Source organism: Vicia villosa, linkage group LG1 (assembly GCF_029867415.1).
Source record: "Vicia villosa cultivar HV-30 ecotype Madison, WI linkage group LG1, Vvil1.0, whole genome shotgun sequence".
NCBI lineage: Eukaryota > Viridiplantae > Streptophyta > Magnoliopsida > Fabales > Fabaceae > Vicia > Vicia villosa.
Genome location: NC_081180.1, coordinates 100,633,879 through 100,778,057, shown reverse-complemented (window position 1 = coordinate 100,778,057; position 144,179 = coordinate 100,633,879). Strand labels below are relative to the sequence as shown.

At 33.0% G+C, this 144,179-nt stretch overlaps 8 protein-coding genes, 2 long non-coding RNA genes and 1 pseudogene across 17 annotated transcripts; 6 read left to right on the top strand and 5 right to left on the bottom strand.

Annotated features, from left to right (window-relative positions):
- Window positions 1–27,973: 27,973 nt before the first annotated feature.
- On the bottom strand, window positions 27,974–29,822 carry LOC131613506 (LOB domain-containing protein 1-like). Its single transcript, XM_058885172.1, has 2 exons — window positions 29,387–29,822; window positions 27,974–28,461 (listed from the first exon to the last, which is right to left on the bottom strand). Exons 1-2 carry the CDS (start codon window positions 29,723–29,725, stop codon window positions 28,111–28,113), a joined length of 690 nt encoding a protein of 229 aa, XP_058741155.1. The 5' UTR covers window positions 29,726–29,822; the 3' UTR covers window positions 27,974–28,110.
- A 51,550-nt stretch (window positions 29,823–81,372) lies between these two features.
- Window positions 81,373–81,741, top strand: LOC131650230 (uncharacterized). Its single transcript, XM_058919951.1, has one exon. It carries the CDS (start codon window positions 81,373–81,375, stop codon window positions 81,739–81,741), a length of 369 nt encoding a protein of 122 aa, XP_058775934.1.
- A 3,488-nt stretch (window positions 81,742–85,229) lies between these two features.
- Window positions 85,230–90,394, bottom strand: LOC131643712 (pentatricopeptide repeat-containing protein At2g16880). Of its 3 annotated transcripts, none has more exons than XM_058914011.1 (4): window positions 87,896–90,394; window positions 86,494–86,740; window positions 86,259–86,398; window positions 85,230–85,641 (listed from the first exon to the last, which is right to left on the bottom strand). In XM_058914011.1, exon 1 carries the CDS (start codon window positions 90,205–90,207, stop codon window positions 87,919–87,921), a length of 2,289 nt encoding a protein of 762 aa, XP_058769994.1. In that variant the 5' UTR covers window positions 90,208–90,394; the 3' UTR covers window positions 85,230–85,641; window positions 86,259–86,398; window positions 86,494–86,740; window positions 87,896–87,918. The 3 variants fall into 3 exon arrangements, with proteins under 3 accessions (XP_058769994.1, XP_058769993.1, XP_058769995.1); XM_058914010.1 differs by having other exon boundaries at window positions 86,494–86,821; window positions 87,896–90,391; XM_058914012.1 differs by having other exon boundaries at window positions 85,230–85,573; window positions 86,494–86,821; window positions 87,896–90,391.
- A 2,862-nt stretch (window positions 90,395–93,256) lies between these two features.
- On the top strand, window positions 93,257–94,774 carry LOC131643710 (uncharacterized). The gene is made up of 3 exons (XM_058914008.1): window positions 93,257–93,474; window positions 94,104–94,446; window positions 94,594–94,774. The coding sequence occupies exons 1-3, from the start codon at window positions 93,326–93,328 to the stop codon at window positions 94,657–94,659; spliced, it is 558 nt and encodes a 185-aa protein (XP_058769991.1). The 5' UTR covers window positions 93,257–93,325; the 3' UTR covers window positions 94,660–94,774.
- Window positions 94,775–95,131: 357 nt separating this feature from the next.
- On the bottom strand, window positions 95,132–99,084 carry LOC131643709 (protein GET4). The gene is made up of 11 exons (XM_058914007.1): window positions 98,927–99,084; window positions 98,704–98,783; window positions 97,646–97,724; window positions 97,311–97,392; window positions 96,938–97,088; window positions 96,723–96,813; window positions 96,505–96,588; window positions 96,285–96,331; window positions 95,946–96,159; window positions 95,721–95,798; window positions 95,132–95,624 (listed from the first exon to the last, which is right to left on the bottom strand). The coding sequence occupies exons 1-11, from the start codon at window positions 98,972–98,974 to the stop codon at window positions 95,607–95,609; spliced, it is 972 nt and encodes a 323-aa protein (XP_058769990.1). The 5' UTR covers window positions 98,975–99,084; the 3' UTR covers window positions 95,132–95,606.
- A 50-nt stretch (window positions 99,085–99,134) lies between these two features.
- Window positions 99,135–100,307, top strand: LOC131643711 (glutamyl-tRNA(Gln) amidotransferase subunit C, chloroplastic/mitochondrial). Its single transcript, XM_058914009.1, has 5 exons — window positions 99,135–99,350; window positions 99,427–99,467; window positions 99,717–99,772; window positions 99,857–99,905; window positions 99,989–100,307. Exons 1-5 carry the CDS (start codon window positions 99,168–99,170, stop codon window positions 100,062–100,064), a joined length of 405 nt encoding a protein of 134 aa, XP_058769992.1. The 5' UTR covers window positions 99,135–99,167; the 3' UTR covers window positions 100,065–100,307.
- Window positions 100,308–100,549: 242 nt separating this feature from the next.
- LOC131650227 (protein REVEILLE 1-like) lies at window positions 100,550–101,219 on the bottom strand (annotated as a pseudogene).
- Window positions 101,220–103,442: 2,223 nt separating this feature from the next.
- LOC131643708 (uncharacterized) lies at window positions 103,443–107,906 on the bottom strand. 3 transcript variants are annotated; one of them, XM_058914006.1, is made up of 6 exons: window positions 107,225–107,906; window positions 107,004–107,075; window positions 106,731–106,906; window positions 105,619–105,758; window positions 105,268–105,472; window positions 103,707–105,167 (listed from the first exon to the last, which is right to left on the bottom strand). In XM_058914006.1, the coding sequence occupies exons 3-6, from the start codon at window positions 106,874–106,876 to the stop codon at window positions 105,110–105,112; spliced, it is 549 nt and encodes a 182-aa protein (XP_058769989.1). In that variant the 5' UTR covers window positions 106,877–106,906; window positions 107,004–107,075; window positions 107,225–107,906; the 3' UTR covers window positions 103,707–105,109. The 3 variants fall into 3 exon arrangements, 1 of the variants encoding a protein (XP_058769989.1); XR_009296271.1 differs by adding an exon at window positions 103,443–103,693 and having other exon boundaries at window positions 105,078–105,167; window positions 105,268–106,910; window positions 107,225–107,896; XR_009296270.1 differs by adding an exon at window positions 103,443–103,693 and having other exon boundaries at window positions 105,078–105,167; window positions 105,268–106,906; window positions 107,225–107,895.
- A 2,754-nt stretch (window positions 107,907–110,660) lies between these two features.
- Window positions 110,661–115,243, top strand: LOC131643707 (uncharacterized). Of its 4 annotated transcripts, none has more exons than XR_009296268.1 (10): window positions 110,661–111,164; window positions 111,372–111,486; window positions 111,705–111,835; window positions 111,914–112,006; window positions 112,123–112,342; window positions 112,518–112,610; window positions 112,686–112,811; window positions 112,903–113,825; window positions 113,920–114,044; window positions 114,115–115,243. It is a non-coding gene; the product is annotated as an uncharacterized LOC131643707 (long non-coding RNA). The 4 variants fall into 4 exon arrangements; XR_009296269.1 differs by having other exon boundaries at window positions 113,920–114,159; window positions 114,253–115,243; XR_009296267.1 differs by having other exon boundaries at window positions 111,932–112,006; window positions 113,920–115,243.
- A 13,047-nt stretch (window positions 115,244–128,290) lies between these two features.
- On the top strand, window positions 128,291–128,881 carry LOC131613496 (uncharacterized). Its single transcript, XR_009287610.1, has 3 exons — window positions 128,291–128,354; window positions 128,430–128,659; window positions 128,765–128,881. It is a non-coding gene; the product is annotated as an uncharacterized LOC131613496 (long non-coding RNA).
- Window positions 128,882–134,361: 5,480 nt separating this feature from the next.
- LOC131650224 (secreted RxLR effector protein 161-like) lies at window positions 134,362–134,967 on the top strand. Its single transcript, XM_058919942.1, has one exon. The coding sequence runs from the start codon at window positions 134,362–134,364 to the stop codon at window positions 134,965–134,967; it is 606 nt and encodes a 201-aa protein (XP_058775925.1).
- Window positions 134,968–144,179: the final 9,212 nt, after the last annotated feature.

The following is a 144,179-nucleotide window of genomic DNA, read 5'->3' as shown; positions in this document are numbered from 1 at the left end:
CCTAAGAAGTCTCTGACTCAAGAATTTAAGTATGAAATTAATAGTAGTTCTGATCCAGCTTCAACAAACATTTATGAGAAATTCCTGATCAGAAGATATCTTGAAGAAGATCTCGTGACAACGATATAGTATTTTATGTATATTCAACATAAGGTATTGTTGTCAATATCTTTACTCTCATGTATCTTCAACTACTCTGCGTTGCAAACACCACTCTTCTCCTCTTAATGTCTTTATGCTAGTTGTGGAATTAACTTCACTCTACTTTGTTCTAGCTAAAGTTTGTCAACGACTATTTCTGGTGTTTGAAGATTCAATATTTCCCTCTCTAATGGATATATTTCCTAGTATCTATTTATAGAGAAAATGAAAGATTGAATACATAGAAAACTGGGGAATACACATAAAATTAAACATTCAACTAGAAGTATGAAAAGAATGTAGGAGGAAAAGAGATTAAAGTGAGATATATTCATATATGAGTAAAAGACTCAAAAGAGAGAAAATGTGAATATGATCAAGAGATCAATAGAATAGTAAGGACCAATAATGAAGATCATTTTTGCAAGAAGAAGAATGAAAATTTCATTCTTATACACTTAGGAGCAGTCATTATCATATTATGATCAAAGTGTAAAGCTTTGTGTGCCTTTTTAACTAAGATGCACTCATATAAACACAAAGGTTAATACTGTTAGTTACCAATTTGTGTAAATATCTTAGGTAATTTTTGGTAACTCTCAAGTCTTTTTGTGGTTAATAGTAGTATTTTATTGTCATTTGGTATATATTTATTCTTATATTTATATTATTGTTGAATAGTTCTTATCTTTGCAATCTATGTTGGATTTTGTAGTTTTTATAGATAATTGGAAGCTTGGACCTTGGAAAAAGCACTTTGAAGATGTTCCAAGACCAAAGCCAAGGATTGCTGAAAAGAGGTAGCGCGCTAAGCGAGGTTGAGCCCGCTAAGCGCGCTTTTGAAGAAAAGAAGGAAGTTCTGGCAGAGAGTTCCGCGCTAAGCGAGGTCTGGAGCCCGCTTAGCGCGGTTGGGCGGTTTAAGCAATTATTGATAGCGCGCTTAGCGGGCTGCACCGCGCTAAGCGCGGTCTGCGAAACTTTGTTTATTTGTTTATGGGCCAGATCACTTTTGAAGGTATGTAGAGATATTTTAGAGAGAAACAAGAGCATAATACACTGTAGCAAATATAGAGTTGAAGATTGGAAGCCTTGATCGTCGATTAATCGCCTTTGATGCTTGTTGATCTTCATCCTTTCCTTCTTGTGCAAGCTACCATTCTCATGGATAGCTAAATCCCTTTTGTATCAAGATAAGATGTAATCTTCCTAGCCTTTTGTATGTTTTTCTTGTGAATATATGTGTATGAACAAGTGATGATCAATATAGATGGTTTAGTTTGTTTATTAAAGCTTTTTCTTTGGTATAAATGTTTGAGACATCAATGTTTGTATCTAGACCTAACTCATCATCTTTCAAACTATAAGTTGCAGACATGGATTTAGAGTTTGATGTTTACTAAGTATCGGTTCTTAAAACGTTATTTGTATTGTTTAAACGGTGGAGAAATCGTCAGTTAAACAATACGGTAAATCTAGCTATATCGTTGCGGACACGGACGATATAGGTGTCGATACGTAATTATATTGATCGTTAGCAAGTTCATAAGCATCTATTTATAAGGAAGCATACAAATTTAGGTCGATGAAATCGAATCTTGATACATTTTCTTTAACTTAGAACTTTCATTAATTTACTCTTTGCTACTAAAAGAATTGAATGATCTTTTGCAAACCTAAAACTAAAGTAACATTAACTCAAGACAAAATAGGCTATAGAACGGCGGTGATATCGCAATAATCCCTGTGGATACGATATAAACAAAAAGTACACCACAATACTCTTTCAACAAAATGGCGCCGTTGCCGGGGATTGTTGTTTAGATATTGCAAGCATTGCAATAGTTTGTTTTGTATTGAGTCTTATAATTAATATCTTGTTTCTAAATTTATTTTCCTTGTGTTTGTTAATTTGCTTGGTTAGTTTTTCAGATTACAGTTTATGCGAGGACGTGTACCTGCAGATCAACTCCTTTTTGATCCTGAGATTGAGAGGACTGCTCGTAGAGAGAATAGCAAAACTCGTAGGAGGAGACAACTAGCTAGGGAAAGAAGACAACAACAAGAGGCATCTTCTTCTTCAACTCCGGTTGAAAACTTAGTTGAGGGAGAAATGGCAGGAGAGATTCCTAATGTTCCAGCTCGAGGGCCTTGTGTTAATAGCCCTCGACTCAATGCACAATTTGCTCGTGATCAAGCCAATGGAAGAAACTCCGAGATGAAAACGGGGTTACTTCAATTACTTTATCAGAATCCTTTCACAGGGGCAGATCACGAGGATCCATTTACTCATCTAACAAAGTTCTACGAGATCTCCGGAACAATTGGTGCTCCGGAAGACCAAGAAGAACAGGTGTTCAGGAGACTTTTTCCTCATTCCTTAATTGGAAAAGCTAAGGAATGGTACCTTGATCAACCAAATAATGTCATGACAAATTGGAACGAGTTAGAAGAGAAGTTCTTGGATCGGTTCTTTCCTCACAATAGGTTCATGGAAGCGAAAACTTCTATTGCGGTGTTCTCTCAAGGTTCGAATGAATCTCTCAATGAAGCATGGGAGAGGTTCAAGTCCATGGTTAGAAAATGCAAAGGTCATGGGTTTGATGAATTGTCTCAAATCCATATCTTTAGGAATGGACTCCAACCTCAACCAAAAACTCTTTTAGATGCTACCGCGGGTGGTTCGTTGATGTCAAAAACAGCTGCTGAAGCAATTGCTATCATTGATAGGATAGCTTTGAATGATCATCAAGGGCAACACAACCGTAGTGCATCGCAAAGAAAACCGGGAGTTCTTGAATTGAATACTAGTGATGCAATACTTGCTCAAAACAAGTTATTGACACAACAAGTAGAATTGCTCACTCAACAAATGTCAAAACTCCCTCAACAAATCAAAGAGATAAATGGGAGCCCTTCTAAAAATCAACATGTGATGTGTTGTGAATTGTGTAGGGGTGACCATCAAACAGGTTTTTGTCCTCCACCGGGTGAAGAGGTGAATTATGTGTCTAATCCTAATCAAGGATATGGTGGAAGACAACAACAACAACCTTACAACAATAACCAAGGTTACCAACAAAGAGGTAATCAAGGTTATCAACAAGGATGGAGGCCGGAAGCGGGCCCATCGAATCGTCAAAATCCTTATCAAGGCGGTTACAATCAACAACCTCAACAAACAAAGCTGTCAATCGAGGACACTCTTAGCCAATTCATGCAATTGCAAATTGCAAGCCAAAAGAGTACGGATGCCGCAATAAAGAACCTTGAAACTCAAGTCGGGCAATTGTCAAAGCAACTTGCCGATCAAAACAAAGGTCCTTTTCCGGCTACTACACAAGAAAATCCTCGTGAGCATTGTAAGTCAATTCTAACTCGTAGCGGTAGAAATATTGATATGGGTGTAGGAGAAATAGTTGAGAGTGAAAAAGATAGGGTGATTGAAGTAGAAAAAAATGTTGAGGGTGATTTAGTTGAAAATGAGAAAGAGAAAGAATTAGTGGAAAAAGAAACTCTTGAGAAAGTTGTAGAAAAAGAGAGAAAAAAATTGAGTGTGAGTGAAAAGGGAAAGAAGAAGGTGGATGATCCTATACAAGTAAAGAAATTACCTTACCCTCCCGGTCCGTCAAAGAAAGAAGATGCAAAGCACTATGCTCGGTTCTTGGATATTTTTAGCAAGTTGCAAATTAATGTTCCTTTTTCCGAAGCATTAGAGCAAATGCCGATGTATGCAAAATTCATCAAAGACATCATCACTAAGAAGAGAAGATTCTTGGATCCGGAGGTAGTAACGGTGAGCTCTTGTTGTAATGCGTTAGTTCAACGCACTACTCCGATAAAATCGAATGATCCTGGGCGGGTAACCTTACCGGTGTCTATTGGAAATGTTCACATAGGCAAAGGTTTGGTAGATACCGGTTCTAGCATTAATTTGATCCCATTGTCTATGGTGAGAAGATTAGGAATCAACGATTTGAAGCCGACAAGAATGACGTTATCATTAGCGGATAAATCCACAGCCCATCCTCATGGAGTTGCGGAAGACTTGCTTGTCAAGGTTGACAAATTTTGGTATCCTGTTGATTTTATTGTCATAGACATGGAAGAAGATCCTGAGATTCCATTGATCTTAGGAAGGCCTTTTATGAAGACGGCCCGAATGATGATAGATATTGATGATGGCTTAATGAAATTAAGGTACCAAGATGAAGAATTATGTCTTGATCTCTTTGAAGCCATCAAGCATCCTAATGATGAGGATGATTGTTTTAGAATCGATGCTACCGAAAGGGCTATTATGAAAGTGGAGAATCAAATGCACTTGTCAAATCCTCTTGAGAAGACTTTAATGGAAGCTCTTGAAGTTCTCACCAAAGATCAAGAGAAGGAAATTGAAGATTGCTTGAGAAATTTAGAGGCTTGTGAGGAGATGAATCCATTTGAAACTCAAATTGAAGAGTTGAAGGATGAACCTAAAGTTGAAGAGCAAAAGGTGGAGTTGAATGTGTTACCGTCTCACTTGAAATACGTGTTTCTCGGTGACAATTTTACTAAGCCGGTTATCATTAATAGTGGTTTGTCTAACAAGGAAGAGCATCGATTGAAGGAAGTGTTGACAAAGAATCAAGAAGCAATAGGATGGGTTTTATCCGACTTGAAGGGTATTAGTCCGGCCTATTGTATGCATAAGATTATGTTAGAAGATGATTTTCGGCCCGTGGCACAACCTCAAAGGCGATTGAATCCAACCATGAAAGAAGTTGTTAGAAAAGAGGTTGTGAAGTTATTAGAGGCGGGTATGATTTATCCCATCTCCGATAGCGAATGGGTGAGCCCGGTGCATGTGGTTCCTAAGAAGGGTGGATTGACAGTTGTGAGAAATGAGAAGAACGAGTTGATTCCTTCGAGAGCGGTGACCGGGTGGCGTATGTGTATTGATTATAGGAGGTTGAACCAAGCAACAAGAAAAGATCACTTTCCATTACCTTTTATGGATCAAATGTTAGAGAGGTTAGCCGGAAGAAATTTCTATTGTTTCTTGGATGGTTATTCGGGATACAATCAAATATCAGTGAATCCGGCGGACCACGAGAAAACTGCTTTTACATGTCCTTTTGGCGTTTTTGCATACCGAAGAATGCCATTTGGACTATGTAATGCTCCTGCAACATTTCAAAGGTGCATGCAAGCTATCTTCTCAGATTTGATCGAAAAAAGCATTGAGGTGTTCATGGATGATTTTTCTGTGTACGGGTCATCATTTGACTTGTGCTTGAAGAACCTTGATGTGGTGATGGAGAGATGCATTGAAACAAATTTGGTTATCAACTGGGAGAAATGCACTTTCATGGTGACGAATGGGATTGTTCTTGGCCACAAGGTTTCTTCAAAGGGGCTTGAGGTCGATCCGGCAAAAATTGAAGTTATTGAAAAGCTTCCCCCTCCGGTGAATGTGAAAGGCATAAGGAGCTTCTTGGGACATGCTGGGTTCTATAGAAGATTCATCAAGGATTTTTCCAAGGTTGCAAAGCCTTTGAGTAATTTGCTCAACAAAGGTATGGAATTTAATTTTGATGAATCATGTCTAAAAGCTTTCCTAGAACTTAAAGCAAATTTGACCACCACACTCATAATTGTCGCTCCTAATTGGTCGCTTGAGTTTGAACTCATGTGCGATGCGAGTGACTATGCGGTTGGTGCGGTCTTAGGCCAAAGGAAGAACAAACAATTCCATGCTATACATTATGCGAGCAAAGTTTTAAATGAGGCACAGGTTAACTATGCCACTACCGAAAAAGAATTGCTCGCAATTGTATTTGCATTGGAAAAGTTTCGCTCTTACCTCATTGGTTCTAAAGTGGTGTGTTATACTGATCATGCCGCAATCAAATATCTTCTCACCAAGCCTGATTCAAAACAGAGGCTTATTCGGTGGATTCTTTTGCTTCAAGAATTTGATCTTGAAGTGAAAGATAAGAAAGGTACAGAAAATTTGATTGCGGATCATTTGTCTCGGTTAGTGAATACCGAGGTGACAAACAATGAAAAAGAAGTGAGGGAAGAATTCCCCGATGAAAAACTGTACATGGTACAAGAAGTTAGACCCTGGTTCGCAGATATGGCTAATCATAAAGCATCTGGCTGGATACCGGAGGATCTAACTTGGAATCAAAGAAAAAAGTTTTTAAACGATGCTAATTTTTATGTTTGGGATGATCCTCACTTGTTTAAGTTGAGTAGTGACAATCTTTTGAGAAGATGTGTCGCGGATGAGGAGACAAAAAGCATTTTGTGGCATTGCCACAATTCGCCTTATGGTGGTCATTTTAATGGTTTGCGTACGACCACAAAAGTCCTTCAATCGGGATTTTGGTGGCCTACCTTGTTCAAAGATGCTTACCACCATGTTGCCTCATGCGACAGTTGTCAAAGAACTGGTGGAATAGGGAAAAGAGAGGAAATGCCCCTCCAAAGTATTGTAGAAGTTGAGGTATTCAATTGTTGGGGCATTGATTTTGTTGGACCATTCCCTTCCTCAATGTCAAATGAATACATCTTGGTAGCTGTGGATTATGTGTCTAAATGGGTGGAAGCGATTGCTTCACCCAAAGCGGATGGTAAAACTGTGGTTAAATTTCTGAAGAAAAATATATTTTCGCGGTTTGGCTCGCCAAGAGTATTAATTAGTGATGGTGGATCTCATTTTTGTAATGCCCCGCTTGAGAAAGTGCTGGAGCAATATGGAGTAAAGCACAAGGTGGCTACTCCATATCATCCACAAACTAATGGGCAAGTTGAGAGGACCAATAGAGAAATTAAGAGAATTCTTGAGAAAACTGTGTCTAGCTCTAGGAAGGATTGGTCAATGAAGCTTGATGAAACCTTGTGGGCATATCAGACCGCTTTCAAAGCACCGATCGGTCTGACACCATTCCAAATGGTGTATGGTAAAAGTTGTCACCTTCCCGTAGAACTAGAGCATAAGGCATATTGGGCCTTGAAGCTTTTGAATTTTGACCACAAGTTGTGTGGAGAGAGAAGAACAATCCAACTAAATGAGTTGGAAGAGATGAGATTGCATGCCTATAAGTCTAATTCAATTTACAAGGAAAAGACCAAATTCTATCATGATAGTAAGATTCGAATTAAGGACTTTAAGGTAGGGCAATTAGTTTTACTCTTCAATTCCCGGTTAAGACTTTTTCCGGGAAAGTTGAAGTCTAAATGGTCCGGACCGTTTTTGGTCAAAGAGGTTAGAAGCCATGGGGCTATTGTGATAGAGGACCAAAAATCTAAGCAAGAATGGGTAGTTAATGGTCAGAGGTTGAAGGTTTATCGAGGAAGCGATTTTAATCGTGAAACTTGTGTTTTATCGTTTGGTGATCCTTGATTGCCTTTGACCGTCGAGCTGACCGACGTTAAACAAAGCGCTAATTGGGAGGCACCCCAATTTGTATATATTCAGCTTGTTTTATGTGTTTTTTACCGTTTATGTTTTGTGCGTTCTGGTCGAGCCAAAATCAGTCTACCGGTAAAGTTGCATTTGCTGGTAGAAGAAAATTTTTTTCTGTGTTCTGTCACAGGCGCTAAGCGCGCTCCTAGCCCGCTTAGCGCGCTTTGAAAATTTTTGACCCCTTAGTTCCAGTGGATTGCGCGCTTAGCGCGCCTCAGAGCCCGCTTAGCGCGGGTCAGTTTTAAAAAAAAAAGATAAATATAATAATTTTTCGTGGGCCTCTTTTGTGTTAGACCCGGCCCAGAACGAGAGTGAGGAGATTTAGTTAGGGTTAGGAGTGCCTTTGCCTCATTTTTGACCACTTTCTTCTCAAATCATTCTCCTCTTTTCCTTTGCTTGTTGTTTGCTATTGTTTTTGGTTTCAATCAAGGTTATCTCCTTAAATTTCTCAAGGTAAGCATCTTCTTCTCCATTTTGACTTTAGCTTCCTATTGTATAGTTTTTAATTTTTTGATTTTAGAAAGATTTGATGTGGTTAGGGTTGTTGTTTTGAAAACTTAGTGATTTAATCTGGTTTCCAGTGCTTTGTGCTTGTTTAGAATTGAATTTGGGTGCTGGAAATGTGTGGAAACAACCCTGGTTCACAGGGGATTTTATTTTATTTTTTTTTCTGCAAATCGCAGAGCCCGCTTAGCGCGGTAGGCGCGCTTAGCGCGGTCTGGGGATTTCAGAAAAATCCCCTCTTCTCCCTGTTTTTGTTTGATGCAGGGGGAGTGATCTTTTGCTTTAATTCTTGCTGTGGCTGTTTAATTTTTATGTATTGTGTTAACATGTTGGTTTTGTGGTGCCGTGTTCCTAATTATTTCAGATGGGACCGAAATTCCTGGGCTCTAAGAAAAGAAAGACCGGAACCGAAGGTGGCAGTTCTTCTCAAGCACCTAGGGCTATTCCGTTTAATCAAAACCGTTTTAAGAGTCATGTCCAGGAGGCGAGGTACAAGAAGTTAGAGGTTAGGACATGGTGGCCAGAGCGAATTGTGAGGATCAATCCTGAGGGAACCTATGGGTGGTGTCATCGCACCATTGAGGAGTATGGTTGGCTTAGACTTTGTGAGCCTGCACCTAAGTTTCATTTGGAGATTGTAAGAGAGTTCTATGCTAATGCCGTTCCAAATGAAGAATTTCCGGTTGAAGGTGTTCCCTTTGAGTTCAAAACTTGGGTGCGTGGTAAGGAAATTGATTTTTCTCGTCAGGCTATCCGTGAGTTTCTTGGAACTCAATTACCTTTTGAGGATGGTGAGCTGTGTGGGTATCATGTGCAATTAGCAAGGGGTAATTTCGATTGGGAGCATCTGAGGGAGGTCTTGTGTTCGGTTGGGCAGTCTTATGATCTTAATCCTTCACAACAGCCCCAAAAATTCTCTAGGAAGTCGTTGTCTACTAATGCTCAGATTCTCATGTCTGTGGTCCTTCATAATTTGAGGCCTAGGAGTCACACTTCTTCTTTACCTGCTGAGTCTGCTGCTTTGGTTGCTCGTATGATTGAGCATGAGCCGATTGATATTACTCGCATTATTGCGAATGAGCTGAAGAGGGTTGCTTTGAGTGGAACTCGCCATGGTGATCGTGCTCCCTGCAAGTTGATATTCCCGGGTTTGATCATGAATCTGTGCAGGAAAGCGAGAGTGCAGATTCCTTCTGAGGGGCTTATGTCCATTGACACTTTTATTGATGATACTTTTATTGAGCGTTATTGTTTATCCAGGTTAACTGCTGTTCCTGTTGCTGCTGCTCGCCCTGCTCGCCGCCATAGTGATCCTGATAGAGAGGAGAACTTGGCATTTCATATGGCACATCAGAGAGCATTCATGTTTATGCATGACGCTATGTCTCAGCTGAGGTTGCAGATGATGGAGCCCCATGTGGCTCATCCGTGGAGTTCTCGCCAAGATTTGGTGGATTATGCTAATTGGCCTGAGGTCAGTCCATTTCCTGAGGAGGAGGGAGATGGTGGCGAGAATGAGAATGTGGAAGATGATGAGGATGAGTAGTTCTTTTTAGTTGATACTTAGTATGTTTAGTTAGTATGTTTAGTGCTAGTTTTTTTTTATTTTTGACTTAAGCTTTGTAGTTTTTTGTTCCGTCCTTTTATAGGATGAGGTATTTTGAACCTTAGGCATTGCTATGCCTTTTTGGATATTTTGACACCTGTTGGTGTTTGTTTTTAATTTATTAAGTTTTTAGTTTAATTGCTTTTATTTCTATATACATATGCAATTGTGTTTTTAAATTTTTGTTGTTGTTCTTGTGAAAGTGCTTCCTTTGATGAAGCAAGCTTTTACAACCAATTGGGGCGGTGATGATATAGTGTGAAATTAGTACGTGCAAGGTACATTTCTACCGTTCCTTTAATATACCATGAATGAGATGCTTGTAATTGTACAAATGAGATGTCATATTTTCTTTAACAAATATAGTTCAATAATGAATCATTTTAGTTCTAAAACTAGTGTGAGGAGCCTTTCCATTGTACATATATATATTATTTTGTGGTTACCAACAATGTGCGTTTAACTCGTGTTTATTATGTTTAATCTTGCGTTTTTTATTTTAATTGTGTAAAGCATGAAAGTGATCAAAGCATTTTGTTTCGCATTACGAGTATAACTTCTCTTCCAAATATAACCTACCCGGTGAGTGTGTGAGTATTTGCTAACCACTTTGAGCCATTTTGCCAAGATTCAATCGGTATCATGTCATGCCTTATAATTGCCGATTTTTGATTTGAACCTTGATGACTTTCTTTGAACCTTGAAAAGTACCATGAAATGTGGTTAGGATTGATTCCTTTTCGCCTTAGAATAGGGAGCATTCGTGATTATGTGGTGGTAATATTCAAGTTGGGGAGAATAAAATTTTGATCTTGGTTGTATTGGTGTGTAGAAGAAAATAAATAATTGCTCAAGAGAGAAAAAGAAAAAAAAAAGAAAATGAATGAAAAGAAAAAGAAAAAGGAAAAGAGAAGAGCTTTGTATATAGCTAGTTCCTTTAAAATAAAAAGATGAACTCTTGAGCAATAAAATTGTGTGATCGATTGATAAGGATGTGTGGATATAATCATGATTTGAATGCTCTCTTAGGAATTGACCCCTTTTGTTTCAATGGCCTTGAGAAATGACACTTCCTTGTTAACCAACCCAAGTTTCAACCCTTAAGTCTTTGTGATTCTTGCTTTTACGCTTTTTATATAAATGTTGTGTAGATGATTGCATAATTAATTCTGGATGTTGGCGACATTGTTGTGTGAGTGTTAGGTCCTCAATTTTGTCTCTTACTAGAGAAGTGTGTAGGTTGTGATTCAATTTTGAACTTGTTTTGTTTTAGGAGCTGTTTACATCAATTGTGTATTTAGTATTAGTATCTCAAGCATGGTATTATTTGAGCAAGGGTGAGATGTTGCTTGTGTGCTTATGGAATTTGAACCACCCATTTGTTCTTGTCTTAGCTTGTGCTCTCTTGGTTTTGCTTGTTGATTGTTTTTGTGTTTGTTTTCGTTTGAGGACAAACAAAGGTTTAGTTGGGGAGAGTTGTTAGTTACCAATTTGTGTAAATATCTTAGGTAATTTTTGGTAACTCTCAAGTCTTTTTGTGGTTAATAGTAGTATTTTATTGTCATTTGGTATATATTTATTCTTATATTTATATTATTGTTGAATAGTTCTTATCTTTGCAATCTATGTTGGATTTTGTAGTTTTTATAGATAATTGGAAGCTTGGACCTTGGAAAAAGCACTTTGAAGATGTTCCAAGACCAAAGCCAAGGATTGCTGAAAAGAGGTAGCGCGCTAAGCGAGGTTGAGCCCGCTAAGCGCGCTTTTGAAGAAAAGAAGGAAGTTCTGGCAGAGAGTTCCGCGCTAAGCGAGGTCTGGAGCCCGCTTAGCGCGGTTGGGCGGTTTAAGCAATTATTGATAGCGCGCTTAGCGGGCTGCACCGCGCTAAGCGCGGTCTGCGAAACTTTGTTTATTTGTTTATGGGCCAGATCACTTTTGAAGGTATGTAGAGATATTTTAGAGAGAAACAAGAGCATAATACACTGTAGCAAATATAGAGTTGAAGATTGGAAGCCTTGATCGTCGATTAATCGCCTTTGATGCTTGTTGATCTTCATCCTTTCCTTCTTGTGCAAGCTACCATTCTCATGGATAGCTAAATCCCTTTTGTATCAAGATAAGATGTAATCTTCCTAGCCTTTTGTATGTTTTTCTTGTGAATATATGTGTATGAACAAGTGATGATCAATATAGATGGTTTAGTTTGTTTATTAAAGCTTTTTCTTTGGTATAAATGTTTGAGACATCAATGTTTGTATCTAGACCTAACTCATCATCTTTCAAACTATAAGTTGCAGACATGGATTTAGAGTTTGATGTTTACTAAGTATCGGTTCTTAAAACGTTATTTGTATTGTTTAAACGGTGGAGAAATCGTCAGTTAAACAATACGGTAAATCTAGCTATATCGTTGCGGACACGGACGATATAGGTGTCGATACGTAATTATATTGATCGTTAGCAAGTTCATAAGCATCTATTTATAAGGAAGCATACAAATTTAGGTCGATGAAATCGAATCTTGATACATTTTCTTTAACTTAGAACTTTCATTAATTTACTCTTTGCTACTAAAAGAATTGAATGATCTTTTGCAAACCTAAAACTAAAGTAACATTAACTCAAGACAAAATAGGCTATAGAACGGCGGTGATATCGCAATAATCCCTGTGGATACGATATAAACGAAAAGTACACCACAATACTCTTTCAACAAATACCAGATTCTATTGTTAAAAATCTGAATTCTATTGCATGTGTGCTTGAGCAAGGAAGTCTTGAGCTAGGTTGCTTCAGCAAGGAAGTCCTGAACTGGAGTGTTTAGGCAATGAAGTGTCGATCTAGGTTGCTTTAGAGGGAAGTCTCTCTCAGGATTGATTGATCAAGGAAGTCTCTTGCTTGTGGGCTTGAGCAAAAGTCTCTTTCTAGTTTGATTAAGAAAATTGTAATCAGGTTCTGATTATAGTGAAAAGCTCTTGTGAGACCCGGGGAATGAACTAATCTCTGTTGGAGGGGAACCATGATAATTGTGTGTGCTTTTATTTATTGATTCTGCATTTAATCTTTTCGCTACTACTTACTCTTGGTCAGAATCTGAACTTGGTCAGATTTAGAAGCTGTTGTTCTTAGAAGTAAAAGTTTACCAGATACACAATTCAAATCCCCTTTCTTGTGTATTTTTCTCACCTTTAATTGGTATAAAAGCATGGTCTATGCTCAGAGCTCAGTATGTGATGTGTTACTTAACAGTGAAACAGAAAAAGACCTAGTGAAAAAAACTTGTCTACTAAGTGTTGTGGTATTTCTTATAGTACTTGTACTAATGATCAACATTATATTTATCATGTATATAGTTCTTCTTCATAGAAAAACTATTTAGCAAGATTTTCAGCCTTCAATGAAAATTCCTTTAATGGTCAAAGAATGAAATCTACAGAAGTTGAAAAAAAATGATTTGACGAAAGTCATGCTAATGTTGTGCTGAGTGTATCAACAGAAGCATATGGCTTTGAAGGAGCATGTGGATAATCTACAAGGGAAATTCATCCAAGTCTCATTGGGTAGTGTTAGGAAGAGGCATTGAACAACATGGGCTTTTTGTTCCTATAAGACTAAGTGTACTAAGCTACTAATAATAAGTTTATTTTCTTGGATAGAGTGTCCTCCAAATGTAAGCGTGGTTTAACCTAACACTTTTACCAATATTTGGTGTTATTTATTGCTTTACATTGACTATGCATTGTTATACATCTGTGAGTTAAACCTAGTTTAACATTTTGGACCAATTATTTCAACATCGTGTTCGACATTTGTCCCTTCAATAATCACGAGAAAAGGGATAAATTTGAGAAGGAACCAAATAAAAGCTTGTTGAAGCGGTAAAGCAGCAAGCAAAATATTGGAAGTATTCCGAGATTTATCGTGCCCACAGAGAATGGTCTGGTTAGAATGCCATTCAATAGTTTCTTTGATTGCTTTTAGTCACCCTTTTTCCTTATCCTTAGTTTCTCACACAAAGCTCTTCAATCCTTTTGAATCTTTCTCCCATGCATGATTTGTTTGTCAACAACCACAACTCAATATAATTCATTCTTTAAGACTCTGGACTCTCTTTCTGTCCGGAGGGAATCATTGTTTCTCAATCAATCATGCCTTAACTAGTTCTAATGTTTTCGAGCTTGGGTTTGAATGGATTGAAAGTAAAAACGGAAAATCAAACATATGAACAGAAAAAAATATATTCTTTGGATAGAAATAGCTTATTAGGCATGCAAATATACTCACTCGTTTCAAACTTAAACCTATCGATTAGTTGCACTTAACCTATAATACTCGTCATTACCATCACATATCTCTCACATGAGTGTTCATCTCTGAAGCACCAACGAGATAAACCACAACCAAGGTTATCTCTAACGTAAAGGAACAAGAACATCCGTATTCTCGCGTCGGCGATCTCTCGCGCGCAACTCAAACACGAAAGCATTAAGCTTCGACACACAAGTGATTGTCAGCTCTAAATCCATCTTCAGAGTTTAGAAACTAACCAAAATATATCCCTAACCAGAATTCATGAAGTATATCTCTATAGCAACACAAATCCAAACATTAATGCAAAAAGACCAGGAAAGATAAAAATAACGATTTGTAAAGCATATTTTATACAACGCCATGAACAATAAATATACATAATATTCGAGTAAATATACATACAAAACCTAACTATAAGAGAATACACTAAGGATAAGAGAAATGAACCAAAAATCTCTCGGTTTGTCAGCTCCGATCAACGATCAATGCACCTCCAATCATCCAAATGCAAGCTCCATAGTTATTTTCCAACCTAATCTAACCTAAGAATGGAGTTGATGGAGTTTGGGTCAAAAATTCCATAAAAACCATTACCCTAGAAATGTCTCAAATGAGAAATATAAACACAAACTTTTCGCAGGCTGGCTAAGCGAGCTGAGCTGGCTCAACCAGCTTAGAAAATAATTTTTCCTTTATTTTGGAAACTCCAAGCGCGCTACACTCTGGCTTAGCGAGCTTCTGCATAATTTCCATTTTATTGCTCCAAAACTGTGTAATCGATGCCGTTCCTTCGACACTTTATTACCCGAGGCTCCGATATACATCAATACATATAAAACGAATGAAAAATGGTCAAACGGTAAATAAAACGAATCAAAACACAAGTATACGGATATTTGCACAAAATTTAGGATTTTAATATAAAAACGGAAATAATATAATCGATAAGTGCCACAAATATATATTTAAAATAACGATATTTTGACACTTTTCAAACACTCCCCAACTTGAAACGTTGTTTGTCCTCAAACAATGTCAAACAACTCAAAGAATTAAAAGCAACAAACCAAAGAATCGTGAATCAACACGTTTCAAAAACAAAAAACAAATGTATGGCTCAACACAAAAACGTATAAACAAAGTAAATACTTACCACTATCCTACAATGACAACATGTAAACGAAACTAGTCCTAAGTACAAAAATCATACGAAACATTCTAGAACAATACAAGCTCAATCATGAATCACGCCTAGTAAAAATTCATCGAGGGATGAAAAACACACAAAAGTAAGGAACTTCAACACTCATCCAACAATCTTGAAAATAAAGACTAAATTATGCATTCATCCAAAAAGTCATATTAAAAATACAAAATCAAGAATCACAAGGACTTGTTAAAGTTGTAGTGTGGTTTGGTTAACACAACATTATTCCATACTCTTTTTCTTTTTCTTTTTCAAAACTTTTTCAATTTTTTTCTTTCTTTTTCACATTTTTTTCTATTCTTTTCAACCTCATAGCAACAACCAGATAAGTAGAAAATATTTCTCTCCCCAACTTGAATTCAACCAACATCAAAGTGTGAATACTCCCTACTTTCTAAGGCAAGGTAAAAATTCAGACCAAAAATCATGGTTTGAGGATTCAAGAAAACAAAGGAATCAACATCCATACAAAAATAAGTGAACTAAATGCAAGCATAGAAGTTCAAGAATAACATGGATGTTGACAAAAAGCTCAAAGGGGTGAACAAATAGATCACACACTCACAAGGTGAATTGACTATTTGGCTCTGGTAGTTATGCTCAAAATGAAACAAATGCCTTGATCTATTTCATGCTTTCATAAAATAAACATAAACAAAATATTAAGCATAATAAAATAAATTTAAAACAAAGATTGTGGCCTCCAGCATATATGAACAATGGAAAACTTCTGCTCATTTGGGGTTGGAACTAAAGTGATTCAACTCATGAACAAGTATCACAAAGAATGAATGGTATGGTAATTACACAAATGAAAAGTTTCCTAAAAATGTTATGTTATAGAAAACGATAAATGAGTACCTTGAATGATACAACTTTAAAAACAATATAATTACCATACATCCGCGAGTTGATACACTCAATCTTGGAAATCAACTAAAAAATCTTCAAATTAACGAGCAAATTTGAGTCCAAACAACCGACAAAAGAATTAGCAAAATAAATATTATTATATACTACTAAATAGCCTTGGTGAACTTGGGAAAAAAGAGGGTCAAGTGAATACACTGGCACAGAGCAAAGAAGGTGAGTTTATCTGTGCTTGCAAGGTGCTTGTTTTACGTTGTTAGCTCGACGCCTTTATTGTTTTATCGTGCTTGAAAAGTAGCTTCCTCTCGTCATGCCATGGTAATGTCTTACCGCGCAAACCTAAAGAAAGTGTCCTAACCAAAACACTCAACAAACGTTATGGGTACAAATGTATACAACAATTACATGAAAATAAAAAACTAAAATATACAATTATGTACACAAACAAACACATATGCACAAGTATGGAAAACATACAACTATTATCATACAAAAAGGAAAAATTAGTGAATGTAAAATACACATGTTGAGAAGTGAAGATTTCAAATAAAGAACTAGTCCAATTTCAAATTGTTTGCCAACATTCACCAATAATGTATACTTATATGTAACATATACAAGTAAACATGTACAAATGAAAATATACAAGTGAATATATACAACATATACGATATATATACAAAGCTCAAAACTACGGGAACTATTGTGATGCAATCCTAAACAAAACCATTCCCCGACAACAGCGCCATTTTGTTGAAGCGGTAAAGAAGCAAGCAAAAGATTGGAAGTATTACGGGATTTATCGTATCCACAGAGAATGGTCAGGTTAGAATGTCATTCAACGGTTTCTATGTTTTCGAGCTTGGGTTTGAATGGATTGAAAGTAAAAATGGAAAATCAAATATATGAACAGAAAATAAATACATTCTTCGGATAGAATGTATATTTTGGCACTTATTAAAGCTCACAAAAAATTATTCCTCAAATCATGTTAAAGGTAGATGGACTTTATATCCTTAATCAAAGCATCACACACCGAAAAACTACAACTAGGATAACAACCACACATAGGGTCCTCTAGAGTAGGTATACTAATGACCCAATTAGTAGGACCTTCTAAATATGGATATGGATTGAAATAATGAGGATTGAAGAAGCCAAGAGATCCACTCGACGATCGAGGCTTAGGAACCCGAGAAGAAAACAAAGGGCCTGATATTCAAAATTTGCATAGAGGCACCAAATACAACTTTCCCATGTTGTAATCATCACACATTGATTTTGAAGAAAAACATAAAATGCACCCCAACTTAGAATTCACAGCTCCATGGCTACTACCTGCATTTGTGCATTGGAGAATTTTTAGAGTCAAGAGAAAAATGACAAGGAAATATCACTGTAGAAGTCAAGGAAATAAGGGACATATGTCCATATATCCTCAAAAGAAGACAATGTAATTCCAATAGAAAATTTTCACGAAGAAGGTCGCACTAACAAGACACTTTAACTATTCAACCATTCATTGAACAAGGACAAGGAAATAAAAGACACACTCATACTTGGAGAATTATTCACACAAAGAAGGAAATGATTCACAACTATTTATAATCCTAGGACAACCCCCACTCAAAGAGTATAGAACAAACGACAACTCGACTTCATGAACCCTAAATTAAGGGGATGTTGTTTCGGTCTAGGCCAAGACCATGTCTACTTCCATCATTTTTCAATGTTTGTTAGAAAACTTAGAAAAGAGGTTTCCGGTCTATCTAATGGATCCTATTGGATATCTTGAAAGATCTATAATGACTCTAAGGGGTCAAAAATCAATGGAACAATCTTGCCCGAATGTGTTACAAGGCCAAAACTAATTAAGGTTCATAGGGTCATCAGAATATACAATCATGCCCTATGACATCATCCCACTAACTTCAAAATGTTGACATCAATCATCTATAGCAGTTATCCACAAAGAAGGTTATAGTACCACAAAACTTTAAGATGGTCATGTCATAGAAGGACACTTTATCAAAATTGTCATAACACAGAGGAGCGTTAAAACGTACTTTTAGGGTTGATTTGACACATGTCCTCTCAGATAGTTATAACAAACATAGATATCTAAAATCTCTAGAATCCCTTTATAAAAGGGAGGTTGTATATTATTCTCATACAAACATTATTCTAACTTTAAAACCTAACATTTATGGGTGTCAATAACTTAAACGACAAAGTATTTGCAGATACCACCATCATTTTCATCATTCTCTGACCAAAGTTGAAACCCTCATCAGAGTTCATCCAAAGTGAACCACATACATCTAATCTCGAATCACATACAATATGTTTATCTTTATGTCATTTGGTTGCATTTTATAGACTATTTCGATACCTAAAATTATCTATTTTTTAAAATAAATTTAATTAAAAATCACATTTTACTAATTAAAATATTATGAATAATTAAATTTTAATAGGACTTAATTTTTTTTGTTTGGAAAAAAGAGTGCCTAAGCTCAAAAAAGAAAAACGCTAAACATGAATCCAACGAGGAACAACAATGCCTATCCTATCATCTTCCAACAGACGAGCAACAAAACTGAGCTCAACCGTATAATCAACAAAACTGCAAGATACAATACATCCTTCATTAGCCAAGGCATCTGCGCACTTGTTTGCTTCCCGATAAGAGTGACTAACTTGAACATCCTCATGAAGATCAATCAATCGGCGAAAATAGGACTTAAATTTGATAGTTAGATTGAAAACATATTTAATGTCAAAATATTTAAACAATTTAAATTATATATTTAAGTTATCAAATAAATATTTTTAGACATACTATATTTGAGCGGCAATGTACCAAAGTAACATATATTGTGGTCCTGTGTTGAAACTAGAGGTTAAGCGTTTGAACTTAATTGTGGACATGCAACCATTTTAAAATTTTTTTAGAAAGAAGTTTAGCATAAATTATGCTCTTTTCCAACTCGAGAGATTAATATCATCATTTATATTTAGAGATATTTAAATTTGAAAAATAAATAATGTAAAAAAGTAATGTACAAAATAGAAAGGGATTACCTCCATTATTGTAATGTATAGTTGAAGAAGATAAGCTTCAATAACAATGTAAAAGAGAACTTTTGGGTTCTTTTTTTAAAGGGGGTGGGGGGTCCATAATAGGGCATGTATAAGATAGTACTAGATTGCATGAGCATGAATGACACAATAGTCAAAGGGGTCTTTCCACAAAGGAAAGGCTCGTATTAATGGAACTCAAACATAATGATCCAATACAATCTGGTCCATGAGCTTTGGTTTATCTCACATATCTCAAAAATAATTATAGTAAATAAACTTAGTAAAAGAAAAATAAAAGACAAAAGAGCATAGCAAAATGGTATATTATTGCAGCTAGCAAAAAGCAAAATTTGTAGTTTTGTGATGTTATTAGATGGTAATGAAGAAACTTTATTTTGTCAACAAAAATGAAGCAACTTTCACATTCTCCACGGTTTGACAAGAAAGCCTTAAAAAAGAAAAATAAAGTAGAGAAAAAAAAACAAGGTGGTCCCAAACTGTAAAAGACCTGTTTCAAGACTATGCTGAGGCTCAGACTAGGGTGAGAGGCCTGTTTAGGTCTCTCACCGTGAGAGACTTCATTTTTTTTTTTTTTTTTTTAAATCATTATATTGCCATTAGATTATATTTGATTGTATGATAATATGGTGTACCCAATACACACAATAATACTCCATAATATTGATGCATGTGTTATTTGCTATTTCCAATGTCTGACTCAAACAGTAAAAGTACAAAATTCTGCAACAAATAATTATAGCATCAATTAATGGCTGAAGAAATAAAAAAAAAATGAAAAAATGGACGTTGGAGCAAATTGATTCTTAGTACATTATTTCAACATATATGGATACCATATATGGATACCAAAGAAAAATATATATTTTTTCACATGTATTCCTCATTAACATATATAAAACGTTACTAAATTAAAATTAATTAAAGAAAAATTATATAATTAAAATTAAAATTAATATTGTTTTTTATTTAAAATTTTGATGTTTTTTTAAATTTTAAAAAATAAATAAAGTTTAAATAAATAAATCTAACGTTAAATTTATTTTGTAAAATTTAAAATTTGATTTTTTTTAAAAATAAATTTTGTTTAAGTTATAAAATCTCACGTTAACTTAAATTTGTTTTTTTTTTAATTTAAAAAATAAATTATGTATAAATTTTAAAATTTCACTTTAATTTAAATTTTAACTTTTTTTAATTAAAAAAATTATTTTGACGTTTAAATAAATTATTTTAACCTATAATAATAAACTATAATAATAATAATAATAATAATAATAATAACAACAACACATATTTATAATAACCATAATAATAATAATAATATTAAAATAATAACCAAAATAATAATAATTGCAACCAAAATAATAATAATAGTAATAATAATAATAATAACCATATTACAGATGAACTAATGATGTCCGACTATGTGTGAACCATGTCAGGGAGTCAACTGATGATGGTCAATTATGCCTGAACCATGTTACAGATGGACTGATGATGTCCGACTATGTCTGAACCATGTCAGGGAGTAAACTGATGATGGTCAACTATGCTTGAACCAAGTTACAGATGAACTAATGATGTCCGACTATGCTTGAACCATGTTAGGGAGTCAACAAATGATGGTCAACTATGGGTGAACCATGTTACATATGAACTGATGATGTTCGACTATGTGGGAACCATGTCAAAGAGTCAACTAATGATGGTCAACAATGCCTGAACCATGTTACAGATGAACTAATGATGTCTGACTATGCCTGAACCATGTCAAATAGTCAACTGATGATGGTCAACTATGGGTGAACCATGTTACAGATGAACTGATGATGTCCGACTATGTTGGAACCATGTGAGGGAGTCAACTAATGATGGTCAACTATGTTTGAACCATGTTACATATGAACTGATGATGTCCGACTATGTGTGAACTATGTCAGGGAGTCAACTAATGATGGTCAACTATGTGTGAACCATGTTACAGATGAACTGATGATATATGACTATGTGTGAACCATGTCAGAGAGTCAATAGATAATGGTCAACTATGTGTGTACCATGTTACAGATGAACTGACGATGTCCAACTATGTGTGAACCATGTCAGGGAGTCAATTGATAATGTCGACTATGTGTGTACCATGTTATAGATGAACTGATGATGTCCGATTATGTGTGAACCATGTTAGGGAGTCAACTGATGATGGTCAAATATGTGTGAAGCGTGTTACATATGAACTGATGATGGTCAATAATTTGTTAACCAAGTCAGAGAGTCAACTGATGACATCCGACTATGTGTTAACATGTGAGGGAGTCAACTGATGACGTCAGACTATGTGTTAACCATGTCAGAGAGTCAACTGATGATGGTCAACTATGTGTTAACCATGTTAGGGAATCAACTGATGATGGTAAACTATGTGTGAAGCGTGTTACAAATGAAGTGATGACGGTAAACGATGTGTGAAGCATGCTAGGGATTCAATTGATGATGGTCAAATATGTGTTACTCATGTCACGGATTCAACTGATGATGGTCAACTATGTGTTACTCATGTCAGGGATTCAACTGATGATGGTATATTATGTGTTAACCATGTCAGAGATTCAAATGAAGATGGTAAACTATGTGTTAACCATGTTAGGGATTCAACTGATGATGGTAAACTATGTGTTAACCATGTCAGGGATTCAGCTGATGATGGTAAACTTTGTGTTAACCATGTCAGGGATTCAACTGATGATGGTAAGCTATGTGTTAACCATGTCAGGGATTCAACTGATGATGGTTAAATATGTGTGAAGTGTGTTACATATAAACCGATGATGGTCAACTAATTGTTAACCATGTCAGGGAGTCAACTAATGACGTTCGACTATGTGTTAACCATTTCAGGGAGTCAACTGATGATGTCCGACTATGTGTTAACCATGTCAGGGAGTCAACTAATGATGGTCAACTATGTGTTAACAATGTCAGGGAGTTAACTGATGATGGTAAACTATGTGTGAAGCGTGTTTCAAATGAACTGATGACGGTAAACTATGTGTTAACCATGTCAGGGATTAAATTGATGATGGTCAAATATGTGTGAAGCGTGTTACAAATGAACTGATGATGGTCAATTATGTGTTAATCATGTTAGGGAGTCAACTAATGATTGTAAATTATGTGTTAACCATGTCAGGGATTCAACTGATGATGGTAAACTATGTGTGAACCATGTCAAGGATTCAACTGACGATGGTAAACTATGTGTGAACCATGTCAGGGATTCAACTGATGATGTCGAACTATGTGTGAACCATGTCTGGGATTCAACTGATGATGTCGAACTATATGTGAAACATGTCAGGGATTCAACTGATGATGTCGAACTATGTGTGAAACATGCCAGGGATTCAACGGATGATGGTAAACTGTGTGTGAAACATGTCAGGGATTCAAATGATGATGTCGAACTATGTGTGAACCATGTCAGGGATTCAACTGACGATGGTAAACTATGTGTGAACCATGTCAAGGATTCAACTGACGATGGTAAACTATGTGTGAACCATGTCAGGGATTCAACTGATGATGTCAACCTATGTGTGAACCATGTCAAGGATTCAACTGACGATGGTAAACTATGTGTGTACCATGTCAGGGATTCAACTGATGATGTCGAACTATGTGTGAACCATGTCAGGGATTCAACTGACGATGGTAAACTATGTGTGAAACATGTCAGGGATTCAACTGATGATGTCAACCTATGTGTGAACCATGTCAGGGATTCAACTGACGATGGTAAACTATGTGTGAACCATGTCAGGGATTCAACTGATGATGTCGAACTATGTGTGAACCATGTCAGGGATTCAACTGATGATGGTAATCTATGTGTGAACCATGTCAGGGATTCAACTGATGATGTCGAACTATGTGTGAACCATGTCAGGGATTCAACTAATAATGTCGAACTATGTGTGAATCATGTCAGGGATTCAACTGACGATGGTAAACTATGTGTGAACCATGTCAAGGATTCAACTGACGATGGTAAATTATGTGTGAACCATGTCAGGGATTCAACTGATGATGTCGAACTATGTGTGAACCATGTCAGGGATTCAACTGATGATGTCGAACTATATGTGAAACATGTCTGGGATTCAACTGATGATGTCCAACTATGTGTCTACCATGTCAGGGATTCAACTGATGATGGTAAACCATGTGTCAACCATGTCAGGGATTCAACTGATGATGGTAAACCATGTGTGAACCATGTCAGGGATTCAACTGATGATGTCCAACTATGTGTCTACCATGTCAGGGATTCAACTGATGATGGTAAACTATGTGTGAACCATGTCAAGGATTCAACTGACGATGGTAAACTATGTGTGAACCATGTCAGGGATTCAACTGATGATGTCGAACTATGTGTCTACCATGTCAGGGATTCAACTGATGATGTCGAACTATGTGTGAACCATGTCAGCCATCTTTTGCCACGGCCCGTGTGCATGCACACTGGTGCCCGTGTGAACCTTCTATTTGGCTCTTTCAGCTTCTTCTTTTCGCCTCGGAGTGTCCTAAGTTCCTATCTCATTCCTGGGTCAACCTGGCTAACAACAAACTAACAACCAACGCATAAAATGGCACTTTTATAAAACTTAAAACACACTAGCATGCAAAACTCAAACAACCGACAAATTAAGAAACTTATAATAAAACCTATAACAATGCCACTTAGTATTACCAAGATTATGACTTTTGGTCGGAAAAAGGTGCGGAAACTTACTAGAAATGGTGACCGATCACCAACTATGTGTCTACCATGTCAGGGATTCAACTCATGATGTCGAACTATGTGTCAACCATGTCAGGGATTCAACTGATGATGCCCAACTATGTGTCTACCATGTCAGGAATTCAACTGATGATGTCGAACTATGTTTCAACCATGTCAGAGATTCAACCGATGATGTCCAACTATGTGTCTACCATGTCAGGGATTCAACCGATGATGTCCAACTATGTGTGAACCATGTCAGGGATTCAATTGATGATGTCCAACTTTGTGGGAACCATGTCAGGGATTCAACTGATGATATCGAACTATGTGTGAACCTTGTCAGGGATTCAACTGATGATGGTCAACTATGTGTTAACCTAGGGATTCAACTGATGATGGTAAACTATGTGTTAACCATGCCAGGGATTCAACTGATGATGGTAAACTATGTGTGAACCATGTCAGGGATTCAACTGGTGATGGTCAACTATGTATGAAGCATGTTACAGATGAACTGAAGATGGTAAACTATGTGTGAACCATGTCAGAGAGTCAACTGATGATGGTCAACTATGTGTGAACCATGTCAGAGATTCAACTGATGATGGCAAATATGTATGAAGCATGTTACAGATGAACTGATGATGTTCGACTACGTGTTAACCATGTCAGAGAGTCAACTGATGATGGTCAACTATGTGTGAAGCATGTTACAGATGAACTGATGATGGTAAACTATGAGTAAAATTTGATCATTTTTCGTGTATGTATATATATATATATATATATATATAGAGAGAGAGAGAGAGAGAGAGAGAGAGAGAGAGAGAGAGAGAGAGAAAGAGAAAGAAAGACAGAGAGAGGAGGGTTATATTTACTCCAAGAGTAAGTGTTCAACACTTATTCCAAATCATAACCATTGATTATAATCCAACGGCTTTAATTAAAGTTTTATATAGAAAAATATTTCTAAAATTAATTAGATTAAATGATCAATTAAAAAAGTTAGATTAATGAAAATCAATGGTTAAGATTTGTAGTAAGTGTTCAACACTTACTCTTGGAGTAAAGATATCCCTCCTCGTATATATATATATATATATATATATATATATATATATATATATATATATATATATATATATATATATATATATATATATATATATATATATATATATTTCAATTACTAACTTTAATGATTGATTTTTAATACATATTTATTCTAACCATTTAATTTATTATTATCATTTATCTTAATTAAAAACCAATATTATTTATCATTATTCTAACCATTTTTATATTATATATATATATATATATATATATATATATATATATATATATATATATATATATATATATATATATATATATATATATATATATATATATATTTCAATTACTAACTTTAATGATTGATTTTTAATACATATTTATTCTAACCATTTAATTTATTATTATCATTTATCTTAATTAAAAACCAATATTATTTATCATTATTCTAACCATTTTTATATTATATTATTATTTATATATATATATATATATATATATATATATATATATATATATATATATATGTATGTATATATATATATATATATATATATATATATATATATATATATATATATATATATATATATATATATATATATATATATATAACATATGAAAATGAAAATATATTTTGTATACATTTATTAATAAATTTTGAAAAAATTAAAATTTTAGAAATTATTTTCCTTTCCCTCTTATATGATGAAGGTTTCCCACACTTATTTTCCACTCCCTCTCATTTTTTGAAACTTTCCCTCCTTTATTTTCAGCTTAAACCAATTTTTTTTTAAATTATATAAAAAAAGATAATTTCAGAATATTCTGTACCACTAACATTCACTTTCTCTCTAATTTGATATTTTCACATTCTCTCTTCTATATGGTAATAAAATATTATTATACAATTTATTTGATGTCATAGATATTTCTTTTTATCTTTTATTTATATTTACTTTTATATATTTTTTTATATATTTATTCTGTTGTCATTATTATTATTATTAATATTATTATTATTATATTACCATTATTTCATATATCACTTAAACTGATTCCACTACTAAATAGGAAGTTTCTTTATTTCTCTCTCTACAACGCTTAAATCCATCTTCCCCAAACACTCACCCTAGCCGCCCCTTCCATTTTTTTGGCCATGATTTAGTTTTTTATGGTCACACCATCACCACTAATCTCTTCCTCTCAACATACATAGTTTTTCTACGGATTAAATTTGCGCCAGACATTCATGGGTGAAAGCTCCACTTTGAATTTGTGATCTTAATGATTGAAGTTTCATCTGGATCTTCACAATTTCAACATTGTTACCGGCGCCGGAAATAAACTTCTGTTGATTTTCTTCTTCTCTTCACAGACGAGTAGTCAATTCTTTTTTTCTTTTGTTCAGTTCATAATTCCATTTGAAAAAAAAAACCCTTTTTTACCCTAATTTCTTTTAGATCTGAAGTTTGCTAATATTTTTTATAACTATTGATGTTTTGATCTGGTAAAATTTTCTTACTTTCTCGGCATGGTTAAGGTTTTGTTGTAAATTTATAATATTTTAATTCTATTAATTTGTATTAACATTTATCTATATTGCAGAGAAATTTCTTTTTAAAGTGTTAGCTATGTGTTTGTCTGTTATATTGAGAATGTTGGGAATCATATCAAGATCAACTGGAGGAGTGCATCTTTTTGATGGAATTGAAGAATAGAAGAATTAGTATCAACACATTTTTGTTTAGATGGTCATTATAATATGCAACTCATTGAAATTAATTTTATTTTTTTTATGACAAGTTTGTAATTTGTAAGAATCATCCTTCATTCTTGAATGTGAATTTATATTTTAACAAATGTACAAGTTCTTTGATATGGAATACTTAATATGAACAAAACCTTTATATATTTTATTGGGTTCTGTTATCTTTTAATTAATATTACAAAATATTGAATATGTAGTATTTATTAAAAAATATTTATTATATTTAAAATATTTTGATTGGCTAGTAATGAATATTTATTGAGATGATATAAAGATTCAATAATATAATAAATAAATAAATAAATCTTTTGTAAGACAATTTTAAATTGAATTATTGAATATTCATTGCTTTTTAGACTATTTCAAATGGCGTAATTAAAGCAATTAAGTAAATAAATAGTACTTATTATTTATAAATTAGTTCATAGTTATCACATAAGTATTTTAAAATATATTATAAAAAAATTAATATTAAAAATAGTTATACTTATTTTGATTAAGTAACAATTTAAATTTTAATATTAAAAAAAACATTGTATTAAAAACTATCTTAATTAATTTTTATTTAATATTTTCTTTTAATATTTTTATTAATGTTTAAAATTTAATTAGATAAAAACTGTTCTTTTAATTTACTGTTACAATTAGTAAGTACTTGCAGCATTGGAATCTTCAATGTGATAATTAATATGTAATATTGGGTGTATTTTAGTGTGTGGTTGATATCTATGATGATAATTATAGACTTGATATTCAATGGCTGAGATTGATTTGAAAAAAAAAAAAAAATGGTCTCTCACGGTGAGAGACCTATGGACATTGCCCACCTTAGACGGCGCCCTATGCTGACTCAAACCGAAAAACAGCTATCTCTTGTACTAATTTTCTTCTTCTATATAACCTTTTTTTCTCTCTATAATAATCATTACTTTAAAGAAAAAAACCACTATCATTAATTTTTTTCCATTGTCAAAAGGTTTGGCTCAAATGCCAAGTGAAGTACTCCCCTCGTTATTATTATAAGCAAATATTTTCTTTTTAAGTTTATTGAATAATAAATGTATCTGATAGATCAGATACATTTATTATTCAATGAATCTAAAAAAGAAAATATTTGTTTATAATTCTGGTCGGAGGGATAACTATCAAAACAAACCATATAGCTAGTAAATAATTAATATAACTTTATTCAAATATTCTCTCAATAAGATTTTCATTAGCTCTAGTCTTCTCCCCCACTTTGGAGTTGGAAATTAAGTTTTACATTTTACTATGGAAAGAAAGACTAATAAATAATTCATGTCCAAAGAGGCTCCCAAGCAGACCCAAAATTGTTGTCTTCTAAGAAGCAACTCATGTCGACATGCGGCTGAGGTTGATTGATTATCATGTTATGGTCTTGTGATGATGATGATGGTGATGACTGAGTACTCATTTCCATGCAAATTAGTGCTACTAGATTTGCTTGTTGGCAATGCATGTTGACTAGCTCAGCTTGTGCTTTGGCTAGCTGTGTTTGTAGCTCACTAACTTGCTTTTGAAGTTGACATATTGCACCTGCACAACCATACACTGGGTCCCTTATTCTAGCATTTGCTTCATATACCATGCTGCTCACTGCATCTGCTCTTTGAGGTTCAGGTAGTTCCTGAAAAATAATACAATTTTATTATTATCGGCTCTCGGCGAAAGTGTTAAGTCGGTGGTAAAATTAGATATTTAAAGTTTAAAATATAAAATTGAATATGTGACACGGACAAACACATACGTTAGATACAACCCTGAGACACTGACTTGTTGTTGACATAGTTAATAATTTTTAAAAAATAATAAATTAAATGTAACGAAAACAAACACATTTTTGTTCAGAAATTTAAAAGAAGAACATAATTAATAATTTTAAAAAAATGAATAAATTAAATATAACGAAAATCAGACACATTTTTATTAGGAAATATTAGAGAATAACCGTTGTTAAAAAAAACTAGAAACTAAAACTCTTGATTACTATTGGAGTGATGATTTGGAAAATTAGTACTTGATGTCCCATTGACCATGATTGTTAGACATAATGGAAAGATTCTAAAATGTGGGCACCTAATTAATTTTGACTTGTGATAAGGTATAGTGGTTAGACTATGGCCAAGGGGACTAAAGAAGAAAGAAATTATGAGAAACAAGTAATATGAAAATTAATGTTTATTTGACTTGTTCATTGTTTTCTTTCTTTTTCCATGAAAAAGATAAAAAAGCTAGTAGTTGGTTGTTGCTATAAAATGTAAAGAGAAAATTTTGCTTAGCTTTGATGTGTTAGGAAGTTAGAAAACAACACATCATGCATGCCTATCAATTAGGTATACCCCTTTTGTTAGCTTTTCACTTTTTGACCAAAACCCATTATGTTGTTTCTCTAAAAATATTTTGAGAAAATTCTACTAATTTATTTTGTGTTTTTCAAAAAATTACATTATTAGACCGTGTGAAAGAGTGAGTCATAATAATAGTCGATTTTGTAAGAATGAGTTAAAGTTGTAATAAAAATATTTTTTTGTTGAATTGTGAATGTATGTTACCTGCAAGAACTTAATGATGTTGCTAGCTCCAAAGACTCTATGAGCAATAGTGAACTTGAGTGGATCGGTTGGGGGAAAATAAGGAGCCAACACACACTTTTCGACACACCTACGACGAAGGATCTTGCAAGCAGCACAAGGGCTAACAACAATTGGTGGGGGAGGAGAAGGAGGTTGAGGAGGAGCGGCAGCCGTGGCCGTAGCGGAAGGAGGAGAATATTGAGAGAGCAATGAAGGAAAAGGTTTGGGAGATTGTAAAGGGGGTGAAGAAGAAGAAGATGGAGGTGAGTTTGATAGAATGGTGTGAATGGGAAGGTGGGTTTTGATATTGTGTTCCATAGTGATGTGGAAGAGGCAGAGGAAAACAGAGAGAGAGAGGGGTTAAGTTGATATTATGAATTGAATAATGTAAGATGCTTTTTGAGATGGTTTGGTTTGTAACATGGTATGGAAACTAAAGGGTGTGTTTGTGTATATATATAGACCAAATGGGGAAGCATGTTGGGTCAGAGTTGGTGACTTCATCTCAACGTATTATAGAAGCAATCATCACTATATGTATTTAAAAAAAAAATTGTATACAATATTGTACTTAGATATTAAAAATTAAATGTTACTATCTATTAAAAATGTTACTATTTAGTTAGAAATTTTATTACTTGTTGGTGAGTATTTTGTTTGGTTCTTTTCACCCGGTTTCTAGGAAATTGATGCTGTTAATTTCAAATTCAAACAAAAATTAAATAAAAAAAATATATTTTTTCTTTTGGATTGCGACGATTTTTTAATATTTTATCTTCATTTATTCTTTTTACATTGTGGTTCTAAACCCTGTTTTTTTATGGTGGAACTTAAAGATGCAATATTAAAAACTTATTAAAACATATCAACTAACACTATACAACTAAAGTAGAGCATCATTTAATAATGATTTAGTTGGTATAAAACTTGGGTTGTAATAGACACAAACCAATTTTATATAGAAAATATTAGAAAACTTTGTGCACCTTAAAAAGGTATAAATGACCTAAAAAAAGGTTAAATATTCACATTGTTAAAGTGTGGTAACAAGTCTTGGTACAAGTATTTAGGTATCTAAATAACACGAGTGTGTATATGATTCTACAATCAAGAAAATTAATTTTGATTGAATTAATTCTATAAAATTGATTTTGATTAAAAAATAAATTGAAGTTAAAATAATTTATATTTGAATAAATTTTTGTAAAAGTGAACTGAATATTAAATTTTAGAGTAAAAATCATAGAAACTCAACTATGAATTTTATTTCAAGTACAATCAATTTAAAAAATATAAATTCTATTTAAGAACAAATAAACATGCCAAACTCAATTATACACATTCAAATTTTTAAATTTCACATTTAAATTTAACATTTAAATTTTCTCTCACACTTATATTTTCTCATAAATTTTCAATTTCTCTCTTGCAACTCTATTACTTTACTCTTAATTATTAAATTTTCCTCTCACAATTTCATCTAATTAACCTTCATTTGACAATATATTTTATCTAAATTTTCACATTTTATTTCAAAATTATATTGTTTAGAAAGATTCAATAGGAAAATAATACAAATGGGAGTCAAGAAGAAAGAAAGAAAATAAACTAAATGCCAAAACATATTTAATGAGTACAGATTGAACACCCTTGAACAAGTTTTTGCTTTTCCACCTCAATAACTTATTTTTAGTTCTCTCTAGCAAAAAGTTATAGAATTAATGGACATCATCGTCGAAAATTACCTCTAACTGGGAAAATAAAAAAGTCTTTATAATTATTGTTTTTTATAAAAAAACTCATAAAACGGGATAAAAGAAGTTAACAAAGTTGTATATATTTAAATAATAAAATACTGTAGTAAAAACTTAATTAATTACAATACAGTCAAATAGTGTTTCTGTTTTGGTCTTGGGAGTGATAACGGGGAATATTTTTCTTACGATATTTTTGTTTTATAAGGAAGATATGAAATAAGACTTGGATACAAATAAATACCCGTTGTTTTATTTTGACGCGAATATGTTAGCATTATTTTGTTTTGGATCTTGATATTATGTTTTTCACGGTGTTTTAATTTCTATGAATGAACAATAAAAACGTACCCGGATCCATAATGGCGATTCTTGAAAGCAATTGTTCTCTCCTCTCTTCCTTCTTCCTTATGTGTATCCTTGATGATGAAGATACTTTTGTATATTTGTAAGAAGTGAGAAGGAATGAGAAAAGTTGGTATTTCTTGCATAAGGGTGTCCTTTTATAGACACTTTATTCCAACAATCACATCCTATCCAATAGTTACGTCCCAACAGTCATGAAGAGAGAGAAGAGGGATTTGTATTTTGAATTTCAAAATAAAACCCCTTGGCTTAATTACCAATTAAACCCAAACAATCATCACATTTAGGTATCTTTATTTAAAGCCAATATTTATTTACATGAGTCAGACCTAATTAATTAATAAATTAATATTAATCCAATAATCTCCCACTTGACTCATGTGACAACTTGATGTTTCAATCTTATATCATAATTGTGCACCATTCATTTAAAGCACCAAGTCATTTTCTTTAATGAATTGAAATAATCGGATCATGGCGGTCACAAATTATTCATCAACTTGATTCCTTCCATGTATCACAAACCAATTCAATTCAAATAACTTTAGGGGATACAATAATGTGTCTTTCATGTCTTTTCAAAGACACCATAGTCATCACATATTAATAATAGCATTTATAACATAATATGGATAACAAACTCAGCAGAAACATAACTTTAATTGAATTCACAAGTGTCATACAATACGAACATTAAACTATACATGTATATATACCAATTATATAATGTTAACAAGGACTTTTACATAATGCCCATCCTTTCTATATGGCCAACAAATGTCTTGGGCGGTAAACCTTTAGTTAACGGATCCGCTATCATTAAATCTGTACCAATATGTTCAAATGACACCGTTTGTTTCTGCACTTCTTCTTTCACTGATAAGTACTTCAGTTCCATGTGTTTAGCACCTTTGGAATATTTATCATTCTTAGAGAAGAAGACAGCTGCAGAATTATCACAATAAATCCTTAGCGGCCTAGCTATACTGTCGACAATACGAAGCCCTAAGGTGAAGTTCCGCAACCACAATGATTGAATTGTGGCCTCAAAGCATGCCACAAATTCTGCCTCCATAGTAGAAGTAGCAATGATGGACTGCTTTCCACTCTTCCAAGATATTGCTCCTCCAGCCAAAAGAAAAACATATCCAAATGTGGATTTTCTTGAGTCCACGCATCCTGCAAAGTCTGAATCTGAGTAGCCAATCACTTCAAGGTGATCTGATCTTCTATATGTGAGCATGTAATCTTTGGTTCCTTGTAAGTACCTAAGAACTTTCTTTGCAGCTTTCCAGTGATCCATTCCAGGATTACTTTGGTATCGACCTAACATACCAACAGCAAAACTAATATCCGGTCGGGTACATGTTTGGGCATACATCAAGCTCCCAACCACTGATGCATAGGGAATATATTCCATTTCCTTTCGTTCTAATTCATTTTTGGGACATTGCATTTGACTAAATTTATCCCCTTTCTGAATAGGAACTATACTTGCGGAGCATTTATCCATTCTGAATCTCTCTAATATTTTATTTATATAGCCTTTCTGAGACAATCCCAACAATCCTTGTGATCTATCACGAAATATTTCTATTCCTATCACATATGATGCCTCACCCATATCCTTCATTTCAAATTTATTGGAGAGAAACTTCTTTACATCATGTAATAAAGCAAAATCATTGGCAGCAAGTAAGATATCATCAACATATAAAACTAAAATTATGAATTTGCTCCCACTAACCTTCATATAGATACACCGATCTACGGTGTTCTCTACAAAACCATATGACAAAATAGTATTGTTGAATTTAAGATACCATTGTCTGGAAGCTTGCTTTAGTCCATATATTGACTTCTTTAATTTACACACTAAATTTTCTTTTCCTGTAGTAACAAAACCTTCGGGTTGAGCCATATATACTTCTTCCTCTAGGTCACCATTTAGAAAGGCGGTCTTCACATCCATTTGGTGAAGCTCTAAGTCATAATGAGCCACCAAAGCCAAAACAATTCTCAAAGAGTCCTTTTTTGAAACAGGAGAAAAGGTTTCTTTATAATCAACACCATCCTTTTGAGTGAAACCTTTGGCGACAAGTCTAGCTTTATATCTATCAATATTGCCTTTCGAGTCCCGTTTGGTCTTAAAGACCCATTTACAACCAACTCGTTTTGAACCTTTAGGCAACTCAACTAGATCCCATACATTATTGTCACGCATTGACTTTAACTCTTCTTTCATAGCATTGAGCCAATTTTCAGAATTGTCACTTTCCATGGCTTGTTTAAATGAGACTGGATCCTCACCAATGCTCAAGTCACATTCATGTTCAAGTGAATAAATAACATAATCATTTGAAATAGCTGGTCTTCTTTGCCTTTCAGACCTTCTTACCGCTATTTCTTGTGTTTCTTCGATAACTTGTTCTTGCTCATTACTGACTTGTACATTGTCAACCGGTTCATCAACTATATGTTCATTTTGTGGGTTTTGAATATTAATTTGTTGTCTATGTGTGTTGTACGACGGTACTACAACAACAGGGAGAACAACCTGAGAAGATTCTTTAGGTGAAGAGGGTTCTCCACGAGTCTCCATAATATCTACTTTACGTGATTTCTCACTCCCACTGAACTGGCCATTTTCAATAAACCGAGCATTACCAGACTCAATTATTCTCGTACTATGATCAGGACAATAAAATCTATACCCTTTTGATTTTTCAGGATACCCAATGAAAAAACCACTAATGGTTCTTGCATCAAGCTTCTTTTCATGTGGATTATACACCCTTACTTCAGCTTGACATCCCCAAATATGAAGATGTCTTAAACTAGGTTTCCTTCCTGTCCATAGTTCATAAGGAGTCTTAGGAACTGCCTTGCTAGGAATCCTATTAATCAAATACGCAGCGGTCCTTAATGCGTAGGTCCACAATGATAATGGTACATTACTATAATTTAACATTGACCTAACCATATTCATGAGAGTACGATTCCGCCTCTCAGCCACACCATTTTGTTGTGGTGTGCCAGGCATAGTATATTGTGCACATATGCCCCGACTTTCGAGGAACTTTGCAAATGGGCCTGGACATTGTCCTTTCTCATTATATTTTCCATAATACTCACCACCTCTATCAGACCTCACTATCTTTACTTTTCTATCTAATTGCCTTTCCACCTCATCAATGAATACTTTTAGCACGTCCACTGATTGAGATTTTTCATGCAATAAATACAAGTAACAATAACGTGAGAAGTCATCAATAAAAGTGATAAAATACTTTTCGCCTCCCCAAGAAGGGACATCGAAGGGACCACAAATATCAGTGTGTATCAATTCAAGGAGTTCACTGCTTCTTGTAGACGAATTCTTAGATATTTGTTTGGAATGTTTTCCTTTAATGCAATCCAAACATATATTCCAGTCACCAAAATCTAAAAGAGGTAATACTTCATCTTTCATTAACCTCGTTACTCTTTCTTTAGATATGTGACCTAATCTTTGATGCCACAAATAAGCAGAACTCTCATTATTTTTACTTCGCTTACTACCAACAACATGTTCAATATTAAACAGAGATTCTTTAAAATTATCATCAAGATTAAAACGATATAAACCATCAATTAAAATACCAGAACCATAATTGTATGAATCTTTAAATAAAGTAAATACACCGTTTCCAATCTTAAAATTAAAATTCAATCCATCTAACTTTGCAACAGAAACTAAATTCCTAGCACATCCAGGTACATAAAGACAACTTTTCAGATCTATATGATATCCAGTATCCAAGACCAATCTATACGTCCCTATTCCTTCTATTCGTGCCTTCATTCTGTTTCCCATATAAAGAAAATTTTCACTTCCTTTTATGGTTTGGATCGAAAGGAATCCCTGCATAATATGTGACACATGAGTAGTCGCACCCGAATCAAGCCACCAAGTATTATTTGGTACTTCAATAAGATTTGATTCGAAATTTATGGAAACATAAAACATACCTTTCTTTTCGAACCACATCTTTCTCTTAGGACAATCCTTCTTGAAGTGTCCGTTCTCCTTACAGAAATAGCACTTCTTTTCCTTTTGGACTCCACCATCATTAACCTTTAAAGGAGATTTTCCCTTTTTCTTGTCCTTCTTGCCGGGCTTAACCTTACTGCAACTGGCTCCATCGTGAGTCGTGAGATGAACAGAATGATCCTTCATCTTCTTTAGCCTCCCTTCTTCTTGAACCAACATAGCTTTAATTTCTTGAAAGTTCCATTTTTCTTTGATGGTGTTGTAGTTCACCTGGAACTGTCCAAACTCAAGAGGAAGCGAGTTAATGATAAACTGTACAAGAAAAGATTCATTCACGTCCATACCTAAGGACTTCAATTTTGCCGCCAAATTTCCCATTTGTGTCACATGATCATGAATGGGTTGAGACCATTCAAACTTTTTAGTCGTCAACTCACTCATCAAATTCCCCACAACAGATTTGTCAGTAATTTCAGAATTTGAATACTCTTTCACATTTTTCATAAATTCCCTTGCATTTTCAGTGTTGGGTATAGATGGCTTAACATTGTCTGCCATCGTCATTCTCATCAAGTTCAAAGACAACCTGTTGGACCTTTCCCAAGCCTCAAAAAGAGACCTTTCATCTTCGGTACTATCCTCTGTAATGGCCGCGGGCTTTTCATTCATTATCAATGCCATATCCAAGTCCATAACACCCAGTTGAAACTGAATCTTTTCAGACCAATCAGCATAGTTCAGCCCATTGAACTTTGTCATTGCATTGCCCAGAGCAAACATATTAGTAGCAACTGCAAACATTTAAAACGCGCTCATACGTTAGTGCTTTGAATAAACTTCAAGGATTCAAACCAATTACCTTTAAACATGTATCTAAATTCACCTTTGGGTGATTCATAAACACATTTTAATAAAATAAACCGATGCAAAATGAAGAATTAGTCATACTCAAAATAACATGCATGTCTATCTTTGGATATACAAGCAACGAGTAAATAAATACTTTAATTTCATTAATTATAAGTCATGATCCATCTTTGGATGATCTATATATGTCTTATAATAATTATAATTTAACATGAATATGTTATTCATATCAAATCAAAATTCATTTTCATAATTTAGAATCGTAAACTTTAACGAATTCGATCACTTTGGTGATTAACAAATTCTCAATATAATAATTCTAAAGTAATTAGTTATATATAATATATAAAAATTATTGTAATTTATGCACAGGAAGCAACTATACTAAAACGTTAATATTCGCCCTGGTTAATATAAAAGTTCATTACTATCCTGCACTGTTACTATGTAATAGTTACTATATCATCATGTTACTGTTAATGCAATTCCAATATGTCATATTAGAATTGTAGAATGATATATATCACATTTTTGGAACAGTGCGTTTGCATACTAACACAGTATGAGAATTGTCTTTACCTGTAATCAACATTATTGGTACTACGCTAACGTATATATAAGCAGTAGGGTAATACGAAAACTATCACAACTAATTTTATTTTCTATTAACGTTGCAATTTGAAATTTTCAACATATATATTAATAAACTTTCATAATTTAATATAACTTTCATACAAGTTAATAATTACCGGAAAATCATAATATCGGTAACCTTGCTCTGATACCAACTGTTAGCATTATTTTGTTTTGGATCTTGATATTATGTTTTTCACGGTGTTTTAATTTCTATGAATGAACAATAAAAACGTACCCGGATCCATAATGGCGATTCTTGAAAGCAATTGTTCTCTCCTCTCTTCCTTCTTCCTTATGTGTATCCTTGATGATGAAGATACTTTTGTATATTTGTAAGAAGTGAGAAGGAATGAGAAAAGTTGGTATTTCTTGCATAAGGGTGTCCTTTTATAGACACTTTATTCCAACAATCACATCCTATCCCAATAGTTACGTCCCAACAGTCATGAAGAGAGAGAAGAGGGATTTGTATTTTGAATTTCAAAATAAAACCCCTTGGCTTAATTACCAATTAAACCCAAACAATCATCACATTTAGGTATCTTTATTTAAAGCCAATATTTATTTACATGAGTCAGACCTAATTAATTAATAAATTAATATTAATCCAATAGAATATTACATGTACTAATAGTTAATAATAGAAAAATAAAAAGTTATGAATTTTTTCAAAAATAAAATAAAGATTAGTGGTTAAATAGAGTTTTGACAATTTTTTTTACTTGAATATTTACATTTCTTACGTGATTTTTATATATGAAGAAGAAGAAACATGTTTAAGTAATGATTTATAGTTGGATGTTATGATTATGTTTAGTTAAACAATAATCACAGTACAGGTGTAAAAGAATGACGGTAATAATTAAAATATGGTAAAGAATAAACTTATAGTGACACCTGAACTAACAATTAAGGTAATTAAACATTCTAATTTTCTCATTATCATTACGATGAGATTTCTTGCAAAGGACTACTTCTACTAATTTGATACTCCCTCCGTCTCATAATAAGTGTCTCATTTGCACTTTTTTCATGTCTCAAAATAAATGTCCCTTTAGAAAACCAATGCAACATTTATTATTTTTTTCCACTACTATACCCCTATTTATTAACTTTCACGTTTTTCAACTACTCTACTACCTATAAGAAATAAGGGTAATTTAGTAAATGATATTAACTTTATCATCAAAACCAACACATCCAATCATTTTCTTAAGAACCGCGCAAAACTCAAATTGGACACTTATTATGAGACGGAGGGAGTAATAAATACACATTTAATTAAAATTTAACCAAGGTATACTAGTGTCCTATATTCAATAATAGAAACACAGTCAACAAAATTCTCTATTTAGAATTAAATTGATTTTGTTCAAACTGCTTTTCATGTTCTATCATATTCGCACATGTTTGTGTGTATAATTTGAGTTAGTGCAATTCAACATGGGCAATAATAGGAAATTTGGATACGAATTATTCAATTCAAACAATATTTTAAAATAGGATACTACGGATACATAAAATTAGAACGCTGATAAAAATTGAAAATGTATGTAGAATGTAGTACATACTTTTTGAAGGCATGGTATTATTGTATTCCTCTTTTAATTGTTTTAATTAATTAATATTGAAATTGGATTTGGATATAAGATCTTATTTCTGTGTCTTCAGTTAGATAGAAGTTAAGTTTACTTTATCATCTAATTTAGACGAGACGATCATCTTGGCCTGTGAACTTTTTTCTGGTCGATCCAAAGAAGAGGAGAGGGGTACCTGCAATACACTCTGATGCCAAAGTAAGGTTCTGAGTGAAAGCAAGTCCAAAAAGGTGAGAATGAATGAATTATCTGACCCTCTTGTGAGAGAGAGTATTTATAGCCCCCAGCGCTGGGCCAAGATCTGCTGTTTTGGGCTGGATTATTGGAGGCCCAAAATAGGAGACTGCTAGGATCCTACGTGGTAGGGCAGCGTCAGCGCGTCACTCTCATCCTGGGTGGACTGCTCGTAGGGTTCAAAGGAGGAAGACTGATTCTTCCGATAAGCAGTTGACCATGTGCTCTAGGTGGGACACATGGGCAGTTGATCATGTACTGTGCGTGGGGCACGTGGGTTGAAGCTCCAACAGTCCTAAGCGTGGTTGTTTTACTGGGCCTTCATGCTGGATTGGGCTCTAGACGATGTTGGGCCTGCTCGCAGCCCAAACCATAACACTTTATATAAAATATTTCAAAACAGATTTATTTGAAGAATAAATTCGAGTATCATCTCATGTTTCATAAAGAATTTTTTGATTTATGATAAAAAAGATAATTAAAGGCAACATGCTTGCATCACTTGGAATTTCTAAAAGTACTCATAGAGGGTCAGGAGGTCCCGAGATGAAGAGCATTGAAGAATTTAATCTTACTTTGTTGTATAAGTGGGGATGGAGGATTCTTGTTGAGAAAGATTCTTTGTGGCTGGAAATTTTGCAGGCTCGGTACGGTAACATTAAGCATCATATTTTGATAGGAGAAAGTAGAAGACCCAAGATTTCTGAATCCTCTTGGTGGAAGGATCTAATCAACCTTGAGAAAAGAGAGCCCTTTATTGGTCTTATTTCTGTTTGTGTTTTGGGAGATGACAGCTAAATACCTTTTTGGTCGGCAACCTAGATCGGAGAAGAAAGTTTGAAAGCTTCATTTCCTGTCATTTACCATAAGAGCAGGAAGAAGGAAGGGATGGTGTCACATATGGGAAGCTAGAACTATTTTGTGTGGCTTTGGGGTGACTTCGACATACTGTTGGGTTTGGATAATAGTCAGCATGGCAGTTTGTTGGAGATGTTGGCTCGACTGAGTTTTGTTGGTTCTACTTTGGAAGTAAACGATAAATTTTCATGGAGATCGGACCCTTTGGGAGGATATACAGTCAAGACGGGTTATGATTTTTTAAAGGGTGGAACTATTCAGGATCTTGAAGTTGTCGAACAGAATGAATCCTTTACGAGTTTATGGAATTTTTGTATACCGTACAAAGTGAAAGCGTTTTGTTGGAGAACTTTCCTGAACCGGATCCCAACTAAGGATTAATTGAAAAGGAGAGGAGTGTTATTTTCTCCTCATGATCTTTCTTGCGTGTTATGCTTTTAGGAGGAGGAAAATTTGGAGCATTTATTTCTAAATTGTAAGGTTGGAATGGAAACTTGGAAGGAGGTGGAGAATTAGATCAAAGTTTAAATGACGACGGAAGGGAACATTAGGAGACATTTTTTAAGTTGGAGTTCTAACCCCAAGTTTAAGAAATTTTCTAAGGGGAATGAGGGAATAGTTTTGTGGGCGGTGATGTGGTGTACTTGGAAGCTTATGAATGACATATTATTTAAGGAAATGGTCAGTCTGGTTTTGATCGAGGGAGGAAGGAAGAGTCACAATAATTTTTTATCAAAGGAGGAAGAAAACAAAAATATTGAAGAGTGATAATTTTTACAAATGTGGCTAAGTTATGATGATCATTTTGAAGATGAAGTTGAACACAAAGTGAAGATATGTGAGACTTTGGATGAAGTGAGGATTTATTGGGTTAAATAGTATATTCATCCAAGTTCCACACCAGATAGTAGAAAGAAAATAGAATTCGAGTAATAATATAAATAGAGATAGTTAGTTTGATTGAGTTTTCAACACAACATCAAAATATAGTCTTTTTGGGTGTACTGGGGATTTGGACAGTTGTGTGTCTAGAGAGAGTTTTCTAATTTTCCGTTAAAAAAAGTTTGTTGAGAGGGTTTGCAATTTTTCCATTAAAAAATTGTAGTTGAGAGAGGGTTTGCAATTTTTCCGTCCAAAAATTGCACTTGAGAGAAGGTTTGCAATTTTTGTATTCAAAAGTTGCAATTGAGGTAGGGTTTGCAATTTTCTCCTTAAAAATTACAGTTTGAAGGGTTTATAATTTTCTCCTTAAAAATTGTAGTTTGGAGGGTTTGCATTTTTCTCCTTAAAAATTGCAATTAGGGTTTGTAATTTTGTTATTGTAAAATTAGAAGTTGAATTATAATCTGAGTTTTATTTTTGAATTTCCGCTTCTTTTCTTCTTTTATGGGTATGCTTCCGCATGTGTAGAATTTTTTTGTTGTTGTTATTTTCCCAACAATGGTATTAGAGCTCGGTCCTACAGTAACTTTTATGAATTTGGTAAGGATCTTTATTCTTGTCTAGTTTAAGGTTTTGTTGGTCTGGATTCTTTTATTTCTCTGGGTTTTTTCCTAGGCTCTTTTTATATTCGGGTAAGAGTACTCCTAGTACTCTTTTATTGAATTCCTTGCTTAAAAAAAAAAGAGAACAATTTTATCACTTGAAATTTTCAAAAATATTTATCCATAATTATAAATATCATTGAAAGTTGTAATAACTTGTAATGATTTTGGTGTTACCTTTCGTACACTCAATAGGACTTGACAATAAGATTTTTTGAGATTCATCAATATGATTGACCAAAGCCCTCGACTAGTCAAAGGTATGATCATTACTAACTCAACTTGCTATTAGGGATGTCAATGGGACGGGGCGGGGCGGGAGATACATTCCCATCATAATCCCCGCCTTTGAATTTATTCCCCATCCCCGCTTTGGATCCCCGTTACGAGGGAATTTTGTCCCCCATTCTCATCCCAGCGGATCCCCGCTGATCCCCAAAGTTCATAAACATGATTTATTTATTTATTATTTTAAACCAAATTAATATTAAACGCTTCAAAAACTAACCATAAAAAATTTAGAAATTATTCCTTTATGATAAATATATTGTTTTAAAAATATTTAATCTATAATATTGAGTGTCATGACCACCAAAATTTCAAACTAATAAAAATTGAAATAATCTTTTAGATCTCACTCTTTTGGCAATACATATATATTTTAAATTTGTGTATAAGATTAATTATATGAAATTATAAATAAACTTACATAATAATTTAAAATTGTATATTAATTAAGGACATTATGCTATTTTAGGCGGGGAGGGGACTCCACGGGGCGGGGATATTTACGCCACCCCCGTCCCCGAAGTGTCTTAGGGGAGACTTTTTTCCCCATCCCCTTCCTTGCGGGGGGGGGGGGGGGGGATTCCCTGTCTTTGGGGTCTCAAACGGGGAATCCCCACGGGGATCCCCGCTAACTGAGAGTTGACGTCCCTACTTGCTATTATGATTTATCCCTCGGTATTAGCCTCATTGAAAACCCCTTGAATAAGTATCATAAACATGCGGCGTTGATCCAAAATATTAAGGATATTAACCTTGAAAACACTATGAAAACCCCTTGAGTAAGTATCATAAACACGCGGTGTGATCCAAAATATTCACTAAATTAGAGAAATATCTTTTATTCTTAAGAATTGTGTAGATTGTTGCACTGTCAGCAGGGCACATATCTTCATTACAGGTGCTAGTGTCCATATTCATTCTAAAAATAATAATAATTTTTAACAATAAATTATAAGAGCACTTTAAAAACGTCATTTAAACAATAAATTATGTAAACAAACAAGTAGAAAACACACTTTATTATTATTAGAAAATAAAATTCAAAACATCCATAAAAACTTATTAATATCTAAATGAGTCAGAAATTAAAAAGGAAATTGTCAGAAATTTTATTTTTTGACACTTCCATCTCCAATTAGGTGATCAATTTTTTCATTTGGATCAGCAAAGAACTCACTAATATCTAAATGAGTAACATCCACATTACCGTAATCTGGATCATCGTCTTCATTAGCAAAGTGACTCTCAATCTTTTCCTTTTTATTTTTCAGTGATTTTTGATAAAGATCAATAAGGTATTTTGGAGTACGACAAGTGCGACTCCAATGACCTTTTTCTCCACAATGATAACAAGTTTTTTCATTGGTTTTGCTACTCTGACCCTCTTTTTCATTATCTTCGATATATTTCCACTTCTGGTGGAAATATATTCTTATAATTACCATTACGACCATGTGCGTATGCACGACCGTGACCATAGTTTTTTCATAGTGATCGTGCCTTACCACATTCACTTCTAATGTTGAACAAAAGCTGAATAAATTATACACCTAAGATGGAAGCGGAAAAATGATACATGAGAGCTTCGTGCTGATAACATACTATAAAACTATATAAAACTATATAAAGATTAAAGAAGAGAAGAGAAAAAATAATATTATATTATCTTCTTCAAAAGTACACTTTACATTACAATATATATCTTATTTATAGAAACCAATAGAGATGGAAAATCATATTAGATAAAAGAAGAAGAATAAGAATGAAACTCCGCTTTACTTTCATCTCTATTCATAACATAAAATACTATTTAAATTTAGTTACATAAGGGTAGGTAGAAAATCATGATTATTATAACGAAGTTATTATATCTACTTTATTTTCTTTGGATGAACGAAGTCCAAGTTTTGAGATTTGTTTGATAAAAATAGTGGTTGACTGATAAATTAGTTGATAATTTATAACTTATGACTGATAGCTGATAACTAATGGCTTATAGCTTATAGCGGATGATTGAGACTAATAGCTTATAAACTAATTGAAGTGTTTGGCAAAATTAGCGGTTCAATTAACTTATAAATGTAAAATGACATAAAAAATATTTAATATAATTATTTTATTTTAAGTTAAAATAAATTATAAGCGTTAAAAATAACTATTAATTAAAATAATAAGGATAAAAAAGGAAAAAATAATAAGCTATAACGCCATTTAAAACAGCGTCTGAAAAATAAGCTATAAGCTAGTAAAATAAGTTATAAGCTCGTGATAAAAAGATCGTTATCAAACGGGTCTAAATTATCATATGAGCTTATAAGACAGAAATCATAAACTATAAACTCGAAAATATGTCTTACCAAACAGCGTCTTTGACGTTTTTCTTGTATTTTAATCTTACGTTATACTTGATAAAAAAAAATGAAAGTTCAATGCATATTTAGAAGAAAAAAAAAACTGTTCTATTATTTAAAAAATTGCGTTTATTACTAGATTAAAATCAATTTGGATATTTTGCATTGAAGTAAATTAATTTAATTTAGCTTACTACTTTTGACCAAATTTTCAAAAAACAATGCCTCATTTTATTGTCATTTTGCGTTGTAGTTTCAAACGATTCATATTTGCTTAGCTAGCATGATCTGATCAATAAATTTAATACATTTTTTAAACCCCAAAAGTCTATCCATATTTATAAAACTTTATTTTGTTAAATAGCACTTTCAAAGTTGAAAATATTCTTAGATTTTAATGGGATTATATATACTTGGTTATCTCTAAAAATGTGCATATATAAATTTGGATTTTCTTTCCACCGACAAGGATAACTTGTATATGAAAAACATCATTAAATGGTTAAACTTCAAAGTCTTCACATAATCATATGGAAATATTGAAACCATGCAAAAAACTTGAACTGATCAAATACTCTTTTTCTTCTTCTTGTACATTATAAATGAATAGTAATCATTTAGAAATTACAAAAGCCAACACCAATATATTCAACCTTGTTTATTGAAGCCATATGTTTTGGTATCTTAATTCAAATGCATACCATGTGCTGTATATTGTAGACATGTATCTGTTCAAAGAATGCATGCAATGGCACGTATTGAGTTGCGTGTCATATTTATAAACATTCTAAAGTTTCAAACAGCTAGGAACACAACCATGCATACAAAAACACATTTCATAAACATGCTAAAGCTTGAAACAGCTAGAAAAAAACAATGCATATATAAAAACACATTTTTATTGAAGTTGAATTTGAGTTGTAAACTTTTTTGGGAGTTTGTTTAGAGTTTTTTGTTGTTTAAGTTTGAACTTTTAAATGTGAAAATGTGTTTGGATAACATTATCTTTTGAATTAATGAAGGATCTAGACATTATTTTTAATGTAGGTGGAAATTGATTACAAGAAAATAATTTATAATATTTAAGTTTTTACGTAATAAATAGTTTCATTGCAAACAAAAAATAAAATCTAAAACTACAGTTGCTTATGATTTCTTATATTTTAAAAATATTTTATAATTTTTTCATCTGCACTAAAAACATCTTACAATCATTTAATTTAATTTTAAGAAACACACGTAGCACTTTAATTTTGGTATGTCTCAATATCATATTAAATCATTTATATTTTTATTGAAATATAATATGATGATTTATATACACTACTAAAAAGACACATCTAACCTTGGACACGAAATACATTTAACCCCGATTAAAGAGGCAAAATAACCAAGATTGTCATGAAAAACTGTCACTTTACTCTTCGGTTAGTAAAAAATTGAGGAGTTAAGTTATCTGTACTTGGGTTTGAAATCTAGCATCTGTACTTTTATTATTTTCAAAACTAGTGCATCATACCTCTCGGTTTATCAATAAAACTAAGGAATAAAAGAAATTATTTTTTTTAAAAGCTCGTTACATTATTTACACAGAATATTAATAAATTAATTTATTTACAAACTATATTATTTACTCAGAATATTACATTATTTACGCATAATATTAAAATAAAAATTAATATGTTGGTGAAGATATATAAAATGATGGATCTTTGAATCATTGAATTTTGGAGAAGATCAAATAATAAGTGCCAGAATATTTTCAATTGCTTTTATATGCATTTGTTTCTGAAATAAAACAAAAAAATGTTAGATAAACAAATAATTTTCTACTCAAATAAATATACTAAAACATAAATTTTAAACCCAAATAACTTTTTACTTTTACAGTATATTATATAGATAGTTTCAAACGCTTCACGATACTTTACAATAAAATTCAGAATGTTCTTTTTATATTTAAAAATACTAATTTTTATTTTAAATTAATAGCGGATTGAATGTCTTTGACCATACGATTAAGTGTTCTTTGTAATTTTGTTAAAAGATTTTTTATATTAGAATCTTTAACCACCTTATTTGTCGTTAAAATAAATAACCTAACTAATCAATTCAAACTAGAAATTAACCATAAAAATCACTTACGCAATTTTGTCCATATATTTCTAGCACAATAACTTGTGCATGCAAGTTTGCTATAAGAATAGGCACACTATTCCAATAATTCAAAGTCAATTAAAAACATGCACAATCTTTTCTCTGAATATGATTTAAACGTGCATGTATGCTGGTTCATCTCCCCCAACCCATAAACCATATTCCAATATTGGTAAACCTTTAGGTAACTTTCAACATGGTTAATATTCATGGTTCAATATAATCAGTTTGGTCTTTACTTACCACAACCAACAGTAACAGTTAATTTGGTTCCCTTCATATGATGTTCAATTTCTTAACATGCAAGGAATCCGTTCCAAACTTAATTTCCATGCCTCACTATACAGTAACACCTATTATAACTAGGGACTATGTTTTAAAAATAGCCACATTTGAATTGAACCTTTCATGCATAATGTGTGTCATGTGTTGATTTATAATATATGCTTTTTAAATTTAGTTTGAAATTTGGGAAAAAAATTTGGGACGTGTAACCATGCTGTTAGTGCCATGTAAGAATCAAGCCTAATCCTTGAAAAATTGAGTCAAATGTTATCTTACCAAAAATACCTAAGCTAAGTCATGTATTCAAAGAGCTTTCTTACCTCCTTTTGGATAAGATAATTTCTTATTATTCACATTATCGCACAATAATGATCACATAGAACAGCTTTTATTTTGACTTTGTGATTTTTTTGTTAACGGATGAAACCAAAGAAATATAATACTATAAGAAAAATGATCTTTGAACACTCATACACTTCATCTATACATTGAGAGAGACATAAAAAAAGAGAATGACATGGATAATTTAATTCACTTCAATATATGATAGAACATATCAATGCCAATTTTTTTAAGGGCTTAACTCCTATAAAATGTTGAACATTATTTAATTTAATAACTTGTTATTTTTATTTTAGTTTATTTAATATATTTAATTTTTTTTAAAAAAAATATTGAGAAAAGCCTGCACATTATAAGAAAATAATATTGTTCTGGATGGGCTAAGATTCAGCCCAGTCTACTTTTTGCTCAATTGGACTTGGAGGCTCAAATCATCTCTAAGCCCATGAGGAGCAAACACGTGCTCGGCTCATCCGAAACCCAATGGCATTGGAGCACTGCAGTGCGTGCTCGGCATATGATGCTCCTCGCGAGCGTCCCATCTAACGAGGACTTCCCTCCCCGTCCAGACTCAAGCTTACCAGGCACGCTCCCCGCGAGCGTCCCTTCCACCGAGGGCTTTCTTCCTAGCGGCCTTATGCCGAGGACCCTCCTCCTCGTAGGGTTGCTTCACATCCAAACCCCCAAATAATACGGAGTCCACGTAGTCCCTGAAAGACCACGTCTCCCTTAAACTTTAGAGTGGTTGACCAGGATGGAGACCACGTACTGGTCTCCGATATTTCCGCCTGGAATCCTGGCAGTCTCCTAACTGGGCTTGGGCATCCAGTCCAGTAGCGAGATCTTGGCCCAACGCTGGGGGCTATAAATACCCTCTTTCATTAGAGGGTCAGGTATTCACTTCTTCTATCTTTTACCTTGTACTTGTGCTCTGTTACTCCTCTTCTTACTTTATAGCATCGGAGTACCTTGCAGGTACACCCCCAGTTCACAGAAGATCCAGATCCTTGCAGGCCTTGAAGATCCATCTGATCAGGTAACATCAGATATTATTCATATCAAAAATAAATAAATAAAACAAATATTTCAATATTATTACTAATTAGAAAGGGAAAATAGAATCAATCATCTGTAAAGTTATAGTATCGATCTCCTATTCCAATTTGTCTTTCTTTTTCTCCTTGCCAAAACAATAATAAGAATTAGTGTTATCTTTTATGTTGTAATATGTCTTAAAACTTAAAATAGAATAAGAAGAAGAAAAAAATATGTTTCAATATTGTTAGCTTTTAAGGAAGCGGCGTGGCGGCTGTACAGGTGCTTCGATAAAACGGCAACTCAACAGTGTGATGTTCGTGCGATGGGGGTCCAATGGGATGATGGAGGTAGACAAGCTATGGTTTGCAGGTATTAGGTCGGTTCGTTTCTCGTATCCGTTCTATGATGGTTCATGTTTTGGACCAAATTTAGATCTTTAGGGTTTAAGCAATTATAAATACGCTTCTCTCTCACTTGTTGTTAGTATGAGCTGTACAAGGTGTAAAAATCCCAGTGAAAAGCAAGAGAGAAAAACACCTAGGATTTTATTCTTAGATTTTTTAAGCCTTTATGATTATCAAAGGGGTTTGGGAAACACTTTAAACACCTTGAGTTTGTGTGATTCACAAATTGAGAGCTGGAGAGATTGAGAAACACTATGGAAGAAAATAAAAAATGTTCTTGGAAATTTTTAAGGCTATTTTCTTATAACTCATATAGTAATATCTTGTAACAATTTTGAAGTATAGTGATTTGGAGATTTGAACTCTCCCTCATAGTAGATCAATATTATCGAACAAGATATACAATTTCTTTATGTTCTCGCATTTGGTACTTTTATTGTACTATAGTTATTTGATTAGTTGTCAATGTTCTTTGTCCCACACATTAAAGGTCTTTGTGTGATTAAACCTTTCAATTTCACAACAAGTTGCACCCACCATGGGGCAAAGGGGTTACATTTACAAGTAGTGGGACATCGAGAAGTTATCCTGGGATAACTGTTGGACAAGTGACTTCAAGCACAAGTGAGGTGGAGGGTGAATTGTGGTATTTAAAATCCGTGTTTATTTTTATACTTTTCTCAATTAAGATTGTATTAGTAGTTTTTAAAGAGTGAATAGAAACGAAGCTAAAATAGTAAAAGTAAATAGCAGAAATTAAAAGGATAGGTTTGGAGAGATTGCACTAGAGATTTATATAGGTTTGGTCGAACGTTGGCCTAGTCTTTTCTATAAGAGGTCTTCTTGAGTTTTTAACTATAAACTTTGAGCTTTTGAAGATTATGCCCACGAACCTTTATACAAGTTGATAATGAGATTTTTACAAGCTTATCCCCAATAAGAGATAGCTTTTATCACAAGATAAGCTAACAAACCTTAGATATTTTTAGGTTGATCTAAATAATCAATAATAGAACTTTTTTCGGTAAAGCTCAATGAACCAAAACAGAGATTTTATGATTGGTTTATCTCAATAACCAACTCAATCTTCTCAAGAGAACTACTCTCAAGAAATAAACAAATAACACGATCACTTACAACTTCTTCCTCATAAGTAAGGTTCACTTGATAGTATTATTTTAACTTTAAGTGAAAGAAAAATGTTTCTAGAGAGAGAAGGAGAGAAAAAATAGAGATAAATTCCAAAGAAAATTTAAAACTTTAGAAAGTGGCGTGAAATGAAGTGGAGGCGAGCCTCCTTTATACAGGTGTTGGAAAAATCAGAAAAGGAAATAATTTATTGGGAGAATTGATTAGCCAGTCGATTGGAATAATACTCCAATCGATTAGATGAGTCAATTCTAATCGATTACCTTTTCCATCACGAAAATATTTGATATATAGCTGTTGTAGGGCATTAAGATATTGCCATAACAATTTGGTTAATCATTTAGGCCCTCTCCAATCGATTGGCTGGCTAAATTTTTTTTGCCAATTGATTGGCTTAAGTATCCAATTGATTGTTTAGTTCAAAAAAGCTTTGAAAAGAGATTGGACAACTTCTTAATCACTTGGATTGGCAAAATTTCAAGATAAAAACGTTAGAAAAACATATTTTAAGGCGTGTGTGTGAGTTTCCTTAGTACTTCAAAGTTACTTCCTTACTTTTACCAAACTCATGTCACTCAGACAGATAGACATACATGACGCGATGAGCTTTTACACTTTGTCTGAGGCTACAAGATTCTTTGTTAGATTGCTTATGATCATATAAGAAATTTAATCTCGAGCTCTTTTTGTTGATGAGGCATGCGATATTTATCTAGTTAGATCATCATCATCAAGGTTGAAAGCTATTGCCACCAACTTTAATCATCATTGCTGTCAGCAAAACATCATATGGATCTTCAGCAGGATTTTTCAACTTTATACCTGCAAGAACATAGATCCACAATAACGACTTTGGATTGTGGAAGGTAAAGATGCAAGCAATATTAATTAAAAAGGTATGTGAGACCGTTGAAGGGAGAGTCGTTGATTCTAGCAAGCCTAACACAAGCAAAAAAGACCGAGCTAATGGATATGGCCAAAAATGCCGTTATCGTGTACCTTAGAGATAAAGTTCTAACAAAAGTCACCAGGTAGAAGATCACAATTGTGATGTGGGTCAAACTTGAATCATTGTATATGACCAAATTCTTGGTTCACACATTGTGTTTGAAACAAAAACTTTATTATTTTTTTATGGTGACAAATAAATCTATTATGGAGCAATTGACATAATCATTGATGATTTGCAAAATATTAAGATAAAAAGTTGATGAAAACAAATCTCTAATCTTGTTAAGATCATTATCCAAATCCTTTGATCCATTTAAGGATGTCGTTCTTTATGTTAAGGAATGTATTATCACTTTAGATGAATTCTAGGAAGCCTCGTAAGATTAAAAGAGTTATCAAAGATGAAATATTTGAAGATTGGCGATAATGGTGAAGGATTACATGTATCAAGAGGAAGAAGTGAAGGTAAAAGAATATAAAAATAGAAGAGAACCAAGTCAAAGTCCAAATCTAATGGACTAATGGTAACCAGTTTAAATGTTTTACTCGTCACAAAACCGGACACTTCAAGAAGGATTGTCGTAAAAGAGGGAGCAAGGGTGATTATGTTCAAATTATGGTTGTCTGTGATGAAGATGGTTAGGAAAGTGATGGCGCACTAGTGGTAACAAGTTTGGAGACATATAATAATTTTCTTATTGACGCAAGATGCTCATATCACATGTCTATGGAAAGGTGGAGTTGTTCTTAAGCTAAGAAGGCTGAGTTGTTCAACTAAAAAATAATAAGATTTGTAATTTTCATAGTATTGGTTAAGTTATACTAAAAATGTTCGATGACTATTAGCTCCTTCTACATAATGTAAGGTATTTTCCCGAGCTTAAGAGAAAATTATTGTGCATAAGTATGTTTGATAATCATGGCTACTACACTAGAATTAAACGCGAGGTGTTAAAAATTTCACTTTGTGCAATCACAATGGTTAAGAGGTACAAATGTGTGGTTTGCATATTTTGGGTGGTTCCCTTGTTATATTTCGTATCATTACCTAGTCAAAAATTTCATGACATAACTAAGCTATAACTTTTGAGATTAGGGCATCTCATTGAAAGAACTTTAGTTGAACTTGATAAACAAGGGAGTGGGAAATTGAATTAAATGGAACTTTTGTGGTAATTGCAAACTAGGAAAACAACGAAGGATGAAGTTCAGGAGTGGGATGCATAACTCTAGTATAAATTTTGAGTATGTTCACTCTTGGGGATGGATTCTATCTCCTATACATTTTTCATGATTTCTATAAAAGAGTATAAGTCTACACTTTTAAAAGTAAAAGCGATACCTTTTAAAAATTTAATGAATAGTATATTGTTAAAGTAAGTCAATTTGAAACAAACTAAATGTATTGAGAATTTAAAAATGGTCTATAGTTTGTTTCAGATGAATTTAATGAGTTTTGCAAGAAACTAGGTATCAAAAGACAAAACTGTTGTTGGAATACCTCAACAAATGGCCTAGCAGGATGCGTGAATTTTACCATTTCGTAGAATTAATATATTTTATCCACTTCACTCTTGTCCCTCTGTATGACTTGGGGATTACCATGTTAGCCGACTTTATAATTGTCTTCTTACAAACAACTTTTAATGATTCTAAAGCGATCAACTTGTCATGCAAGTCGAAGGATGACATACATTACTTTCTCTATGAGAATCACTTATGATACTTGTATAACATACTATGTAGTATTCTCATAATGAGTCAATCAAGTTTTCATATTACTCGTAATATTTATACTCATGTGAAGACTTGTTATCTTGCATCAATGAATTATGAGATATGGTCATCACATAATCACATAATAGTCTATACACATTATTGTTGTCTCATTTGACAATAAAGATTATTTAGAGATACTTTAAGAATGTAATTGTCATATCTAATTATATATCACATTTAAGACATACTTAACGTGTCATTAAAAGATTTAACTATTATAGAGACTTTATTACTCAAACATAATAAAGAAAATTATTTATTATCAATAATTAACATGATACAAGCTATAAGTTTAAAAATAAAATTGTTGACATTTTTTACTTACACCAATAGGTCACACTGATACAAACCAAATGTAATGTTTCACGCGTAACAAAATTATCCTTTGTAGGAATTCTATCATATTAATCTCCAAATAAATAATAAATATCTTACAATGGAACTTATTCCAATTGAATTCACATAATAGAAAATGTGTTGTGAAATTGAAAAGTAACTAACCTATTATGGGGGAGAGAAGAGCTCTCCAATTCATTATACTTCCAATAATTGTTACAAGAGCTCTCCAATTCACCCAACAAGAACAAAACATATTTTCTACCCAAGTTTTTCCCAATATCTTTAACTCTATATATAAATCACATAAATCCAAGATGTTTTGTAGTGTTTCTGAATCTCTTCAGATACCTCCAAAGGTTTCCCTAAATACCAAGAGCTACATGGAGTTTTTACCTTTGACTATCTAATTTCCCCTACATGGAGTCTTTCAAATTACATTCTAAAGGTTTTAACGAAAAATTATACAATTATCCGCTTTGACTTTAAACTGACGGTGATACCAACTTACCCATAAACTACCTTATTGTTTTCTACCATGTTTAAATCACTTTTTAAAAACTATGATCAAATCTAAGCCACAGTTGAACCGTGATCTTATCACTTGCATTCAATTACTTCAAACTATGATTTTTTCTTAGGTAATATGACATGCTAACAAGAATGGTTCTACAACCATCTTTGACTCACTTTGTTTTTGAATGCCTATCTGAACGTTCCTAATTTTTTAGTTGTGTAATGCTTCAATGACATTCAAAGTATAACTACTAAGGATGATATAATTGTATCCCATAGATGTCACAATCTATGTTTTTTACCTTATCAAGACTCAAATGATAATCATAGGTCATTGTAAATGTTCCCATACTACTACTAGTGACCATAACAGCAACCTTAACCTCTAATCGAGTCTTACTAGCCATAGTTTCTAATATGTTCATTTCTAGGTCTTTATTATTTCTCCCCTTACAAGACTCATTGAAAGCAATACATTTGTGAAAGATAAATTTTTCTCTTCTAGGATCCAATTCCCACAATTCATAACCCTTCCTACCTTCTGGATAACCTATTAAGAAACACTTCCGAACTTGACCATCAAGCTAAAGCCAATACATGTGGAAGAAGAGTGAAATGAAATATGTATATGAAACTCTTTACCTCAAGTTTGTGCCTACTTTATATATATATATATATATATATATATATATATATATATATATATATAGAGAGAGAGAGAGAGAGAGAGAGAGAGAGGGAGGGAGAAAGAGAGTAAAATAAAAAACTATCTATTTGCTTGTTGTCTTTAGCGAAGAATCGTTGGTTGTATTTTACGAATGAGATCTCTTAGGATCCTAAGGATAACCGTGTTTGAAAATGAAGATTCTGGAAGAAAATGAAACCTATTTTTGGTGATTGATCGGGGTTGATGTGCTCGACCTATAAAGATCCAGGATCAATCTCGTCAGCCTAGAACAGTTGCCCCTAAGGCCACATTGATGTTTAAACTAGACGGGAGTTTGGTATTGCTACCACGGATTCCGACCACCCATTGATCATTTTAAGATAGATGAATGAGAATCATTTCAGTTCTTAAGGAACCAAAAATTTAATGCGCCATACTTCTAGCATATTTTTATAGATATCATCATTATGGTTTTTGAGAATCGAAACTATTGAATGTTGCGTGTGAATGATTAGACGTGTTTAGTGAAACCTTTTTCATTCTAGAATATATATTTCGCTTAGGAAAATAAGTGTTTTTTCCGAGTCTTTCTTCTCAATTTTGATGGTTTCCTCCTTCCTTAGCATTTTTTTCGTTTTCTTGTAACTGCAAAGCTAATGAAATATGAGTAAAAAATCATAGAAAATAGCTCATAAGTCTCAGAAGGATATTCCATCTTCTTGGATGGATCATGTATATTTCTTCACTTTTTTTGCTTCTTCTAAAACATATGGTCTTGACGATGCTTTTACAGAAGTTGGTTTGTATTTTGTTTGGGGAACATTGAGTCCTTCTGAGGGTAAAAGAATATGCGATAAATATGGTGGTTGCACTATACCTTTTTATGAATCTATTTTCTTTACCATGGGCCATTGTCTTCAATTCACTATTTTGGAGATAGAGGTTCTGAAACAATCTTCAATGGCTCCTTTGCAACTCCACCAAACATGTTGGGTGTACCTAAAATTTTACTAGCATTTGTGTGAGTACATGAATGGAAGACCTTATGTGTTTCTCTTCTTTCATCTCTTTAAACTCCTTTGTGCCGGGAAATCCCGGAATTGAGTAGAGGATTTCTCTTCCTCAAATCGACTATTCGTGGGTTTGAACATCTTCCAGAGCTCTGCCTTTTGAAGATTAGTTCTTTCTGGTAACCCTTGTTAGCTTTGAAGCTCATGTTGCAATTTGCAATGTCGATAATAAAGTGGAGGGAAAATGTGCATACTTATTCTCCAAGTATTTGACCGAGGGTTACTTTCTACTAGGGAATCACTTTTTCACATACAATGAAAAGGATCTCTCTTATGAAGCTCGATATCAAAAAGCCCGGTTGGTGAAGTTTATCAATAATCTAGGATATATATATATAAGGGGAGCTACTCCAGTGACGAGGGTTTAAATGAAATGCTTAAAGCGTCTTATTAAAGTCTGATTGTGTTAGCTGAAGATTTCGTTTTGAAGTATTTATCCTTCGAAGAGGTAGAAAATCGAAGGAAAGATGGTTACTGATGGCCATCCTTTAAAAATAAAAGAATGGCTACTGATGGCCATGCTTCGAGAGTAAAGATTTCTAAGTTCGCTATGAAGGTAATGAATACTGAAAGCTAGTGAAAAGTATGTGTCTTCGGGGACTTAGACAAATTTGTAAATATATTCAAGTATTACTACTTAGCGTGTTTTTTCGTAGTGTTTGTTTAATACACTGCCACGCGTCGAAGACGGACTCAGGCGGGAAGATTTGAAATTCGAAGACGGTTTCGTAACTGTCCAATAACAGATGGCATCGCTAGGAGTTTTTATGAGAAACGTGGCAGCAGATTAGTATAGGACCGTTAAGGTCGAAACTAGTATAAATAGGAGTCTTAATGTTAGGATTCTGTGTGTTCATTTTGTACAAATCACTCACATATTTACTCAAGTATCAAGCGTTAAGAGAAAGAGTTCGCTGAGAAAATGTACGTATGACACCACCATTTTAATACATGTGTATTATCTTTTGTTTTTTATCTTCCAGAATTACTGCATTTCGTTTACTTCTTGCCATTTACATTTCTGTATCTTTACTTTAATGTCATTTACTTTCGAATTACCTTTCATGTTATTTACTTTCAAAGTCTTTTACATTTCTGCAGTTTAAGATTCTTTACGTTTCAATTGTCCTTTTAATTTTCTATGTTATGTTACTTATCTTTTCGTTGAAGTCACATTTATATGTAACAAAGTGATTGTCAAGACTATTTGTTCTATTAATCGAACAACGCTTATTGAAGAAGACAAATAATGAATATGGTTCGAATAAACATTGATAACAATCTTCTTGACTATGTGTCCTAGGATCAATCTAGTCGATCCTGCGAGTAACCAAATCATATTTATTATAGTTTGGAAGACTAGCGGTTGTTTACCGGAAATCACCGTAAACAGATTGTTGATAAGCTTCTACTCTCGGGAAGAGAGAAAAACCATATTTTGTAAGCTTTTGGTCTTTTGAGTTTTATAGTATTTTTAACCTGCATGTACCTGATGTATACATTTTAATCATGATTATACAAAATTCATGGGTAACAAAGAGCAGTTCAAGTTTCTAAGGTAGGGAGTACGGTTGATCAAAAATGATATTGTTACGGATAACTTGTTGGCTCAATCGAATGTCCCAGGTCGACTGCTCACCCTTTACTGATGCAATTTGACATTCTATATGCCAAAGGTCGTAGACCCTTCCATTGGATGAGGAATATGCTTACTTGGCTAGCCTTTTTTTGGCCTATTTTAGAGGAAGAAATGGGTAATCTAGCAAGGTATACTCGGCATGCCTCGACTGCTCTGGTTCTTGGTGCATCCGATCATTGGGAGGATTTCTAGTTTGACTAGAACTGCATAAAAAAGCAACGGATAGAGGACATCATCCACGACCCGAAGCTTTAGCGGGATATGTACCTACATGAAGCGAAGATAACTTTTATCCCTCTTTCTGGGGTGGAGGATGTTTTTCTACCCTTCAAGCTTACTGGTTCTCTTTCCGGCCAGGTAGCTCATCTAATGAGGATCATGGTGATGAAAAATTAAACTTTGTCTACTACTCACAATAGTTTGGGGTTTTCTCACAAAGAATTAGAGTTTTTGCATTCTCAAGACGCTTTGTTAACCCAACATCAGACTGACTGCATGATTTCCACCCTTGATGTGGTTTTGTAGTCATTTGAAAATGCTTTGGACTAAATGGGACACTTTCACCACCCTTTGAAACTTTCTAGGGAGAAAATGCGGCCAGATCGAGCCGTAATAGATGGAAGATCATTTCTCTACAGAACTAGACATTTTGGGGCCCATGTCTACCTCATGTATTAAATTACTTCATGTGTTAAATTAAGTGCTCTTTTTTACCTGCTTGAGGTGTATTTGTTTGATCTTCAGTGTAGGGGTCCGAATCTTTACGAACTTATGAGGTTTTCCCTCGAAGTTAGTTGGTCATCACCGTTTTAAGGCATTCAGCATGACCCTAAATGCACACCTCTGGGTATTTCCTAACTTAAGAGGTCTTCCCTTGAATTTCATTGGACGTTATTGTTACAATGAAAATGGGAATGCAAATTTACAATTAATTAGTTTATGCACGTGAGTTATGAATGCATGGAGGAGCTTAAGCTGCAATGAGGAACAAAAATATCTCAAAATTCGTCAAACAAAAAAAAGGAGACTGAAATTGCTTAGTTGATAACATTATTAATCTACTTGTTTTTGATGTTTTGTCGTGTTACAATTTTATCACATTTCAATTCCTCTTATAAGTCTCTCACTCACTCCTAGCTTGAAAATCACTTTTTTTTTTGTTGCATAAAATGGACATTTGACTAAAGTCCACCCAGTTGGCTCGAATCAAATATTTGGTTGATTTGAATCAAGTAATGTTATTCACTATGATTAGAATCATGACTTGTTTTGGTTCGAATAATGAACTTTCATGATATTCCAAAATTAAATTCGGCAAACATAATTTGAATCATGATCCCATCTGATTTGAATCATGAGCACTTCTTTTAAAAATGAGTTTCATGCAGGAAACGTGATTCAAATCAAGGTTTGGTGTGATTTGAATCACATGACTCAAATCATGAATCGAATCACAATTCAAATATTTTTTATTTTTTGTTATTTGACTCGAATATTCTTATCTCTTGACTTGAATCATATTTTATGCATTTGTCTCAAATCAAGTAGTACTTTTTACACTATTTTTTCAATCTTATTAGATTAACTCTTCCATAGTTATTAGACAATCATCTTGTGTTGCATTCCTTAGAATTTCAATGTATATTTATCCAACTGCCTAAGTTTTAAAAATGTTTTTCAAACTTCTTCTTTCGCTCCCAACTTCGTTTTAGAAAACATTTTAAAAGAAAAATATTTATTCAACTCTTCTTCTAAATCATTCTTCATCCACATTATCAACAAAATTATCATTAACTAACACGAAAGCATTTGTCGAACTGATACATTCAATAACTCTTGTAAGTGCATTATCATTAACTAACACGAAAGCATTTGTCGAACTGATACATTCAATAACTTGTAATTGCATTATCATTAACCAACACGAAAACATTTGTCGAACTGATACATTCAATAACTCTTGTAAATGCACCATAATATTATAGTTTGTTGTTTATGTCACTCTCACAATCGTTTCTCAATAGATTTAAACTTTTCTTTTATCACAATCACTCCAACAATCAATGATATGGTTTTGCCACCACTCGTTTACAAAATCATGATAGCCTCCAAAATATTTTTCTAGTCTTTTAACATACTACATGCTCCTTAACTCAAATTAACCACATAATCACACATTATAAGACAATGATATGACACAATCCCTCTTTTATGCTCTCAATTACTTGGCTCTAATTGAATTCTTGTTGACAACTTTTTTTCGCATTATTACTTATTTTTCACATAGACCAAATGCATACAAACTAGATAAATATGGTTGATTACACAAGTACTTGCTCACATGGAATTGCAATGAAAATGATTGTGGTTCAAGGGACCAAAGACTTGAATTTTTGTGTGTATCACAAAGAAAATGAAAATATGTTCCTTAGAAAAATACGTTTGTTTCGTCTCATCAAAGTCCTAAAATCCATTACTCAAACTAAATGAAGAAATGTGACTTTTGAAAGAAAATCATACTTTTCTATGGTCTTCGCAAAGAAAACAAACAAATGTGTAACATGGGTTTGTAATGCGACTAATTGAGAATTATCAAGTATTTTTCTTTTTATTTTACTCTAATTTTTGTCTTTATTTATGATTCTTGGCAAGTCTTTGCATTACACTCCAATGCTTTTTAATTTGGTCCATCCTCAAACGTGGTTTTTACTCTCTATATCAAAACTTCAAACTCGTGTTTAACATAACATGTCAGATGTCCATTTTCTTTATTTGAGAGGTTGATGTTGATTGCTTTTCTATAAAAAAATGTGGTGATAGAGATGTTTAACTTCATTCATCGTGTAACCGGATGCTTCTAGTTAATGTGCCTCTAGAAGTAGAACTTTTTTTTTCATATACCAATCAACAATATAAAAATGAAATGTAATTCGATATTATTGTGAAATTATTTTATACTCAAGGTAAGAATTGGAACTTTGCATTGATCATAAAAAATTATGGATTAATTGAATTTAGAAGATATATATAAAGGGTTTGTTTTACCACTCCTACAATACATCTTCAAATTTAGAGATATATTAGTCTACTCAAAAGTCACAAAAAATATAGCAGGATAAGGTGCCAAAGTAGAAGGCGAGCGTTCAAAATTTTGACTCAATGTTTGTATAAATTGGCGGTCAAAATGGACATATTCAATTCGTCGTGTCACCTCTAATATTCATACTTATACACACAACTATAAAATTTTAAATTTGAATTCAGATAATAGCGTTCAACCTAACAACATCTATAATATAAAAAAATTAATGGTTGTGGAAAAATAAAAAATATTCATATTTTATTTTTTGCCACCAAATTAAAATTGTGGTTTTTGGGTCTTTGCACAATAAAGTTTTTAATTTTATTATTAAAATAATACAACTCTTATATCTTATCAAACTTATCAAATCTTTCTCTATTCTCTATTTTTTTTCTCTTTCATCACTTTCTCACTTCTTTCTTCCAAAAAAAAATCTATTATATATATATATATATATATATATATATATATATATATATATATATATATATATATATATATATATATATATATTATATACGAAAATTTAATATTGATCAAAATATTTTTGTAAATGATACATAAATAAAAATAACATTTGTACACGGAAAAAATCTATTATCTACGAAAAATGGTATTTATGACCCAAATATTTTTATTCAAAAATGATATACGGAAAAAATCTACTATTGATCTAAATATTTTTATATACGAAATTTACTATTGATTCAAATATTTTTGTAAATGATACCTAAACAAAAATGAAGTCAATATACGGGAAAAAAATCTATTATTGATCTAAATATTTTTATATACGAAAAATGTTATTTATGATTCAAATATATTTTATTCAAAAATGGAATAGGCCAAAAAATCTATTATTGATCTAAATATTTTTACATACGAAAATTTGATATTGATCCAAATATTTTTGTAAATGCACCTAAACAAAAACAATATTTGTATACAGAAAAAATATCTATTATTTACGAAAAATGGTATTTATGATCCAAATATTTTTATTCAAAAATGGTATACGGCAAAATAATCTACTACTGTTCTAAATATTTTTATATACGAAATTTACTATTGATCCAAATATTTTTGTAAATTTTACCTAAACAAAAATGAGGTCTGTATACGGGAAAAAAATCTATTGTTGATCTAAATATTTTTATATACGAGAAATGGTATTTATGATCAAATATTTTTTATCCAAAAATGGTATATAGGAAAAAGTCTATTATTGATCTAAATATATTATATACGAAAATTTAATATTGATCCAAATATTTTTGTAAATGATACCTAAATAAAAATAATATTTGTATTATTATTTACGAAAAATGTTATTTATGATCTAAATATTTTTTATTCAAAAATGGTATACGGGAAAAAAATCTACTATTGATTTAAATATTTTTATATACGAAATTTACTATTGATTCAAATATTTTTGTAAATGATACCTAAACAAAAGTCTGTATACGAGAAAAAATCTATTATTGATGTAAATATTTTTATATACGAGAAATGATATTTATGATCAAATATTTTTAATCCAAAAATGGTATATGCGAAAAAATCTATTATTGATCTAAATATTTTAATATACGAAAATTTAATATTGATCCAAATATTTTTGTAAATGATACCTAAAAAAAATAATATTTGTATACGGAAGAAATCTATTATTTAAGAAAAATGGTATTTATGACCCATATATTTTTTATTCAAAAATGGTATACGGGAAAAATTCTATTAATGATTTAAATATTTTTATATACGAAATTTACTATTGATACAAATATTTTTGTAAATGATACCTAAACAAAAATGAAGTCTATATACGAAAAAAAATCTATTATTGATCCAAATATTTTTATATTTCAAAATAATTACGATTAAATCAAAGGCTCGTTCTCGGTTCAATTAGTTAATTCGGTCAAATATTTATTATTGTGATCATTAGCCGTGTAATTTAGGGTGAGTGTCGTCTCAATTTTTTCAAAGGTTCTGTTTAGATTAGTCATAATTTAATCAGAAAAAAACAAATAAATATTTTATAAGGCCCTATTTAATCATAAATTAACTGTATAAATTTTAAAATTATATACAATAGCTCGCCTTGCACGCCATTAAAACGGTGATTTTGACTTTTCAATATTAGCATGGTTTTAAGTTGCATTGTCCAAAAGAGGGCATGGCATTATGAAGGACAAAAGGATGAAGCAATTGAGTGAATGAGGAGGGTGATCCCATCCCAATATGGACCATAAGTAACCCATTTCAAAAGTTCAAATAATTAGAAATGAAAAGTAAAAAAGTTGTATGGGACCTATTCACCAATCTAACTAACTTCATTACTATATTCATTCATTTTAATCAATTTCTAATACATGGACAAAAAAACTGTCTCCTGTTAGACAAACACTACCTAAGTTTCATTACAATATATTTTAATACAAAATAAAGCACATGAAACTATTTTAGGCATCATCATTATTTTCTTCAATAATCATCTCTACTTTATTAAATTCAAAAAATAAACATATAATAGTTAAAACAAATAATATTATAAGCTAAGATCATGTTGAGATAGAGAAAAAGTCTAAATGTAACCTTTTTTTCTTACATCAAATTTTTTAATACGTTATAGACTATTAATCTATAAGATATGGAAAATTTGTGAAATTGAAAGAATTAATATTCTTCATCTTCATAACTAGTCAAGCCTATCTAGTTAGAAAATTATTATATGCCCCAAATGTCAAATATTTCATGCTATATCTTCTAAGAACAATACCTAATTAGGAATAAGAAAATATAAAACATGATTAGAGTTCTAGAAAATGAGTACTTTAAGGGAAAAAATTGATTATAGTAAAAAATTAATTAACACTACTCAATGTAGCATTTCTACATCATGTGTATCATGCAAGAATAAGTTAATAATATATTATAATAAGTAAATTGTGATTGTTAAGTGTGGTTTAACTATTTGTGGAAGTGTGGAACCATATCTGATTTAGTCATGTTCATGAGAAATAATGTGCTATGATTCCATTTGCCTATTGAATTGAAGAAACACGTTAATTAATATTATTGCAAGAAAACTGGATTCCAATATTTGTGGTTTTGGAGAATAAAGGTCCACACGTCAGTTGCTTAGTTGGACTTATTTCTTGATTTGCTTACACAATTAATCACACTCTTCTTTTTTCATGTTTTCATAGATAGCTACACATGTTAATTAGTAACTAATGTTTATGCTTTTAAATATGAAGATTAATACAATAGTGTATACTTCTACAAATAAAAGCCAAAAATATTGTCAGTTTAATTGATAGATATGGAGAAATATCTGATTATAAAGATTTTGGTTCGAACTTACGACATATCCTTTACTCACCTCTATTGAGATAAAATTTGAAAATTTCTTTGGCCACCTCCCTATGGGGGTCACCCCCAGCGAAAATACCAAAATACCCCTGCTTCGGAAATGAACTTCCGAAGCGCTTTTTTTTTTGAAAAAATTGACTTATTTCGGAAGTTCATTTCCGAAGCAGGGGTTTCGGAAGTGAACTTCCGAAATACTGCGATTTCTGCAGATTTATCAAAACACTCCCCCTCCCCCAATCATTTACCCTAAATCAAAACAAAAAGTGGCAAAGGCGAAAATTTGTGCAAACAGAATTCCAAAGCTGCATCAAGGCTCCAATCACACTGCTAAACAACATTCAAAAGCCCTCAATCCTAACACTTTGTAAGTTTTGAAATTTTTAGATCTATTATTCAAATGCATGTTATTTAGGGTTTTAATTGCATAAATGATATATGGTTAGGTTGTTAGTAGTATTTAGGTTGTTTAGAAGCATTTTGATTTGGTTTGAAGTTTGGTTTAGGGGTCTGCCATGGAAGTTGCAGAAAAGTCCATCGCAGGGGTGTTTCGGAAGTTCATTTCCGAAAACACCTCCCTCCCAGTTTTCGGAAATGAACTTCCGAATTGTATCAGAAGTTCAAATTTTTTTGTTTTTTATTTTGTCTCGCATATTAATCGATTTCAACTGTTTACAGGAACATGTCAGGCAACCAACAAGCACGCAGGACTGCGTCTTCTAAAGAGGGCGCTAAGGGAAGAAAGGGTTCTTCAAAGAAGGAGGTGAAAGAGGTGAAGGAGGTGAAGGAGGTGAAGGTGGTGAAGGAGAAGAAGAAGCTTTTGAATGGTTCTGCTTCTCGTCCCCTGGGAGTCCATGGCTCGGACGCGCAGGCTCAGCCTTCAGGCGTGATCAACGCTGATGGTTCTGATACTGAGTGGGATGAAGATTGGTATAATTATCTTCATTCGGAGGAGTTCGCTCGTCGAGAAGAATAACATGTTTTTATTTTGTTTGATGTGTATTTTGTAACGCTCGTCGGGCAGAATAACATGTTTTTGTTTTGTTTGACGTGTTTTATTTTGTTTTGTTCGGATTTCGGATTGTATCGCACAGTGTTTTTGTATTGGATTTATCATGTTAATAAAAATACGTACTACTGTAAGTAACAAATGACGGAGGAGGTGTAACCGGGGCCGGAACATATGACGGAGGAGGTGGATGTCCGGAGGAAGAAGAACCGGAGGTACGTCCACCGCGAGACAAAGGAGCCAATCTTTGTAAGCTATAGTTTATCATTATCATCTGGGGACGTCATTTCTAAAAAATCAAGATTAAAAATAATAAGATTTTTTTCCTAATTTTTTGTAATGACGTCCCCTGATGATAATGATAAATTATAGCTTACATTGATTGGCTCCTTTGTCTCGCGGTGGACGTACCTCCGGTTCTTCTTCCTCCGGACATCCACCTCCTCCGTCATATGTTCCGGCCCCGGTTACACCTCCTCCGTCATTTGTTACTTACAGTAGTACACCTTTTGAAATTTGGAAGCCTTTTTTTCTCCCCACCACTCTCTCATCCCCACCTACCCGTGTTCAACAATATGTAACTTTAATTTTATGTATTATTATCGTTATAATCTTCACCCGATTAAATAAAGCGAATTGTTGTTGTTTTTCATTTTATTCTGTCCAGACATATTTTCGGAGGTTCATTTCCGAATTCTCCAAGGGGGGTGCGTTCGGAGATGAACTTCCGAAACACCACATTTTCTGAAAATGTAACTTTATTTCGGAGATGCATCTCCGAAACCAATTTTTTATATTAAAAAAAATACGTTTTCGGAAGTTCATTTCCGAAAACACCTTTTTTTCAAAAAAAAGTACCGTTTCAGAAATGAACTTCCGAAACAAGGGGTAATGTTGTAAATTCACCAGGGGTGGGCAAGAAGGTTAGGAGGTGGGTGAAGAAAAAACCTAAAATTTTAGCAACTAATCATTAGATAAAAACACCAAAGTCACTAAATTTTGGTTTTGCAAAAGATAAAAGTGCATGATGTTTGATATCATGAGAAGTAGATTTAAATATGCAATTTTTTATTTTATAATACTTATAATGCGTTTGAATGAGATAGTAAAAAATGTTTAATAAATTTAAAATTTTAAAATAATTTGAGTGATTTAATTGAAAAACATTATTTTTATTAAAAATTTGGTTGATTAGAACTATAAATTATTTAGTGTTAAATTTTTTGAATTATTTATATAAACTTTAGAAGTCTTGGTTTAAATCAAAATTTTGAAAATTAGGAATTAATTTGTAATTTTGAAATTTTAAAAAGATCGATTTATAAATTTTAATATTTATTAAGGACTAATTTATAATTCGTAAAATAGTTGAAGTCAATTAATTTTTAAAAATAAATAAATATGCAAACCAACTTGAAAAAATAAAAAATAAATTTTTTTGAAAATTCGATATATTTTTTATTTAAATAAAATTTTTTAACCAAACTATTTTAAAAAATTTCAAAAAATAATTTTATTGCATTCAAATACACTTTTAATGTATATGAGTTTTTAGTCATTGGAAACAAAAGAAACAAAGCTAAAGTCACTAGGGAACAAATCAAAGTTCTTTTAAAAAAATGAATAAAGCATATAAGGTTGTAAAGCTTGGAGTAATTTTGAATCAAATTAGTCTAACTACAGGGCCCAAATCAGAGGGAGATTATGATTAGAGCTCTTTATATGCCTAATCTGGAAATAATTAATAAAATTATTTTTAAATTCAATTATTTATTGATGTAGGTGACAAAATGATTCCGATCTATCGAACAGACTAATTTTATCTTATTTTTTAATTATGGAACAAAATTTTAGACTCACTAAGTCGTATCTTATACTATGATCACTTCATCTCAGCTCTTTATTTTCGGGCTTTTACATCCGCGAGCATTAATTATTTGTGATATTATTATGTGAAAAAGCTTGGAAGTATGCTGCATGAGCATTTCAGTCAGAATATAGTTGGATAGCACTTATAGTAATGTCCTGTCCCATTTCAACCGATCAACTAGCAAAGTTGTTCATATGAGGATGACATCTCATGTTGCCATTATCTCTATCTATTTTCATATTACATGTTTTTTTTCCTTCCATATATTGACATAATTCATGTTTATCCAAAAATCTAAGAACAAAATTCCACTCTTTTAAAGAAAAAGGACAAACTACAACAAGTAATTAGCACAAAACAGGACAATGCAAATTGATTGATCACATCATGGCAGCTAATTAAAATCACATTTTGTTTCTCATTATTTCTACTCACATGACTTAATCATTATCATTTTTTGTATTTTTTTTCTTCCATAATCATGTATCATGAACATGATAGTGATGTCATTTTCATCTTGTTTAAAGTAGAAAAATGATTGGCATTTTCATGTTTTCAGTACCAGGTCAAAACAATATGACATTGTACCTCAAAAATGAATATTAAAAATTTAATTTAATTTTTGAGAGAATATTATATAGTGATGATTTGCAAGCAAAGGAATTGAAATTGGATATGGGCTTTAAAAGGTAGGGCTTAATGTTAGAGTATATTGGAGACAGTGATGCAAGGTTTAAAATTATTTGCGAATCGGGTATTTCGGATATCAAATCCAGTCTATTTGGCCATTTCTAATAATTAAGAGACTCTCCCAATCGATTGTAGGCGTTATAAAGTGAAAATAATTGATTATAGCACTAGGGATAATAGATAATTCAGTTGTAAAAACGATTTCAATTGATAAGGCAGTTCCCTAAATGGTTATTTAGGCCTTAAAAATATTTTTAGGTGGTTTGAATAAATTATGAGAGGTTTCTCAAATGTGTGTGTATGTGTGTTTAATTTTGCGTTAGTATTTTCATAAATACCCTTGTGGCTTTACACGACACTGATCATTCAGATAGACACGATTAAGAGATCTTTCACACTTCCTCTCTTTCATAACTATGAAGCTTCTAGTCTTGACATCATTATCCTTGACTTTAATATCACACAACAACTTTGAATCTTCTAACTTGATGAGACTTCACATGTCTTCAATTTGATTACCATCATTAAGGAGCTTAAAGACCAAACTATCGGAGAACCATGAAGCATAACTCTTCACTAAAACATCATTGGTGACAAGTTTGAATTCAAAGAGATAGCTTAACTTTTTAGTTTAAGAATCTTCGCCCGCTTGATCTATCTTCAAGAGATAGGAACTTCACTTGATATCACTGTATACCAGGTGTTGTCATAATCAAAACCAAACAATTGATTGCAACTTTTTGTAGACAAACTTCACCACTTTGGATCACTTTGATAGTATCTACAAGTACATAGATTCATATTCTTCCCTTTTTTAAGATGACAATGTTTCTCTCAGGGGGTCGTAAAAGATAAAACAAAATAGTAAACTTTTGAGTGGTTAAACTCCCCCTCATATGAGTAGAGAGTATACTATATTCCCCTTGTGAGTATACTTCTACCTCTTTTGGCATAATAAAAAATACAGGAAAAATATGCGAGAAAAATTAATAAACAAGAAAGCACATAGTTCACATTGATAACACATGATTTACTATAAACGGGAAATACTTTAATAATTAACTAGAATTCAAAGTAAAGAAAGCAGGAAATGCATAAATTAAACACACTTAATTTCTAAAAAGTAAATACATAAGTGAGACCACTACTTAGTATCCTCATCATTATCAATGAACAACCCAAGAGGTAAATATACTATGTCTTGGGTGAAGTGATGAGACAGGACGTTGATTTTCTTATGTGTCTGCTTCTATCTTTTGATGAAATCCTTGAGTAGAGCTTTGACATAGGGTGTTTCCAGGATTTAGGCTTTTGAAATATCTCCTTATTGACAATTTTGAAGCTCATTTTCCCTAATACGGCCTATTTTATTATTGTTACATCTTGTACCTCCTTTTCTCCTTCAAGGTTGAACCCAATATGTTGCAATATTTTTTTCGTTATCAAATTACCATATGGTAGACATAAGCCTTTCTTTTTGCTCCCCAACATGTGTTAGATCACTGTGCTAGCCCAATTTGTCTCAACTTTATTAGCAAATAATCATACTGTGATAATGTTAGATCTAGTTAAGTGGCTAAATTTTCTCTTCCTCGAGAAAATAATATAGTTTGTCTGATGGTGAATGAGATGAATTTCTGAGTGCATACGGCCTACGATAAACAGATAAGAAACAAGAGAGTCCATATCTAACAAAAATGATGAAGAAACAATTTCATAATAGTAGTTGTTACCTTCCTCTAGTTCATCCAGCTTTAAGAGATGTTTGATTCACGGTAGATCCAGAATTTTAGCAAACTCTTCCAATGGTAGAGATATCTTATGCTTTCTCAATTCAGAATAAGAATCCCATCTATATAGTAGAAATTTGAGTAGAACATTTTTACCAAGGAAGGATACACCTTTATTGGAGATTTACAGATAAAAACTTCAATTTTAATTCTCCAATAGTCTTGAAGAACTCACACTCTTGAAACACACTTAGATCTAAGGAAAGAACGGACAAAAGCACTCTATTTGCAAAATCTTGGAAAAATCTTCTTTCTCGGTCTTGAGATGAAAAATCATCACAAATGTGGACAGAAGAGGAGAATCTCAATATCTTTGGGTGCTATGATGATGATTTTTGTGTACTGATGTATTACTCTCACAAGAAGAGAAAGAACGGAGAAACACGAGAAGAAGAAAAGAAGAGAGGATGCAAAAAGAAGGAAATAGGAGTACCTATTTATAGTGTTGGTTTTGATTATTTGAGCATACAAAAAATGTATATATAATCATTTATGATTAGGCACAAAAAATATTGGAAGTAAAAATTTCCATAAAAGGTGTGATAATAAATTATTTTAGGGGAACAATCGATTATTTTCTATTAATTCTGAAGATTTCGCGCATTCCCCAACAATGCTCTAATTTGATCAACTTTAAGGAGAAGATGGAATCTGATTTTGATTAAAATTTGAAACATAAACATTCTCTAATCTATTAGGATAAACAGTTATCTCCTTTGTTTTCAGCTTCCTTAGTCTTTTGGTCCTTGAGCAAAGATTTGGCTTTGGCAGGTTGCTTTTGGCATCTCTTTTTCATTCAGATTGTACCCCTTTCTCCAAAAAGTCTTAAAAACTCAACCAAGATTTAACAAAATAATTTTATTTGACTAAACAATTAATAAACCACTTATTTAGAGGGTTAATTAAATTTTTCTTATTTTTCAACCTCTAAGAAGTGTATCACCTTAAACTTCAAGTTAACTTGTGAAAACTCCCCCTTTTGAGGGGCCGACAAACCACTGTCGTAAATCCTTCTTTTCAAATGGTTTGACATGATAGAGTGTTTAAGGCACAAGACTAATAAATCCAATACATACATATCACATTATCCAGTTAATATTTTACATAAACGTCAAGATCATCACAGATGTTGAGAAATACCCTCAACAAGAACACCTTAATCACTTTTGTTGAAATACACCATCAACGGTCATACTTTGATCACAAGCATCAGGATCATCAAACTCCATCAGGTAAGATATTCTCTTGTATACTCAGGGCATACACCATGTATTGCATAACTTCATTTCATTTTCACTAAGGCTTCATTAAAGCTGCAAAGCATTTCTGCAAAACAGGCTAGTTTTTCACCTTTGATATCATCATGTTTTGGGGTCTTGGTGCATTAATATCTCTAAGAGGTAAAGAGTTATTTCCTTTATACCTTATTAGTTTATCATATCAAAACTAATCTAAGTGACCAAACTTAATACAAAGATAGTAGTTATAGATAAGATTATTCACTTTCTTCCTATTATTGAAACCTTTACTATGTGCTCTACTTGATTTAAACCCTAATTTAATTTTATTTAAGTAAGGAATTTGATTTGATAGAATAAAATTTATGTTTTCTTTCTCATTGGTAAGTTTACTTAGGGTTTCATGCAAATATTTCACTTCCTTCTTCATTGAAACACAGTTTCATAACTATTAGCTTAGTTTCTAATATTAGTGATTTCATACCTTAACGTTTCACTGTCATTATATAGAAACTTAATATAATCTTTAAGCTCAACATTTCTCTTTTCCATATTATCATCTTCCTCAATTAACTTATCATTTAATTTGAATAACTACTGGTAAGATAGAGTTGTCATCTCACAACCATCTTTGTTGGACAAATGACTTCGAGCATAAGAGGGGATGAATTGTAGTATTTAAAATTCTTCATCAATTTAAAGGTTTTATTACTTAAAAAATAGTTTGTGTTAGTATCCATAAAATTAGAGAGAAAAATAGTGGAAAGAAATAAAATAGTAAAGTAAATAACATAATATAAAGATATAAGGTTAGAGAGATGACACTGAGATTTATATAGATTCGGTTGAATGTTGGGCTAGTCCTGTATCTAAGAGATCTTATCGAGATTTCACTATAATCTTGAGCTTTTGAATGTTATTCCCATGAACCCTTGATACAAGCGACTCGAGAAATTTGAAACTAGCTTATCCCCTCCCCCAAGCCAAAAGGGAGCTTTTCCACGGGATGAACTCACGAACCAATTAGAGATTTCACAAGCTAATCTAAATAACTAAACAAAACTTTTGCAGGATGAGTTCTATAACCAAATAGAAATTTTCTTGTGGTTGATCTTAAGAACCAAACTCAATTCTTCAATAGTATCACACTCTTGAAAACAAAACAATGACACGACACTAGTACAATATTTTCCTCACAAGTAGTTTTCACTCATAAGTTTTATATAATAAGGAAAGCTATTAATTTTGGTGTGAAAGGAGGTAGGGAGAAGCCTCATTTATATAGGAAAATATTTGGATTAAAATGAAAACAATCCTTGGGCCGAATTAATGGCCTAATTGATTAGGTTATTTGATTAGGTACCTCAAATAAACGATTATTGATGCCCAAAAATGAAGGTTTTGATATAAAGTCGTTATCAATAATTAATATATTATTATAATTAATTTGTAGACTCAATTAAGGATCATCTAATCAATTGGGAAAAAAATCTAGTTGCTTAGATAGTTAGAAAAAGTCTTCTAATCAAACAGACAATCCTCTTATCAATTGGCTAGGCCTTAAAAACATTTCCTGGTGATTTTTTTTAAGTAAAGAGAGGCCTTAAAGGTATTTTTAGTGTGTATGTGTGTGAGTTGTCTTATTATTTTAGGAGTTACTCTCTACTTTCACAAAACTCTGGTCACTCAGACAAACACGACCAGACAAGTTTTCACATTTCCTCTCTTTCACAACTCTTAAGCTTTCAAGTTTCTTTTCCAAATATATCGATCATATGAGCACTTCAGTAAAACCTTAAATATTATATTCAAATTAATTTCCATCATAAAAAATTTGGAAAGATATCACCACTGACTTCAATATTCATCAACGTTGTTGTCATTTAAACATTAAAAAGGATGACAACATCATGATCACCAGCTTCGTACCTACAATCACATAGATCCACATATGATTGTCATATAAAAGGTTTGCCATCATTTGAGTGAGATCAGATCCATATAATTCTAAATAGAATATAAGATTATATATAACATATTAATAACTCACTCAAAACTCAAATGATACAATTATAGCTACACAGAATTCAACAAATAGAATATAGTCGGTTTAAATCCATACCGTGCCTCTTTTGGTGTTATATTTTTAAGCTTCTTTGTAGGGTACCTATTTAACAAATAGGAAGTTGTAGATACTACTTCTCCCTACAACTCTTTTGGCGAGTTCTTCCCCTTTAACATGTTTCTCACCATGTTAATAATTGATTGATTCTTCCTCTCGAAAATACCATTATGTTGCGGTGTATAGGGTGGTACTACCTCATGCACTATCCCCTCTTCATCACAAAATTTCTCAAAGTAATTTGAGACATATTCACCTCCACCATCCGTTTGGAGAACTTTGAGCTTGTGATCACTTTGCCGCTCAACCATGGACTTGAACTTCTTTGAACACTTCAAACACCTCATCATTTCTCTTGATTAGGTATGTCCATAGATTTCTACTATAATCGTCGATAAAAGTGACAAAATATCTATTGCCACCACACGAATCAACTTGCATCGGCCCGCACACATCAGAATACACCACCTCAAGGTGATGCTTGGTTCTACAGCCTGCATCCTTGCTAAATTTACACTTGTGTTGCTTCTCTTGCATACACTCTTCACAAATCTCAGCAAGAATGTTGATGGATGGCAAACTGGTTACCATTCAGTTCCTTTGTAATACATTGAGATCTTGAAAATTGAGATGTCCAAGACGGTAGTGTCACAACCACTCATCTCCATTTTCTGCTATAGCAAGACACATGTGCTCCACCACTTTCAACTTGATCTTGAAATTTCTATTGGCAGCCATACAAGCTTTAAGGACCAAAACCCTGTTTGCATTCATAACGCACAAAGTCTTGTCTTCCTTGGAAATCTTGTAACCCTTCTCGAGCTATATGCCAATACTTAGAAGGTTACATTTGATTTCAGGAATGTACAATACATATTTGATCAAGGAATGACCATAATCCCTTCTCACGATCAAAACATTACAGATTTCATCGGCCGCTAAAGTGGTGTCATATGTGAATTTCATTTTATTCTTCGTGGCTTGATTGATTTTAACAAACCAATCCTTCCTACCCACCATATGCGTAGAACAACCAGAATCCAAGTATCATTATTCACTGCACTGAACTCATTCTCTCACAGTTACCATAAAGTTTTCTTCCGCAAATGTTTCTACAACGTTCCTGGAACTGCCATTGCATTTGCCTTTCGTGATCATGACCAAGAGCGTATTCTCTTCATACATCTCTTGTCTACAAATCTTAGCTTCATCTCCTTGAGATTCCTTTTGTTTCACATATCTTGAGAAATGACCAAGACTTTGACAATAAAAGCATTGTACCTTATTCTTGTCAAACTTCTTGATTTCATCTCTAAAGTTTCCTTGACCACCATTTTTGTTGCAGCTGCTCTCACCCCTTTGACAAGTCAAACTCTTCAAATTTTAGGACTCTTTGTTGGCGCAACAATCGGTGGGTCAACAAGAGAACATCTTTCTTTTTAGGGACTTTTATTTAGAGCAACACACCTTTATTAGAGACACGCCATTTATTCACCTAAAACCTTAAGGTGATAGGTGAGTGGGTTCTCTCACTTATAAATGCTCAAGTCTCCATTCCTAACTAATGTGGGACTTCCCTAAACTACTCACACTTGTAATTCTTTTTCAACACTCCCTCTCAAGTGTGAGTCTATACAGAATGCTCCCCCTCAAGTGGAAGCTATTTCTTCCATATTCACTTGTACCGCCATTGATACCTTTTTATCAACGGGCCACCTCCTACCCATAAGGGAATATCGACACAAGTAAGTTAATCCCTTCACTTGAAACCAAAGGCTCGTGATACCATTTGTTGGCACGAAAATCGAGGGGGTCAACGAGGGAGCGTCTTTACTTTTTGGAGACTTTCCTTTTGAGAAACACACCTTTGTTAGAGACACACCACTTATTCACCCAAAACCTTAAGGTGATAGGTGAGTGGATTCTCCCACTTATAAATGTTCAACTCTCCACATTCCTACCCAATGTGGCACTTCCCCATACTACTCACACTTGTAATTCTTTTTTAACACTCTTTTCCATCAAAATTCAGGAAATTTCTTTTACTCTTCATGGACCATTTTCCTTTCAATTTCTTGTTCTTCTCATTGAACTGTGCTTGCAAAGAGATCTCTGCCTTTGCCTTGTCGTTACTCCTCTCATCCATCCTTTGCACATGAGCCTCAAGAGATCTTTGAAGCTCATTTTTGCTCAACTTTGGAAGATCCATCGAATCTTCAATCGCCACTAAAATGTTGTCAAATCTTACGTCAAAGAATGCAAGATCTTTGACACAACATTCTGCTCAGAAACAGTCTCTCCACAAGACTTGATTTGGTTCACCAACCGCATAATTCGCGTCATGTAATTATTGATTGTCTCCTTTATCCTCCATTTGAATCAATTCAAATTGTCGTTTGTGAGTTTGTAACCTCACCACCTTTGCCTTATCAACCCCTACATATGCATTTTCCAAGATTTCCCACGCTTCATTTGTCGACTCGCAATCACCAACTTTCTCAAAGTTGTCACCATCAACACATTGATGGATCATGAACATCGCTTTATAATCTTTCTTCTTTTCTTCCTTGAACGCAGCCTTTTGTTCATCTATTTCATCTTCGACAAAGGGGTTCACCCCATTCTTTATCACTTTAAAAACTTCTTGGTAGCCAAACAACACCTTCATTTGCTTGCACCATTTGTCGTATTTTTTCGCATCAAGGGTTGGTAGGTTTGTGGGGACTCTATCATTGGATACAGTATTCATGTTTGCACAGCAGATTATGGATCAGAACCAGTGCTCTTTATGTCAAATGTTGGAACATACAATCACATTATTGGTGAACAATGTGGATTTAGGATATGTGAAGAAGAAGATAGAGAGAGACAAGAGAGAATTAGAGAGAGAGAGAGAGAGAGAGATAGAGAATTGAGGGTGAGAAATGATTTTCTGCATTAACTTTGAGATGAGATGCCTCTAAGGCATTTATACAAAGAATAGTACAACAATTAGGACCTAAAACAAAATCTTAAAACACAAGAAAAAGCCAAAATTCGTGCATGTAACCAGTTAACACAACCTGTTAACTGGTTACCTTTGAACAACAACAAAAACTATGCAAAACAACTGTAATTGATTAATGTGTTTGCGTAACCGTTTACCACAATTTAAAACAATTTTTCAGATCTTCAGAAATACTTCCGACCAAACTGTAACTAATTACACTCTTGTAATTAACCGGTTACAACACTTGAATTACCATAATTTCATCCAACATTTTTAAAAGAAATTATTTAAAATCTTTCAATAATTTTGTATACATGTAACATACCTTAGATAATTAAATTGATCTCTTATATTTTTAATATCAAAACTAAAATTAAATAATATTGTTTTTTAAATTAAATTTCAACAAATTCAAGAAAATAACTTGCCAACTTTTATAAAGCAAAAAGTAGGCATGAACAAACTGAGACAAACAAAGAATAAAAGAAACCTATTGTAAAAGTTGAGATGAAAAAAGAAGATAAAATTCATGTTAAATTAAGTTCCCTACAAATTTACTCAAATTTATTGAATCCATTTCAAATTATAATTTATTGAATCCATTTCAAATTATATCGAGTATACTTGGTTTAATATTAAGAGTTTACTAGAATCCAAGTTTGCAACCGAGTTAACTCAAAATTGGTGTAAACATGGAATTGCGTGATTTTACAAATTAACTCGTAAATTTAATAAGTTTAATTGTGATTTTTTTAAAACTTTAGTATACTTTAAACTTCAATAAAATTACATTGTTACCATAATTTTGTCAAATATGTTCTGATACCAAACAGAATTAAAAAAAATGGGATCAAAGTATCCATCCTTTGGTATTTTAGGAAAAAAATTTGAAAAGGAAACAAATTTAAAAGACTTAATAAAATCTAAAATTAATTTAAGAGGCCAAAAATATAGTTTAAAATATCTTTTAATACAAATATATCCTCAGATTAATAAATAAATAAAAACTTGTATTATCATTTCTTTTTCCTACTTGTATTATCATTTCTTTTTCCTTTCAATACAACATTATTGAAAAACATTGTATCGTGGTTAAAAGTTTTGAAAGAAAATTTTACTGTTTATTATAAGGGAAAATCTAACCTATGTCCCAAGGGCACAAGTTAATAAGATATTTATAAAAAAAAAGATTTTTTCTTTACCCACCTCTCTATGGGGGTTACCCCCAGCGAAAACCCCATTATACCCCGCTTCAGAAATGCATTTCCGAAATTTTTTTTTTCTAAATTTTTCCAAACTTCGGAAGTGCATTTCCGAAAAAATCCCAAAAATTGAGATTTTGACTAATTCGGAGATGCATCTCCGAAACAACAAAAACAAATCTATAAAAATCCCAAAAATTAATTTTAGGATATTAATTAATTCAATTATCATAAATTTGATATAATTTATGAGTAATGAATAATAATAATTATATATTTTGATATAATTTATAAGTTATGAATAATAATTATTATATATTTCTATTTTGATTCATATTTTAAAATTTAAAATAATTTTAATTAAAATAATTTCACTTACAAAATGAGTTATAATTTTTTATTTATATATTTATGTATTTATAATAATTATTATATATTTATATATTTACAAAAATAATTATAAAAAATGAGTGTTTTAATTTATATATTTATATATTTATATAATAATTATAATAATTATTATATATTTATAAAAATTATTATATATTTATATAATAATTATTATATATTAATTATAAATATATTTATACATTTATATAATAATTATAAAAATTAAAACAATGAGTGTTTTAATTTATAATATATATATTATATTTATATTTATATATTATATTTATTTTTAAATAATTCAAAATTTACTTATGAAATTAAGATGTTTTTGATTTATATAAGTTAGTAAAATAATTTTTAACTTTAAAATTGTTTAGGAAATTTTATACCTATTAATTGTATTGATTCACCTTGATTTTATACCTATTAATTGTATTGATTCATCTTGATTTTAATTTTTTAATAATTATTGAATTCTTTCGGAAGTGTATATCCGAAACATTCCAAGACCAATTTGGTCTTGGAATATTTCGGAAGTGTATATCCGAAGACACCCCTCTCCCAAAAAAATTCGGATGTGTATATCCGAAGACACCCTCCTCCCAAAAAAAAGGTGTTTTCGGAAATGCATTTCCGAAAACCCAAAAAAGGGGTGTTTTCGGAAATGCATTTCCGAAAACCCAAAAAGGGGTGTTTTCGGAAATGCATCTCCGAAAACACCTTTTTTTCGTATTTTCGGAAGTGCATTTCCGAAATAAGACAAATTTTGAAAAAAAAATAAGTGTTTCGGAAATACATTTCCGAAGTGAGGGTATTTTGGGTTTTTCACCAGAGGTGACCAAGAAAAGAGGGAGGTGGGTAAAGAAATTTCCAAAAAAAAATATTAGAACCTGTGCATTCAATGTATCGAAACTTTAAATATAACTTTATTGTATTTAATTATATTTAATTTTTTCTAATTATAGTATCCTTAACATGTGCCCTTAGGGCACATCTTAGCCTGACCCTTATTATAATTCTACTTATCAAGTCTTGGAGGGTATCTAAGGAGCTACCATTCAGAATATAAAATTTGTCTGAGTTAAATATTGAGTTTGAAAACTCTTAATATAAAATAATATTTTCCACCTTACAATTCTATCCGACGCTTAAATACATTCTTCACACATTTAAAAAACATTGTATTGTTAGTCATACTTTTCCCAATAGGGTAATTTCTTAAGATAAAATATAGCATGAGATTCCTAAATTATTTTGTCCTCAAACTTTAGTGTCCTTGCCGGCTGCCCTATATATGAAAAGACTCACAAAAAAAGATAGTATGGTACGTATAACCAAAGTGTCTCTCAAGGTTTATATGATCAAAAATCATACACACAAAGAGCGACAGATGTGTTATTTCAACCACAAGTTTACAAATGATTGCCGACATTTCATCCTTTTCTTGCAAAGGAAGTGAACCTAAAATCATTGAAGGTTTTTAAAAAGTGTTAAAGTTTACACAAATTTACTAGCTAGAAAGCCCAATATTCTGGGTTTCTGATTGCTTCGAGAATCAAAATGATACAAGATTTTGTGTTAGATTTCTGGGTCCAAAAAATAATTATTCCAAAGGAATCAAAAAATAGTAATTTCAGGTTCCAAAAGAAGCATCTTACATAAATATATTAACCACTTTTCTTATTAAAGTTTACAAAACATCATCAAGAATCTAACTAATTCACCTTTTCTCTGTAATAAAAATCATTATTACAAAACAATTAAAAAATAAATTGAACAAAGTTTATCTTTTGAATGCCAATGGTTCCTTTAACTTGTATCATGGAGATGCTCTTAATAAAAACTAATTTTTGTCACATCAATTAAAAAACATTTAGATATATATGTAATAAATAAGAAGAAAGGTAAGATTCTAAATGCTGGCATAAATAAGGAAAAATTTAGAATCATAAAGAATGAAAAAGCAGAAAAGGTTCTATATGTAGCATATGTGACATAACTTGGATGAGAAATCAAATCATAACCAATATGTTCTTTGAATAATATAATATTCATGATAATTATTGGTCGTTTTGTCCTTAATTATCGAAATGTGAATGTGTGTGAATCATAGATTAAATGTAAATTTTTTTGCTTAGAAATAAGGTCAACGGTTGTACATTTAAGCACTTTATATTTGATCATAAGTGTAACAACAAAACACCACATCTTAGTTACCATGTTCTCTTTGAAAATTTCATTTCACTAAAGACAAGCAACTTTTTCTGAAGAGAAAAATGATTATGTACTATTATTATTTGTTTCATAAAGCACTTGTCTGGTACGTTTTGTGTGTCATGGAATCAATTTTTAGGTACATGGAATTTATAATTTTACCAAGCCACCTAAATGTTTTGGATGAACCAAACTCAGTCCACATGTTAAATATCAACATCAAATATTAAGATTTAAAAAATAAAAATTCATGAGCCTTGGTTTCGATAAGGGACCGGCTAATTTGTATCAAAAGTCAACGGCGCTATAAGGGTGGTGAATAAAAAACGTTCCGTTGAAGAGTGTCAGTGGCGCCACAAGGGTGGTGAGTAAGAAACGTTTCGTTGAAGAGTGTCAACGATACTACAAAGGTGGTGAGTAAGAAATGTTTTGCGTGGTACAAGAGTTTGTGGAAGTAATAAGAACTTCCACTTGAGGGGGTATTGTGGCTCACATTTACCTTAAGGTTTTAGGTAGACAAGTGGTGTGTCTCCCACAAAGGTGTGTTCCTCAAAGGAAAAGTCCCACACAAAAGTAAGAATGTTCATCGCTAGACCCTTCCCCGATTGTTGCGCTAACAATAAATAGTAATATGATGTTCGTACTTTATCAAAAGAGAAGTATCGTACGGTCATCCTAGAAACCCTGTATACTCATCCTCACAAACCATCGTCTCTCGAGAACCCCATCCTACACCTATACAGATTGGGATACAATTGTTAGTGTCACGTCCTCGGATTCGTGCCATTAGAAAAAAATCACATTAATAAATTTTAAAAAAATATATATCAAACCAGAAATCTTTTATCAAAGATATATGATTGCTAAAAATTGGACCCTTCATATGACTATGTTGTAAGAGACCAGGTAGTATTTTTTACTTCGCTAGATAACTTCTTTCAGAGTTCATTGAAGCGTATTTTTAAAACACATTACCAGAGAACTTACAAGCAAGTTTTTCAACGTTAAAATATGTGTACTGGATAACTTTGATATAAGACTTTCCGTGAATTTCTGATTGGGGAACTTACTAAATGATCGGATATCTTGTTTTAAAGTGTTCCAATATGTAAAAAAAATTCAATGGCTCGAAAAACTAAAACGAGAATGAGGAAATAAGTTTTTTTAAAATAATGAATAAACTATTTATATATGAGCATTTTGGTTAAGAGTCGTATACTGTATGGATAGGGGGATAAATATTGGGATATAGGTTAAAATCTGAGAATTGTTAATCCTACATTAGTATGGAAAACACCATATGAAATTTCAAAAATACCTTTCAAAATTAATAAAAGCATTTTTCGAACGCACCCTAAAATACATTTTAAGTGAGACTCATCCTATATTTTTTCTAATATTTAATCTGAAGATACATTTTCGGATTTGATAAATATACTTCCGGAAACATGCATGTAATGCAAACCTCCTGTCACTTTATATATTAGTGTCTTGATTCTTCATTAATATTTAAAAAGTCACACATGTTCATATAATTGTTTGAGCTGACAACTTATTAGCATCTTTAGTTTGTGTATGTAATTTATATTTGGTCTTATGATAAAATAAGTTGAGTAATGTATTGTTGTATTTTACTTTTTATTTAATAGTTGTATTGGGTACCAAAGTATCTATTCTTAAATTTTAAATTTGTTAATGTTTTAATTCATCTCATCATATGTATTGGCAAATTTGACATTTTAATATACAACTTTATCAGGGCCGGCCCAACAGATCTCGAGGCCTGAGGCGAAATTTATAACAGTTTTTTTAAACAAAATATTAATATTTTAATAAAATAATATATTTTAATGAATTTTAAAAAATAATTTATTAACCACTGTAATTGAGTTTAACATTTTTCTCTTCTATTGGTAATAAAATTCATCTAAGCACTTTTCTCATCACTTTTTGAAAAAATCATAATGGAAAAAGCTTTCTTAAACTTGATTTTTTAAAATCTTAGATATCAAGAATTTGAAAGGACTTCAAAAATATAATATATACTGCAATTAAATGTTAATATTACACACATTGTAAAACTAAAAAATATTAGGTTAACAAACCAATTAGTTAAATCTGCCACAGAAAATAAAAAATAAAATTGAGGCCCTAGGCGGTAGCCTTGGTGGCCTACCCCTAGGGCCGGCCCTGAACTTTATTTGCTTAATTATTTGAAATGATACATAAATATGTAAATCTAGAGCAATGTCAGAAATAAAAAAACGGTGAAAATGGACAGATAAAGTGCCATTTCATGGTTCACATTGCTATCACATAAATAAATGTGACTTTAAATATTTAGAGAAGTACATTTTCGAATTTTTTACGGAAGTGTATTTCTGGATTTTTTTTTATAAAATGAATTTGTGACTCATTTACATATGAATTTCGTGTATTTAATATGCATCTGAAGATGTATATTCAAATTCTAGGGATATTTTTGTTTTTTCACAAATAAGTGGTAGTAATCCATATGGTACATTAAAATTTTTCTTAAAATTGTCTTATGTTTGATAGATCTGATGCTAGCCTAACTTAGCCCATTAAAATAGTATGCATAGCCCAAAGTATATGGTACTCATATCAATGAGAAGAACGACTAATATTCAACCCTCTATCATGGTATCAATAAGCTTTGGTATTGATCTCTCTCACTAAACATTAGTGTCGCCCTTCCCCCTTAACCCTAATCTTTAAATCGCCTTTCCTCCCTTTTCTCAATCGCATTGTATTCCCCTTCTTTCTCCCATGGCCGACGAAAGTAACAACACTTCTCTCACCCACTATATTAATAATAATTTTACAATTCAATCTCAGTCTCCCACTCCTCTCACACTTACTCTTATTCATCTTGCTTTAATTGTGCCTAATATCCCAAACTTCATCAAAATCACACTAAGTGTTGAAAAAAAGATAGTATAATACATAATACAAATGATTCAAAATACATGCATGTGCCTATCAAGGGCTTGATCATATAATCCCACATTCCCCCTCTATGACACTTGCGACTCCCTCACTCAAAGACATTGATCTTGAATTCAGATTTTGCCTTAATGTCGTCAGGTTAAAGTGGATATTTTGAACATGAATCTATCGTCGAACTTGCTTGGAACAGAACTTGCTTCATGTGCTCATATGGAACATTTTTCTTATGCATCCTCTTACAGTCATCATCTCAAATCCCTCTTCGACCAACTATCTAATGTCGAGGCTCCTGTCTCTAATGAACTTCTAAGTCTTCAAATCATCTCAGGCCTAACCAATGCATATACTACTGTAGGCTCACAAATTCGTCATGGTGATCCTCTTCCACCATTTTACAAAGCACGCTCCAGGATCATCTTAGAAGAAACAGCCAGTGCAGAAAAGGCAGTCAACACCACTAACAATGTTGCCTTCATTGCCTCGCACATTGATGCATCGGCTCCTACTTCTTCCAATCGCGCCATATAGAGACATGGTATTTATAACATGTATAGAACATATATAACCATTTAGCATCATAAAAACAAGAATCTATAACATTGATTTCATCACCTATTTTCAAACCCTAAGAATCAAAATTTATAAAAATTATGAATAATTTGCAATCTCATGAAATAGAAACATTATAACATACATAAAACATATAACAACAAGGATTAACACCCAAACATGCTTCAATCGCCAATCTCATGATATCTCAACCAAAACCTAACATGTTAAACTAGAATCACAAAATTCTCAATCCTAACGTGTTTCTAACCATTTCATACTATTATATTAACCCATAATCAATAAATCTCACCCTTACCTTGGTGATTTCTCCTCCTAGGTTTGCTTCCTCTCCCCGTCTCCATTTCTCTTCTCTCTTCTTTTTCTTCTTTTCTTCACTTCTCTCACTATCTTTCTATTTTCCTTATTTTGTGAAATTTTACTATCTTTCATTTTCACTAATGGGCTTAACAAATAGCACCTCCTTATTTCTCATACTAACTCAACATAGGTCCAATTAGTTATTTTCTCATTTTCACACTTTTAACCAAAAATCACATGTAACCCAAATAAATCACAAAACACAAATTTAATCAATTATCATACCACATAATAATTAATAAATCAAACATTTAATAAAATAATAAACACTAAAAACAGGATGTTACAACCAACCTCACATCTATCTCACTCCCTTTGACCAAGGTCCAGAATGGAAGCCCATGCAACAAAACCTACCTTTCAACAAGTTGGAATAAGGGCTTAATGGACATTTGTTATGGGTCATTCATGAGACTCACATGTTAAAGTCCGAAAATAAGCGCAAAGGAACCGATACGACCTCACTCAAGATCGAAACACATAATTCCAACCTCTTTCCTACTTCTCACAGTCAGATCTAAGCAGACAGTGATCCACAATAGGCGCTAGATCAAGCAGAGGTGGTTCTAACCGTCCTCTCTCCCCCCCCCCCTCTCTCTCTCTCTCTCTCTCTCTCTATATATATATATATATATATATATATATATATATATATATAAATCCTTTCACCCGTCAATACTCATAGATTTTACTCATTATCACTCTCATACAACTTCTCATTCATTGACTGATTTGAGTGTTGGAGTGTAAATCCTACATGTTCATCCCGCTCTGTCGTATTGAAAGCATGTTCACCATTAGAGTCCCACTTCACTCTGTCATCAAATATTTATAATTTCTAGAAGGAACATAATTAGATAGAACCTTTAATGTGCCAAACAATTTCGCTAAATTCTCATGACAAAAAACAAACAGGTTACAATAACATCGCTATATAAATGCTTTCCAGTTTGTTTCTCTGTCTTTGATAGTCCCACACCAATAAATTTAGGCTATGAGTGTGGATCGTATAGATATTAAACGAGAGTCTTGGAACTCTATATAAACTTGGGAGAATTTAATTCTCCATCTCTAAATTGTCTCTTGAAATACTAAAAATACTAGAAATAACTTATCTGAAATCTAGGATCCGATGTGTATTTTTGGATATTTGTTGGATATTAGGATGGGAATTTCTTTGCACACCCCTGAACCTGCTTAGGAGCCTCTGGAGAAATTCTAGTTTTACCCCTTGAAGTCAGAGATGCATCTCTAAACGCACCACATTTCATTTTTTAGAGGTGCTTGTATTTTTCAATTCACCCATTGGTGGGTTTCAGAAGTACACATGTGAAATAATGATACATAGGCACAGGGTTGCAAGATCTTGGCGAACTCAATAATAAAAACCTTTTTTCCCTTAATTAAATCATGCATGCATTTCCCCCTTAGAAAGTTATAGATATACACACTCATTGATTAGAACAACAAGAGTGGATCCTGTGGAGTACCACATAGAGAGGGGTGCTAATATCTTTCCCTTGCGTAATCGAATTTCGTACCTAGATATTTTATTTGGATTTTATCGATATTTTCCCTTTTCCTTTGTTAGAAACAATAAAGTTTAGTGGCGACTCTTGCTCATTTGAGTTTAGTTAATCAATAGCTTGATCTCAAAATTTCCCGCCGCAACAGGTTGAAAATGTGTTGAACAACTTGATATTTTTTGTATGAGTCCAAAAAATGTTACGGACACTGACTTTATCATCACACATTATGTACCTTGAAACATAGTGGTTATCATCCAAAAGTTTCAAAAGTTGTTGCATTTCGGATCGCAATGTTCTGTTTATAACGTTCATTGTATACCTGCTTGATATTTGAAATATTTTGTGGTCTTTTCCGTTTCAAATCTGCAAGTATGTTTTTCGACGCAACTTTGATATTGCCATTTCCTAAATAATTTCTTTCTCTGGCTTAAGTCGACCTACAATTTCAATTAGATGACCTTGTAGCTTCGTATCCAAAGCATGATTATGTTTACCACAAATGACACTAAACTCCCATGTATCATCCACCCTACATGATCCGCGTAATTTAAACTGAAACTCACATTTCTCGATTTGGTGTCATCATGTTTTAACTTCCAAATTTTTGAAACATATCTTCCACCTCTCTTGTATCTCATCGTTACAAATGCTTGTCTTCTACTAGTGTCGTTGTCGAACCTTCCCATCACAACTCCAAACTTGAGTTTGCTAGCTTCCATTCGGACTCATTCAAGCATATGTTGACAAGCAGTGAAAACTTGATCATTTGTAAACTGTCGAACATATATCTCGACAACAATCATTTTAACATCGTCCTTCACCTCATCCAGCTTAGCATCATCATTCACCTTGTCCGAAACAGCTTTGGGAAACATGACAATGTGCACCATATCTAAAATAGGCAAAAACTGAAAATCTGTTAAGAATTATGTTTATGTAACAGACAGTTTCAGAACTGCACTTCCGAAATAATTTAGGTGAGTTTCATAAATGCATTCCCGAAGAAACACATTATTTTGATCCAAAAATCAGCTTCAATGCAAAGAAATGAGAGATGAAATGAGAAAAATTTACCATAAATTACAATTTTTTATACTCTCTTAGACATGATAAAACACTTGAAACGAAGACGAAAAATCAATTGAGAATGGAAACGTTTTTTTGGAGGATTTTGATTATAGGGTGAAAAATGAAAAGAATGAAATAGTTCATGCAGCAAGATGTTTTAAGTTGAATATTTTCAAAATTGTATCTCCAAAAATATCACTGAATGCTTAAATTTAAAGTTCAATTATAAATAGCGTGTTTTCATATATGCATTTCCGAAACACATTGAAAGTTGATTTGGAGAGATGCATCTCCGAAAAACATTTTGGGATTTTCCTAGATTTTTTTCACCCCAACAAAGTGTACAAAGAAATTCCTTATTAGGATACTAGAATTTTAAACATTTCAATAAACCGTGTTCAACAACATTAATATATAAACAAAACTAACAAAAACATAAATTTAAAATATTAATTAAACACGATCTCAATCATGAATGAGACAAACTAGTTTCTTCATCAAGTCCAACCATGCATGTCGCGTTTGCAATTAATGGCATGGGATAAATCAAACTTGAACAGATACCATGAATAAATCTGACTAGAGTATCATCTAACATGACCACTTGAACAGATACCATGAATAAATCTGACTAGAGTATCATCTAACATGACCAGTCCCTAGAAAAAATATTGATCAAATATTGAAAACATGTTCTCACATCATTTTGAATTTGCATGTTAGTAAACTTAACACATCCATATGAAACAATTGACGGCCGACAATCCTCAACTTTCGTAATCCTTCTTGTATTGTCTTAGTCGAGACGATCATTCAAATTTGTCCGGTTGGTCCTTCAAATCACATAAATTTACATCAAAGTTGATCCAAATCAAATTGGGAGTTCCCTCGTTATAGTAAACTGCAATAATTTTAGAGTTCATTTAGACTGGATATGGGTAAGATTTCATGGTTTTGTGTTTTGAAGGAAAACAAACCAAACACATTAATTTATACAACGTGTCGGTGCGATCTTGATCACATAAACATAATTAACTTCAATATAAGATAATTTAACAAAAAAACAAATCACATGAAAAAGAAAGATAAAAGCAACATTCTAGCACACAACATGGAAAAGAAAGATAAAAGCAACATTCTAGCACACAACTTAGAAAAACATAAAGTGAACTTGATTTTAACTTGGTAAAATTTAGTTTTAATAGAAAAGGTTTGAACTATAACTAGTTAAATAATTGTGTCATGTCATCGCTTATATTGATGTGCCCGTGTCGAAAAGTGGGCTTGTTTGCTCCCTAAACCCTTAGCTAATTTAAGAATAAGTCTAAAACAAATTATAAAAAAAAAGTCTCCAACTTAAAAATTTTGCTGATGTGAAGTGTCAAACTGATTTGTCCAGAGCATAGTGAAGAGGATGTGAAGTTTCGAACTGATTTGTCCAAAGCATAATGAAGAGTGATGATCATTGTCAAACTATATGTTAATAAATTCAATTTATAGAGTGTGTACGCAGCATACCTGCAAAGCATACATCTTTGGGGGTAAAATAATTCTGAAGCAGAAGCTTAAATCTGATTGCTCAGCATCAATCATCTCTTCCAGTCACCCCTCCAATTGGAAGAATGTTTTGAAAGATACCCTTGTCGAATGACTGAAACCTACACAAATATATATAGTGCTCAACTTATGTGAATGGGAATGAAAGCTAAGTAAAATGAAATGAAGTAAAGGGAAACATCATATCCTGAAATACCTTTTCCAATTGCAGCTGATTCGGCTACTGATCTACAACAATATTTGATATCCTAGAAAAAGGATGCATATGCACATCAAAGTTCGGCTAATGCATCTACAACACTATTCGTAGCAGTCCAGGCAGTGGTTTCATCTGTGGAATAAAGTTGGTTTTATTTTTCTAGTAAGAGTGCCCAACTGCGCAAACATTGCAGTTCCGGAATGGTCATCAATAGCTTGCACTTCTGCTGGACCATTATGTACTTCTGGGATCATCAAAAGTGCGCAGTGAGCAAAGAAAAAACATTTGCTGGTGTTAGGGAAATCGGCCGGGACAGACTGAAATTCTGCACATAAGTTACTAAGTGCATCACATTTTCAGGGTTAATTGCAGACTACTAATAAGGCATTGTGAAGTAATACATCACATTCCAGAGGGTTGGTTGAGTCACATGCAAACAAACATGACAGAAGTGTGGAAAGTCCTACAAAGTACAAACTGATCCAATCTCTCCAATACCACAAAAAAAAAAAAAAAAAACAGAATTTGATCTAATCATTACAAATGTATAGAATCGTCTAAATATATGTAGTCAAACAAATAACCGTAACAGCAAGCAAATCACTAATCCAGATTTCGCAGGCAAGAATACACAAAGCCAGTAATTCTGGGATCTAACCCGAAATCAGTGAAATTTACAAGAACCGGACAAAAATGCTTTCACTTGAATCAGAACAAAGAATGCAAAAAAAAAAAGGAAAAATCATGGAGCTATGAACCGTGGCAGATTAAGCAGTTAGGGTTCTAGTGTTGATCATCATACTGTATTGGAATGGAGTTCAGGGTAGTGAACCATTGTAACTAATAATTAACCCTGTTCAGTTTGCAAATCGGTTTTAAAAGTGTAGTTATTTAAAGATTAGTGCAGTTCTGTTATACGTGCAGTATGAATGTATGGTTTACTTCAGTATTTAGAACAATAAAAAAAAGTCCAGTTAAGTTTGAACAGCCACTTATTCAAGCTTCTGCCTGCTAGTTATAGCTCAGTCCAAGCACCTGAGACTTTTATTAGTAAAAATAAAACTAGGAGCTGAATCAACAAGCTAAACAAATTTCAATTTCAACGTGAACGCAGATCTCATATATGGAATGACAATTAGAATCTCTACTTATGTATACAATTTTACATTTCGAGCACGCATAAGAATCCTAATAATGATAGTTAATTCTATAAACCAGCAAAATAACACAAATGCATATGGAGGCAAAAGGTGAAATTGTCACCATAGTTGAAAAAACTAACTAAATATTATATTGGAAAATCAAAACTTGCATGACATCATTGGTGCTGTCACAACATTGTTTTTACATCATGATACAACATCATGGACAATAAAAATCCAAATACCAAAATACATACCGAGACAATCTATTGTGTAATTCTTATCTGGAAGCCTTTGATATACTTTTCCGCCTCTTCAATAGCCCATCCATTAGCTTGATATATGTATATTTATTTAAACAAACTCCTTTCTGCTCTGCCTGTTGAAACAGTTTCATTGCTTCCTTGTACTTCCCCTGAGTACACAAACTACTTATTTGCTCCGAGTACATCATATCACTTGTATCAACCTCCGGAGAATTGTCTTGAGCTTTCACATCCTGCCCTTTCTCTGCAAGTTTCGAAACCAAGCTTGCTGCTTCCTCGGTTCTACCAGCTTTAGTAAGCGCACTCACAATAGCATTATAGGTATATCGATCAGGCTCCATATTTTTCCTCTCCATTTCTACCATAAGATCAAATGCATCCTCAAGTCGTCCTTCTTGGCAAAAAGAGGATATTACTATGTTATATGTGACTATGTCAATGGGCTTCCCTTTAGAGATCCATGTGTTAAATAGGGTAAGACCTTTCTCCAATTTACCCCCTCTGCAAAGTCCCCGGAGAAGAATATTACACGTGAAAATGTCTGGTTTGAATGAGTGCTCTACCATTTTGTTATGGAACTGAAATGCTTTCTCTACCACTCCTTCCCAGCAGTAACCGTGAATAATTATGTTACAAGTAGCTTCATCGGGAACCAAACCCTTCTCCAAAAGCTCATTCAGTCTATCAACAGCTTGATCAGTTTTTCCAGACAGACACAATCCCCTGATTATAGTGTTATAAGTGACAACAGTGGGAACAATCCCTTTTTCCTTCATCTCATCCCAAAGCTTCAACGCCCTGTCTGCTTGTTCATCTTTGAAATACCCCATGATTAGAGTTCCATATGTTACTTCATCAAGAATATAACCTCGTTTCCTGGCATTTATAGTTAAGTTGTATGCATCCTCTAGCTTCTTCTCCGAGCACAAAATGTGCAATATGGTGTTTAGAGTAAAAGTATCTGTTTTCAATCCCTTCCTCCCCATTTCATCCATCATCTTAAACGCCTCTCCCATCTTTCCAGCCTTACAATAACTATTAATCATAGTGTTATAAGTAAAACAATCCGGAGAGAACCCACTTTCCGCCATCTTAGCCATTACATTACTCGCCTCATCAATTTTACCTTCCTTACAAAGCCACTTAACCATTATATTATGAGTCACGGCATTTTCCTTAACCTCCCTCAACTTCATTTCCTGTACCAACTTATGTGCTTCAACGCTACCCCGATGCTCAAAACACCCGTCAATCAAAGTATTATACGTAACAACATCAGGCACCAGTCTCAAATTCTCCATCTCGTCTCTAAGCCTAATAGCCTCGTCAATCTTACCCTCGTCACACAAACCTCTAACCATAGTATTATAAGTCCAAACATCCGGCAACATATCATTCCCAGTCATCAATTCAATAACCTCAGCAGCTTCCTTCAACCATTTCACCTTACAATACCCATGAACCAAAATATTATAAGTATTCCTATTCGGAACAAGACCACTACTCTTCATCTGTTGCAACAAATCCCTCACTTTACTCAACTGACTCCTCTTACACAAAGCATTCAAAACAGTATTATAAGTAACATTATCAGGACAACAACCAAACTCCCCCATTTGATTAATCAACCGAAACGCCTCGTTGAAATTATTATTCGAACAATAACCATGAATCAAAATGTTGAAGGTATTAGTGTTAGGCTGAACACCAAGTTTTATTGAATCATGAAAAACCTGTCTGGACAAAAGAATAGAATGAGAGGAATTCGACCTGACGAGCGCGTTAAGGAGAGTGTTGCACGTGAGCAGATTCGGTCGAAAGCGAAGCCGTTTCATTTTGTTGAAGATCTCGAAAGCGAGTTGAGGTTGCTGGGAGAGAACGTAAGCAGCTATGGAGGTATCAAGGAGGGGTTTAGGGATGGAGTGATCGGAGCGGAGGAGGCGGGAGTGAAGGGAATGGCGAGGGTGATCGGAGGAGATGAAGTCGAGGAGGAGGGATTTGGCGTCGGAGAATTTGCGGCGGGAGAGGAGGGGAGGGAGGAGAGTGAGGAGAGGTTTAGGGGAAATGGAGAGGGAGGAAGGTGCGTTTGATTGGAACCATTTGAAGAAGGAAACTAGGGTTTGGGGGTGAGAGTGGAGTGGCTTCCATGAGAGGATTGAGATGATGATGGGGAGAGTGAGGTGAGGAATGAAAGGTTGGAGGTTCTGTGGGTTTTGGTGGTTGGTTAGCATGGTGGTTATGGTTTTGATGAGATGTTGTTCGTTGCCATCTCCGCCGCCGGTGCCGGTGGTTGTGTTCATCATCTTCCTCCTTTATTTTCTGCTTCAGGGTTTTGGTTTCCTGTTTGCAAATTTTCTTTTGTTTGAATTTTGTTTGCAAAAACCGTAACAAAATTAAAATTTCCAACATAATTTTTGAGTGGCTTTCTAATTTATTTATTTATTTTAAATTTTGATGTTCCTTTCGACCAACTAATTAGAAAAATCAATTTCACACCCTATTAGTTTTTTTTTTTAATAAAGTTTCATTGAAACAAAAGAAAACGGAATATACAGGAGAAGGAGGAGATTAGACCGAAACTCTCTTAAAAAGAATAAACTCTATAAAAGACAGACCAAGCCTGTTATTTATAAAATTTGCTCTCAAAAAATTTGAAATGTAATTATAGTAGGGTATTCTGTCACCGTTTGCTCAACGTTAACCAATGAATTCGCAAAACTATTGCCTTCTTGCCAAAGGCACTTTAAAAGAAGGAGAGAAAGCTCGAATATTTATTAGTTTTTTAATTACATTATAAAAATAAAATCCATTTTCTTGCCTTTTTTTAATTACTAATTTTTATTAGTTTATTAAATTTTTAATTATTATAGTTTTATTTGTATTTTATTGGTTTTTATAAATAGTTTAAAGAATATTGCTTTAATTTTTATTTTAATAATTTTTATAGTATTATATATTTATATTTAAAAAATATTAAATGTAAATTTTGTTTTAAAAAATAGTATTATGTTATTTTAGGTATTTCATTCTTTTGATATAATTTTTTTAAATATTAAAATTTTAAAAAATGATTTGAGAGAAACTATTTTAAATAGTTTTTCATAAAAATTATTTTTAAGATACAAATAGTTATGAATTTTTGGACTGTTTTTCGTGCCTGTAATCGGTTAACACAGTGTGGTAACCTGTTATCACTGAAACTATTTTGTAAATGGTGTAATATTGGAGCCGCAAGTCTATCGTTTCGAAGAATACATGTGTAACCTAAGTTGTGAATGTTGTAAGATATGAGTTACAGTCTTGATAAAAGGGTCATGTGAATCAAGTTTTCAATGTTTAGGATTTTAGTCCAATGTCTTGATAATATGTTTGATAAGAGCGGGCGTTTTAGCCTAATTAGCGGTGTTATTAGGTTTGCAAGAATAGGTGTTAGCCTCGGGTGTTAAATTTTAGGTTTTTGGAGGTTCGGATGGAAGATTGCATTTGTTTGAAGCATCATGCATCATATATTTTGGAGTTAGGAAAGGACTTCAGTTCAGAGTTAAGAATTTGGTTCGGTATTTTAGGACTTTAGTCTGGTGTTTTAGGATTTCAATGAAATAACTATGAATTTAGTGATGGTACCACGTACATGGGAGTTGAGGAGATGAACATTGCATATTTATCCTTGTATATGTATCTTGGTAATGTGACCAAAATCCTCACATCCATGACACCGAATACCTTTTCCTTGATTTGATTTCTCCTATGTTCTTATTTTTCTCTGAAAATCACTGTTCTTACTGATGTCGAATGACATGTTATTGACATTTGGTCTTGGCCTCCTATCCATTTTCTTCAGTACTTTATTGAACTGCCTCCTAAGAAGTACAATAGCATTAGAAATTCCTCCATCAGTCTCCATGTCACATTGACCCTCATCATCATCCGTGTTAGAGATAAAAGTTATCACTCTTGTTCTTCTTTTCAGATCTATCGTTGATAGCCGATTCAAACATTTGAAGTGGCCCAACAAGCTCTTTCACTTTCATGTTACAAATGTCTTAGGCTTCTTCTATAGCTGTGACTTTCATATCAAACTTCTTAGGCAACGACCTGAGAATTTCTCTAACCAGCTTCTCCTCTAACATCTTATCTCCCAAGGCACTGGGTGAATTGGCAATGTCAAGAATATTAATGTGAAAATCATGAATGCACTCGTCATCTTTCATTCTGAGATTTTCAAACTTTGTGGTGAGAAGTTGAAGTCCTGACATCTTTACTTTAGACGTGCCTTCATGAGTATTTATGAGGATTACCCTATGCATCTTTGGCCACAGTACAGGTATTTATTAACCTGAATATATTTTTGTCAACCCCACGGAAGAAGGCATTCAAAGCTTTGGAGTTTCCAAAAGCAAGTTCATCTTCTTCCTTGGACCAATCCTCTTATGGCTTTAATTCAGTAGTGTTATTCCCATCTATATCCGTCAGTGCAGGATGTTCCCAACTCTTGATGACTGCTATCCAAGTTTTGCTCCATATATTTTATAAAAGTCATCATATGCGCCTTCTAGTAGTTATAGTTGGTGTCATCCAAAACAGGCGGTTTGTTAGTATTTCCTCCTTTGTTGTCCATAGTACCAGAAAATATCTTCCCTAGAGCTCACCCAAAAATAGAATAGGGTGTCTGCTCTGATACCAATTGAAATTCTGGCAATTAGAAAACATATGTTGTATACGATGTCAGGATTTCCAGAAAGTTGAATGCAATGTCCTGACATTGTAACAACACAAGTAACAATTTAAAGTAAGTTGCAGGAAGTAAATAACACAGGTGAATTGTTAATTCAATTCAGTGCAATGTCACCTACATCTGGGTGCATCCAAGGCAGGAGGAAAATTCACTACAGTAGTATTAGTTTGAAGTTCTAAACAACCTATAGTTTTACAAATTTCGCACCTAATCACTACCCATGTAATTTCTATCTAAAACTCTCCTAGATATGAGACCCCTATCACTTTCTCTCAATAACACAACCAATGATAAACAACAATTATAATCAAAGATCACTTCCTCTCAATAACACAACCAATGATAAACAACAATTATAATCAAAGAGGAGACACACTCCAAGTAAGATTGAAGAAAAATTAAGGGACGATGAAGAATGATTAGTGGAAAAATAATAATAAAGATAAAAACATGAACATGAATAAAGATGAATTCGAGAAGATGACAATAATTAAGACGATATAAGAAGGGAAATTCGTAAACATGGGAAAGATGTTGATAAATTTCTCAAATTTTAATTTTTTAATTATATTTTATTTTTTAAAAATATTTAATATTTGATTTATAATAATTGTTTTACCAAAGAATTAAATTTGTGTTCACGGTGGCACCAAAATTGTGATAGCATAATAATAATCTGATCGGAAATGGAGAGCGTGACGGTGATAACGGTGAAACCAATCGAAGCAACTCCGGCAACCTTCCAAGACTACGGCCAGGTCATCGAGGCTTCCCCGGACGGCGAGGGTTTCGGTCCTCATGATGCTCAACTTGATCTCAGTAAAGGAATTCCCAGGTTTTCATTCAAGCTTCAATTTTTATCAACTTATCAATGTTTTTCAGTTTTTTCCATTTCAATTTGTTAGGGTTTTGAAGATTGAACAGCAGGTTCATAAGAAACACGAAACTATAATTTGAAATTAGAAAAAGATCAAATACCAATAGTTTTATAGATGCAAAATATGGATCCAAAGGAATAACACAAAATCACCATTAATTATTGCCAAGCATTGAATTTCTGGTTAAATTTTCAATGCCACTTTCATTAGTAGCTGTGATCAACTTAAGATGGATTTATAGTTTTACTTGATGTTGATTGTTGTCATTTTAAGCTGTTTGGGTTGTTTTATCTTGAGATTAAGTGCACAAAGTTACCCTAATTTTTGTTTCCTGTTGTTGCTATAGATACATTTGAGTTATATAGTCCTATTACCCTGGCATTAACCCAGCAAACAACTATATATCAAAATTAGAAAGGCTAGAAATCTTGGAATCCATTGAAGAAACTTTGCAAACGACACTTCAATTTAGCTATGATTAGATTCTTAAACTCATTTGTTTCACCAAAGAGAAAAAAGAATCATTAAGTCATTTGATATTGGAGCAACCTATGCCCTAACTTGTTGAAATTAATGTGATTGTTAGGTTCTACATTATGCATCTTGAAAATCGGCCGCTTAAGTTTTCCAGTATCACACATCATGCATGTGTGACTCAGTGCCTTGGGTCCATTGGTGGTAATGTTTGGTATCTTGGAGTGGCTAAGCCGTCTATTGTTGATTCAAATGAAATTAAGGATAACACAGGCAAGACAATCGTGCAGTCACGCAGTGGTCATTTTTACGCGCCTCCTGCCATTGAGGATGTCCAAGTTTTCAAGGTTTCGGGTTCCAAATTTCTCAAGCTTAACCGTGGGACATGGCATGCCGGTCCTCTATTTACGTCTGATACAATGGACTTTTATAATCTAGAACTTAGCAATACAAATGTAAGTTTTTCGTCTTCCCTTTCAATAGTGTTACATGCACCTTAATTCATTTGCAATGCTCTTTATAATAGAATATGGGAGTAATATTTATCTTTTTTCAGTTGATATTTGTGATGGTTTATACATGGTTTTTTGTTCTGTGTACAGGTGGTTGATCATACAACACACTACTTCAAGAAGCATGATGGAGTGACTTTTTCAATTGATGAGTAATTGGAGCCTTTTGTTGTTTCCAGTGTTTCAACTGATTCTGCACATTGTGTATAATTAAATAAATGACAAAATACTAATAGTATCAAACTATATACAAGTACATAATTTCTGGAAATTTAAGCCTGTGTTTCGTCTAGCAACTAAATCACAGTTTACATGTCAATTGCAGAACATTTGTTAACATGGTCACAATTTTCAGATATACCATAGCTTTATGGATACATTAACTAGTCGCCACCAACAAACAACAAAGAGGAAAATAAAGCATAAGCTTCCACTCTTTTTCTCTGTTACATATTATGATGAACCCTTAGCTTTTTCACTTTTTTTTATAGGAAAATGTTGGTAGTTTTTTTTTTGGACAGCAAACATATTCATTAGATAAGAGAAAACAGTGGAACAACAACGTTTTTGTTCGGCTGAGTAGGGACATTAGAATTAACTAAACTACGGGCATTATAATTAAATCTACGATTAATATAAATAACTCGAGAGTCATCCATATTTGACACAAGTTCCTCACAGTCATGGATGATATGATCAATTGCAGCTACTATTGATTTAAAACCAATACACTTAATTACCACTACCGCGATAGAGATTACAGTGACAAAGGTTGAATAATGAATTCAGAAGTGCATTTTCAAAAAAAATTTAAATGATCTGATGGCATTCAAAGTCTTTGGTACATTCATTCATAGTCTAGTACTTTGAAACAAAAGATCCATAAGCAAAAGCTTTAGAAACTTAACAAAATTTGTGAAACTAGCATTTACAAATCATAACATATTAATAAAAAATAAACCTTATCAATAAATTACACAAGGATTCTGTTTGCTGACATGAATTTGCTCTATCATTGAAAGAAAAAAAATGCTATAATTAAATTATTGAAATCTTCTGTTGAAATTGCCGTTCTATCAGTAGAATCTCAACTGTGAATGTAACTACTCAGCTCCCATCATCTGCATAATAAGCATAACATTGTATCTCGATTAATCACAAGTTTTTCTGTATTCAGAAGTAATAAGCTATTGATCAAATATGAATAGTCTTTTTACCTTGAATATATCCCCAAACATCCCCATCGGATTCCTTCTCTGTACGCCATAAAACTTCTCCGCAATATCATCTAGCAACTAAATCACAGTTTACATGTCAAATACAACATTTATCTAAATTTTAATTCCACCAAGAGAAAATTAATTATAAGATAATAATAACACAAGATAAGATGGTCACAATTTTCATAGAAGCAAACGACATCGAATTGTAAGTTAGCGGACCTCATTGAAGGCAGGTTCCCTCTCAATACATGACTTGAAATTTGCTCTCAACATATTAAAAAGAGGAAAAGCATCTCTTTCCATCGTTTGCAAAAGAAAATTGATGAATTGCATCAAGTCTGTCTTTGGAAACTCAACCTCAGAAGCTTGAGTTTGCTTCTTTATCTCATCCACTAGTATGTTTGCATCCTTCAAATTACCTAAAGATAAATACCTATCATGCAAGAAATCCGCAATTGCTCAGTTCAAAACATCGTTGACATAAGCACGGAATTACATGTCCAAGATATCAACCACACATGCATGGAATTATACTCTCAAACGCTTTTACGATTTTACCTTAACACGGCACGAGCAATGGCCAAATCATCTTCACCGGGATAACACTGCAATATTTGAAAAGCATATCAGTGAACCTTCCTAAAACTATGCCAAAAATAATGCATATGTTGAACCAAGTTTTAGCATAAAAAGTAAGATCAGTTTTTTTTGGTATGCATCGACAGAATTTTGCGAAGTTGAACCAAATAACAAGGAATAAGAAAGTTAGGAGGCTGACCCTGCCTAAAAAGCTCACTAGATTAGTAGCGAACTTGATCGGATCATTTCCTCTCACAAAATGATATGTCACTCTATTCATATCCTGCATGTCAAAAGCACATTGTCATTTATTTATACAAACAAAGGTCATCATATTAGTTTCAAGGTTAAGTGAAGCTTTTCAAGAGAAGCAACAATGAAGATTCCATTCCCTATAAGCGATATTAGGATACATACCACCTCAGGACTTTCAGAAAATATGTACTCAGCCAGAAGAATGTGCAGTTCTGGAGCTCCATTACTACTTGTTCCAAATTCAGCAGACCACCTGAATAAAATAGGAGCAAAGTCAGAAATATTGCTCAGAGGAACAAACGATTACAACATAAACAACCATGAATGAATTTGCTTTTAGATTCCTGGACTATGGTTTAATAACATATTTTTCTCACTTGATAGCAGCTTTTAAGAATGAGGAACAGCCCTCAACACGTGTCTTTGCATTTCCAATATTTTCCGAAAGTTGCTGCATGTCATCGACATCCCACAGGTGTTGTGGCAGTGGAACCCGTGGAAATCCCTCGTATATTTTTCTGAGACGCTCTGTCGATGAAAATTGTTTGTAATTAGAAACAAGAATGAATGTTTGTGGTTAACTACTAAATAAGAAGAATGAATGTTTATGCAAATACATGTAAGAATTGAGTGAGAACACCTTATAATAAAAGCAAGTGTTCCAAACTGACCAAATGATAAATGGAAAATAACTACATTGCATCACAAGCTCAAAAAATAAATTGCCAATAAAACAAGATAAGAACGCACCAAGAGTTTCATCATCATAAGGAATTTTCCCTTTCTCTAATGTCTCCACAAACAATAAAGCAAGCTCTGCTCCACAAGTAACCTAAGACAATGAGAAGATAAATCTTAAACTTTGATGTTTGTCAACCACTGAAAGAATTTCCATATACTTTTCCTAACTAGCAAGTAACTTTTAGCAACCTAAGCTTTCAGGTGTCTCAGAAAATGTCGCGAAGAGCTTTGTTCATCCAAATTACAAGGCTAATAATGAAAAGTCTAGTAGTTTCTCCTACACGGCTAATAAAAATGATCGAAATATATCTCAAAAGACAACAAAATAAAAAATGTAGAACAACCTGTCCATGAGCCAATTGAAGGCATGCTCCTGAATGTAGGATATCTAATGCTTCAGAGTACCTCTCAGCAGTTACATATCTGCAGCAAAACGTGTAAGCACATCAATCTCTTCTCTCTCAATTACTTGCTGCGTTGCACCGGTTCGGGTACATACCCAATACTCGGTACGATTACGCAGACAAAATATGATATTTTTAGAAAAACTAAGGTACGGGTATGTCACCATAACTTTTTTAAATATAATTATAAAAATAATTATATTGTTAACAAAATAATATGAAAGAATTATATCATACAAATGATAACAAAACATCAAAATAAAAAAATAATTCGTTCAAAAAAGTCAAGATCAATAACATAAAAAATTCACATTTGTAACGTGCCAAAAATTCATGAAGTCATAAGTTGAAATTTGAGTGTAAAACTATATAGAAGTGGTTTTTTACTTCTCCTTTTAAAAATATGTTAAAAACTTAAATTTGACTCAATAAAATAGCTTGCAACCTGAAGAGAAAAAACTACATTTTTTTTTAGTGTATCAACGAGCGTACCCAACATGAAAAAAACTAAAAAAATAAAGGGTACGGACTTGATACATACCATACGCGTACTGGTACCCGATACGTACCAGTACATGTACTTTGCCTAAAACAGTGTACGGGTGTTTCACAAATTACTTGACAATGAAAAGAAAATGTGTATGCGCACAGTTGGACACCAGTCTGTAACTTTTTCCTAAGGTAATCATCTAATAAACATGCAGATGAAAGAAAATAACAATGGAACACAGACACCCCCCAAACACAACTCCAACACTAACACGGCGACACCGATAATAATTGAAATAATAAATAAACTAAACGTAATCGTAAGTGTCGCTGTAGGTGTTCGACACAAACACGACACGTCTTTTTTGAGAGGTTGTCGGTGCTACATAGTGGAAAACATGATAACTACCAATTTCAAATTTTTAACATTGAAGATAAACAATATATATACATTTATATTGAAGAAGAAAACGCATAAGAATGAAAACAAAGCTTGAAATTGTATGAACCTGGCACTGATGGATTTATACATCTGTTGAGCTCCATAATAATTCCCATCTTTTACAACTTTCTCCAATTTATCAACATTCTGCAATTCACACACCATAATTCATCAAAAATCACACAAAAACAATGTTGAAAACAAGTTAATTTGCAGCGAAAACAAAAAAAGAATAGTGAAATTTGTTTATGAATATAGAATAAAATTGATGGATCGGAGGTTTTGGTTACCTCTTGACCGGGAGGAAGTTCGAATCTTTTCGATCTCTGCCGCGACATGAAGTTGAAGTTTCTGCGTTTGATTTTCAGATTGAGCGAAAAACAGAAAAAGAAAAAAATTAACCTATTTATAGATAGATTTATAATAGAATAATCAATTTCTTCAGGGACTAAACTGCAAAAACAGAAACTTTCAACCCATAAAACAACGTTTTCGAGAGTTTTGAGATTGGGTTTTGTAAATTGAAGGAAGATGAGTGTGTTACTCAGAGGAACACCATTGTTATCGTTATCATTGTCGAAATCGAAATCTAACATTCAACACAAGTTGTTACAGTTTCGTAGGTTGTCATCAAAGACAAACTGTTCCTCTCTTGAACCTCCAAATGTGTCTCATTTGGCAAAAACTGCTCATATTTCTCTAACCCCAACTGAGGTAATTCTCTATTTTCATTCAAATTATAATTTTTTTCTTGAATTTCAAATGAAAGTAGTTATTTTTATTGTTTTAGGTCGAAGAATTTGGTCCTAAAATTCAGCAGGTGATTGGCTGGTATATGAATTGAAAACCCCTTTATTGGTTATTTGATTGATCTACGGGCAGGGTTTTAAAAAACGGTCACGTTAAGGCTTTCACGATTTTGGTCGGTACAAGTGTCGCGACACTGATAACTGTCGTCGCGGTGTGAATTAACCATAATCTGTCTAGGCGGTTTTCGCGGTGGCCGACAGTTTTTTAAAACCCTGATTATGAGGTTTAACATTTAGTTTCTAAGGAACCAAAACTTGACTTGTGTTGCAGGTTTGGACAGTTGCAGGGTGTTGATCTTGAAAGCATCGAGCCTTCAATTAGAGCAGGTGCTATCATAACCAATATTCTAACTTCTGTTTGCATGGTTACATGAAAAAGCATTGTTTCTTATTGGCTTTACATATATGCAGATACCGAAAACAATTTGCGCGACAATACACCTGAAACATTTGAACAACGGTAAGTTGTTTATTCATTATTGGTAAATTGGACGTATTGTATATGAAGGAAAACGGTCTGACAGAATGGTGTATTCTTTGTAGGGATGCCATCATTGCTTCGCTTCCGAGCTATGAGGAGCCTTACATTAAAGTTCCAAAGGTCCTAAACGTGGACTGAATTTGCTTAGATGAGTTATTTTTGCTAAAAAGAAAACTCATGAAGACTGTTGTTTGTACTTTGAATTTCTTGGTTCGCTATATGAACAGCTCCTACTCTATTTTCATGATGGAAATTAGATTGTCGACTCTGTAGTTGAATATTACCATAGCACTACATTGAATGTTAAAAGTGCAGAGCTGCTTGATTCATCAATGACGCTGTTGAAGGAATGAAAGCCAACAACACCATGTTATTCTATCATTAGCAGACACATATCAAAATCACTTTCATGAGTAAAAACAAAACTAATATAATTTATAGCAATGTATATATATATATATATATATATATATATATATATATATATATATATATATATATATATATATATATATATATATAAATCATGTATAATGGCCATAAGTTGACACTGGTGCTGCCTGTAGTGAGATGATTCTTCTGCTATGCTTTCTTTTGTAGAAACACTTTTATTGGGGAGAATCTCAGGTTTCTAGCTATAAGACCAAATGAAAAATATATACATAAATCATGTATATTGTTGTTAATAAGATGAAATGGATTAGGAAGATAGTTACCATAAGAGCTTTCTCATCAAGAGGTGAATCAGCATCTAGCTCAGCTTCTTCCTCTGATTGTGTTTTGAATTTAGCAGGTGTGAAAACACTTGCACAGACACAGCTAATCGAAAATCTTGGAGACAACTTCCATTTGGGGTACCTGAATCCGATGAATCAAGGCTTTCGAAACCGGGTTGTAGGTAATACTGATTTCGGAGATTGATTTTCTTGAACAAAATCCGATGCCTTTAGAGAATTAGAACTCACTGCCTTTTTTGGGACTGGAATTTCTTTACTACTGGCCGTCTCAGCCCGCTTACGAGGATAAAGATGCATAGGCTTACGCTTCGGTCTTGGAGAAGGAATTTTGATAGACTCCTTAGTGTTTGTAATGCACCCGCTTTTGTCGCGAAGAACCTAACATGAAATCAAGACAAGATTTAATCAAAAGAAAAATCGAACCACAAATAGATGAACCCTTTTATCACAGTTACAAATAGGTACATCAAAATCTTAACATAGTTTTATGGTTAATGGTAGAATACACCTTAGTGAAAAATATCCGAGGGTAACTTCGATTCTGGACTGCAGTCATTGTACCACCAAGTTCTGTAGTGAAATTAAAAGAAAGCATAGCAGAAAATATATATAACAGAAAGAGAAACTAATATTTTTACTATATGAAGTGGAATGCATTAAATTGAGTGTGATGGATCTGATACTAATTACAGAATTGCAAAAAAATAAATACTTGTATTGAAAATTCATAGAAGTTATTTTTACTATATAACAGAACGATTTCTTGTAGGATCAATGATTCATACATAGTCCTTGATGTTAAATAATGTTAAATGCCTGGAAAAATAACAATCCCCCTGTAATGTTAAAATGCCTTGAATAATGTTAAAATTTGCCTAACCATTCTCAAATTATCATAGGAAGATTCTATTTAGAAGTTGCATGCTTGATAGGAACACTGTTTGCATAAGTAGAAGCTATTGAACTATATATACATCATATAGGGGCAAAACATTGCTTTTAATATCTTTGTTGAAGGCAGCTTGCTGACAGTTACTCCTCTGAAATATGTTGGAGCATTCAAGGGAAGATATGAAGCTAAGCTACCCGAAAGAACCAAAGTGTAATTAATTTGGTGTGTTCAAATTTATGTGCAAGATTTTGAAAATTCTTGTTTGAATGTTAGACTTGATGAGCTAGTAAAGTTGCTGGTATGTGACTAGGAGATTGTGGATTTTGTATCTCTTAGGGATACTGTTGCCTATAGTGAATCTCCAATGGGTGTTAGTGTTACCTTTTGGTTGATATTGTCACAGTGGGAGAATACTAAGTCGCTCTATTGAGATCAAAGATAGTGTTATCTCATTAGACTATTGCAATTTTAAGATCTCAACTTGAGAAGATTCATTATTTACAACATTTTAAAAAGTTAATATAGTGACGGTGAGATTGATCCTCTTAAATTAGTCTGTTGCAAAATTAGATATTAAAATTAAAAAAAAAAAACTATATGCTCACTAACAAAAATTGTGATTATCATAATAAATAGGGTTAAGTTTTTTTTTTGTCCCTATAAATATTTCATAATACTCCTAGTGAGACATCAGTATTATTAACATTGAAATGTCATTGTTTGAATTATATTATATTTTTGAAAAATTATATGCTTTTATGATCAATACATTATATATTTTATGCAGGTTTTGTTGGTATGGTACTTTCTTATGGCCTTTCATTAAACATTGTCTTAGTATATTCCATTCAATGCCAATGCATTCTAGCAAATTTTATAGTACTTGTTGAGAGGATAAATCAATACACCGATATACCAAGAGAAGTCCAAGAAGAGGTATACGAAAATCATCCTCCGCCTAACTAGCCAGATGTAGGAAAAGTAGAAATAAAAGATTTAAAGGTAGTTTATACTTATTTTGAAAATGTAAAGTATATTGTTCAGAAAAAACGCGAGATGAAACTAACCAAATATATATAATTTTTATATGATGTTTTCAGATACGATATATAGGCTTAACGGACCACTTATATTGCACGGTATCACATGCACATTTGAAGGAGGGCACAAGATTGGTATCGTCGGTAGAACGGGAAGTGGGAAATCTACTCTTATAGGTGCTTTGTTTCGTCTTGTGGAGTCGGCAGGAGGGAAAATTTTAGTTGATGGAATAGACATATCATCTATTAGGCTTCATGACTTGAGGTCAAGTTTTGGTATTATACCTCAAGATCCTACCCTTTTCATTGGGACTGTTAGATATAACTTGGATCCTTTATCTCAACATTCTGATCAAGAAATATGGGAGGTAACACAACAAGAAAATTGGAGATTAGCTACGGCAAAATTCGCAACTACTTTCTAGCTAATCTCTATCAAATCAAGTTAGCTAGGGATTAGTTGTGAATTAACTACGATATATGCCGTAGCATGGATTGGGTGGCTAATTATCTAGTCTAAAAATTTCTAGCAAAACTCAAACTAATAATTGAAAATCCCTAGCGAAGCCCAAACTAAAGCGTAGCAAAATATTCAATTTGAGTTTAAGTTTCCCAACAAAATTGCTACGAAATTGCCGCAAAAATATCACAGTAAATTTCAAGCTAAATGGATTAGTTCAAATTACTTTCAATCAAAACATATTAGACTAGATTGTTAAAAATTATTCATATAAAACAAACCGTAATTATTTTTAATTAAACATTAATTTAACTAAACAAAATCAAAATTAAAAAATTACTATGACATTTTTTTTCATTTAAGCTTATAATTCATTTTACTAAGATGAGAACACAACCAAAAAGCATTTCTTTTTTTGTGATTTACAAAACTTTATCCATATCAATATTAAAAACTAAAAAACCTCTAAAATAAATTTACATAATCCAAATAGTAAAACATGATAATTTTGGAAATTCACCTATTAATACTAAAAAATCTAGATAATTACCACTACATTCTACTACCATCTATATGCTCAACATCAAATCCAATAAACCAAGCTTCTCTTCATTTGGATACTTTTGTGAAGATTATTTCTGAAAACAAACATATACACAAAACCTGTTATTTTCATATTCATTTGCATACTTGTGAAGATTATTTCTGCAAAGACCAAAGCCAGAAAGAACTTATGAATTGAAATGTTCACAATCGATGAGAAAATTCAAATTAACACCAGATATTATTATATCATTAATCTTTAAAATCTTACCATCTGTACATGATATATCGAAAATGGCCATTTCATGCAAAAACAAAATAACCCACAAGCAGTTGTTCCAAACTTTAACAAAGCTATTGCAAATTGGAAACGGCTAACCAAGTATAAAAATTCCTAAGTATAAAGGGATGCTAAGATAGAAGCTCCCTTATATGTTTTATTCTACAAACATTTGTCATTTAAGAGTTTATGTAAAAGCTATTTCTACAACGGGAGAGGTAATAAAAGTAAACTTCAATATAAACTACGTAAAATCTAACTTCTATAAGCTCTTCCAAACAAATTCATAATGAAATTGTGAATGCACTTTCTACAATCTGGATGCAGTTCTATTTCTGTTTCACATTAATGGAAATTGGAACAGTGTCAAACACTCAAACATAATGGAACCGATAGAGGATTCAGAATATAACTTCTTTAACTAGCAAGTGGTCCAGTATGAATAATGCATATAATAGAGAGACACAGAATGATGTCTAGACAGGTAAACCATCACAAATAAAGGAGGGGAAAAAGAAGAAAAGCAAATGCTAAAAGAATGCCTAATTCTTCCTAAGAAAACTTATTCTGTCAAGCACGATGAATTAAATAGTAATTATAAAGAATCAATGATATCAAATTTCAATTCCAGGACTGGTATATATTATTTACCATCTGAAGATCAAGAATCCCAAATGTACTCTCAACTAGATGGGGACGCGCACAGACATCATAAACGACTGGCCTCTCAAACCATGAAATTACAAAATGTGTTTCATCATAAACGTGCATGTCAAATAAGATACCAATATAATTTCCAGCAAGAAAACATAACTTGGAGTAACAAAATCAATAGATTCAACCAAGATTAAGTTAAAATCACAACAGAAGCACTATAACCACTTTTTCAATCGATCAAGTTAAAATATACACTGGTCAAACTACATGTTAATAGTTTCTTTGACATTTTGCTCATTCTAAGTCTAATGTCCTCTCTAGAAACACACCCTCAGTAAAGCATGAATTTTAATATTCTTGGTACTTATCCAAATTATCAATTTCAACACAATTGTTTACCATTAAATAGCACCCCACCAAAACAAGATCAAACACAAGTGCAAAATCACATTAGGAAATTATGTGCCCGGGCAAACCCTAAAGCAGACCAATTTTTGTAATTCAAACCAAGAAAGTAATTTTTAAAAATAAAATTTACTCACCGAAGCCTTAGGCATTGATGGTGTCATTGGAATCAACAGTCTTGACTGCTTAAGAGCAAGTTCTTCAAGCCTCTGGATTTTGACCAAAACCTACAATTGATACACACATTATAAATTGGTAGTGAAAATAAATAAAATCATTAAATTTTAAAGAATGAAATAGAAATTGACATAAAGCTAACTTGAATACCTGGGGAATTGACAGAGCTCGATATGGAGTATGTACCAAAGCTTCAGCCATGTTAAGACCTCCTGGTGTACTTGAAAGTACAGACCCAGAGTCGGGTACCAGTTTCTTGTGCTGTCAGAGACCCGGTAATACTGCTTCCCCATCATAAAAGGTACTTCTACTAGTGCAGAACTCCATCCTTCTCTTCCAATCATAGAAGAACTGCCTAACAGGTAGAGATTGACTAAAAGTACCACCCAAACCAGGAGATGTGACTCTGCCTATTTCAGCTGACCTAGACCTTTCATCTCCACTAAGTGATGGAATTTTTTATATCAAAAACAGCTTTGAAAAAACAACTATTGATACTACCCCTAAAAAGTACATCATTTCCATTGCTCTGGTTATAGTTTCCACCAGATTTAGCATCTACAGCCCCTCTATGGTTAGCAAGCTTGCTCTGTTTCTTGGAGACCAATGAATGAGAACACCGCATAGGATCCCTCTTTGTCCTTACCGAAAAGAGATCAGCCAATGGTTTAGAACACTTCTGATCCCGACTAATGTGCCAAATATGGTTAGATTCATGGTTAAATTACATATTATAGTATATGATCAATCCAAAAAAAAATTAGACAACTTATTATAGATCAAACCTGCAAATTTTTAAGTACAAAAAAATGACAAAGAACGCCGAAGTAATCTCGTTTTCACAAAATTGATCTCGACGAAGTCAATATATGTCGGGAAATACAGTGACATCAGTTTACCTATAAACATTTGACATAAATATACAAATGACATAGTTCACCATAAAAAGATACTGGTCATTTTAGAAAACCTTATGACCACCTAATCTCAGTGTTTAACTTTTGAGCATACATAACTGCTAATGCCCGGGTAACAAACAAGAAAGTTTAGACTTTGGGAAGGTAATGAGTTCTACCCAGCAATTATAAGAACCTTGTTTTAAACATGTATTTTAAGTACACTAGAACTATAAATTGGAAGAAGTTAGAACCTCAATACTTATATGGACTGACATGGCAGATATATCAATGAATAATAAATCCTAAAGCACAATAATTCTCCATTTGCGAATCGAAAGAAAAGAGAAGGAAGCTTATCGAATCATGAGTTAACTTTGTGCTACCTCGATTATGCAATATAGAATTAACACCAGATCATATAAATAAACAAATCATGAGTTGAGTTTCATGGCATTGGTTCATCAAACGGGGTTTTCATGCTATAGTAATTCTATATGTTTTTCTATTATGTATTGATACCGGTAACTTTATCTTATCGACACCACCATGCAATGAAGTTAATGTCACGAATACATTTAGAAAAAGGAGAGTTATGAATTCATCGAAGGTGAATGATAATTAATTTACATACCACATCAGTGATAACCATAACCGTTAGCGTTGTAATTAAATAATAGCTTAACATGTTCGGTCAATAGAATGTGCAAAAGATACCTATCTTTTAATGGCGGTGTTGTCAGTACGATCCGACAATTAGAGCAACATTTTGAAGCTGATCTGACTGATGTCTTTCCGAGCTCCAAATTTGTTTCCTTTTGAACCCTCGAGGAACGATCATGACTTTCACTTTGACATTTCATCGAACGCGTTGTGTGCCGAGCTTCTGCCCCCTAACTTCCCAAATTAAACAATTAATAAACACAAACAACAAATAAACTACAAATCAAAACAATAAACACGAACACAAAAAAGTAAGTGGAAACTCACGAAGCAATCAGCATTGAAGAAACACCAAGCAATTACAACTCCCGTCTACTTAAATCATTCAAAGATAGAAACCTATTTGTGTAAGAAACAGAAGCAGAGCAATAAAGTGTATCAGAAGCAAGCTTGTATTATTCAGCAACTTCAACTAACCTATTCACAAGAACACTCCTTATAGCGAAAACCAAAACCCAAATGCAATTTTAATTTTCATTAACAATTACCTTCAAATTACGAAGGTAATCGTGATTATGTAACATAGGGTTCACATAACTGAGGATCTTCCACCTTCTTTGGTACCAAGATTTTGCGAAGTTTCTCTTATTCTTCTTCTGCTTGTGACTGGTTGTATCGGAAAACAACGTCGTTGGTTATGTCACCGAGAGCAACACACTCTCTTTTTCATTGTTCACAGTGCAGCTACTTCCTTTTTTTTCTTTGCTTCATGTTGAGGGCGGCGCGTGGAGTTATCGATCAGAGATGTATGAACTAGGACGATCGGAGTCAGAAGACAATGAGATCAATCAAATTCGGAGGAAAACGGTGGCAATTGGAGACGGAGGTGTATAGGTCGGTCGGAGACGGAGGCGGATAGGTCAGTCGGAGGCGGATAGGTCAGTCGGAGACGGAGGCGGATAGGTCAGTCGGAGACGGAGAACAAGACGAATATGGGTGAGTGTGAGAGTGACACAGTATCTGAGAGTGAACACCAGTAAATAGAAAATATTAAATAAAAAATAAATACATACTAAACATTAGTTAATTATTCGTAATTTGATTATATGGTTGTGATATAGATTGGAATTAGCTACAAAATTATTTTGTAGTAAAATTATGGTAGTTAATCTTGCATTTTCTTGTTGTGTAACTATAATTTCTACATTTTGTTTAATTTTGTTTATCCTAAAAAAGAAGGAATAACAATATATGCCTTTCATGCAAAGGATCTTCAAAAGTGCCAATTGCAAGAGTCTGTCAAAGATAAAGGTGGCTTAGATTCCTCAGGTACTCTTTTTAGTTCAAAATTTTAATGTTGAAACAAAACTTTATGCAAGAACTTTGTTTGGAGATAAATTAAAATATTATGTAGTTGTTGAAGACAGATCGAATTAGAGCATTGGACAAAGGAAACTATTTTGTTTGGGACATGCTCTTTTGTTTGGGACATGCTCGTTAATCCACCTACAATTCATTATCATTAATTTATTCCATTTATTTTGTGCTACCAGTTTCGTTATTGGTTCCTGTATTATTTTATTACCAGGTTGTTGATTGGACTGAAGTCCTAGATATAGTGACTCCAGTATGTTATCGCGCAGATGGACAGGTATTATTTTCAAAAACAATTTCAATTCAATTTGAACAATAAGCTATTGATATAAAGGAAATGATTTCATTTGAATAATATGATACATAACAGGGATGGATTGTTGGAGAGAGAGGTAAACTCTTCTATAAACAAAGAAACATTTTTCCATTAATTGATAAAAGAAAAAAGTTCACTTCACATGTTGAAATGGCACACTTGACATGGATATGTAAACTGGCAGAATGTTAGAATGTTAAAACTGATAAGCATCATGTTAATTGTATATAGCAAATGTTAAAATCGAAGTAAAAGACGAACACAAACAACAAAGTGAATATCGAGAATCTGTATTTTTGGTTCTGTGTGTGTTATAACAAGAATTGTTTTGATTCAATTTCTTTCGCTAAAGCAAGAATTGTGTCCTCATACCTCTTTCGCTAAAGCATGGTTTTCATTTAGCTTTATCTGTATAACATATTTTGAATTGAATGATTTGTCAGATTTGAATTAAATTCTCTTTTTTGTGTTGAATTGAATGGTTTGAATTGAATTATTTTTATCAATATAGCTTTATCAGTGTTGATGTTTTGGTTTATTAGTATATTAGTTAAAGTTTCATTCATTGATTACAATGACAAATTCACATTTCACAATATGTCATACATTGATCACAAAACAACCAGATAAATTTTTACTAAACTTTTCTTCATGCGTATGTTTTAGGACTAAAACCAAGACGGAAATTTCAGACTAAAACCAAATAGCATATTTATTTTAGGGAGTAAATCTGAATTATCTTACTTATTTTGCAGCAAACAAAGCTATGTTGTTGTGTTAGTTAAGGCAAATTGTGTGTCTAGGAAGAGTCCCGAAGTTGGTGTGACAAGAGATAACTCAGGTGACTATTTTATCGGTCCTGGAGTTACAGAACTGTTTGAGAACTTTCGGCTAATGACCAGTGAAGTCCCCCACCTGCATCGCGGTCCTCTATAGCCGCAATTCCTACTGTCAAGATTGTGTCGAAGCATCTTCAGTCAGATCCGTTGTGTCTCGTATGCCAAGATGACTTTTAGTTGGGGACTGATGTAAAACAAATGCCGTGTAAGCATGGTTGGTTCAGCATAACACCTGCCCTATTTGCCGTCAAGAATTGCCACCACAGGGATCGAGCGGTAACCGTAATTTAAATAGAAGCAGTTTTACTCAAGGTTGTCAAAATCGAGTTTTTACCTTGACTCGTTTTACCTAGGTAAAATCGAAACATAAAATCGAAACGTAAAATCATAGAGTTTACCTCATATTAAAATTATATTAAATTTATATATACGACATATGTATACTTATATAATATTATAAATACGCTAATTATTTAAAATTTTAACTTAATTATAAAGTAAAAATATACTATATAATCATAATAAAGTGTAATCTTCACAAACTTGTATCAAACTACATAAATTATCTACCAAATCATAAAATGTAACATCTAAAAAATTATAAAAAAAATAATAGTTTCATAAATTTTTCGAGTTCAAAAAAACAAATCTTTTCATCTTCATCTTTAACTTAAACAAAAGTTCAATGCTTCTACAACATCATCTTCATTAGAACACTCATATTCGACTTGATTAAATCCATCTCCAAATGTTAAAGATTATTTAATATTATAACCAAGATATGAATGTGAATAAAATTAAAAATTCATAGAGAAAATTTTATGGGTCAAAATATAAAATTTGATTTATAAATTTTGACTAAAAAAAAGTAAAATTAGGTCAAAGAGTAAAATCTAACGATTTTACATGATTTTACACGATTTCGCCAATTTCAGGACGATTTAAATCACGTAAAATCGTTTCGGAATATGATTTTACATAAAAAGGTTTTTACCTGGGATTTAACACGAAATGCTGACTTAGAAACGTGAAATCCATAGAGTTTAAGTTTTAAATCGAGATTTTAACAACCTTGGTTTTACTTTTTGTGACAGAAATCTGTTTTACCTTTTGGCTCTTCTAATTTTAGAAGTAATGATAGAGCAATGGAATGATGTTGATTGCTCAGAATGAAACCATGCGAGAGCTGAGTCTAACGATATGTATTTGTTTTCTAAAGGTATCAACTGTTTTTTTTTTCTTAACAAAGAGTTTGAAATACCTATATTGTTTGGTTTAATATTTATGTTAATATTAGTGAAATAAAGTAAATACTTGTTAATATTTATGTATATTTCATCTAAGATTTCATTACAAATTAATTATATTGATAGAATATAGAGAATATTTTAAATTAATCTATCATATAAGAAAAGTCTACCATTTGGGACTTTCTTAGCCTATCCACATCAGCAACTCTTCTCTCAATTTTCCACGTCACTTTTCTCAATTTTATGCTCATGCTACGATGGTTACACTTCTCAAATTGCAGTTACTAAGTATCCTCTTTCTCCTATTCATTTCACGTTACAAACTTCCTCCGAATTCTCTTCATCAATTCATTTCACGTTACAAACTTCCAGCGGTTACTACTCTCCACATTCATCTTCCCCAAATTCTAACCCTAAATCAAATACAGTATTTCACACAACCTTTCATCAACCCTCATCACAACCATCACCACAAATTCATCATTGGACCGCAACAGATTCACAACGTGCGGAGCACCGTCATCGGTAACAAATCTTCAGCAGCAACGATTGTAATCTGATATACAACGACATCATCAGAAAATCACGGTTGCGACATCAGATTCACGCGGATCCGCCAACAAGCTTCCATTCACACCCTGATCGAAGCAATTATTGGGTTTTGTTTGAATTTTCAGATAACGTTTGTTTTTTGAAATTTTCAGATAAGGTTTGTTGTTTGATGCATATTAGATAGATTCTTTTCATGTGCATTTTATGATCGATTTTGCTCTGCTTTTGTATTTTTAAAGATTTGGTTTTTAAGATTGTGGTTGATTGTTGTGCATTTAGATTGATTCCTTATCTGAATTGTGACCATCATTGATTGATCAGTGATTTGTTTGTGGTTCTTTGATTTGAACTGAATGACTTTTAGGTAAAAAGGAAAAGAAAACATTGACGGAATTTCTCACGGTTTGTGGTGGCCTTCCTCCCGACGATGGAGAAATCCGGTTGCGTTGCGCGACTGCGAACAAAATTGAAGGGCAAAGGTAGGGTGGCTATAATGATGTGTTTACAACCATTATGATATGATCTATGCTTTGACCATTATGATATGTTCTATGCTTTGACTTCGCGATATCAGAATAGCAATCTGTTGGATTTGATTGAAAACTTTCTCGAAGTTTTACATTATCCTTTCGTTTAGATGTCAATTATTGTCTGGAAAATGTATTTTATCTTGCTCTTTTCTTTCATTACTTTTCAGGTGCATGGGATACTGTCTCAAATGGATCCAGCAGTGGTTGCATTTTGTGACAAGATTGCAAGCCAGGGTGGCCCAGTTCAGATATTGGTTCTGCTTTATATGACTGGTCATGCTTATGAGCCTAATGGGTGGTAATTTATGATGATTTTGATTTTGTCTGGGTTTTACTGATTCATAGATCTGATTTTTTAAAACATGATTTTCTTTAGTTATGCGTGAATTTGCAGCTATTGACTGGTATTAAAAGAAGGCTTTTGTGTTATCGATTATTAGCAGTCTGCGATTGTCGACAGGAATAAGAGGTATGTTATAGAATAATGCACATTTTCTTGATTACTAATTAATATATGATGTATTATTTCTGTTGTATTTCAATTTAAATGTACTCTTTTATTTCATGGTTTTGGAAACAAATTAGGTAGATGGATCTGAATAGAGAGGATGAGAGAGCCATAATAGAAGCTGCAGGAGGAAGAGTCATACATTGGAAAGGATACCGAGTTCTTGGTGTCTTGAGGGGTTGGTATTGGTGGATCATTAGCAACTATGGTTGTTGGACTGGCCGGTTCACTTGGAAAGGAATCAGAACAGTTGTGAATGGATAAAGTACTTGATATGCAGCGGGCCTGCTATACGGTGTAAGCTTTTGCATTTATCTTTCTATATGAGAACTAACTATACTTGACATTTCAAAATCGGACTGTGGGGGATAATGTAATATTATTTTTACCCAACTGCATAACTTCCTACATATTTTCTCATATAACGTTTTTGTACTTTGATTTTTTTTATGGTGATACTTTTGATTTTCAGGTTTTTCCATTATAGAGTTGCACATCCAGTTGATAGTGCTTTTGGTCTATGGTTGACATCTATAATTCGCGCGACCATCTTGGCATGATTCAGGTACATATGTTCCTTTTGCGTGTAATCAAATCTGAATGATGAGAGGCATACTCATATTTGGTTTATCATTGTTAGGTTTTTCTTTGACACAGTGGTGCCCATGACATGGAAGGAAATGAACTTCCAAGGTTGGTTTATGTTTCTAGAGAGAAAAGGCCAGGTTACACCCACCACAAAAAGGCTGGTGCTGAAAATGCACTGGTAAGATCAATAGATACTTAAGATTAAGTTAACAATTTATATAAGCTCATCAAGATTTTGTTGTGCTTGACGTTTATTTCGTTTAATATAGGCGAGGGTGTCTGCAGTTCTCATAATGCTCCCTACATTCTCAGTCTTGATTGATTGTGATCATTATGTTAACAATAGCAAGGCTGTTTGAGGAGCGATGTGTTTTCTGATGGATCCAGTAATCGGTAAGATCTTTGTTATGTGCAGTTCCCCCGGAGATTTGATGGCATTGATCACAGTGATCGATATGCCAATCGCAACACGGTTTTCTTTGATGCCAATATTCGTTTGTGCTATTGTTACTTCAGTGTCTTAAAAAGTTGTGTGAATTTCTATGGGAAGAAACATATGTAGGCAGCAAGGAATAGGAAAAAGGAAGTTAGTTGAGTGTAAATATTGCAATCTTGAATGGCAGGAAATAATAAGACATCATAGAGATAAGGTCAACCAAGCGATTAACCGGTACACTGTGTTAAATCGATACTATGGCAGTTGCTCAATGGACTGAACTATCTGCACAGGTTAGTCTATTCTTTGTGAAGTTAAAGATGGTTCCTTTTATTTGTTTTCTTTGTGTTTACTTATATTATTTCTGAATACGCATGGAGAATCAACTGCCCTAATGCTACAATTGGCCTTTCAAAGTCTCGGAATAGTTTACGGAGACATTGGTTAATACTATTACTAGCTTTTATTTTCGTGATAATATAAATGTTTTTGAGCATTTTCACTAACTATAGTGATTTGTTATGTGGAACATTTGCTTTGTATTCTATTGTATGTCGTTACGCCAAAGTGGGACTTCTTCCGAATAACCAAGTAGAGGACACACAGGTGTCTAATTACCAGCTGGGATTGCTGAACTGCCGTGAAATGAGAGCTTCCAACCTTAAAACTGTGCTTCAGAAGAGTCACTTTATGAAGATCTTCCTCTTATCTGATACTTTGCTGGGAACTTCCATGGTTATCGGTGAACGTGTGTGGGTAATGAATGTTGTCCCAATAAATGGACTTAACTGTCTTCTTTTTCTCTGATGAATGGTTCTATATAAAGATAGCATGTTTTGGTTTCATGCAGGTCTGAATTTTGAAGACAATCACATAACTACTTGGCTTGGAAATCTTCTTGCTGTGCCCGATCTCCGTAAAGAGTGGCATGAAAATTTGAGCTCACATGTTGGCTCACACTCACAGAAGAACAAGGTATATACTGAAAATTATATGGCTAACTATAATTTAGATGAATATATAATTGGATAGTGTTTTTGTGCAGCTGTTGAATGTTGCGCTTGATATGGCTAGGAGAGAAGCAGAAACTGTAATTCATGCTTGCAATGACTTTTTGGCTGTTATGAATCACGAGATGAGAACTCTGATGCGTGCAATTATTGCACTCTCTTAATTGTTACAGGAAACAGATATGACTGCCGAGCAACGTCTGATGGTGGAAACAATATGAAAAGCAGCAATTTATTGGCTATGATGTACTCAAGATCCTGTTTTGGTTTTTGTTACCAAGTTTTTGTATTTGACATATTTATGCATTTTTCCATAGGTGACACTATGATAGCGACTGATATGATGTTGTGCTGGTAGCAGTTTGGGATTGTCGTAATCCATGGGCTTGGCTAAGTTGTGCATTTCTGTGACGACTCATCTCCGCCTAATTGACAGATTTGTGCATCCGATTAGCGTTGAACAAATACGCTCTGATTGAATTGCATTCAAAGATATTTGGTTTTTTCTATTAATGTTTAGTATCATCTTCTTGATTTCTGCTATTTTACACCGTGTGGTTTGGTTTATGTGCTACCAGATTCTTTCTTTGCTGTCTGTCTTGGCCTGGTGCGGTATTTGGCTTGGTGCTGGTGGTGTTTAGTTGATGTTTACAGCTCTGCTTACTTAGTGATATTTTATATGGTTTTGGTTTGATTCTGTTCTCGGGTGGTTGTTAGTGCTATATTTTGAAAATCAAATTCTACTTGCTGTGTATCTGTGTATTTGATAGATTTGCTGACATCAACTATGAAAGTGATACACTATTGGATAATTTTTTAGAGTTACAAGTTTAACACATTCAGCCATCAATTTGTTTTATATTAACTTGATGATCAAGTATGTAAAATATTGGATGTTTAAATAGTTTTTGAATCATATGAAGCTCTGCAGCTTTGATCTACTTAATGAGAACTTTAAATTCAAATTTTGCTTTGTTTCAGCCCTTTGTTCGTTACATGGAAGAAAGTGGTAAATGATCCAATAGATCAAAGTATGCTTGCAAAAAACATATCAGTGTTCGGTGAGTAAGTGGTTTATTAATATCTAACACATGATAATATCTAATTACTTCTCTTAACACCAAAGATTGAACAAGTCTGGTGCAGATCTGTCTTGGATAAAGTTATAACTGTGTTTGTAATTTGCCTTTGGCAACTGCTGTTGGCTCTTCCGAATTGAATAATGAGAGGCGTTGCTGGTTTTATGTTCCCAACGTGCTGTTAATGGAATCGTCTGGTGTGATGCTAGCTGCGCGGTGTGAAGCGGTGAATCGCGGCGGAGCAGGTATCGCTGGGTGTTCGGTATCGCTCGCGTCTGAATCGGTGGTGCGAATCTCGTGGTACAACGTCGAGATCAAGTCACACCACTTTTCCATTTATTGAAGTTGAATTTAAATTTCATATAGCAGGTTTATTGAACAAACCTCAAATGAACTGCTATGTAATGGCTTGCCATTTTTTGCATTCTCATTACAATTTTTTGACCAAGTTTCCGTATATCTTTTGTAAATCTCAAAGAATGTGTATTTTTTTAGGATCGCTTATGCCTATCTTTTAATTCAAGTTTCTTTTGCCTTTAAAAAAAAAAAAAGATGTGACCAGTTCTATCAATTATCATCATGAATTTGAAAACAACTTGATCAAACTAGCCTCACATTCTTCAAAAACAACTAAAAAGGAACAAATGTGCTAACACACAATCATTTATGCTCTTCTCATGATTTTAATATCTATAGCATTCATTTTACTAGAAGTTGGTTTTCTACAATGAAGAAAGTTTTTAGTCATGATTCAAGAAAAGACAAGGTTAATTTCATAAATATTTAAATAAACAAACAAAAATTATTTTCTCTTCTAATTTGGTTGATGAAACGGAAATGTGGTACATTTAAATATTTTAGCATTCAAATGTATATGAAATAAAATGTTCTCCAACCAATATAATTTGCACATTTATTTCTCTCATTTATAAGTTGAAAGTTGAATTTAATGTGTCCTTTTGAGTCACTTTTATCCTTCCACAATATTGATTTTATAGTCTCGCATTTGACTGCAAGATTTGTTTCTAAAAGTGCCACGGGGCACGACCTATTAGATCTACACAAGAAAATATTCATACTTATTATTTTCAATGTATATTTGAGTACAATTATATCATACAAAATAATAATAAACTAGAAAAATAAAACTACAGATAAAAATTCGGGAACATAAAATTACTCATAAAAATATTGAATATTAACAAGAACATTAAATTCCTATTCAAAATATTGAATATTAGTATTTTTATAATTTTTCTCATTTTTAACTCAAATTTAATCTTTTACCAATACGTTTTTATTTTCATCAATTCAAATGCGCGAACCCTTGCCCCAAACAATTATATTATCCCATTAACTTACATACTTTAACCAATCCTTGGGCCCAAACTATTAACAACATATTTTTCTTTTTCAAACATATTTTTTTATTATATTAACCTCTCCCATAAAAATTGATCTTTCTCTAACATCTTTTATTTCCCTCAACCACAATGCGCGAAAACAACGGGTACCCGTGCGAACGCACGGGTAAGACACTAGTTATTATATTGATAGAAGAAAGAGAATATTGCATAAAATGGTTTAATCATCAATAAAGAAGAAAGAGACTAATTCTCAATTTGTAGAAGAAAGAGAACGTTGCAAATGGTAGAAGAAAAAAGTTTGTGTGGTACAAAGTTAAATTTTGAGAGGGTGCAAGTTCAATAAAACGTGTAAGAATTAGATAAAGTTATTAAATAGGGTTAATAGTAGTTCACCCCTGTTAGGGAATTTTTCTTTTTCCCCTCCCTACCTTTTGGTAACGGTTTTTTCAAAAAAACCGTTGCCAAAACCTGTCTTTAGCAACAGTGGGGATAAACCAAAACACGCTCATATTAAGGAGTAAACTACTATTACTACCATTAACCCTATTAAATATTATTCATCATATTATTTATGTGGTTGAAACAACAATTTAATTGGGTGCCCTTTTAATATATAGGATAAAATGGATAACATAAATGATACAAAATAAAAAATAATAATATTCAAAATATGCTTTTTGATCCAATATTTCTAAATTTATAAAAGTATTCAAAAAAAATTAAACTAACTTTAAGATTTAAAATTTTTGAAAACCATTTTATAATAAATTAGGAATAAATAAATGATGACAACATATTTATTGCATATTTAAATACATTTAAAGATTATATTTTTTTATAAAAAATTAATAGAAGTCTCAAGATAAAAAATTATTCAATACCTTTGAAGTATTATTATTATTATTATTATTATCATTAATATTATGATTCTTTTTAATAAAGGGACAATAAATAAAATTTAATAAGTATTAAAATATATTAAACTATAAAAAATAAAAATTTGATAATTAATTAAATTAATTGTTACAATGAAAATTGTAGGTTCAAAATCATCACAAAAAGACAAAATTAAGATTTAATTATGTAAATTTTTTATTTAGTTTAAATTTAACACATTATTATTTGTTTAATTATTTTATCTGTGAAAAAACTCTTATTTATGTTTATTTTAAATTTTTATGTTGTTTTTACTTAAAGAATGTCAATTCAAAATTTTTTATAAAGTTTTTTCAAACTAGAAATATTTTAATTAAAAAATTAAATAAAAATTTAAATAAATTTACGGAAACAAAAATAAATTTACGGAAACAAAAATAAATTTAAAAATAAATTTAAGAAATAAATAAGTTAAACAATATAAGTAATCACAAAAAATTATTAATAGAAAAGAATTTTGAGATATTACTCAGAATAATATTACCTTTCCATTAATTTATATCAAAATTAGAGTTAATAAATCTCATTTAAGATCAATTATGTCTCAATGAAAATATATTTTCTTTATAATCAATTAAAAATAAATATTAAAAAACTATAATTATGCATAAATATTTTTATAAATAAAGGCAAAACCAAATTAATATTTACATACGGGGAAATATAAGGTTCATCCAAAAATATTTATATATATGGAAAAATTATTTTTATGTTCCAAATATAAATAAAGTATGTTTTTAGTTTAAAAGCAATAAACTTTTTTGGTTAAATGATTGTCTTTTGTTTTTTTTCATTTTTATTTCATTTTAGCAACAAATACGTGTAACACACTAGTACAAGTACGAACACACAGGTATTCATACTAGAATTCGTGCGAATCCAAGGTTATTACATTTTTTGTATCATTAAAGAACATAAAAATAATATATGAATTTAAACATGGGAAAAATAAATTTTTGACTTAAATATTTTATAAATAATGTCAAAACATAATAATATTTACATACGAGAAAATATACGATTAATTCAAATATTTTTATATATGAAAAAATTATATTTATGATCAGAAAATAAATAAAAATATGTTTTTTTAAAAATAATAAATTCTTTTTGTTAAGAAATTTTATTTTTCTTTATTTTCATTTTTAGTATATTTTTTGAAACAAATGTACGAAACACACTAGTACCCGTGCATTCGCACGGGTATCCCACTAGTTGTCATAGTGGGAGAATAGTAAGTCGCTCTATTGAGATCAAAGATAGTATTATCTCATTAACTTTTGCAATTTTAAGATCTCAACTTGAGGAGATTAATTATTTAAAACATTTTAAAAAGTTACTATAGTGAATGGTGAGATTGATCCTCTTAAATTAGTATGTTGAAAAATTAGGTATTGAAATTTAAAAAAAAATTATATGCTCACTTACAAAAATTGTGATTATCATAATAAACTAGGGTTAAGTATCTTTTTTGTCCCTATAAATATTTCAAATTTTATTTTTTAGTCTCTATAAAAAAATGACATATTTTAGTCCCTACAAAATTTTTATGCATGCAGTTTTAGTCCTTGCTGTTTTTTAAAATTTTTAAAAATGTTTAACTACCCTTACACTTTTAAATTTTTGAATATAATTTTTTTCATACATGTTTAGAATACTATAAAATATTTATTTATCAAATTATAGAATTTTTTAAAATAAGAAGAATTAAATATGATATCTCATATTATACATTGTGATATCTCATTTGTCAACTTTAAAATTTATATTATAGATTACAAACATTCACAAAATAACAAATATAGACTAATAATATGTATCAATATTTATGCATTGATCCATGTAGTATTTTTAAATATTTGTAAAAACAATACTTATTTGATATAATATAAGCGTTTAAAACCCGTGTGTTCGTTTATAAATATATTTGTAACTTATTCCCGTTTATAAAAATAATTGTATCAACAATAGATATTTTTCTAATTTATAAAAATATTTGTAATTTATTCCTGCTTATAAATATAATTGTATCAACAATAGATTTTTTTTTCCAATTTATAAAAATATTTGTAATTTATTCCTGTTTATAAATATAATTGTATCAACGGTAGATATTTTCTCATTTATAAAAATATTTGTAACTTATTCCCGTTTATAAAAATAATTATATTAACAAAAATTTCGTTTGTAAAAATAATTATACCAACAGTTGACTTTTTTCCGTTTTTAAAAATATTTGTAACTTATTCCTGATTATAAATATAATTGTATCAACAATAAACTTTTTCGATCTATTTAAAAAATGCATATAATATGAAAAGACCAAAGAATTAAGTCAAAATTCCACAATGTAGATACATTATTTTCTGGAAGTTTATTTCTTAGTCTTTTATCACAAAAATGTGTACATAAATTACTCCAAAAATATTTTATATAGTGTTCAACTTCAACTTCAACTATTACATATGAAAGCTTTCATCAACTTCTGTAAAAAAAAAAAACACTAAAATTTTAAATACAAAATTTGCTACAACTTCAACTATCACCTAAGACATAAAAAAATACACCTTCAACATATTAAAGCATAGTACATAAAATAACTTCATCTCAAACATTATCATATTAATTAGCATGTTGTTTTAAATCTACATAAGGAAGAATTGAATGTCATAACATTTTATTAAGCTAGAAACTAGTTTTACAATTACTTTCAAATTGCACTACATATGACACAATTCTCAAATAAAAGATAGATATACTTGTCCTAAATTTTCCAGTTTGCTTTTTGTACTACATCTTTGTGAAGTGTAAAATTATAAGATAATCAATGTATCAAAGATGTCATATCAATACCAACCACCAAGCCAATATTTAATACATCAATTTGAGTCTTCAAAACAGCTCATAGAACTCGCATGAAAATGTTGTTATCTGTTTTGAGGCCAAGCTGCACGCTCAAAACAGACGGGTGGTCTCTATCTCTGTCAAGATTGTTCTTCCTCACCAATTTCACATAATGCATCTTGAAGTGCTCCCTTGTAATCAATATCTTCTTTTTTACTCAACAAATTTTTTTACTTACCTATTGTGAAAAGGTTTATGTTATTATTGCAACATAAGTTTTTTACTGGTCTTACAATTTAGGCAACGCTTTTTTAATTTGTCATTCACTTTTTTAATTTCATCGACAATTGTAATAACCCATGTAACTCTCGGGTCAATTATTAAAATGTAAGGCACAATGACAATCCATAATATATATTGCAGATCAAGATGGAAATAAAAGATAGAAAACTTATAACTTAACTTCCAATATTCCAAAAGAAGGGGAAAAAGATACTACCAAAAATTTACTTCCTACCCCTACAATTAGACCTGTACCCCTACATGAAAAAAATTTGGACCGAAATACCCTCTTATAAACAATACATATTTTATTTTTTTTTTCATTTTTTTTAAAAAAATTTGAAACAACCAAAAATATATAAACCGGAACACTTTTTCAAAGTTTTCCGGTTCAAAAAAATCACACCGGAACACTTAGAAAAAGAGTTCCGGTAAAAGGGTTTAAATATGCACACCAGAACACTTATAAAAACTGTTCCGGAGGTTTAATTTTTTAAAAAAATTCTAAACTTTACGCAACGGTTTTAAACCGTTGCCAAAAGGTATTGGCCAACAGATTGTTGCTTCAAACCACACTTTAGGCAACGCTTTTTTAATTTGTCATTCACTTTAGGCAACGCTTTAAAACCGTTGCGTTAAGGCTAGAATTTTATAAAAAAAAAACCACCTTTAAACCGTTGCCAAAAGGTATTGGCCAACAGATTGTTGCTTCAAACCACACTTTAGGCAACGCTTTTTTAATTTGTCATTCACTTTAGGCAACGCTTTAAAACCGTTGCGTTAAGGCTAGAATTTTATAAAAAAAAAACCACCGGAACACTTTAAATAAGTGTTCCGGTATGCAACTTTAAGCAACTGAAAATTACCGGAACTCTTTTTCTAAGTGTTTCGGTGTTGTTTTTTTTAAACCGGAAGACTTTGAAAAAGTGTTCCGGTTTATATATTTTTGGGTGTTTCGAAAAATTTTCTGAAATGTGAGGAAAAAATGAATTTTTTTAAAATATATACTATTTATACGAGGGTATTTCAGTCCAATTCTTTTTTTTGTAGGGGTATAGGTATAATTGTAGGGGTATAAAGTAAAATTTTCAGATACTACATGCTCACTGACAAAAAGTGTGATTATGAATAATAAACTAAGTAGTAAAATACTGTGTTATCACACAACTTTTGTCTGATTTCATATTACACATCGCGATATCTCGTTTGTCAATTTTGAAATTTGTATTAAAGATCATAAACATTCACAAAATCACAAATATAAACTAATAATATATACCAATATTTATGCATTGATCTAAGTAGTATTTTTAAATATTTGTAAAAACAATACTTATTTGATACAATTTAAGCGTTTAGAACCCGCGTGTCCGTTTATAAAAATATTTGTAATTTGTTTTTGTTTTTAAAATTAATTTTATCAACAGTAGACTTTTTTCTATTTATAGAAATATTTGTAACTTACTCCCGTTTAAAATATAATTGTATCAACAATAGACATTTTTCCGTTTGTAAAAAATATTCGTAATTTATTCTCGTTTATAAAAATAATTATATCAACATTAGACTTTTTCCGTTTATAAAAATTATACCAACAATTAATTTTTTCCCATTTATAAAAATATTTGTAAATTATTCTCGTTTATAAATATAATTTTTTTTCTAAGCAAGTAATCAAATAAACGGGAGTACTAGGGGTACTCGAACCCGCTTACACAAACGAGAATACCCGCTCAAAAACGCAGAAAAGTTGCTAACCAACTGAAACCTATGATAGATAAATCAACAGGTTTTGACAAAACTCATAAAAGTTACATTTGGTACAAGAAATTTCACCTGCTACAGCCCATTTCCAAGATTTAAGCTTGATAGACCAAAGAAGATCGGATAAGTTACACACGCCATTATTGAAAATAACTTCGTTGCGTAAATTCCATAACCCTCACACAGCCGTCATACAAATAAGCCCCTCCTTTTTATCTTTAACCTTCTTCTTCTTACATCCAACCACCCAGCAATTATAATTTCTCCACACCTCCTCTTCTGTTACAGCCTTCACTAGTACAAAAAGATTAATATAATTTTAAAATTTACACCCAATATATGAAAAACAGGTGTAAATAAAAAACGTGGTGGCAATTTTGTAAATAAAGTGTTATTTTAAGCATTATCAGGTGACAATATACACCCTATTTTCTAAAAACAGGTTTAAATTAAAAATATTACTATAATCAAATCTTAATTACTCCCTTTAAACTAAAAAACGGGTGTTAATTTATATAAACTAAAATTTTTTTTATAATTTTATAACTCAAAATATGTAATAACATATGAAAAAATAATTTAAATATTATCAACAAATTAATGAGTCTAAATTTCTTAAGTGAATAAAATAATTTAAGCATTATTAACAAATAAATAAGTAAATATTAACTTATTAGACTGAATAAAATAATCTAATAAATAAGTAAATATTAACTTATTAGACTGAATAAAATAATCTAATTTTATAGGATTGAACAAAACTCTTGTGGAAGCTGAACAAAATGCAATGAAGCTTTTCTAAACCTAGTTTTCAACAATTTTCACCGATGAAAACATAAATTTTATATTACTTCAGGGTTTATTCTTCTCAAATCTTCCATTCTCCTTCTCAAACACTGAAACCCTAACCTTCTCTGAAATGAAGTCTTCCCAAATATCCCCTTAATCAAAATCCCAAATCTTCCCTTGAATTCACAACGGCATGGCAAAGAAGGAGAATTTGAAAGCCAATGCAACAGGGTACGAACAAGTCAATGAAACAAGCGAAAATCTCGAGGGTGCTTCCCCGCTATCACTCATGTTCAGCAGCGATGATATCGATGAAGAAGCCAATCAAGATTTGAGTATCAGAATCGTGGAAAAGGCCCTACGAAACTAAGAGACAAAGCTTACACCAAACGACGTCGTTTTGAACGGTATTGATTCTTCTCTGGTTTCACCGTCGCACCAATATGAATTCGATGCAAAGCGACGTTTTGGATATAGCTGTTTGGGAAGTGATGGAAGAGAAGAAAACGACGAAGTTGATGATGGACTCTGGGGATTCAAGTGTATGTCTTATTCCGTGTTTGGCTTCTTCTAATAAAAATGTTTTTTCTTATGTTTTTATTGATTTTATATCGAATTGAATTTTCTTAGTGATTTAGGTGAGACACTTTGGATTTTTTTATGCTTTTATTTTTGTGTAGGTTAATATAGTTGCAGATCAAGAGGTGGAAGAGATAATTAAAACTTCAGAAAATCATGAGTCTGTGGAATTGGAAGCAAGTCCAGTTCAGATATGTGACAATGTGGTTCTGCGAAAGCTGCTTGTGAAAAAGGTAGTAAAAAGTTTGTTGGCTGTACCAATTAGGTAACGTGAACTTAAGTTTATTTGTTTCACATTAGGTATCACTTTAACAAGGATTGTCTTGTCTTTTAATGGTCAAGAGACAACCTTATTAGTGTGGTAGGTGCTATAGTTTTTTCAATACATGTTCTATAATTTTATCTCTGATTTTACATAGAGCTAGCTATTATGTAATTTTAAGTATCACTTTACCATCTATATCTGCAGGTATGACATTAAATATTCCAGAAGATCTTGCCATCGGCCTCAGTACTAGTGATACCGTATGTTACATAGAGCTAGCTTAATTGCACTATTGTGACTCTGGTTTTTCAATTTATGTTAGTATTAGGTTAGATTAAATGAACTTAAAATGGTGAATTTCTGCGCTTTGTTGAGTTTTTGATTAGGTGAGGAGGTCGATGCTCCAAATTATGATATGGAAATGCACCTTGGCCTGGAACAACACCAAAGACCATCCAGGAATGATCCAATATTAATAATAAGAAATTTTTTTGTTGTATAACTCCAAATTCATAGTTATTGTTTGCTTTGTATTCGGAGTGATATATATCTTCATCGCGATAAAAACTTTATGCCTCAAAACTCGGCAGCATGGAGTGCTTGCGATTTTCTTGGAAGTAACAACAACAAAGTTTGTGTGACATATTGGCTAAACATCAAGGTTCAAAATGTATATTGATACTCACTTTGAAGGACCTTCCCTTTTTCCCAATGTAAGATACATTTTTATCTTCACTTTTGATGTTTACTTTCAGGTTCAAAATGTGAACTAAAAAGGTTTACTGTCTCTGATAAATAGGATTCTCCTGATAAGGAGTTTACTGAAGAAATTCTATCTTACACAAATACCTTTTACAAGACAGTTGTTTCTTCTTTTAAAGGAGATGTGAATGAGGCTGGTAAATTGACACTTTCTTTCTTCAATGTTGTTTTGTTACATATAAATAGAGAAATAGTAAAATGAATGTGAAAATTTGAATTTGATGTTGCTTGCTTCATTAGATACTGCTTTTGATTACATTGAGAATGTTCTCTCCAAGTATGATAATGGACCTTACTTCCTTGGCCAATTTAGTTTGGTGAGTATACTTATCTGCTTGATTTGTAGCAATGGCAATACATAGTGTACATTGCTAGTGTATTTTCAGACTGAATTGAAGTTGTCAAAAGTTTCGAATATTTCAGGTGGATATAGCATATGCTCCTTTTATGGAAAGATTTCAACCTTTTCTAGTGGAAGTGAAAAATTATGACATTACATTGGGCAGACCTAAATTGGCGGCATGGATTGAGGTAGATCATGCAGTAAAATCTTATTTATTTAATATTTGGTGAAAATTTGTGGGTTAGCTAGTTCTAAATATTATTAACAGTGGTTTATTGATCTTTTCTTTTCCTTCTAAACAATGCGCCCCGCTCGGCTATTGTTTTTTTTTCTTTCTAACTCTGAAATACTAATCACACATAATAATGCTCCCCGAATCAACAATTAGTTTGTTAGATCTAGTAGTGTTTGTATAGAGCGATTATCTATAGAAATTGAATTAATCAAGAAGAAGATGATGACGGAGAGCGTAAAGAAACCGTCGGCTTCAATATCTAATTTTAGCCTCATGCTCAACTCCGTTGGATTCTACAAAGTAAAACAGTTGAAATTAGTTTTTGTTCATGATTGTGTGAATTAATTTTTGTTGCAGCTTCAAAACAGTTGATAGATCACTTGAGGAATGAGTATGATAAGGTTCTTGAACACAACAATGACATGGTAAATGAATTGATTTCTATTAGGTATGTATGTATGTATGTAAATGAATTGATTCCTCTTTTTTGTGCGTAGATTTTTGGTGAATTGAGGCAGAGGAATGTGAATAGTAGTTCTGAGGATTTAGTTGCTTCTCTGGTGGGCGATGAAGGTGAAATTGGGAAGGGCGATGATAGTGTGAAGGCGAGTCCGGTCGAGCTCGAGACGCCGAGAAAAGAAACTGAAAGGAGTGTCTACAAAATCGAAAAAGGTGGAATCGGTTGACTGGAAGTGGATAATGGAAGAAGATCCAAATTTGTGAGTAACACACTTTCTTTGCTCTGATCTTAATCAATCACGTAATTCCTCACATTCTTATATAGTGTCTTTTCATATGAATGTAGGAAATACAAAACACATTGTTCTCAACTATACAGAAAATGATGTGTTAGATGATGGCTGTTAAGTTTTGATAACTTTTGAGTTGACTAATTTGTAATTGTTGCAGTACAACTCTGAGCCTGAAGCTGTTGACCTTTTAATGGAGGTAACATGTAAGATCCTTTTTTAGTTTGTTACTCAACTACTTCAGATGATGAACTGAATGTTGTTTTCATGTAACTGATGTTCAATATTAGGTTGAGGACCTTGACATGTTGAATGAATATATAGACAAAACAAATTTTAAGAGGACTTGCCTGTATCTCACCAGTTCAGCTAGGTAAGTGCAAACAGACCTCAATTTATGCAGGTTTTAAAAGAAATCAGAGTTCAAAACAGTTATAGATAAAGAGAAAAGAATGGTTATTTTCACTAATAAACATTTTATCTTGTGATTTGAAGATTTTGTATTTGTTTCACAATCCCAAATAATTTTTAACATCCAATTTCTACGGTGTACTTATTATTTATTTCCAAATTGTTAGAAGTTGATAGTTTAATAATTTCAAAATTAACTGATGTGGGTTATCCTCTTGGACTTTTCCAAGGTCAAAGCGATAAAATGGTCCGGTTGTTTATGAATGAGAATTGTTGTTGGCTAAGCTAGACCAACAGTTGGACCTTTTAATACTTTTATGGCTGATGTTTGAAGATGGTAGTGGTACTTTGTTTTTGTGGCAGAGTAGACTGAAATGATAAGTTTGTATTGTCATTGGCATGACTCTCAAGCTTTTAAATTTTGAAATTTGATTGGATGGAGTTTGTGCTGTAATGGGTTATGAATAGTTTGAACTTTTCTTTAAGAGGAAAGTTTTTAGTTTATAAGCACCATTTTGCTTGATAAATCAGGTGTTGCAGTCTTAGGCTTTTAATTTTTTGTCTTGTTTGAACTTCGTTAGGCTGACTCCCTCTCTCTCTGACTTACAAGCAATATTTTATTTTATTTTTAATTTGTATTTATACAGATACCTTCCTGAACCGAATGACATGAAAGTTCTGGATCTTGCCTATTCAATTTATTTGAAGTTTGAAGAATATCCCAATGCTCTTCGAATTGCATTGTTCATGGATAAGCTGCAGGTGTGACACTGGAATTTTGTCAGTCTGTCTTTAAAAGTATTTCTTTAACTGTGGTATGTGATTCTTTTAAAATCTTGTTTTTTTGTCAATTCTACGAGGCCTTAAGAAAAGTAATTTCTATATTTTGTTCCGTAAATGCTTGTGGTTTGGAACTGATGAGTTGCATTATTGTTGATAGTATGCGAAGAAGGTGTTTACTTCTTGCAATGATGTGCATCAAAAGAAGCAATTCTGTTACATTATTGCACGTCATGTAAGTCCTGGATTCTGTGCTAGTGCTCTGAATGTTTCTCTGAGTGATAATAAGTGTATTGTTACATATCAGTTGTTTAACTGTGGAGTGGAGTTATGTGCTAGTCTCTCTTTAGCTTTATGTTGGCAAGTGACAAAGCTACAGGGAATCAAAGGGACTGAGAAGAAAAATATTTCACTATCAGCTTTATTGAGACTCTCTTTTGATGATTTTTGTGATGTGTGTAGGGAATTGCTTTTGTGCTCGACATAGAAATGGCTGGAAATGAAGACGGCAGAGAAATGTTGCAGGATATCTTATACAATTCTAAGTTAAGTGAAGGATATCTAGCTCTTGCTCGTGATCTTGAAGTCATGGAGGCCAAGTCCCCTATGGATATATACAAGGTTTGACACTGAGAATAAATTTAGTCCCGCCTCAATGAATCCCGGTACATGTATCCCGGTACATGTGTAGTTTTTACATCTAATGCCCTAAGATTAGAATTGTAAATAATTAAATTATGGTCCAATTTGATGAAAGGGCATGTAAATAAATCATGCTCTTTTAATTTGAGGTACAAACAACTATTAGTTTTGCTGCTTGCATATGTTTTCTTTTAAATCTACGATTTTTTTTATTAATAGTTGTAAGTGATTGTTGAACAATTGGTTATGATTTTTTATACATGTGTTGAACTTGGTGCTCATATTTTAAAATCCAAAAAATAATTTGCAATGCAAGTATGTGTGAAGTTATTTTCAGAAATCAGAAGCTACTATTTTTAACTGCCAAAAACATTGCTTAAGCAGCTATTTTGAAGATTGGCTTTTCAAACACGAGGAACACGGGAGGACTAGTGCTGTAGCATGCCTGGTATGTCTTCATTACTAGTTTATGGATCATATAAATTCCATTTGTGATACTTATATTATCCATGTGATATATCAGGGTATGATTTCGATTTCACTCTGGGATGTTGACTCTGGTCTGGCACAACTTCGCAAGTGCTTTCCCATGAAAGATGTGTATGGCATGAAATAAATAAATGATTTTTTTGGTGGATATGCAGTATAAAAGTCTCTTAGAACCTGAATGTTTATCATCATTGACACTTTCGGCGCTTTCCGAACTGCCCAACAAGTGGTATTAGAGTCATGGTTAGACTCGTCAAAACCACGGTATGGTTACCATTGATACATGTGGCCCTTTCTTGTAATAACACTTTCTTGTAATAATTTCTCGTGTCTTGTTTTTTTGCATACAAAAAACAATTGCTTCTCCAGGGCGTGGTATTTTGGCCATGGATGAATCCAATGCTACATGTGGAAAGCGGTTGGATTCAATTGGACTAGAGAACACCGAAGCTAACCGTCAAGCATGACGTAAAATTATATATGAAGAAAGTGTTATGACTTAGTTAAAAATTAATATAATTTTTATGTGTATGATTTTATAATACTTGAAATATTATGATTGTACATGATTTTGTATACTTTTTGGTTAATATTAAAAATATTTTGACTTAGTTAAAATATGATTTTTATGTGTATGATTTTATAGTATTTGCAATATTATGATTGAAAATGAAATATAACTAAATGGTGTATATGAAATAGGGTGAAAATAGATATAATTGTTCATTCATAAATGACGTATTTACACCCGATTTTTATTAAAATAGGGTGTAATTAAAACGTAATTACGCTTAATTACACCCGATTTTTATTAAAACAGGGTGTAATTAAAACGTAATTACGCTCAATTACATCCGATTTTTATTAAAACAGGGTGTAATTAAAAACGTAATTACGCTCAATTACACCCGATTTTTATTAAAACAGTGTGTAATTAAAAACGTAATTACGCCAAATTACACCCGATTTTTATTAAAACAAGGTGTAATTAAAAACGTAATTCCGCTCAATTACACCCGATTTTTATTAAAACAGGGTGTAATTAAAAACGTAATTACGCCCAATTACACCCGATTTTTGTTAAAATAGGGTGTAACGTAGAATGTATTTACACCCGATATTTTTAAAATAGGGAGTAATTACAAACGTATTTACACCCGTTTTAAACGGGTGTAAAACTGGTGTAAATTCGTTAGACATTTCTCACCCTGTGGATATACACCCGATTTTTATTAAAAATAATGGGTGTAAATTTAATAAAAAACGGGTGTAAATTAACATTTTTGTACTAGTGCTTGATTCCAACCCAAACCTCTATATACTTTCAAACCTCCACTGCCACTGGACACTGAAACAGCACATGGGACAGAGACTCCACAGATTCCGAACATAACACACGAGTTATTGTTCAACTATTCCAGAGTCATTCCCCTCCGAAGAAGTTGAACTTTCGACGACATCCGGTTAAGAATGCATCTCCACGTGAATGCTCTTATATTGAAAGGAACCTTATTGTAACAACAGTAGACTTTTTTTCTGCTTATAAAAAAATACATATAACATTAAAAGACCAAAGAATTAAGTTAAAATTCCATAATGTAGACAGACTATTTTGAGGAGGTTTATTTCTTAGTCTTTTGTTACAAAAATGTGTACATATATTACTCCAGAAAAATTATCTACAATTTTCGACTTTAACTATTACATATGAAAATTTTTCATCGCCATTTGTAAAAAAAAAAAAACACTAAAATTTTCAAAACAAAACTGCTCCAACTTCAACTATTACATTAGTAAAACATTGACTAAAGTAGAAAGTAGAGTAGATAAAATAACGGTATCTCCAACCATATCAATTAGCAAATTTTCTTTAAATCTACATGAAGAATTGAATGTCATAACATTTTATTGAGCAGAAACTGATTCTACAATTACCTTCAAATTGCACTAAATGTGACAGAGTTCCCAAACAAAATAGAGATATACCTGTCCTAAATTTTCCAGTTTGTTTTGTACTGCATCCATGTGAATTGGAAAATTATAAAATGATAAATGTTTCAAAGATGCCATATCAATACTAGCCACCAAGCCAATAATTATTACATACAAATTTGAGTGATAAAGAATTGAATTATATTATTTAAGCACTACAACAAATTTGTCCTTTAGCAGCGCATCTACGAAAGCGCTTTTGGGAAAAGCGCTGCTATAGGTTGCGCAAAAAACAAAAATAAAAAACAAGGGAAAAAAGCGCTGGCAAGGGGGGGGGTACGAGAGCGCTTTCTAAAAAGCGCTGGTAAAGGGGGGGCTACGAGAGCGCTTTATAGAAAGCGCTGGTAAAGGGGGGGGGGTACCAGAGCGCTTTCTAAAAAGCGCTGGTAAAGGATGGATACGAGAGCGCTTTCCAAAAGCGCTGGTATAGGGAAAATTAGGTATATGGTACGAAAGCGCTTTTAGAGAAAAAGCGCCGGTATAGGTATACCTATGAAAGCGCTTTTGAAAAGCGCTTTAGTAGCTCATTTTAAAATTAAATTTTTTAAAACAAATTAAAACAAACGCGCGTTCTGTATTTCATTCTTCATTGTTTCTTCATTGTTTCTTCACTGTTTCACAAACCCAGTACCGTCGCCGCCAACCTCCACACAGCCGTCATCGTTCTTCTTGCCAACCGCCGCCGCCGTCGCCGTTCGTTCTTCTGCTTCGTTCACAGCTTCGTTCTTCAGCTTCGTTCTTCTGCTTCGTTTGCAGGTAAATCTTCTATCATCTTTCACTATTTTGTTGTTTCTTGAAACCCTAATTCTGGAAATGTGAGGTTGAAGATGAAAGTGAGGTAACAAGGATGAGAGTGTGAGGTTTCAAACCCGGACCTGTTGTTGGGTTTTGGTGATGGTGACGCGATTTCAGAAGCAGATGATGATGATGATTTTACGGTGAGATCTTTCTGGTTTTTTGTTCGTTGAGTCTCTCTTCTTCCCTTTCAACAATTTCTGGGTTTTTTCTAGGTTTGATGCTTGATGAATATGATGAACAATGTTCTTTCTTTTTTTCTTCAAACGATTTCTGAAGGTTTTATGTATTTGGATGATGATGATGTTTGAAATTTTTTTAGGGTTTTTGTGATGTTGGCTCAGCTTTTGCTTCTCATAATTTGTTGTTTTGGTATAATGGTTCATACTCAATTATTTTAGTGTTTGGCCTTTTTTGATATAAGGAATCTGAAAAGTGATCATTTATATATTATTTAGTAACTGAAGTTTGTTAATTTTTTATTTGCTCAGTCACGTAAAGTTCCTGAAACTCCAAAAGAGCTGATTGAATACTTACTTGACAATGAAGCTCAGGATTTTGAATTTGAGATTGCCAGAATGAGACCTCGGTTCGTATCGTAGTACTTTTCTGAGTGAATGTGATTTGTATTGTACTTGTATTCTGTTGTGATGGAGTGTTTTGTTATGCAGATTAAACGAGGAATTCTTTTCGGAATTAAAATCTGAGTTAGGGCAGATTCTATTTGCGGTTAACAAAACCTCGGTTGGTTGGATTCTATTTGCGGTTAACAAAACCCCGGTTTGAATATTCTCAATCAAATTAGTCATTGTAGATTTGTCATTATGAATGTCAAGGACTATTTTAAAATATCAATGTAGTTTCACATATTCTAGCACTTTCACATATTCATGCTCTATAGTTTTTTTTTTCACAGTTGCAAGGCAAAGGTTCTGCACCTTTAGCTCCAACACTAATTACGTTTTTCTATTGTAGGTTGAGCTTCAAAGTTTACTTCTAAGTTTAATGTGAATGTTGTGTAAATAATCACGTTTTTCTATTGTAGGTTGAGCTTCAAACAGTGGATGGATTGGTAAAGGATAGAACACAATGTGCCCCTTCCGATTATGTTCCACAGAATATGAATCAAGTAATGTACCCCGAAGTCGTCTTCTGTGGCAGGATCGTTCGGGGTACAGTTATTTGATTCATATTCTGTGACACAATACAACATAGCTCAGGTGACTACTGGTTCTCCACTAAAGCATCAATACAACATAGCTCCAGATAATACAGGAAGCGTACATTGGTTGCATAAGAACTCGGAAGTTGTTTCCCATTTAGTTGTTTTGGTTTAGAAACATGTGAATTGGTTTAGTTGTTTTGGTTTAGAAATATATATATATGTATTTTGATTTACATTAATGGTATATAATATAATACTTTTTTTGTATATAATCGATATCGATTATAATGGTATATATCGATTTGAAATGATAAATTATAGGTTCATGAAAAAATACTGCCAAAAAATAGTAAATTACAGGTTCTAAAATATTGCTGCCAAAAAGTGCAGGTTTAGAAATAATAAAAAGCATAAAAAAAAAAAAAAACGCAACATACGAAAGCGCTTTTGAAAAAAGCGCTCTTATAGGGGTGCCTACCAGAGCGCTTTTTCCTGAAAAGCGCTCTTAAAGGGGGGCCTACAAGAGCGCTTTTTCCATAAAAGCGCTCTTATAGGGGGGGCCTACCAGAGCGCTTTTAAAAGCGCTTTCGTAGCCTATAGCAGCGCTGGCTTTGGCAGCGCTTTAAAGCGCTGTTAAAGGCCAATAAAAGCGCTTTTAAAGCCCTTGAACGGCGTAGTGAAGTTTATTTAGAATTTATATTGATATTTTTATGTATTGTTATTTAGTGGGCTCTTATTAATATTTGAGTTTTTTAGTTTGCTATTCATTAGAGGTATTATATAATGTAGTCTCATTGAGACATTAGGAATCAATCAATGAAATCAAATTAAGTTTATTTTCTTAGTTAGCTTTTTAATTATCGTATTTTATTTCTTAGATTTCTCTAGTTTTGTTAGGGTTCTAATTTTGCTTTCTAACAATTGGTGCTTTCAATCCTTCCATGATATATCGATATTATCAATCTTTCATCCCTCCATATGTTAGTTCTCCATCACCATTTTATCATCACTTTATTCCTCCTTATTACTCCACTGTCACAACCATACCACATACATCATCTAATCCTTACACATCATATCCACCTTCACCTAACTTATATTTTTCACACCAACAACAACTTCAAAATTCTAATTCACAACCTAAAACATTTCACCAACAGCTAGAAACTCTAAAACAATAATTGATTGAAACTAATGAGATCTCAAACAAATATAAAGAAGAGTTGAAGGAACAAATTCAAAATTTGAGTTATTCTTTCAAAACCTCATCACAAGAACTCAAAGAAATATATGTTTTCAAGAGATATGCAGAAAAACACAAAGAAATAGAAGAAGAATCAAAGATTAAAGTTATTGTTTCCATACAAAAATCTGTCAAGAATGAAATCACTGTTGAAGCAACTAAACAAAAGGAAGCAGTAACTGAGCTAAGAGATGATGAAGAAATAGTTGTGAAACAAAAGAATATTTTAAATCTCACTTTAAAGGCATTTGATTCAGCCAAGTTCACAATGATAAATAAATCATCAAAAGTCAATTCTGAGTTCTATGAGAAACACAATACAAAAATTGCTTCAAAATTTGCTTAATCAGATCTCAAAAATGGAGTCATTTTACCAGCACCCTTGATACAATATGAGTATAATAATGTTTTATGCGAGAAGAAATCAGTTGCTGAAACTCTGACGCCGCCACCAAAACCACTGAATCAGTGCTTCCCAAAATCGATAATAAGCTCCAAAGTTTTATCGAAGGTTGGACCCACTTTCTCCCCTCGGCCGAAACCACCGTCCACCCAACCGGAACCACTTCATATTATATTTGAATCTACACTTGAGAAACCAATACACACATGGACACATAATTCAAAGAGAATAGTTTCAAGCAATGCCCCTATGAACATGCTCTGTATGTAAAGAAGAATGGAGGTAGTATATTACTTGTTGCTCTCTATGTTGATGATCTAATTTTCTCGAGTAACAATAGTCAGGTGATAGAAGAATTCAAGGGCACAATGACACGTGAATTCAAGATGACAGATTTAGGTCTGATGAGATTCTTTCTTGGTCTGGAGGTTCGAAAAGAAGAAACAAGAATTTTCATTTCACAGGAGAAATATGCAAAAGAAATCTTGAAAAAATATAAGATGGAAAGCTGTAATCCAATTTTGACGCCAATGGAACTAGGTACAAAGTTGTCAAAAGTTGATGGAGGAGAACATGTCGAAGAAAGCAAATATCGAAGCTTGGTAATAAGTCTTCGATATCTCACATGTACAAGGCCAGATCTTTCGCTTAGTGTTGGAATTGTAAGTCATTTCATGGAGGAACCGATTTATGCACATTGGAAGGCATTAAAAAGAATCCTTCAATACATCCAAGGAATTGTGTCACCTGGAATGTTCTACTCAAAAATAGAAGATTACAAGTTGAATGGTTATTCCGACAACGATTGGTGCAGTGATATAAATGATCGAAAGAGTACGTCAGGATATGTGTTCTTTATGGGAAATACCGCTTTTACATGGATTTCAAAGAAACAGCCGATTGTTACACTCTCGACATGTGAAGCTGAATACATAGCAGCATCTTTGATGCGTTTGTCATGCAATATGACTTAGATGATTGTTGAGCAAAATGGAGCTAAAACAGGAAGATGCAACAGTAATACAAGTGGACAACAAATCAGCAATTGAGTTAGCAAAGAATCCAGTGAATCATAAAAGGAGAAAACACATCGACGTTCGCTTCCACTTCATTCGAGAACATGTGAAGGAAGGAAGTGTCGAATTGAGGCATGTAGCAAGCAAGGATCAAGCAACAAATATTTTCACAAAACCATTATCGAAAGAAATTTTCGACAGAGGCAAGAAATTGATAGGCGTGATGGATAGGAGAAACATTTAAGTTTACAGGGGAGTTTTGTTGAATAAACTTTAATGTTATGTTAAGTGGGTTTTTATTAATAAGTTAGTGGAAAAACAAAGAGTCTCTTGTAGTTGAAAGATCAAGAGATAGTGGTCTATTAATAGTATTATTTGCTTTAAATTCCTAGTATAGCAGAAGTATCTTGGGTCTATATAAAGACTTGATTGTATTCTCATTTTCATCAAGAAAGTAAAAAAAGTGCAGTTTTAAAGTAAGATCTCCACCAGTGGAAGTATAGTGAAAAAATGTCAAAAATATTATAATTGCTGTAGTAAGTTTTTACAGTAAAACTGTAATCATAATAAATGTAACATATTGCAACACAAAATGCCTTGATAATAAGTTATTTTTTTATCAAGCTCAGATACCATACAATGCTTTATAAATAGGAAAAATATTTTGGAAACTCAAGTAGAGCATTTTAAATAAAACATAAAGCTTGAGTTTCACTTTCCTTGCTAGTTAAAGAGAAATCAGACATTGTAAAATACACAACAGTATTCGAAATGAAACTTACATATCAAACAAGATTATGAACAAGATCATTCATTGATAATTCCACTAATTTATAACAGTGTTTGTAACGAAACTAACAAATCAAACAACATCATACATCAAACATCAAACAAATAACATTAAACATCAAACCCCAGTTAAAGGTAACAGAAATGCAAATAATAAGATAATTTTACCTTAGACTGAAATGTTAATAACAAAACCCTAGACTGAAATGAATATTGCAATTGAAATGTATCTAATTGAAGAAAATTTTACCTTCTACCCCTACATTTTATTAAAAAAGTCAATTTTTCCTTTATGTATTGTTAACTAATTTATCATATTTATTTTTTTAATATTTATTTTGTATATCAGAAGACTTTGCAAAAGACTTCAGGTAGTTTTTTTTATATTTTTCAAACTTTATTTAGTGTTCCGAAAGATTTTGCAAAAGAGTTCTGGTAGTCATTTTTAACTTTTATTTTGCATACCGGAAAATGTTGCAAAAGAGTTCTGGTAGTATTTTCTTTTATATTTTTCAAATTTTATTTTGTGTTCCAGAAGACTTTACAAAAGAGTTTTGGTAATCATTTTTAACTTTTATTTTGCATACTGAAATACTTTGCAAAAGAGTTATGGTAATCAATTTTTTATATTGTTTACCGAAGTACTTTGCAAAGGAGTTCCAGTAGCCAGTTTTAACTTTTATTTTGCATACCTGTTGGAGCGGTAGAGCGGCAAGCAACAAAAGTTTTGGAAGTATTTATCCGGGAAATTATCGTGTCCACAGAGATTGGTGCTACCGAACTGCCGTTCGACGGATTCTAAGTTCTTGTGTTTGGGTTAAAATGGGTTTAGACGGTAAATGCGGAAATTTAACTTATGAACATAAAATAAATTCATTCTTAATAGATAATAGCTTATCTGGTTTGAATCTAAACTACTCCTTACAAACTTAGATTTATCACTCCGCTGTACTCAATCTACAATACTCGTCAGAATCACCACATATCCATTATATCAATGTCCATGTCTGCAACACCGACAGAGTTCAACTATATTGCTCTTTCGACGATGTCTCAACCGATCGAACAACACAGAAGCATTGAACTCAGATATTAAGTGGATGTTAACCCCAATCCTATGTCTAGAATCAAAAGCTAACAGATATCCCCCTAATCAAGATTTGTGATGTCTATTTCTACAACAACACAAATCCAAAACATTTAAGCAAAAAGATCAAGGAAACACCGATTAAGATTTGTAAAGCAAACTTTATACAACTAGTAGAAAGAGTAACAAATATCCATGGGTTTAGAGTAATTACATACAAACTCACCAAAAGAGAAATACAAAGAGAAGAGAAGAAGAGGAACCAAACATTTCTTGGTTTGTCAACACCAATCGATGAGAAATTTGACCTCCGATCATCCGATTACAAGCTCTAATGGTGTTTCCAAGCCAAATCTACCAAAAAATGACCTAGGATGAGTTGGGGTTCAAAAATACCCAAAACATAACCTAAAAAATCTGATTTTCGCCTATTTATACAATTCTGGATCTGGTACAGCGCGCGTCGCGCGCATCGCGCCCAACCTACTGAATTGAAAAAACAACTTTTAGTAAAAATGGCGCAACTTGAGAACTGTAACTCCGATTTGCGCCCGGTTCGAAGCGTTGGAAAGCTTATTCAGTTTCCTATCTAAAAATGACAACATATCAACCAAATTGGTGATTTATTATTCTTTGGTTTTGAGCTTTATTCGTTGACGAGTTGGTTTCGATGCTCAAAGAAGCGCGTTTGAAGCCGTGTCTTCGACACGTTATTGCTCATGCTCCAAATACACCTCAATACCTACAAAATGAATTGAAAACTATCAAAAAGTATAAAAGTATATGAAAATATATCTATTCACAAAGTATACGTATTTATACACAAAACGGGGTATTATTCAAACGGTATTAACAAAAAGTATCGATAAGTGCAACAAAACATATATACAAAATAACTACATTTTGGCACTTAACAACTCTCCCCAACTTGAATTTGTTTGTCCTCAAACAAGGCCAAACACTCAAAGAATCAAAAGTAAAAATCCAAAGAATCAAGAATCAACAAGATTTGGAAAAACGAAACTATTGTACGGTTCAAAAAAAAACTTGCGAACAAAGTAAATACTTACCACAATCCTACAACGACACATGAAAATGAAACCAATCCTAAGTACAAAAGTCATACAAAATATTCTAAAACAAAACAAGCTCAATCACGAATCACGCCTAGCAAAAACTCATCGGTAGATGAAAAACACCGAAAGGTGAGGACTTTGAACACTCTTCCAACAATCTTGCAAACAATAGACAAAATTATGCATTCATCCAAAAATAGTATTGAAAATGCAACGGCAAGAATCACAAGGGCTTTCAAGGTTGTAATGTGGCTCGGTTAACAAACAAGTGATAAGTCCTAAAGCTAAACGAAACAAAAACTTGCCTAAACCTAAGGGAGTAATCAATCCACAAGGTTTAAAACAAAGGAATCTCAATCAAACTTTCTTCTTCATCACATGTTTCACACCAAGCACAATACTTATTAACACAATTCTTATTCCAACTCTTTTTGTTATTTTCTTTTTCAAACCTTTTCTCTTTTTTTTTTCTTTCTCTTTTCTTTCTTTTTCACATTTTTTTTCTTTTCACAACCTCATAATCAATCAACCAGAAAGTAAGTAAACATTCTCTCCCCAACTTGAATTCAACCATATTATCAAAGTATGAATACTCCCTACTTTCTAAGGCAAGGTAAAAATTCAAACCAAAAATCATGGTTGAGGGTTCAAGAAAACAAAGAATCAACATCCATACAAAAATGAGAATCAAACACTCATAGACAAGCATTTAGCATAAACAACATGGACATTGACAAAAAGGCTCAAAAGAGATACTAATGATCACACACTCACAAGGTGAATTGAATATTTGGCTATGGTAGTTGTGCTCAAAATCAAACAAGTGCCTTGATCACTTTCGTGCATTCACAAAAACAATACAAACGAAAGATTAAACATAATAATATCCAGTTAAAACAAGAATTGTCGGTCTCACAATGGAAAGCCACCTCACATTTATGGTAAAAAGGGAAAACTAATTGTGATTCAAGTCATGAGCAAGTTATGCAAAAAGAATGAGTAATATGAAATTTGTACAAATGAAAAGTCTCATAAACATGCTATGCTATAGAATGCGATAAACGAGTACCTTGCTACGTACAAATTTGAACAATCATTAACGCACAACCGGCATGTTGAATCTATCACAATTGGAGAATTACCAAATGAGACTCCAAGCTATCGACCCAAAATTTGAGTCTAAACAACAACAAAAGAATTAAAAAATAAAACTATAAAATACTATATTATAAAGCCTTGGTGTAAGTGGGAAAAAGACTAGCCAAGTGAACCATTAAAAATAATTCACTGGCCAAACGCAACACAGCGCGCGACGCGCCCTTAAGACCGCGCGACGCACCCTATGTTCTGCCAAACCAAGCTCTTCAGCTCCCAGGCCGCGCGATGCGCCCTCTTTGCGTGCGACGCGCGCTACACCAGAAAAACCAAACCAGTTCAAAAAACCAGAATTTCCAGTGCGCCACCACTTAACACCTACCCTACTCATTTACAGAAAATTAAAACCGAAAAATATACAACCGTTGGGGCGCCTCCCAACAAGCGCTTGTTTTACGTCGTAAGCTCGACGCCTTTTATTGTTTCGTGAATGGTAAGTAACTTCCTCGCGGTAAGCCAATGCTTTCGCCTCAAACGCAACCTAAAGAAAGCAACCTGCCCAAACACTTAACAAACGAATCAAAAGCAAAAGTATACACAAGTATGTGTAAAAACACAAATATACATAAAACACAATATTTACAAAATCCTTAATTGGATAAACAAATTGAAAAGTGAAGATTTAGAATTTACGAACTATCCGAGTTCAATTTGTTTAGCCAACTTCACCTTGCTAAATAGCAAAAGTAAAGAGGAACAAAATCAAACACACAAACATGTATAAGTATGAAAATATAAACATGTATCAATATACGAAAATATACAAGTATGAGAATATGCACACAATACACGATATTCACAAAACTCAAAAACAAAGAAACTATCGCAATGCGAATTCAATAGAAACACCAATCCCCGGCAACGGCGCCATTTTGTTGGAGCGGTAGAGCGGCAAGCAACAAAAGTTTTGGAAGTATTTATCCGGGAAATTATCGTGTCCATAGAGATTGGTGCTACCGAACTGCCGTTCGACGGATTCTTAGTTCTTGAGTTCGGGTTAAAATGGATTTAGACGGTAAATGCGGAAATTTAACTTATGAACATAAAATAAATTCATTCTTAATAGATAATAGCTTATCTGGTTTGAATCTAAACTACTCCTTACAAATTTAGATTTATCACTCCGCCGTACTCAATCTACAATACTCGTCAGAATCACCACATATCCCTCACATCAATGTCCATGTCTGCTACACCGACAGAGTTCAACTATATTGCTCTTTCGACGATGTCTCAACTGATCGAACAACACAGAAGCATTGAACTCAGATATTAAGTGGATGTTAACCTCAATCCTATGTCTAGAATCAAAAGCTAACATATATCCCCCTAATCAAGATTTGTGATGTCTATTTTTACAACAACACAAATCCAAAACATTTAAGCAAAAAGATCAAGGAAACACCGATTAAGATTTGTAAAGCAAACTTTATACAACTAGTAGAAAGAGTAACAAACATCCATGGGTTTAGAGTAATTACATACAAACTCACCAAAAGAGAAATACAAAGAGAAGAGAAGAAGAGGAACCAAACATTTCTTGGTTTGTCAACACCAATCGATGAGAAATTCGACCTCCGATCATCCGATTACAAGCTCCAATGGTGTTTCCAAGCCAAATCTACCAAAAAATGACCTAGGATGAGTTGGGGTTCAAAAAATCTGATTTTCTCCTATTTATACAATTCTGGATCTGGTACAGCAAGTGTCGCGCGCATCGCGCCCAACCTGCTGAATTGAAAAACCAGCTTTTAGTAAAAATGACGCAACTTGAGAACCGTAACTTCGATTTGTGCCCGGTTCGAAGCGTTGGAAAGCTTCTTCAATTTCCTATCTAAAAATGACAACATATCAACCAAATTGGTGATTTGTTATTCTTTAGTTTTGAGCTTTATTCGTTGACGAGTTGGTTTCGATGCTCAAAGAAGTGCGTTTGAAGCCGTGTCTTCTACACGTTATTGCTCATGCTCCAAATACACCTCAATACCTACAAAATGAATAGATAACTATCAAAAAATATAAAAGTATATGAAAATATATCTATTCACAAAGTATACGTATTTATACACAAAACGGGGTATTATTCAAACGGTATTAACAAAAAGTATCGATAAGTGCAACAAAACATATATACAAAATAACTACATTTTGGCACTTAACAATACCGGAAAACTTTGTCAAAGAGCTTCAGAATGACAAATAATTTTGCAGGAAACGTGAAAGTTCTGCCGAATAAACTATTTATATGAGGGTATTTTGATAAAAAAAATATAATGTAGGGATATGAGAATAAATAATGGGAGATGTGGTAAAAAAATTCGAATTGAAGAAGGGTTTGTGTTTGCGTAGAGGCTTTTCCCTTTGGGCCAAGTGAATCAAACCAGGGCACCCCCAATTCACTTCTATTAAAACCTCACAAGATAATAAATCAAATACTAGGCCGGCCAAGTTTGGATTTCTATGGGCTACAATAAACCATCAGACATCAACCAGTCCAACCCCTATTAATCCAATTTCCTTCAACCAATTAATCTGAAGACCCGACTCACCCAAACCGTGCCTTAGCGGACCACACGGATAGGTCAGATTGGGTTGGTTTCTATTATTTTGTCCAACCCTATATGTTATATTATACTATTAGTATATGTGTAGCTGGAGAGAGAACTCCTGCTGGAAACCCCATAATATCCCTGACTTCGGAGATGCATCTCAGATGTCATTTTTTCCCTATTTTCTCAGAATTCGAAGATGCATCTCTGAAAACACCCATTTTTGGGTGTTTTCGGAAATGCATCTCCGAAAACACTCATTTTCACATTTTTCATTATTTCGGAGATGCATCTCTGAAATATGCTCTGAGTTTTTCTTTTTATTCAAATCAATGATTAATCCCATATTTTATATTAATCGTCAAAATAGAATCGAATAAAATATAACACGTAAATATGAATAAAATAGCAATATTATAAATACGAAAATAGTTGTACGGGTAAATGCTAAGTGTCAGTATAATACAACCCAAATACAAAAAAGTCAAGAATAAAATATAAATAGGCAACTGCTACTGAGTATGCCTAACTCTAACTCCCTCAGACCTCCTCTGCCTCCTATACGCCGCCGAACCGGCCGCGTCACTGATCATCCTCTCCATAATGACAACTGCCTCTCAACCGCCCTACTCAATGATACCTCTTTCCAAAGCATGTTGCCAAAGCATTTGTATCCACTGGCATACCGGTAAGAGATCAGTGGCATGGTCATCCTCGGCCTGCTGGTTCTCCAAGATCTCCTCATGTGCTGGCCTAGGTGAATTTCCGGGAGCGTCGGGTGTCATCAAAGGATGTGACACCTGATAGAACCATGTCACGTACCCCTCCACACAATGCCACTCCTGGGTGGCCACCATACGCCGATACTCCTCAGGCACCAAATGATGCGCCTAATCCTCAAATATAGTAGTGAGGCCACTTGGGTAACAGTGTCGGGAGCAGCCTTAAGTGAAGACCTCGATATCATCGTCACACGTACGAACTGCCTCATGCACCGCTCCGGCAGATACGTGACCATGATGTTGGTCCCACGTGCCAACCATCCAGAGTATAAAGCGATGCGGTCAAATGGGACAACATGACGGTAATCAATGAAGGGCATCCAATAGATGTCGTCGTGCACAGTGCGGTCCAGGTACACGCGATATGGGCCCACTGCGTTATTCCCCCTTTAGAGGACGTATCGTGCGTCCTTGGGCATGACGTCATCGTACACAAGATCAATGGTGAAGCCGTGGACGCGGTGGAAGTATGAGATGATCCAGCCCTGAAACACAAATATGATACAATAATATAATATGTGAAATAATATTGAAAAAATATTAAATGTGAAATAATTAAAAAGAAACGTACCGTCAGAAGTGTGCACGATCCAATCAATTGTCTGGTCCTCTAGTTGGAGGCTTCATTCAGCTTATGGTATAGGTATACCAGAATAGCTGCCCCACAGTTCCACTGGTCCACTATTGTCAGATCGATAAAGTAGTGGAGATACGTCATGTCGATGTAGGTTGCACTTTTGTCAGCAAAGAGTGCAGTGCCTACGAAGAACATGAACCAGCACCGCAGAGCGCAAACAAGGTGATACTCAGTAAAAAGCTCGTCACCCTCCTGCTCCGACTCCGCTGCCGCCACCAAGTGGTTCTCATACAGTTGTATGAAGCTGGAGAACCTGATATGCGCCCCACTCGTCGCTCTGCACTCGTAATCCGCCATGTTTGGGTCCATGCCCAGATAGTCCACAATCCACTCAATGGCCTCAACCCTCTGTATCCTGGAATGGTCGAGCAGCCTCCCTCTAATCGGCAGGTGGAACAGACAGGTCACATCGTGTAACGTGATCGTCAACTCCCTAACAGGAAGGTGGAAAGAAGACGTCTCCTTATGCCACTGCTCGACAAAAGTGCCCTGCATGCCTTGGCTGATGGTCCTATATCCGGTCATGCATAACCCGCCAAGCCCGCTACCAGCTACCACGTCATTAAACCACTGAGCCTGTGGTTCAAACAGAGAAAATATCTTCCGCGCATGATTCACAAATTTTATTGTCGGCCGTTCCTTTCAAAACAAAAACAAAAACAAAAAAGAAACTTAGTTAGACCATTAGGAGAAAGTGGAATAAAAACCTAAATAAAAAATGGTTAAATTATAAAGTGTAATTAAAAAAACTACCTCTCCCTCCCAAACACGTCGAGCGACGTGGTCGTGATAGTAAATCAGCACGGAAGTGTCTGTAGGCCCTCCCGCGTATCCCTCCTCTGCATTATCCTCCCCGCTCGGAGGGTCACATCAGGTTTATGATCCTCATAATCTCTCACCTCCTCCTCGATCTCCTCCTCCTCCTCACGTACCACCTCAGGAGAGGAAGACGCCCGAGCCAGCCGACTCTAAGATCCAGATGAGGAACCAGCGGGTGCCTCATCCGTTTGGACGGGTACTCGACGTCCCCGTGTCGATGCTAACTGTGAGGCCCGCTCACGTCGAGCCGATGCAGTCTGGGTCTCCCTATCCTGT

Bases quoted from the DNA above. Each gene is read 5' to 3' on its own strand.
- LOC131613506 (XM_058885172.1), bottom strand. From the start codon at position 29,725: ATGGAACACAATATCAAAACCCACCTTCCCATTCACACCATTCTATCA. The intron at 28,462-29,386 runs GTAACATACATT...ATTATTTTTCAG, and splicing joins ACATCATTAAGTTCTTGCAG to GAACTACCTGAACCTCAAAG.
- LOC131650230 (XM_058919951.1), top strand. From the start codon at position 81,373: ATGAATCTATCGTCGAACTTGCTTGGAACAGAACTTGCTTCATGTGCT.
- LOC131643712 (XM_058914011.1), bottom strand. From the start codon at position 90,207: ATGATGAACACAACCACCGGCACCGGCGGCGGAGATGGCAACGAACAA.
- LOC131643710 (XM_058914008.1), top strand. From the start codon at position 93,326: ATGGAGAGCGTGACGGTGATAACGGTGAAACCAATCGAAGCAACTCCG. The intron at 93,475-94,103 runs GTTTTCATTCAA...TGTGATTGTTAG, and splicing joins CTCAGTAAAGGAATTCCCAG to GTTCTACATTATGCATCTTG. The intron at 94,447-94,593 runs GTAAGTTTTTCG...TTCTGTGTACAG, and splicing joins TAGAACTTAGCAATACAAAT to GTGGTTGATCATACAACACA.
- LOC131643709 (XM_058914007.1), bottom strand. From the start codon at position 98,974: ATGTCGCGGCAGAGATCGAAAAGATTCGAACTTCCTCCCGGTCAAGAG. The intron at 98,784-98,926 runs GTAACCAAAACC...TGTGAATTGCAG, and splicing joins AACTTCCTCCCGGTCAAGAG to AATGTTGATAAATTGGAGAA. The intron at 95,799-95,945 runs GTCCGCTAACTT...ACTGTGATTTAG, and splicing joins GGGAACCTGCCTTCAATGAG to TTGCTAGATGATATTGCGGA.
- LOC131643711 (XM_058914009.1), top strand. From the start codon at position 99,168: ATGAGTGTGTTACTCAGAGGAACACCATTGTTATCGTTATCATTGTCG. The intron at 99,468-99,716 runs GTATATGAATTG...CTTGTGTTGCAG, and splicing joins ATTCAGCAGGTGATTGGCTG to GTTTGGACAGTTGCAGGGTG. The intron at 99,906-99,988 runs GTAAGTTGTTTA...TATTCTTTGTAG, and splicing joins CCTGAAACATTTGAACAACG to GGATGCCATCATTGCTTCGC.
- LOC131643708 (XM_058914006.1), bottom strand. From the start codon at position 106,876: ATGAAATGTCAAAGTGAAAGTCATGATCGTTCCTCGAGGGTTCAAAAG. The intron at 105,759-106,730 runs GTATCTTTTGCA...CTTTTCGGTAAG, and splicing joins ACACCGCCATTAAAAGATAG to GACAAAGAGGGATCCTATGC. The intron at 105,473-105,618 runs GTAGTATCAATA...TCTACCTGTTAG, and splicing joins AAATGATGTACTTTTTAGGG to GCAGTTCTTCTATGATTGGA.
- LOC131650224 (XM_058919942.1), top strand. From the start codon at position 134,362: ATGACACGTGAATTCAAGATGACAGATTTAGGTCTGATGAGATTCTTT.